The sequence below is a fragment of the Lutjanus erythropterus genome, chromosome 9 (assembly GCF_056507025.1).
Source record: "Lutjanus erythropterus isolate fLutEry1 chromosome 9, fLutEry1.hap2, whole genome shotgun sequence".
NCBI classification, from domain to species: domain Eukaryota; kingdom Metazoa; phylum Chordata; class Actinopteri; order Lutjaniformes; family Lutjanidae; genus Lutjanus; species Lutjanus erythropterus.
In genome coordinates, this window is record NC_139325.1 from 22,612,726 (window position 1) to 22,756,481 (window position 143,756).

A 143,756-nucleotide genomic window follows, 5' to 3' on the forward strand; every position below is an offset into this window, starting at 1 on the left:
CTGGAATTGAAATTTCAAAGGACACGTTTACATGTTGTTGTATTTCAGTTTGGCAAGTTTCCTTTAAATCTGTCGACATATCATGGTTATTATCATGATACAGTAAAAATCTTACCGATTTCTCCTCTAACATGGACATAAAATTATCCAACTTTTCTACCTTAAAATAGGGTGAGAGGCGCCAATTTTATTTCCACTCTGTGCTCCTGCCTATGTCTGTCCTTGCACTGGGTAACTTCGGTGGCCGGGGCACTTCATGACACTATGTCACACACCATCAACTATGTCATTGATTTTGATGAAACTGGATCATATTTTATTGAGAAAATGTTCTCTGGTTTTCTCTCTGATGTCCTCCAGCTGCTCTGCCTCAGCTCTTTTTTCTGGTTTTTGTTTTCCTGATGGACAGTAAAGTATCCACCAACAGCAGCTAACCAGTGACATAAATAAAGATGGATGCTGCGTTCCGACTTCATCCTACTGTACAAAAACAAAGCCAAAAATACCCAGGATACAAGCGCTAACATCTTGCACCAGCGACATTATTTGGAGCCAGAGTCTGTGCACTAGTGATCGGTGTTAGGTGCTCATCCATACAGCCGGTCGACTCAATCACAGTCAGGGCTCAGCTGTCAATCATGACGCGAAATGCCATTTTTATGGCATCAAATAACAAATAAAAACCAAAATGATGAGAAAAATTAACACTTGAACATACATCAGCGTTATGAGAGCTACTGAAAATGACAGAAATCATCTTTAGGAAAATTTATTTGACATACACTTTGATGTTTCAAGATCAAGATGTTCTAGCTTCACTTTTGAGGAGCTCATGATGTCCATTTCTATGTGTCAGTGCTGGTAACTGTAATTTAGCTGTGCTGGAAGCTCAGACCACCTCTAGCACAGGGGCTTTGCGCTGCTGGCAGGTTTCAGACGCCGTGCAGGGGGAAATGCTGGCGAAGAGTGGTACCAGAATGAGCACCAGAACTGGAGCCAGGTGAGCAGGCAATGCAGCCCGGGCTCAGCCTCTACACACCTCACCAAAGAGGTGAAGGGACAGAAAAGGGCACTGAAGAATGCAGTTGTGTTTGTAGCTATGTTAGCAAAGGTGTCACTTGCCACTTTTTTCTCCAAGTCATATTTTCAGGACCCTTTGTCTTAAATGTGTTGTTATTATTTCAGTTGGTAGGAGGTATTCTGTAATAAGGATAAATGTTTTCAGCGTACTTCTGTCCCATTTTTCCTTGTCTGAAGGACATAACTAACAACTGGCTCATCTTACCTCATTTCCTCTACATAAAACACAGCTATATGTGAAGATACATGGATGCAAATTGACAGCACCAGAAAAGAAAAATGAGAATAGATCAATGATAAAGACACTCCCCCAAAACCACAATCTGTCTCTTAGTTATTACACAATAATCACTATGACATGACAGTACTGGAAGTAGCTGCCACCTTTCCCGCTCATGATCACTTTCCATACCCCTGCTCCCTCCTCTCTTTTCCCTCTCAGTCTACAGATGGCTATCGTATTATTTCTGACCATGGCTTAATGAAACAGAAAATTCTCCTACGATGGAATCTTTTTTGGGGGAGCAATCAGCACTTCACCAATTACACGCATCCATTATCGTCTAACGAGTGCTCACTCGCATCAAGCACTGGCTTCAACCTGGCTGGCTGGCTGGCTGGCTTTCTCCTCCAATGAAATTAAGGTAAATTGACTCGCCTAACTGTTGTTTGTGGAATCAGGGGAGAAGTGGTGTCTGAGGTAATCATATCTGCCTGTTAAATTTGTCTCTTCAGGACCAATTGGCTCTGTTTGCTTGCATTGGTTTTCTGTTGGGGTGTGCTTCTATTTGCTTTTTTAATGAAGAGTGGTCCACTGTGTTTTTGGAAGAGACCAACAAACCCCCACGCCAGTCAGATGAGACATTTGGCAGGCGACGAGGGTCCGTCAACATGGCCTACAAACTCTCAGTGCTGAAGCAAATAAGCTTGCTCTCCATATTTATTTTACTGCTGACCTGCCTCTGATTGCAACAACAGATACGGCTAAATGGAAAAACCATACGGACAAATGAGAGACAGTTGTGTAAATTAAATTTAATCTTACAGATAAAGTCATGCATTATGGTTTGTTGACGGTTCAGGAGGGACACCCACACATCTGAGAGTGATATGAGGGATCTATTTAATATCTTTCTTTTTAATATTATATTGTTTTATGTAGCCTTTCACAATGGTATCTTTACAACCCTTTATACATTACACCAGTTTAGTGTCAGGAGTTATGTTTATGCCACATGAGTCAATAACCTATTGTATACTTTTAGTGCTTCCCTCTCATTATGATTTTTTTCAAACTGAACTTGTTTATACCCTTTACAGCGTGTGGAGGGAAATGTAAAAGTGCTGTTTACTTGCACAGTCTGGGACATTGTGTGAAATTGTGTATGGAAAAAGTGTGAAACTTTAAATCTGCAATAACAATTTTTTTATCCATTTTTGTGCAGTAAAAAAGAGCTGTGAACACATCACATTACATATTATCATGTTAACAAACAGTTTCCTATTTACACATCCAACAGTAACGGAGAGAGATTAGTTTGGAGTCGTGTTTCTGGCCACCTGTTATGTAAACCTGATATCAATTTTCCTTTTTTATTTGTTTTTGTCTCCACTAACTTCTGAGAGAAATATCTGTCTCTTTAGCTGCTAAATGCTCCACTAAATTAATCCTAACTAGGCAGCACAGGTCTGTCAAGCTTTGCATGTTTCTACATGTTGAAGCAGTGTATATGGTGCTCTAAAGGCTTGACTCCACCAGGCACAGCTGCATTACGTTACAGCTGTGCCACGTCCACTGGAGTCGATTGCCACCATTCGACACGACCACTCAGCAGTAAGTCTATTTTTGACAGATACTACATCAGTCTGCACGGAGTAGATTGAACACAGACAGTCAAAATAAGACACTGTGCACGCTCACAAACATAAAAACACACACAAAAAAATAACTATTTGTCCACATGGCTCACTTATCCACGCTAAGAGCACAAAAGGCAAGGAAAGACAAAGAGAATCAACAAAATCTGAGCAAGTTAGCATAATTGTGTTGGCAAAACGCCCCACTCCTGAAATGCCTCTGAAACGCTGCCGGTAAGACATGCAGCTGTGTGGAGGACGGATCAAAAGCCTGGCACAGACATGCCAGAGCGATACTTGGTGTTTTAGGAATTTGAAGGGTGGCATCTTTTTTGTAGCTGTTAAAAAAAACTTTAAGACAAAAGCAAACGTGAGTAATGGATTAAAAGTTACTCTAACATAAGATGCAAATGTTAGCATGTTCAGCTAACTAGATTGCTACCTGCAGTAAAGTTACCTCCAGCCAAGCATTTGCCAAACTCATGGCTTATTCCCAGAGGAATAAGAGAGGAACTGCTGAGTCACTAATTCTCTACGGGCTCATCAACAATCCCTTCATATACCAGTAGTCATGTGACCCCTTATTAACATTAAAATACTGATCATAGCTGCTTTAAACAAGACAAGTTCTGAATCAGTCTACCATGATTTGTATATTTTTATCTAACAACAACAGAATTTTTGTGTTATCTGTCCATTTGTTGTTGTTATCTATATAAAATATCTGTGGTTTGCAGATCTTTTCCCCACTGAGACTGAGTTTAAGGCCTTTTTTGAGTATAATGAGTTTGGGACCGTGACCAACCCAACACATCATCTGCTAACACGAGGAAAACAGGCATGTGAGCTGAAACATATTACTATTCACAGTTTGTGCAAAATACTAACAAGAACTCAAAGCCTCGGCTGTAAGCTGCAAAACCTTTCCACTGCTGCAGGGAGGGTTGTGAACAAAATGTGCTCAAGGGGACGGATGAAAGCAGGAGGGCAGGAGATTCAGGGTAAGAGGGCCGATTGGATAATGAGGCAAGGGGAGAACAAGGTAAAGTCTGAGGATATCTTAATCTTCATCCCAGTTTTCTAGGATGAATTCCCTTTGGGTAGGTGGCATTACACACACACACACACACACACACACACACATACATACACACACACACACACAGGGGCAAACAAGGAGGTATGAATAATTATTGTGTCCTAGATGTGGTGCTCATGTTATTTTGAACATATTGGCCGCAGCACACAGTTAACTCCTGTTCCTGTTGGTGTTACCGCTCGATCTTAGTGGCTGTTTGCACAGAAAACTACTCAAATAAATCAAATAAATAAATCCTTATCCCTAATCCATAATATCAAAATGACACAATCATAAATAAAAAAAAGTACACACAACAGTATCAACAGTGGTTTACATGACAGGTTTTGCTTTCTATGATCTTTTGTGCTCTTACTGTGTTGATCTGATGGTTTTTGTTGAGAGTTTGAAATTCGGTGGAGCTAATGGGAGCTTTGTTCCCCTGAAAGACACACATACTCCCCAGAAAATCTAAAATATCATGCCACTGTTTTTTCTGTATATATTTAGATTTTCCTGTATATTTAGGTGCCTGAAGTAAATTGTAGGATAACAGTAAAGCACTTGTCAATGTGCATATTTATTTGGGCACTTTCATCTTCATGCTTCCATGTGTACTGTACCACCACCACCCCACCCCCAAAACTGTTTTTTCTATAGTTTGTTTTGTGTTTGTACAGCACTATGTTCAACCGTTGGTGTTTTTTAATGTGCTCTAAAAATAAATTTGGATTGGACAGCTCACAAATTATTCCATTAATTGTTCAGTTAAACAACAGAAAATTTGTCAGCAACTATTTTGATAAAAGATGATTTATTTAATTTTCCAAGCAAATCGTGAATCGTCAGACTAATGAAGCACTTTTAAGACATTGTCTGGGGCACAAGGAAATTATGATGGGCATTTTTTCACTTTTTTTAGAACTGAAAAATAATTGTATTATCAGTAATTATCATGATATTAAAAAAATAATTGATATGTTAATAATACACATGTTCATGTGTAGATAATACAGTACCTCTTAAAATAGGACTGAGGAGCAATAATTTTGAGTGTACATCGCCAAAAAAAAGACAGAATGTAGAATTAAAAAAAGTTAAAGATTAATTCGACTGTTAGCTTTTTTCAGAATTTCCGTAAATATTGTGGTGGTATTGTTATTGTGAATTCTTTAGGCCTTGATAGTCGTGCAGTGAAAATTTGATATTGTGACAGCCCTAGTATGGATCAACTTTCACATGAGCATAATGTAGAACAACAGAAAATACAAGCTGATTTCGTGTGAATAATAGCTTATAAAAGAGTTTAAACATCCACAGAGATCCTGGTGAACCAAATTAAGGCAGTACATTTGCATTAAAAGTGGTATTTGCATTATTGTGTATTGTGTGCATGTTCATTACCATGACAACTAATCAAATAGCCACAGATTGTTGCTGCTTGGAATGATAAAAAGCATGCAATCATGCTGACATACAAACAGAAAAACACACATGCAACAGAAACAACAGATACCCATTTGTGCACATATTCACTCTCTCTCACGCAGATAAACACACAAACAAACAGTGTGGTATAAGCTGTGGGTCAGTTAGCTCATTTGTCCCTGGTCGTGGCCCATGGTGGCTCATGTGAAAATGGAGGAAGCGAGAGATTGGCTGTGTATCTGGGGAAAAAAAGGCACGAGATGAAAGGGTGCTTGGCTGTTTTTTCAACTTCAGAGATCAAGCCGATGAGTTGTAGAACCCTGCGGCGCTGCACACATGATGAAAGAGGAACAGTACTCTCCTTCCACATGTACTGAACGTGTGTGAGGATAGTGTGTGTAGATATACATGGGTACAAATTCAGTTATCCAGTAGATAGATACATAGATATTTCTACAAACACATGTAAGAAAGACAACAGTGTCAGCAAAAGAGTAGTGAAAGAAACAAGAGAGAAATTATCAATAAAAATGCAGTACAAAGGGAAATCCACAGGGAGGACAGACAGAGTGATTTTAAGGGCGGGATAACCAGAGATAGAGTCGAGCAGAGAATAAATGAAATGACAGAGTCAGTCAGAGGAAACAGAATTGAAAGAAAATCAAAACAGAAAGACGAAGGGAACCTGTTATTGGCAGAATACTGAGAGAGATGGAGGGGCCACTGCACTGCATAGCAAGAGACGACGCTGGAGAGAGACAGAATGAGAGAGAGACAAAGAGCGAGGCAAAGTGTTAAGCCCTGCACCGCAGACATGCGTTACAAATCCCCAGGGACCCGGTGGCAGATCAGTACAGGATCAATCTGCTGCACCTCAGCAGGGACGCAGCGCACTCTCCCTCCATTCCCACACACCACTCACGAGTGTGTGTGTCACTGTACTGTATGTGTGTGTGTGCCCCTGTATGTGTGTGACCATGGAGTTGGAACCGAAGTGACTGAGGCCTGGGAGGTGCTGCAGCAGGGAGGAAGAGAAGAAAGATGGAGGGGACCAGTGTGTAGGATTTAGTGGCGTCTGGCGGTGACCTTGCAGATTACTAACACCTCACCTCACCCTCCCCGTCCAAGTGTGTAAAAGAAACTACAGTGGCCGTAAAACTGTTTGGTTTGTCCATTCTGGGCTACTGTAGAAACATGGCCGTGCAACTCGGCCGTCTCTGTGGAAGAGGACCTGCTCCCTCTGTAGACAAAAAGGACTCATTCTTAGGCAGTGGTGTGCCGAGACGTACTGGTTTGTCATGAGGCAAGTCCAAGTGTGCCTCGGGATTTTGTGACAACCATGCATTTTTATTGCAATATGCAACCATACAAAAAGTTAAAGACCTTCCATCAAAATGAACCCCAGTTTTTGTAGTTCACAGAGATGCTGGACTGTGGGAATTATGTATTAACACTGGCTTATGTAATAAATCAACAAAATGTAATGTACACTTTGTAATAAGCTCCTGCATTTTGTAATAAACAGCTTGAATGCGATATGTTATAAATTTCCCCATATTTCCCCATATTAACAGCAACAATAACAATAATAACATGGATTTACATAGTGCCTTTCAAGGTACCTAAGGCTGCTTTAAAGACTACAAAAATAAAAATAAATAATAAGATTCTAATATTTATTTTATGCATTCTAACATGAATCATACTGACTCAAAACTCACTTTATAAGATTAACATTAATTAAGTATATAAGTAGTATTTTTCATTAGGCAAATAAGATCATTCCTTCATAGCTTCATATCTATCGCCAAATATGTAATAATTTATTACAAAATAAGCAGAAATCTATTACATACTGTGCTCAGGCTGTTACAAGCCCTGATTGATTGATGCCTATTTTTTTCCCCTTAACTGCACTCAGGAACTCAAGTATCTGTTGCTTCTATTGGTTTGGTTGGTTATAGAGGCTCTTATGCAGGGATATGAATCATAGCTTCTACAAGTAGTCATTGAAGTGATTACCTTGAAAGTTAGTTGCAAACTATTTTGGTAATCAATTAATAATTTCAGTCATTTTTCAAGCAAAAATGTCAAACGCTCGGTGAATGAAGTGTCTTTGGGTTTTGGAGTGTTGGTTTGACAAAAGAGGCAATCTGATGAGGTCGCTTTGGGCTCCGGGAAATTTTGATGAGCATTTTTGACTATTTTTGAAAAATAGTGAAAATAATTATTAGTCCAGCCAAAATATGAAGACAAGTGCGCATGAGAGTTTTTGGCTTGCCCTTTATTGTTGACAAAAAGTTAAATGAAGTCCCCTAAATCCACTATATCTTATACACTGGACCTTTAGACAGAGATCGATAGCTGTGTTGGGTGCAGATATTTATCAACTGACCAATCCAGACCATCCATATTTTACAACTTCAAGATAAAAGCACAGTTGAGCAGCATTGATTTGATATAATGTATATTTAATCAAATAAAAATTGCATTCCTGTATTTGGTCTGCATGAAAAGCTAACTACATCACTGCTGGCATCAAACTGCACCCAGCTCCAAGATAAATGACACAACACAACGCCAGTGATCGAAGTCCCACGTGGGAGATCAAGGATCAGTTTATCCCCCTCCACTCTCCTATCATAGCCATTAGAGACAAAAGCATAACAGTGACCTCAGATCAGTGTTTGGGGACACTGACTGTAACTCAATCTTATTAGAGCGTTAAGTCATTACTGCATGTACACACAGAGGCCTCACAATGCAATTAGCCATTAGCCCATCACACTGACAAAGCATGGCTAATTAGCAGATCGCAGGCGCACAGGGAGCTGAACAAAACATATTTAATATCCCCATCAACACTCTCGCAGAATATCATGTGTCAGGTGCTGTTTAGATGTTTTGTCATGCTTGGTGGAGCAGCATTTAAAAAAAAAAAAAAAAAAACGAGTGTGTGGATAAATTAAAAATGAGATAAAAGATTTTCAAACAATGATGATAAAAGTTAAAACTATTTCAAATCCAGTTTATATATTGGTACCACTCTACCATAAGACTACCCTTATACATGATTTATAAATGTTTATAATTTGGTTAACACTTTGTGAATCATTAACAAACAACCTTAAACAAGTTATAACAGCTTTCATACATCAATACTTAGTATTTGTCAAGATCCAGTTACTCTGTGCTACTAATTAACTTACTAATGAGTTTGGCAAAGAAAGCTTTAATATAAAATGAATCTAAAACAGTACATGCTGAAAATGTAAAAGTAAACAAAAGCCTTTAGTGTATGAATCTGCTAATCTGATGCCAAATTTTTGATTAAGATGTGCTGACAGTGGTTAAATGCTTGTAACTTATTAACAAATATGTTACAGGTACAGAGGTGGAACGTAACAAACTACAAATACTTTATTACTGTACTTAAGTAGAGTTTTTCAGGTGTCTGTATAAGTATTCTTTTTATTTTTCACTTTTACTCCCACATTTTAACACAAATATCTGCACTTTCTACTCCTCACAGGCTCATTAAACTCGTTTTAATGCATATGAGGGAAATCATTGTTCATTTTGTATCATGGCACACCGCCTTCCCAACATCAAAGATGATTTCAATCTAAATGGATGGGACAATAACACATTGAAGAGACGATTCCTTGGTGTATCCATCAGTGCGTATCTCACATAATGGTGGTAACAAGATGAAACAGGCCAGAGAGGGAGGGAGACTATGGAGAAAGAGGTGAGGTTCAGTTGGCTTTGCACAGAAACAGCTGGTAGAAATATCCTACTTCTGACTTTTACACTTACTACATACTATGAATGCATTTCTGAGCTTGTACTTTTTTCTCTTTTACTTGAGTAGAAAAGTTGAATCTTTCTGAACTTCTATACGAATAAAGAATGTGTGTACTTTTGCCACCTCTGAGCAGCTGCCTGATGGAGAGGACAAGACAAGTGAGCGATGACATCTGAGGCTTAAAGGACCAGTGTGTGGGATTAAGTGGCATCTAGCAGCGAAATGGCAGGTTTCAATCAGCTCAGCTTCCAAGCATTTTGGAGAAACTACAATGGCCGTGAAACTCACAAAAGGCCAAATCTACATGGCGGTTTATGTAGATTTAAAGAAAAAACCTGATAACAAAAAGGTAACAAAAACACAAAATTCTTATTTTCAGGTGATTATACACTAATGAAAACATACTTATAAATATTATATTCCATATCTGCCAATAGATCCCCCTAAATGTTACACACTTACCCTTTAACAGTACAGATATATGTGGGATCACTGATCGTCAAACAACAGGTCACTGTTACCCTCTTTATCTAAAGTGTTGTACAGCTTATTAATGATTTACAGTGGGTTTACAACCTAATTAATAACCTAACCTTTTTGTAAAGTGGTTCTCAAAAAGCTCTCATTGTTAGCAATCCTATTTGACTCTGTGTATTCCTGATATAATTAATTCTGTTCATGAAGGTTGAAGAAGAACCCAAACAAACACAAAGAAAACAAAACAAACAAAAAAATAAATAAATGAAGGCTACTGTATCAGTGCAAATATCAAGACAGGTCCATGGACGATTTCCCAGAGAGCTGCATGAGGGTCAGGTCTGTTTAAAATTCTGTTCTGATCAGCAGAAACGCATCTGTTTGTTGTAGTGGAAATAGAGTTGCTGGTCAGGTGGCTCGCACTTGGCCGCTGTTGGCTGAGGTTGAGAGTTGAGGCAGAGTGTTAGGTGTGTTGCTCTCTTTGAGGGCGAAAGAAGTGGATTATGTTAGGTCAGCTCTGACCAGATCAAAGCAAAAAGTCTGACAAGAAGCGAGAAACCTCTGAGAAATATATGCAAGCATGCGCACATGCACACACACACACAAATACACTCACACACATACACTTTGGCAGAGGACTGGCTGTCAGAATGCCAAAGAAACTCCTCTTTGAGCTCTCCATAAATTTACTTTGAAGGAGTTCTGACTGGGTAATAGCTTTTATGGAAAATACTGTCACACACACACACATGCCCACGCTGCACAAACACCATCTCAAAGCCCCTTATTTATAATCGCATTCGTGACAAAAGAATTGGAAGGAAAAACACAGCACCAGTGGCGTTAATTAAAGAGAATCATATTTTATGAAGCAATTCTCAGGAAGTAAGTGCAGCACTGACCCTCCAGCCCCACCCCAGACAGACAATGTCAAATAAACTAACACATTTAAATTAGGGCATAGACCAGACCAGTCTGGGCTAGGAGCAACATCACCCTACTAGCAACCCGCCTTAGCAACCCGTAAGTAGGCCTGTAGTGTTGGCGAGGTTACTAGAGCAGAACTGGGCCTTGTACAATGCTGAAAACACACACACGCACACACACTGGTTTCTGTGGGTATATGTGCCCTGTCACTGAAGCTTTTCACGGTGCAACATGCAGACCCGACACTTGGTGAGCAGAATGTGTGGAGCTCCTGTGTTTCCTTGATATAATTCATGGCCGATTCAGCCAATGAAGACCCTGTTTGAATTCTGGAGCGCCACACATGTTGCTTCCCAGGTAACAGGCCGGTACAGAGACAGGAGATGAGCTTGAGGCTGCACCAGGATCTCTTACAAACTCAGGCACTAGACTGGCCTGGAGCACACTGCGCTAGGCTGGACTGGACTGCTCGATGCATACAATCTGACCGGACAGTAAATCTGATAAATCAAAGCAGATTAGGACAACAAGGTGAATCAAAAGAGGAGCAAGTCAGCAAAGTAAAACAAATTGAGACAGACCACTACTAAACAGGAATTGATGGATCAGAACAGGCAGGACAGTGCGGAGTAGAGTGCAGGACTACACAACAAACTCTGAGACAAATAGCTCAAAACAGGCAGAGCAGTCAGTGTGAATGTACTTCTTCTGGTAACAAAATCTGTAAACCAAATGTTGCACAAAAGATTCAAGAAATTAGAGTCGCCAGAGTGTGTGCGTGTGATGCCACACGTGTGTCTGTGTGGGATGATCAGACTACTTGAGGCAACGCTTTAGATTGCAGCTTAGCGAGGGCTAGAGGAAGATGAGGATCATTGGCTGAGTGATGTACGCATTGTGTGTTAAATATGCATGCACAGCAAAGTGTGTGTGTTTTTCATAAATAGCAGGAGAGGATAAAACAGAGAGAGAGCAAAGGAGAGCACTACAGAATCATGCTGCAGTGGGCTTTTACACATGATTAGTGCACATGCAGTACAAATACATGGCATGTAGGGCTGCACAATATGATAAAAAAAAGTCATGCTGCCATTATTTTAACAAATATTATGATTGTGATATGATTCAAGATTAGTGGGAATGGTCAGTTTTACATCATAATTTTCATTTGCACTAAAAAACTACTACAATCATGATGATGTGACATTTCTTGGATTCTGTACCAAACATCTGGAGAATAAGATTCTTAGGTCAGGGCATTTCTGCTGCACTACAGTACTTCTGTGATTTGGATAGAGCTGCAATGATTGGTCAATCAATCGATTAGTCAATCCAAAGAAAATTAGTTACCATCATTATTATTACTATTGATTAATCTTCTCAGTCATTTTTCAAGCAAAAATCAAACATTTGCTGGTTTCAGCTTCTTAAATGTGAGGATTGGTTGCTTTTCTTTGTAATTTATGAGAGTAAATGAAGAGTCTTTGGGTTTTGGACTGTTGGTTGGACAAAAGAAGCAATCTTAAGATGTCACTTTCTGGAAAATTGTGCTGAGCAGATTAATCGATAATGAAAATAATCACAAAAGTGACAACCATTTACTGTTTCCAGCTTCTTAACTGTTAAATCAACCATATCAGCGATGCACTGGACCAGGGTTAAGGTGTGGGGGTGCAGATTGGTCTGAAATTTACAAAGATTCAGTTGAAATGATAAAAATGTGGTATGTGGTGATTTTCATAGCTGTAACACTGAACATAGCCTTCTTAATGCTGCTTTCAAATGAGCCCTCATACATGCATTTTGGCCTCATAGTTCTTCTGTTACAAGCCTTTTTATTTGGGTAGGCCAGTAACTGAAAGATTTTTAATATTAATGTAAGGATTTGCTGCTTTTCTTCTCGTAATATACGAAGAGTAAATGTAGAGTCTTTGGGTTTTGGACTTTTGGTTGGACAAAAGAAGTAATTTGGAGAAATCACTTTGGGCTCGACATTTGATTGACTAAACCATTAATCATGAAAATAATGGACTGAATAATCAATAATAAAAATAATCGTTAGTTACAGCCCTAGAATTGGATATTGCACTTGGCCATATTGCAATTTCGATTATGTTTAGATTAATTATGCAGCCCTGGCATGCACCCTTGAAACACAAAACACACACGTTCAGAAGTACACAAGTATAGACACAGAAACACACTTCTGTCCTGACTGGTTTGAGGCTATCTGTGATATGAAGCTTTTGGGGAAACATGCAGGGCACCACAAACTGAAGGTTTAATGATCAGGTGATGGGACAGGATATCAACACTTTATCATAGCCTCTTCAAGCCAAACCAGTCCAGTCTAGATCAGCAGAGACAGCAGACACGTCACCACCATGTTGCCCCTCAGCACTCTCCCAAAGTGAGCGTTAAAATATTTCACCTCCCACTGATTAAGGTCAGGACTGAGCAGAGGGGAGCATAGCAGATCTTTGACCAGTGCTTTTGGGGAAAGTGAAGGACATTATACTATATTACCCAGCAGGCACCAGGTGGTGGCGGTGCAGAGGACACCATGGCAACGCCATGAAAATGCCATGGCAACACCATAGCAACTGTGGCCTCATTTGCTCGCTGGTGGTGTGGTACAGCCCAGACTTGCTACAGTGGCATGGTCGTCAGATACACACTTCAGTCACATCAGTAATAGTAACATTGTTCATTAATTATTTCATCAATCAATTAATTGATCATCATCATCAACAATCAGTCAAAAGGAGCAAGAACACAGTATCTACTGGTCTCTGTTTTTTGCTAAGTGAGAGACAGACAGAGGAATGAGCCGATTTAAAAAGAGAGTGATCAAAGGAAAAAAGCAAAAGGTCAATGGATGGGTTAATTAACAAAGAGATGTGATCACCATATGATAAAACTTTAAAAGAGGAGAGGTGGAGAATGTTCTTCGCTTGTTAATGAAAACCAGGAGGAGAAAGAAGAAGTGTTGAGGAGAGCAGGAGAAAGCAAAAGAGACAGCAGACTGTGTGAGAGAAACATACTGATGGTGTGTAAAAGCGAGCAGCGAGTGTCAAAAAGTAATGTTAGGTAGTACGAGAGAGGAGTGACAGACTGATAGCTATAGTAGATACAGATGAATAGAGAGTTTAGACTTTTACTTGTCTTTTTTGTCACAGGCACTAATGTCTTCACAGTCATATAGGAGGAATCGAAATTCAAAAATGATTTCAGTGTCTAGAATCGCTACAAAGCTAAAACATTTAAAACTATTTCATCTAACACTTCCTCCAAATATACCAAACTTAACTAATATATATATATACCTGTATGTATATATATGTATATATTTATTTGTACATATATATTTCTTTATAGATAAATGATAGAATTCAAATGATAATTGAATACAATAAAATATCTCAGTTAAATCACAGTATAACATGGTACATTCTCAAAAACATAGTATATTTTAATATATTCTTTTTTCTCAGCATAAAATAAAATAAATAAAACAAAATAAGCCAGAGGGTTTTTAAGAGTCACTTCTGTTCATGCAGTCACAGACTTAAGTATTAGCGCCTCAATAGAAATCAATAATGCTCAATGACATACCAGGTTTAAGCCCTGTTGATTGGTTGAAAATGACTGTGTTCTACTACACAGGAAGCAGTCAAACTGTTGCCGTGGTTTCCACTGTTGGGGTGCAGAGTAGAGCGAGCTTACTACCTCACTGAAAGAAAGGTGGCTGCCCTGGGTCCTAAGCATTTGCTACAATTGAACTACACAACCCTCCCCACCACAAATCTTTGAGATTTCATTCAGCTAAACATGCAATGATTCTGGGGCGTTCCAAAAGATGGGAAACGGCAAAAGCATTTCTCTAAAAAAAACAAAGACAGATTGTTTTTAAAAAATTGCCCCACGCAGACCTAGAAAAAAAGCAATCCATGTGCAGATAAAAGGTACAGTTTGCCCTCGTCGAAAGGCAGAGGAGTTAAAAGGGGAATTGAGAAGGTCGACTAACCCTTCGATCTGTGACGACATGCACAAACACAACGCACAGTCCCTCACATAGCAGGTCAACCCCCTCCCCCCCCAAATCCTTCGAGCCAGTATCAACAGCATCCAAAAAGCTACAAAGTCTAAAAGTAGGTGTTCTTTTGCTACATCATGTCAAAGCTACATTCAACTACAATAGAAGAAGAGCTGGGCTGTGGCTGGTCTTAGTGTGAGAAATGAGGCGGATATGTTGACCTTATGAAAATGGAGTGTGTGCACTGCGATGTTGGCAACATTGGCACAGTTTACACAGTAGATGGCTTTTGGCGCGGCTCACAGGAAGTACAATGCTTGAGTTCACTACTCCCTCCTGAACACATAGCATTTCGTATTCATATTGGTCAGCCAGATCCAGGTGCTGCGGACTTTAACTCATTTATTACAATCACAATCGTATCAAATTAGATGAAACCTCTTCCACCTATGAGAAAATCAGTGAAGATATGGAACATCTGACTCTGGCTGAAACAAATGATCTCATTTTAAACTAGAGGAAAACAATTACAATGTCTCAGATGCAAACAGATGTGCCATTGCATCCCTGTCACATTGAAGGTGGGAATATTGCTCAAAGTCAAACAGTCGTCTGATAATCTTGATAACAGGAGTTATTACTGACTGCATTCAGTGAAGTCTCAGCTATACATATATATATATATATATATAAATAAACACACACATATATACACATACATATGTGTGTGTGTATATATATGTGTGTATATATGTATGTGTGTATATATACATATATACACACACACACATATACATACATATACATATATATGTACACCTGAAATTGGAACTCAGAACATTCACAGTATATTGTTCAGTCTTATTTGCCAAAAGGAAATAGTCAAATATCATTTCCTTAGCACGAGTATCTGTGGTGCTATTTGACCCGTGGTTATGGTGAATTTTATTGTCTACAACAATGATTCTCAACCTTTTTGAGTCGCAACCCCCCAAATTAATTAGGTTTGGTGATTGCAACCCCCACCCCATCTGCTTGAGAAACTCAAACACAAAAGACCAATGTTTTGACTTTCACAAATATACTTGATAAAATCTATTCTAAGGCCAGCTATATCACTAGTAGAGGTGATGGCAATGTAAAAACAATTCCCCAGTCTTAAATGCAGCCCTCATTTCCTATCATGCCTAGTGCTTGGCTGAGTAGTTTAAGTTTGCAACTCTATGTTACAAAATGCAAACGTGACTTTTGGTTGGTGTTCATGTCTGTTCAGAACATGGTGGTTGATGTTGGTAATAGTCAGTTTTGTGCTGGTACACAGTTTTATAGTTTCAGTTATAGTTTTAATTATTAGTGAGGTGGCTGTCACATTTCATGTTGTATTTTGCATATTTTTGAGTGCTTGAGTCTTATTTTGAATGTCTTGAGAGGAACTGCAGCTGAGCTACTGCTTCCTGGCTCTCATTCCATGCTGGTTGCCACTAGGAGTGTAATGGATCATCGTTGGCCCGTCTGTTTTACTGTCGCTCTTACTTTTTAAAGTAATAATTCCTTGAATCTTGATGTAGAGTTGTGGTGAACAGACAAGACAGATGCATGCTGTTTTACTCTGAAGCACTCTATGTGGAACCAGAGGAAGAAGGGCTGATTTGAAAAGTTGTCACTTTCGCCTCCATCGAGTGAAATCGCGTATGCTGCTACTTTTTACATTTGACTTTGGACTTTTTCAGTGGTGTAGATGGGAACCTGGGCATGCTCGTCTTCATAGGAACAGATCATAAGGTTGTGATATTTATTGTAACTTTAGTGATATCTGCTGTTGCACAACCCTTCTCACTCTGCAGAGCAGCTGCAGTCTATTCTCTATCTGTGACACAGGCTTAACCATGACGTCTAACCAATCAGATAGTGTTGTGGGTGGGACGCTGAGCGAGACTACAGAGTTTAATAGTGTATCATATGTCCTATGGTATACTATAATACAGTAGAGCATAGTATTAGACATATACTGCATAGTATTATCATTATTAAGCCAAATAATGTATTTATATCATTGTTTCTCATTTACCATTACCATTACAACATTACTATGGTGGTGACTACAGACTCAAAACCATGATACGATCTGAGCTGTGAGTTCTGTGATCCATTGCACCCTGCTTGCCAAAATATGTTTTGTTTTGTTTTTTCTCCACAGCCATCTGGTGACCTCCAGAAGTGATCTTGCCACCCCCTTGGGGGTCCCGACCCCCAGGTTGAGAACCACTGATCTATAATAGCAACATGAGTTAACATCAAGTGAACAATTTTCCACATACCAGCAAAATATGTTATCAGTAGATTGTGCAGTTACAACTGTCTGAGAGATACAATGAAGAGTTGTGCTTCATATAATCCATCATCTACAAACTCAGCCCAGGTACAATATAGTAGAGAAATACAATAATATCCTAAGAGAGCTTTTACAATACACCGCGCCTTACTTCCTCTGACTGGCCTCTTTCATAAAAATAATAAAGTTCATAGCTGCACTCCCCTTGCTCTGCATCATGTAGCTACAATTATTAAACTCACCAGAAGCCTCTTGCACAATTGTCTCCAAAGCTTATTTGAATATTATGCAGCCATCTAGTGCCAATTACAGATATTGCACCAATCATCCCCTTCATCCACTTACATGATGGTGAATTATGCGTCGTTCACATGTGGAAAAGAAAAGATGGGGGCTTTATCTATGAAAACAAATTACTTGAAAACCAATCTTGCTTAAAAGCTCTTGAGTGGAAATTTGGCACTGCTATTGAATCATTCCCACTTCCAATACTAGCCACATCCAGCCTCCTCTTTATTAAAACACTAACACAGTGAGAGAAATATATTGATAGAATAAAAAAGAGGGCATGGGGGAGAAAAGTCTGAGTAAGAAAGAAAAGAAAAAGACAGACATAAAAGAAAAATCTGCTACATGTCTTTTTTGTTCTTATTGTGATTTCTCTTTTTAAAGTTCAGTTTTGCTGTTCAAATACTTTAACTGTGTTCGAGCTCTGGTTGGACCAGAGGTGACATGACAAGCTCCGACAGGGAGGAGGAGAAGTGGTTCCTGTTCAATCTGATTGGTTAAAAGGGTTTCTAGTAAAACATGACATCACGTAGATGGTCCTGGGGTAGAGCTAGATGGGTCTGATGGTGTCATGAGGTCACTGTGGGCAAATAAACAGCACGGTCCTCGCTGCCCGGTGAAAGGTGATCAGGCAGACTGCAGAGTGCATGAGAGAGCTGACTGCATTGCTTTTCATATCAACTGATTTACAAAAGGGAAGAAGAGGGGGCAGTCTCTCCGACACCAAGAAGCAGAGTCCACCAATCCAGTTCAAAAAGCCAACAGCCAATGAGGACAGGGAGCCAGAGTCTATTGACCAAACGCTGGTCTCTTTTGGGAGAGGGGGGGGTCTCTCCTCATCCCATCGAGGAGGTGTGTTCTCAAAGCCAGAGGGAGGGAGACGTTTTGAGCATATATCTGTATATGTGTGTGTGTGCATGTGTGTGTTTGTGTGTACAAATATGACATCATTACTCACAGGTTGGAGACTACTCTTATCCATAGTTGTGACTCGGGGAGGGGAGGAGAACCGAAGATGACATCACAAAGCTCAATTCTGAGCGGAGAAGAAGTTCAGGCGCTGCAGTCCCCGATGATGCAGCCTCGCCTTCACTCATGTCGTCGTTGGAACCGTCCAAACGGACGTAGCTCACCCTTGTGTGCCGTCTCACTGTCGCCTTCACTAGAACGCGTACAATAGAGCGGGTGGCGGTAGCATTGCTCTCACACAGAGTAGTGTTGGCAGTAGAACTACTGTCCATGTTAGTTCCCGCAGTGATGGTCGCTAATTGATTACCGATGGTCACCAAGGCAGCCAAATCTCCAAGGGTGTCATCCCTGGCTCCAGCTGCCGTGGCACCACAGTTCTCAACAGCAGTGGTGCTCGCTCCCACGTCTCCCTCTCTCCTCTCCCCCTGTCATACCTCGCTCTCCAGGCTGGAGAAGTGGGCCGACCCTCGGCGTGAGCACAGGCTCTTGGCTTTGAGTGGCAGGTGGGGGGAGTAGAACCTCCGTGGCTGTGGCACAGAGCGCAGTCTCTGATACTGAAGTTTGGCACTGGCCGAAGCCTGAGCCTGGCCCTGGCCCGCCATCCCTACCCCTGCTGGTGGCGAGACGGAGGATGAGGAGGGCGGAGGCGGGATGGGCATTGGGAGGGAAGTGGGAGACATGGACGGCTGCTGTGGCGGCGACGGCGAGGGCTGTGGCGGATGGTCTGTGGGCTGTGTGCTGAGGCTGAGGTTAGATTGGCTGCCTGATTTGGCTTGACTGGAGTCTGGTTTTGGGGGCAGACTGGGGCGAGAACCCCCGCTGAAGCTATGGCAGTGGGGGAGAAGCTCTTCTTGGCTGTGGGAAAGCGCCGTGGCTCCTCTCTTGGAGTGGGAGGTGTGCGAGCGGCTGTGGGGATGTGGGTAAGGGTGGGGTTGGGGGTAAAGGCTACAGGAGCACATGGTGGCCCGTCCTGCTTCTTCCCCTCTGTCCCTCCGACCCTTGCTCTTCCCACCTCCACTCTTCCATTTTTTCTCTCCTTTCACAGGGATCTTGTCCATAGACCAGTATCTCCTCGGAGGAGGGAAGGCTGCAGGGGGTGGAGGCCACTGCGTGCCGAGCCCCCCACTCCCACCGCCTGATCCCCAGCCTACTCCTGGCCCTGAACCCCAGAAATCAGCACCTATCCATCCTTCTGCCCTGGTTCCTAGTAAGGAATCATCACGACTATTGATACTACCCCCTTTCTCTCTGGAGGGGTAGGTGCCAAAGAACCACCCTCCTCCACCTATGCCCCCTATTCCAGTGCTGCTCCCCCCTGCACCACCTTCCCAGTATCTTTCAAAACGGCCAAACTCCCCTGATGAGCCCTCATCTGAGTAACTATCCTCTGCCCTGACCCTGTCCCTCTCTGACTCTGACACTGCCCCCCTACCTGCTCTCCTCCCCCTCTCCTCTACCCGCTCTCTCACTCTCTCCCTCTCCTCCTCCTCATCATCATCATCATCCTCATCATCCTCAGAGTCCCACTCGTGGAAGGACAGCCCTTCTCTCGTCTGTGCTTTCTCTTTTTCATAATGCATTAACAAAGGACGCCGCTCTCCGAGTCTACCGCTGTCATCTCTGTCCATCCCCCCACTTCTTCTCCGCTTGGAGGACGGGAGGAGTGGGTGAAGGGATGTTGGAGGAGTGTTAGAATCATCTCCCCTTCCGTTCACCCAAAATTTGACAGATGCAGGGAGTTTGTTGAGGTTAGGGTAGCGCTTACTGGGGGTGTGATGTCTGGAACGAGAGTGTGAGGATTTGGGGCGCCTCTCTCTGCTTCTGCTGCTGTCTTCCTGCTCCCTGTCGTTGCCCTCATCTCCTCCTTCTCTCCTACCTCTCTCCCGCTCCCCTTCCCATGAATCCCGCCCCTTCTCCCCAAATGTGCTCCGATACTGGGTGGAGAAGGAGGAGTAGTCTTGTATTCCTCCTTCCCTCTCTCCGTCTGCCTCTCCTTCCCTCTCTGGCTCTACATCTCCCTCCTCAGGCTCAGAGCGTCTTCCCCCAGTAGATTTCTTTCTTTTCTTTGTCTTAAGTGCTTTCTTCTTCTTCTTTTTCACCTTTCGCCGCTTCCTTTCTCTCTCACGCTCTCTTTCCCTTTCTTCCCTCTTTTTCCTCTTTTTGTTCTTTTTCTTTTTCTTCTTCTCTTTCTCCTTCTCTTTTCTCCTCTTCTTTTCCCTTTTTTGCCTCTCAGCATCTCCACCCGCTCCACTGCGCTCCCTCTCGCTCCAGCTTGCCCACCACTCTTGGAGCTGAGACAGTTGGCTTCCACCTCTCTCCCTCTCTCGTTCCCGTTCTCTGTCACCCCAGGATGTGCGTGGTTTCCTCGGGGGTATGGGTGGCGGCAGGCGCCCGTGGCTGAGGGAACGAGGCCGGATGATTGAGCGTTCCCTCTCCCTCCCCCTGCCCAGGAGGAGGCTCGACTCTTCCGTCAGCTCCTCATCGTCATCGTCATCCTCTCCATCCATTCCTCCAGTCCTATCGCGTGTGCTCCTGGAGGAGCTGTAAGAGTAAGTGGGAGAGGTGGAGCGAGAAGATGAGGCAGATGAGGACGTGGACGTGGATGAGGTGGTCGACGAAGAGGACGAGGACGTATAGTGCAAGGATGCAGAGGGCGAAGGAGGGGTGTAAGAGGGGCTGAGGGGTACTGGCACAGGAAGTGAGAGTGGGGGAGAGAGGGGGCGTGCCCGCCTCCCTCCTCCCTCCCTCACTCCGTCTCGTGCTCCTCCCCTCCGCCCCAGGGGCAGAATGTTCTCGTACAGTGGCCCTCCAGGCTCTTTGGGCTTCTTGGGCCTGCGCTTCCTCCAGAAGGATGAGGGGAGAGGGGGAGAGGGGTGTGGCAGCGGGGGTGTAGGAGGCAGAGGGGCCTGACTCTTAGGAGGCAGTCTGGGAGTGCCCAGAGGTTTAACGGCCCCTTTCCCCTGACCTCCGCTGCCACTTCCCACAACCCTCTTCCCCACCCCGTGGTCCATGCCCTTCTCTGAGTAGAAGGCCACACTGGCTGGAGGGGGCTGAGGGTGGCCCCTGGGCATAGTCTTGGGGGTCTGGGACCCTGCCTGCTGCTCCATGCAGGGCCCCAGTCCCTCAGGGTCAATGGGACCATAGTATCTCTTATAACCATCAAGTCCCCCACCCCCTCCAGCAGTTGAAACCCAGTTTGGTGGGACTTTCTGAGCAAAGGGTCCCATGTCGGTGATGGCCCCTCGTACAGCCATCGGGTTGGTGGCTGTAGCAGATTTGGGCAGCCTCCAGCGATCCACCACAGCCAGTCTGCGGTCAGGCCGAGGCAGGAAGGTGGAGCAAGGGAGGGGTGCACCAGCAATGGGAGTGTTGGAAGGACCCAGTGCTGTCCCAGAATGCACCACGGTGGGAGGAGAGCCCGGTAGAGGTGTTTTGTAGACGGGCTGTGGTTGCTGCTGTTGTGGTGGTTGCTGCTGTTGCGCCATGGCAATGGCTGGGTTGGTCATAGATGTTGAGACAACATGTGGCTGCGACGGGACTGTAACCATCGCTGTATGATGATGAGTTGGCAAAGATTTAGCTCCACCTGGCGCCGTTTCATCCTCAAAGCTACAGCAGCTATACATGCCCTGAGAAAAAGAGAGCACAAATCAGACACAGTTTATTCCAAGAGTAACATGAAATGAAACAGAATAAATAAAATTTCCTGAAAAGAAGAATTAAAGTCATGAAATTGTTATAATTATGGTTCCAGAACAAGATCATGGTTCCCTCTTATACACCCAATCAGCTGTGTCTTGCTAATTCAACCACCTGTGCCTCTTCTACCCCCTCACTCCCAACTGTCGCAGTTCTCACAAACACCGGTCATTGTGTAATGGATAAAAATATAATATATATTATAGACACAGGTACGGGCACAGGTAATAATTAACTAATTGCAGGCGGGCAGCAGGTGAGAACAATAATATTTCGATTCTTTTCCTGGGGAAACTGGAAATAAAAATGATTGTGTAGTACTTTGGCATTTAAATTTACTAAAATATCAAGTTTAATCAGCCGTCAGGATTTTATTGTGAAAGCCTAAAACCTTTGACCCCATATGCTGCCAAACAAGGGGACATTATTGTCTGATCTGACAAGCTATCTGACAGCTAAAATTGATGACATAAAGGCAAAAATAGCTACCGGAGACTATCAAATTGTGGACAATACATCACTGAAAGCCAAGTTGGACATTAAGAGGAAATTAATTACAGACTGTGAGAATAACATCAGTGGCTTCACTGCTAATAAAAAGTGCCAAAAAGTATTATCTTTTGATAGCTGCATGCTTGGCACATCATTGCTTTGGAAACACATCGACAGCTGCTGAAGCACAGGTGCTGTGCTAGCTGAGAACGTAAGCAAGCGACTGTGACTGTATTTTAAATCACAGATGCAGATTGGGTTGTGGGACTTATATTAATAGTTCCAGGTGATTCCAGATTTGACTCTGAGGTAATTGTGGGCAGTGGGTCAGTTCTGGTACTCATCTTTGTGGGTTCGCAAAACTGAACCCGTGCAGGACTCTGGTCCCAGGTTCCTTCTGTACTGCAGGGTGTTTGCATGTTATATGTGTTTGCATGGGTCTCCACTAGGTGCTCTAGTTTCCTCACACCATCAAAGACATGTATGTTAGGGGTAATGCTTCCATCTAAATTATTCTTCTTTCCTTCTTACATTACCACAGAGGGATGATAAAGCACCAAAGCTCTTTGAGACATGCTCCCAGAGGCTCTGTCTCAACCCCAAGGTTCCTATCTGCTCAAGCCAATCCACAAATCTAGATAACCCCCATTCATCCTCACACAATCGACACCCTTCCTCTTTTCCCTTGACCCCTATCATCCCTCCATCCATGACCCTTGTCTCATCCTTCCCAAATCATGTCGCCAATCCCAATAACCTACCTTTTATACTGCACATATTGCATGTTTTTTGTTAATGGAATAGATGTTGGCATAAAGGTGCAGACAAATATTGGCAAAAAAAAATAACAACACAGATGTGTACTAATGCAGCAGACCACAGATATCATGCTATACATGTGCAAAAGACATTGTGTTACTGCATGTACATCAGGCAGACAGAAGGACAGAGGGAGAGGGGGTGGATTAAAATGGAAATTATAAAACAGCAATCCAAATAAGTTCCAGTTTTCCAAAGAAATGCAAGATTGCTATTTTTCAGATAAACATCCATTCCTATTTATAGTACAGTTGTGCATTGTTTGGTTAATGAAATTGCATAGGCCTACATAAATGCATAAATTACAACCATAATAGCAAAAAAGGATAAAGCATTATCAGTGAAGCTACAATAATGACATGCACATAGTGTGGTACGGGCTGGTTCTGTCAAGGTCACTGTCAAAGGAACAGGATATCCAGGGTGTGAGTGGAATTGAATTTCAATTAATCTCCTGAATTGACTGAGTGGAATTGAATTGACCCCGGACCTCACACTTTCTAACACTCACACTCAGTAACAGATAAGGGCACACAGGCGGGAGCACACATGCTTACACATGTGTGCACATGGTTACATGGACAGCCCTCTGTGTACAATCATGCTGTTGGAGTGTGGCATAGTTTCAGTTAGTGCTGCACGATATGATAAAAAAAATAATATTGTGATTATTTTGACAGATATTGTGAATGTGATATATTTTTATATATTTATTTATATATATTCATACATGTATATTTGCCGAAAAAATCTAAATCATTATAATGTGAATTTGTTGGAGTCTGTGCCAAACATTTGGAGGCCAGGATGTCTCTGCAACACTACTATATTATAATGCTATTTTGTCACCACATTACTTTATCAAAAAATTGCAGCTTCTGCAATTTGGATATTGCCCTGCCATATTGCAATTTCAATAACACTCCTGTTGATAGTTTCAGTGCACCAAATTGTAGAAAAAGTTGAAATGTTACCAGAGGAAATGTGGATGGAAAATTTTTAGGCACTAAAATACTTTCTAGAACGTCTGTAAAAACAGTAGGACATTTAGTATGCTAGTGCAGAAAAACACCATTGACAAATACAGACAAAAACACTTACTCTGCTGATTGCCAGGAGAAAGTCCAATTTGCCAGAACTGGTGGCCATGCAGTGGCGCAGCTTCCAGTAGACCAAGTGTTCCCAGGCAAACACCAGCAGACTGAGGCCCATAGCCACCAGCAGCATGTAGAAGACCCCGGCCATGTTGTCAATATCCAGTTTACTGCTCATCACCTCAATTTTGTCATTATGGCAGATACCGGACAGCCAGAGGCGCTCTAGCATCTCAATCTCATCTGGAAAGGGGATGGGGGGGGGGGGAAGAGGAAATGTATACGGTTAAAAGGGGGATAAGGTTAAAGGAGAAAGGAGGAAAGAAAATAGAGATAATGGTGGGAGGAGAAGAGGATGATTGGAACAGCTGTCGCAATACCTGCAATTTTGAATTACCGCACTATTGACAAGCCAACCACAGGGAATAGTGAGCAACAACAACAACCACAATGTTCATGTTTGGACTTTTTTTTCATTACTTCAATGCGTGTTAAATGAATGAATCAATGCTTCAAAAAATTTGACGAGCAATTGCCGGTTGGCAACAGTTCAAGCTCAAGCATGAATCAATATCGGCTGTCCGTGACCCGGCTTCAAACTTGGACGTTTTAAGTTTTGCCATGTTTTATGTTGTGTTAGTGTAGTGCAGCTAATGGCTACTGCCACAGGCTGGGACGATATTGGAATAATGTTGTAAGATTGAGGAAACTGTGAGACTGTTAAGTGTCAAGTGAAGCCAAATACAAGACTAGTAGCTCAGATGCTGAACCCAAACCTAAATAACCACAGAGGAAATTCTGTCGCCACGATGATTGAAATGAACAATAAAAAGTTGCAGTAAAGAAATCTGTGAAGGCCCCATTGATGCTCAAAATGTGCACACAGGTTTTGGAGCAAAATATGCTGCCATCCAGACACGGGGATGCCCAGTGTCCCAGTAAAAGAGTTAGGATACTAGACTGTCCTTCCATTGTCTGCCATTGAATATATGTGGCACACTATGAAGCACAAAATACGACAAAAGAGACCCTGGACCATGACGACTGAAATCCACAATAAAAAAAATACTATAGATAGATAGATAGATAGATAGATAGATAGATAGATAGATAGATAGATAGATAGATAGATAGATAGATAGATAGATACAGAGGACAACAGATAGTGACAGGGGACACACAGGAGGCCAGAAAGACTAATAATAGGCACTAAAGTACAGGTCTACAGTATTCCTTGCTGTTTGCCCATTATCCAAGGTGACTCGTCAAGGTCAAAGGTCAGTAACACAAAAAGCAGCACTGTGTCCAAAGTAACAAAGAGGAAGGAGAGTGAGACAGAGAGAGAGTCCAAAACAATGAAGTAGCACTGAGAAGTAAAATGGCACCGACAACCTAATCTCAACATTGTAACCCAGAGTAAATGAGGAGAGGAGGAGAAGGGGAGACCCAGAGCCACAGTGAGATGGTTGGATAGGTTAAACAAGCACGGAAGAGAGGGAGAGAGGTAATGAGAGAGTTGGGAGGAATATTTTTACAAAGAGAGAAAGGGAGCGGCATTCTTTCTCCGTCCACGAATGCGTCAGGGGAAATGAGACAGACACGGAGACAGAGAGAGTTAAAGGGAGCTGGAACAAGGGAAGCAGAGATGGAGGACGAGAGGCTGAGATTGTGTCATTATGACAAACAGCGGGAACACTCCTCAGCTTGAAGAGGATGAGAGGAGAGAAAAAGAGGGAAAAATGTGAAGAGAGAAACTACCAATAGGAAGGGACAGAGACAGAGGCAGAAGAAGAAGATCATAATCATTTAATTGTGCTGGAGGGATGGTCAGAATCTCCATCAAGGTGGGAAGCTCTGGGGAATTCAAGATTCCCATCTGTTAACCTACCAGGAACCAGCCAAGACCACTTCACCCACTACCCTGCCTCATTTCATGATCTCAGTGGCCTAATGAATCCAAGCTGCCCGGCCAAACCTGTGATTGGCTGCGGGGGTTGCTGGTGTAACCATAGTGATGGACAGCCAGAAGATGTAGCCTATGATTCATGATGGAATTAAAGAGGCGTGTTCTCCAACAGAACTCATAATGAGAGCTTTCTGTTACACTAATAGCGATGGAAGGATGGACAGCACTGCAATAACCAGGTCTGAAGGTTGCAGTTTACCGCAAATTCAGGGTTTTCTCTGCCGATCTGACTCAAAGGTGGTTCGCCACTGTATTTTTGGCTGCAGCATTTATTGAAATTTCAAAATGTAGGCCTAAAAGCTTTTTACACCTAAACTATTGTACTCCTATTGTGCAACTACTTTGGTGGCCCTTTGGTGGCACTCAAGTGTAGGGGCAACAGAGGAATGAGAACAAAAGAACACTTAGCACATCTATTTAACAAGACAGGTGCATAGGAGAGGGACAAACCGAAAAGTTGCATAAGAACTCCCACACAATGTTTAACTTGCAGTATTATATTCATGTGTGACATTTCAGTAGTAGACTTTGAACAGGCAAAAATAACAATAGAGGAATGTCACATGCATTCTGCAAGATCAAGATCAAGGTTTCACAATGAATTGCGACAGAATTCACAATAATTAGTATTACCATTTCAAATTTTTATTAATGGAAAAATTGCATGAGCACACATGCATGTCAGTGTGGGTATTTTCCCTGATTAATAGGTCAAAAGCTGTTCAGACTGCTGTGCTTGTATCCTGAATCATTACTGTACAAGACTTCTCCTTTTTGTCCTGTCTCTACCATTTCAGAAGCATTACTAAAGTAAAAAACAATTTTTACATTTTTTAAATTTGGATAGAAAATAATTACATTTTTTTCACTAGTTTCTTATTGGTTTTTAGTGCATCTTCCTGTTTGTATTGATATATTCATGGGAAATTGTCATGAACATTGGGAGCAAAAACAAAACCATTCCGTTTATTTTTCTGTTAATTATATTCAAGTCTAAAGGCTAGAGCAGGGTTTAAAAACTGTCACACATAGTCACACATCTACTCGCAACACTGCTCTAAGAAAACTCAAGCACAAGCTTTTCATTTGTGCCATCATTAGCTGTTCTTGCAAGGCTTAGATGAAGCCGACTCAGTCATCTGTGTGATCTGGCTAATGTGTCTCCTGTAGAACATCATTAGCCAATCAGCCGTGGCCTCCAGCTACAGCAACAGATGGACACAGTGCTACCGCAGCCCACTGGCAGACTCAGGTAACAACTCCCCGTATCAGATTCACTCATACACACATAACATTGCAAGACACAAGGGTCTGTTCTTAAGTTCAGACTGAGTATAGCCCCATCGAAGAGGATTTATCGGTGTCATTGACCTTCAGTAGCAGTTGTGTGTCCAAACAGCAAGTGTCTTAGTGAAGGGTGCAGATAAACAGGTAGTCTCATGTCTGTCCTCCACTTCACAAGCCCCCGACGAATCCTTTCTCTAAGCTCTAAGTCTCATCTCTCCTGGCTTTCCTGCCATTTGACTCACAGTGATTCATCTTGTGCTTCATCGTTTCCCTCTTTCACAACCTGACTCTTTCTCACTGCGCCTGCTTCTTCCCTCCCTCAGACCTTTGTGATGGCAGTTGTCTCTACCTCTCAGTCGCTGCCAGCTCAGGCCTGCCAAATCTGACAGGTGTGTCAAATCCACACTCCACCTCTGTCGTTCCTGGCAGGTCAGGTCAGGTAGAGCTGGCATAGTGCAAACATGGAGCTGGCATGCACCACAAAGAAATTATTTAATTAAGGAAACTGCGTGTTCATGTGTGTTTATGTGCAAGCGCCTTTGTGCATGTTGTGGATTTTGCAGCTTGCCAGATGTGGCGTAGTGCCAGACATGTCCAGAGACGCTGAGCTCCACAGTTGTTGAGCACTAAACCGTGACCCGTACAATCCTGTGCTTTTATCGCAACATGACAAACCTCTCAGCATTCATTGCAAGATTTCTCGAAAAACACACTGCCAGCCAGCTGCAAACCCAGCTCCTCGCATGTTTTTAATATCTACTCACTGAATAATATATTCTAGGAATCAAAATCCTGATACTTTGCAAAAAATAGAAGAGGATCTGATAAGCGGGGAAAAAGGGAATCTTGCTACTCAGCAGTTTTGCCTTTATCAGGAAACAAGTTGTAGTGAGATCAATGGAGCATCTCTTAAAGCTGTGCTATGAATCACCCGCAGCAGCAACAAGGAGGACAATACAATCACAGGGGTGACAAAGCCATGGCGGACTTCTCTAGTGCCCCTCTATCCTCTAATGCAGTTGTAAAATGATATGACTCAACACAGCAGGGTACAGTAATGATGTAACACTGTGACATGATTTAGCCCAACTGAAGGTGCGATGCCGAGTCCTTGAGCCGCGGGGTGATTGTTGAGATGCAGCCTTTGAGGGCACGCTGAATGTGAGCCGCCCCCCCCCACCACCCCACCCACTTCCTCCTGCCACATCCAAACAAACTAATCCTCTTCCTTAGTAATCCACTCCAATAATGCCTGCCTACAACTAGAACCCTCAGCATTCAACACCACTCTTTAACTAGATCCATCCTGCGTGCCCAGCTGATGTTGCTACACGGAACACAAGCAAGGACAATGGCACATACTGAGAATTAAAAGGAACAACAGACATAGCACGTGAAGGCCGTCTGGGCTCTGTTTTTCTCGCACACACACATCCTTTCCCAGGTCCAAGTGTTCAGCTCCAGACGCCAGTCTTATTTAATAGATCTTGGCACCAAATTGGCATTATCAGTGTGTAAGCAGCTAAAGTGTCTGCGTGCCAGAAACAGCTAAAGGGCTTTGTCCGCCACGCCATAAGCAAAGCTGATTTAAAACACGAGGAAAAGCCAAACAAGCAGCATCCGATTGAGACAATAAATGCGTGTGGCGGACTGTGTAAAATGACAATCAAGCATTAGTGTACTGACAACTACTGCTAAAAACAGATTCCCTCTGTCAAACAAGCAACCGTCCTCCAATGGATTAATCCCAGACACAAGGAGACAAACGGCATGCTAATAATGTTCCCATAACTATCAATTATTCAATTATGTGATCTGTTTTCTATATCTCATTTTGCTTCACTGCACCTTCTCCACATCTCGTGTTCAGGGTATTTTCAGGTGTTTCTCTTCGGGGGTTTTTCTCCCTCACACTTCCTCACTCTCCGTGTCAGTCTCAGCTAATCTGTAATGAGTGTAAATCTGTCACCGCACAAGTTGTGATGATCCTTTTTTACAACACTGAGTCACACAAGTAAATCCTTTCTTTCTTTTTACCCACCCGAGCAGGAAAATGGGAAAGAGAGAGAAAGTCAGATAGATTGAGCGGAGTGAAAATGGAGGAGGGGCATGTGCACTTTCAGTAACAGAATCAAGTCGTTTCTCTGATTCTTGAGACGAAACATTCATATTCCCTCTTGCTCCCACCTCCCCATTTATTTCCCCTCCTCTCTAGTAGCCAATAAAGAGACCAACAAACCTCTTTACCATCACCATCAGCCCTCTCCTACACACCATTATTCCCTCCGTCACCATCAAAACTGCTCTCTTCACGCGTTATGTTCCCACCATCCACCACTCAACATCCTCTCATTCATCTACCCCCTGAGTCCTCACTCCACCTCCCACCCTCGTGCTCCTCTGTCGCTCGTTTCTCTATCCTGTCATTTTACCTCTAACCTTCCTTTTGCCCCTCTATTGTCCTAATTATTCTTCCCTCTCTACCCTCCCCTCCCCACGGTTCTTACCATCTCCCACCAGCTGCAGCAGGGCCAGGTCAAGAGGACGTTTCCAGCGTGAGTTTTTGTGCAGGGCGATACCGTAGCCTGTGGTGGCAAAAACCTTCCCCGAGCCTATGGTCATCACCTTGGAAAAAGGACAATGTGCAGATGTTAGAAAGAAACTGATAAAGAGTAAGGCTGGGCAATATATCGATATTACACCAATAATGTGATATAAGAGTAGATATCATCTTAGATATCGTTATATTGTGATATGGAACAAGTGCTGTATTTTCCCAGCTTTAAAGGCTGCAGTAAAGTGATATATCACCCCAATTCCAAAAAAGTGAAATAAAAACAGAATACAATGATTTAAAAACTTTTTGACCTATATTTAACTGAATACAGTACAAAGACAAGATATTTAATATTCAAAGTCATTGGTGTCCTAATAGCAACCCTACTGTGAAAATACTCAACTACAAGTAAAGATTCTGCACCTTACTAAGGTAAAAGTATGTAAGTATTATAGTACAGTTTACTGAAGCACACTGAGTTTTACACTTGTCGTATTAATGTGCTATATAAATAAAGTTGACTTAAAGTAGTCATTCTGCAGTAAAATTGTCCCCGTCAGTGCTTATTATATATGAAGTTGGATTAATGTTACTGTTACATTAAAGTTTTTGTTGCATTTTAGTGCAGTAGATGTTTAAAGCTGAGCTCACTTTAACTACTTTATATAGTGTTGGGTATCTTAATCTACAACAAGGCATCATATTCCGTAAGATCATCATGTTTCCATTATCTGAGAATTTACGGTATGTTATTTTTGAAAGTTAGGATATATATTGTATATGGTGGCATAGCCTAAAAATATTAAGTTATTTCTCAGTGTATCAGCATTGTGTGACAAATATAAGAATCATGATGGTGCTGTTACACACCAAGTTGAAGTTCTATATCTGATTTTTACTAAAAGCATTTGATAAACAGTGGGAGCCTGACCCCCTTGTGGCCATTCTGGGGTCTACATGTGAAGGTTTGGGATGACTGATTGACACTGGTAATCCTACAACAATGATAGCTGTATCTGTGTTTACTTATTTATTTTCTACTTTTTTCTTTTCTTGTTTTTTCTCTCTTTGTTTGTGCTCGTGCTTTTTATTTACTTTACTCACTGATATGTATAAAAGGCGCCATGTAATTATAACTTTATGTTCTTTTATGCCAGTATGTTGTTCTTGTAAGAAAAGGGAAGACTGCTTTTATGTACCAAGGAAGATGTATCCTAAATTAACCTGCAATAAAAATATTCTAAATTTAAAAAATGAGATATTACATATAAAGCCATATCACACATGCCCAACAAAGAGGCAAACATATATGTGGAATCTAGTGTCTGTGAGCCGGTGTGAGTTAGTCCTCACCTTACAACCTTCGTCCTTCCTGGCCATATAGTTCAATACTGCAGCATCATAAATAAAAGCATCCAGTTTCCTGTAAAGGGATCAAGGGAGAATTCATTCATCATTGAATGGGAGAGAGGGAACAGAAAGAGAGAGATGGAGAGACTGGCTGAGGCAGTGGAGGGGTGGAGGCATATAGGTGGATCACTGTGATGTACCTGGGAAAAGAGTTGGGGTGCAAAAATATACGGCAGACAGGCGCTCAGAATGATAGAGAGGGCATGAAAAGTTAAATCATAACAAGAAAAAGGAGGAAGGGTGAAATAGTAAAGTAGGCTTGGCGGAAAGAGTGAAAACACAAGGAGAATAAAATAAGGCAGAGATCAGGGAAAGATGTGTGAGTAAGAGTGAGCGGGAAGGTGGTGGTGGAGGAGGCGGGGGGCAGGATGGGGATTTATACGGTGCGAAGAGCGCAGTGACAGGGAGAGAGAGAGGGGGGGAAAGATTTACACACTTCAGGGGGAAAAGACATGGGATAGAGCCAGAGAGTGATGAGGATTATAAAGTTTAAATACAGACACACCGAGGAAGCACACTGGGAAGGGGGAAAGAACGGACCAAAAACGAGATGGAGAAAAGAGAGAAATGGCTAAGATAAGAGGGCAGATGAAGAGTGACAGGGAGGGAGAGATAAGCACCAAGGAAATGGAAAAAAAAAAGACAGCAGGAGAAAAGTAAAAGTTTCTCGTTTTTTGTGCATGTTAACACTGAGTTATAATTGTGGTGTCAAGGCAATAGGGAGGGAGAAACGATGACAGAGGCTTAGGATAAAGTAAACTGGGATTATCCAACACATGACGGGTGATAGAGATTCTACTAGAGAGTGAAGAGGGAAATGCTGCTTGCACTGCGTGGGTGGGTGGAGATAGCGATGAAGGTGGAGAGAGAGAGTAAAGGTGAGAGAATCTGTGCAGGAAAGCAGGAAGTGTGACAAAAGATGTGAAATGTTAGTTGGAGTTGAAAAGCATGTCACTGTGTATGACGGACTGCTAGTGCGAGAGCGAGAGCATCGCAAAAAGAAACTGCAGCATGTATGACTCCACCAAAACATAAAATCATATAATAATATCTATAAATATTACATGGATTTTCTTAAGATGGGTTGATGTAAATACAGTAAATAGGTTTTATAGAATGGATCTTTTGTCAACTGCAGTTTCCAAGGTAAAGAATGAACTTTCAATCTCAACTTTTACTGTAAGCAAAGCTACTGTAGACAAGAAATTCTTTCAATGTTAAGAGGAACGGCACTTTCAAATATTCAACTTGATTACAACTGAGCAACATTATCTTACTTGGAAGAATGTGTGATACAATCGCTCCAAAACAGCTACAAAATGGACTTGGTTGTGAGATTGCACTGCCAATCAACGAGGAGATTTGATTGAATTTGGCCAGTAGTCAAGAGTTTTAGTTTGTTTTGACTTGGGCTGCACAATTAATTGACATATTACAGGAAAAAAAAGGTCAAGTCCAATATCCAAATCATGGAAGCTGCAATTTTTTGATAAAGGAAAAATTTATGACAAAACAGCATCATAATGAAGTACTGTAGGGCTGCAGAGATGCTCTGGCCTACAAATCTTAATCTCCAGATGTAAGAAAGCATGTTTTTTGGCACAGACCCCAACAAATGTCACATTAACATGATTTTAATAGCTTTTCAGTGAAAATGATGATCATTCACACTAATCCTGAATCACATCACAATGGCAATATCTGTCAAATTAATTGCAATATGATGTTTTTTACCACATTGTGAAGCCCTAGTTTTGACCATTTAGTGCCACCTCAGTTACTGGAACATCATCTGAATGGCAGTACATGCAGATTTTCCAGGAGAAATATAACATTTCAGTAGCCAAAGCCATTTTTAAATCATTAAGTCTAATCATGACAAGCCTATGGGAGAATCTATTAGCCCAATGCACCACCTAAAATGTCCACTATAAGAAAAAAAATCTTTTAAAGTGGCCACATTATGTCTTTCATTTTGCCTTTCCTTTGATGTAATAGCTTTTTGAGCATGTAAAAGGTCTGCAAAGTCAAAAGGACGATGCCTAGGTTGTTTCTCTCTCCCATACAAAACACTCCTCCTGAACTGCATGAAATAATTATAATCCAGCCTTTATTCCTCTTCTTGGTGACATCATGTTGTAACATATTTGCATAATGAGCTGCTGGTTTTGAACTGAATTTGGACTCGGGACCTTTAAGAGACTGGAGCTCAAACAGAGTGTATCAGAAAGAGGGTAAATACAGATGCTGCAGTTATGGACAGTATTAGATTTTGTGTGTGTGTGTTTTTTTAAACATAGAAGAATGTAAAACTGTTCTGGTAGAAACACAAAATAAAGGTATGAAAATGAGCTTAATATGGCAACTTTAAAGAATCCTGATTTGTTGTTGAATACTTGTTTGTATGGTCATTAAGACAGCGTGTCTTGTATCTCCCATAGTCCAGAAACTCAGTTATGTAAATCAGGTTTTTCGGAATATTTTCTTTTTAAACCTATCGGACTATACTTACTTAATTGTTACATGAGCATCTTGTTTGTTGTTGTATAATGTATATATATATATATAGTGGCCTGAGCAAATTTTGAACCATTTTAACAATTTCCTTCACTTATCAGAAAATAATATGCATGCCTAAATAGAAACTAAGCTCCTGTGAAATAAAAAGAAAGATGGGGGAAAGACAGTGATGTAGCAGGATACATGTAAATGTGAACAAAATCATGTAGTAGCACACAGACCCGGTTTTGAGGTTGAGAATGGCATCCTCCACTCCTTTCTGGTTGTATTTGCCCATGTACTGGTGCATGTCTGGGTAGTTGGAGCGGATGTTTTTTTCTGTGCTCCCGTTGGGCACCGTGCCAAACTTCAGAGGTGGGTACTGCTCCTCGGGATGCTGAAACTAGCGGAGCAAAGGGGGGGTGAGGGAGGGAGACGGAAGGGGCATGAGACACACCAGGCTGTGCACCAATCTGTCTGACCTATTTCTGTCCACTTTCCAGACTAACTTACAACACTCCGTGCACAAATCAAATCTTTGAAAAGAGAGCAGCCTGTGGACTTAAAGTAGTATTTAGAAGTGTCTTTTAAGTATTCGAGAACTGTGGTAATTGAGTTATGTTAAATGAGATTTTATTCGTTTCTAAATTCCTGTGCTTTAATCAATTTAACATTCAAATGCATGGGATTTGGCTCACTCTAAGACTTTAATTCTCCTTCTGCTTTCCCTACTTAATCAGTATTCAAGCAACGAGTTACCTTCTTGTCCGAGAGGCCTGACACTGTGTCAATGTACTCCTCCTGGATCATGAAGGCAGCCAGGTTAGCAGTGTAGGAGGCCAGAAAGATGACAGCAAAGAAGGCCCAGATCAGCACCATGATCTTGCTGGTGGTTCCTCTGGGGTTCTCCACTGGCACAGAGTTGTTGAAGACAATGGCCCACAAAAGCCATACAGATTTTCCTATGGTGAAAGTAGAGCCTCCAGCCTCTGGCCAAAATGATGACGAGGGGAAAAAAAAGAGAGAAAGAGAAGGATTTTTGAGCTTAATGAGTGGTTGTAACATTTAACTTTCTTCTACACACCAATCCAGCCGGTGCACGGCACAATAGTGTATTCAGCCGCGTCTGACTGCAGACGAAGCAGCCGATTCAAATTAAAGTTCCCTGAATGATCTGTAAAATGGGTTTACTATATATGAAAATACCTAGCAGGCTTTTTGACACCAGAGCTCATAAGGCGGTGACTATACGTTTCAAGGATGGCAGCTTTCAATTCAGCTGCTACGTGATCTTACAAATAATTAAACCGCATGGTGCAAATCACCATTCAAAGGGCTCAAACACTCCTGCCTTTATACAGCAGGAGTAAAGGAGGAAGGAAGGAGAGAGATGAGAGTGAACGAGTGGGATATATGGGAGGATGACAGAGAGGTAAAATTATGTAGAGCACAGCAATCATGCAGTAAAAGAGGCGAGTCGGGTTGGGTGTTGGACCGAGGCATCAGGCATACTGAATATCACAGGGGTACAAACTATGCTGTTGAATAATAAATGGCTGCTTCAATATCGAGAATACTTGGATGCAGTTCAATATACTGTAGGTATAATATCCTCTTCACCACACTCATAGTTAAGGATTCAGGGCAGCACATTCAAAATGTCCACTAATACATACTGAATGTGACACGATAGAAACAAAAAGTTCATTATCATACAAAGAGAACCATTCGGACTTTGACTTTTTTTTTTTTTAACCACATTCCAGGAGTTTGTTCAATGCTTGTCCATTTGACCCACGCTGCAACAGCAACAGACTGCATGCAGACCCATCTATCAGGCTGTGGAAGACAGACAGCTTCGACCCATCACTCACTCTTGCCAGTCTGGAGACTGCGGTTGTAGCCCACGGGGCTGAAGAACTCAAAAATGAAGACGGTCACAGCGACCACGGTCAGGCACATGACGAACATCATCACCCACACTGCTGGACTGTAGGGCTCTGAGCAGGGAAACAAAAGATTTAATTAAACACGTAACATGAGGGCCTATTAGAATAACAGTTTTGTACTGCATTATTAAAGTGATCGTTCAGATTATTTAAAGTGGATTTGGATGAGGCACTTATTGAAAGTCAGTGGATTAGCTATAGTAGATGTCGATCGACACGTCCCTAGGTTAGATAAGCAGAGAGAAGTACCAGCACAGAAGCTAAGCAATGAACTGCTGTGTACAGGCTCAACAGAAAAGGTCCCAAAAAAATAAAAAAAAATCAACATCAGTTTAAGTGTATGCTATATTCAGAATATTTCCACCACTTTACTTTGCCGTCAAACTGCCTTTTCTAACAGGAAACCAGCCAAATATTGCGCTTTCCAATCCAATCAAACACCATATGTGAAATCAGTCATTTCACCTTGCAAAACACTGGGGTTGCTGGTCCACTGCTGCCTTCACGTCTTAGCTTGTTTGTGTTATTGTGACTTCAGTGTTTAAAAAGAATAGTTTGGTTTCACCAACATCACACAATCTAACAAATGCAGGCAGCAGCAGACCAGCAACTCCTGTGTTCTATGGTAAAATCTATCAGAACTATTTTCTTTTTACCAAAAAGAGAGTAGTTCCAGAGGCTGAGTGTCATCCAGTTCCACTATACCAGACAGAAGTCAGATATCTCTATGACCAATATCTCCAAAACTCAGCAACTCACCCTAAAACAATCTAGGTGGATAATAGCACTACAGGTTAAGGCTGGGTGATATGGCTTACAAGTAATATATCAATACTAATACAATATTTATCTTGATATACAAATTTTCTCTAACATAACATACTGCAAACTCTCAAATAGTACAAACATATTATGATATTGTAGATTCTTATACAATATTTCTGAACAAATACCTCAGTATCATTAGTGCAGCAATATCGTAGGGATGACTATTAGTACTTTCACAAAATATTAACACAATAAGATTATTGATAAATAATCATCTGCAATGTGGATATAATGACTAAGTGGGTGAAAGCAAACAATAGAACAGTCTGAATTACGTAACAGAAAATTTACAATAATGCAACAATATCAGTGCAATATCACAATATAAATAAAAAGATGATATCTAGTCTTGTATCATGATATCAATATAATATTGATTATTGCCCTGCCCTATCACAGGTAGGAGGAAAAACATGTATTATTGATTTTGGGGTGAACTGTCCCTTTAAACTGATATTGATTTTTTTTTTTTTTGGTGGACCTTTTAAGTGGCTAAAATACATCTTGTTGATGATCCTGTTCACAGTAGTACATTGCTTAGCTTCTGCTCTGGTGCCCCCCGGTGCTTCTCTTTACTGCAGGCATGCTAATCCACATCTACTGTAGCCAGTACACTGACTATCAACAATATAAACAACAACAACTTCAAATCAATATCAATCATATTATCCATAGTAAAATTATTATTATCACTGCAAAGGACAAGAAAGTTTCATAAAACTAGCACATTATGTACTAGACACAGAGATGAGCCTGAGCTTATTCTCCAGAAGTCCATAAACTGTGTTTCTCTTTTTTTACAATCATCTCAATGCAGTCTATAGGCCAATAACACTACTCTCCCGCTGGAGCCTCGAGTCTGCTGACAGAGTGAAACTTTAAGTTGGGTAGACACAAGCAGAGAGAAAAAGTAACGGCTAATCTAGATGTAAAGACCAGCAGCCAAAGACCGAGGCTTTTAATGCAAACTCAACACTTTACAATTAGATTAGATCCTGTACATCAGCTAACCACCTCACATAAACACGGCCTCTTACCTAAGAAAGCGGATGGTGAGACGGTTCCGTTGCTACGGGAGACCATTACACTGATGCCCGTCTCCACAAAAGGGACGGAGAAATCCACGACCTCTGACCTCTCCTCATTGATAGTCAGCGAGCCGATGGCCATGTCCGCTCGCTTGTATACCACCTGGAGGGGACAGGAATCAGCGGTAAGAGAGAAATCTAATTAATGTTTCCTGTAGTGGTCGTAGATGGACAAAGCCAATCTTTTACAGTCCACAAAGGTTCCTTTCCAGGTGAGATGGTGACATTTCTTCACCCTGACCCTTTGCACGCTCTCAAATGAGCCTGCATGGGAAAGGCCAAGGATTCAATCTGGTACAAATACTGAACACGTGTCTCCTGTGCATCTCCTTAGCATACAAAATGAGCTAAGGCCCGTCTCCTCCCTGCCACCATCTACAAAAACCTGAAAACCGCTGTGTCTGCTGATTGTACAAGTGAAATGTTAATCTACATTAGACATGGCACATCCGCTCTTCAGAGCAAATCAGCAGAAAAATGAAGCGAAGCGGAAAGCAAAGCACCCTCCCCTCAACTCTGCCAAGTCTCTGGATTACCTGATCAAAGAATGGCAGGCTTTGGAACATCTGATCAAAAGACAGACATTAGTTTGAGAAAACAAAATTCGCTTGGCCTTTTGCATGTGAAAATAGATTCGACAGACAGCTCTGGCCCAGGCTCAGGTTATAAATGATAGAGCAAGGAGTGCGCAGTGGAACTGTTTTGGAACCTGTGACAACTGGCGTTTGGCAAGTTCCCTCTGGGACAAAGATAGAAACAGCAGGGCGCTTCAATGAAACAGCAGCCCCCGTATCGATCGCAGTATGTGTGTGCGAGCATGTGTATATGCTTGTCTGTTTGTGTGTGCCTGTTTTTTTTTATTTTTTTGCCAGAATCTCTGTGTCTTTCTTGATGGGAGATCATGAACCTCAGTCAGCATTGCCAAGAAAACATCAAGGACTAATCACAACTAGCCAGGGGGTGTCTGACAATGTGTGCGTTTGTGCTTCTATGTGTTCTGTGTGTACTGCAGGGAAGAGTTATTATAGTATTGTGTTTTCATTAGTTTTTATTTTTATTTGTTTTTGTAGTTTGTTTTCATTTCGGTTAGTTTTCAGAGTATGTTTGAAATCCTATCTAATATACAGTCTATAGTCGAAGCAAATTGTTTCCACCCAACCCTTCCTCCACAGACAGGAAGTTCAGGCAAGCTGCAGGAATGCTGCAACAGCACAAGATGAGCGCAACATTGCAAGTTGATCACCTTATAACAGTTTATAACCTGTCATGTGTCTGTCAGTGAAAGTTAACAAAAGCCCTGAAAATACCCACACTGGAGTTTGAGTTCAGTCACTGCCTCTCTCACTGCCTGCCAGACTCCATTAACATATTGCTCAATTTAACTGTAATAAACATTTACTCCTTCTAAAAGATTATTATTGATTTCTTTGGACTCATAAACAGACACTAACTCATTCAGTGAACATTTGGCATCAATTTGAACTCTAATTAGCGTGAAACGGGCAAACAAAAACGTTTGGGCCAGAAGTTATGGGCCAGAAAAGAAAAAAAGGAGGACACTGCAGCTATTGTGTTGTTGTCAGAGAAGCAAGTATTTCAGCATAGCATGTTTCATTAATCTTTGATAGTATATCATGGTTATTTCATGATTTATTAAAACAGATTGCCAGATACAAGTTTCTAGATTCAGTTTTTCTGTTGCATTTTTATTAGTTTCAGCATTACTTTTAATGATTTTTTTTTATCATATGGGGATTACTTGTAAGGGGCAAGAATTAAAAGGTTTAGACTAGGCATCACAATACAAACACAACACATTATGAAGGCAATTGACTTGCAGTCATGCAGACATCACTGTCTCGATAAATATATGTGTAACTGAGGCCTCGTGTGCTTTGCTGACAAATTTGACCAAATTGACAAAGACTAAAACTAAAGACATTTTCTTTATATCTTTGTGTTTTTGTTTAGTTTGTTTTGTAAGTCTACATCTTTCAATTATTGTCTTCAATTTTTCTGATGTTTAATTTTTTATTTCTTATTTCAGTTACCTAAAATGTTTTTTTTTTTTTCACATCTAGTTTTAGTTAACTATAATAACCTTGCTGCAGGGAAGTGTTTGCAGGAGAGCGTGTTGTATTCACAGCACATTTTAGCTATCATGCTTGTCCATCTAATTTGACCAACTGTGCATTTTTTGTCCTCTATTACAGTGTATTTGTGTGCACATTCGTGTGTGTTTGCAAGTGCGTGTGTATGTGTAATAAATGACAGCTGTCTGATTGCTCGCGGTGGTTAAGTGGCCATAACTCTCACAGCGATTGATGTGGCGCATAGCGTTTAACTGGTCACCCAGGACGCAGGAGCGCAGGCTGAGGAATGCTACAACGCAGCTTGTCGACTGAAAATGCAACAGAAAATAAGCAGAGGCATAAATATAAACTCTCTCTCACACACACACACACACCATTCACACATAGGCAAGTGACACGGGACCGACATTGAGAACACATTGCTCACAAAGGCAGACAGGCAGAACGACAAGCACCCCCTTCCTACACACACACAAACACACACATACACACACACAAAGACTTGCCTCTCCAATCATGCCGTTCCAAACCCCATCAATTTTCTTCCCATGTTTCCCATTGGTCACTAAGTAAAGGTCGTAGGTGAAGCCGACAATCTTGGCCAATCTCTTGAGGATGTCAATACAGAAGCCCTTGCAGCACTGCTTCATGGGAGCCACGCCTTCATGGATGGCACTGTGAAAGAGTCACAGAAGAAAAGTGTCAAACAAAAAGCCTTGGTGTGTAATGAATGAAAGGAAAGGAAAGGAAAGGAAAGGAAAGGAAAGGAAAGGAAAGGAAAGGAAAGGAAAGGAAAGGAAAGGAAAGGAAAGGAAAGGAAAATGGTCACACATAAGGAATACTGTGGCCAGGTCCTTGGTGACAGTTTTGATCGACCAGTGTAGGATAGGTGCTGTCATCCCTTCAGAAGCTGATGAACCATAAAGCTCCACTGTGGTCATATCTGATTCCAGACCCCTGAGTCATTCCACTGATCCTCTGGAGAGCAGTCTGTTATTGATTATGGTCAGAGAGTGAAGAGGCCACAGTTTTGATAGGTGATTGATGTCTCCTCAATTGGATGGCATCATGAGAGCTTAGGAACTCCATTCATAACAGACAGAGAGCTATGATTCTTTTTCCAATTGGACTTTTCTGATTATTATTTCCTGTCATTACATAGTTTTGGGTGAAACATTATCATGTGGAATATGTCAATGACATCAAATCCTCAAATGTACCAATGTTTCAAATCAAAAGGATTCAAACCTGGCATTAAGGGGTCGTCTGCAGGGCACTGAGTCACGGATGCAGGTCCCGGATGCAGGGTCAGCCAACTCCACGATGACAAATGGCCTTTCCTCCAGTGTGACAACACGCAGGTGCTGGGCATCATCAGGTGGTTTAAGGAAAGGCCCATAGCGGGACCAGGCTGGGTACCGAAGTCTCAGCACACCGTTTTCCCACCAACCTACCTGGGGGAACAGACAAGAGAAACATTAGAGAGAGGTGGAGTACACAATCTCACAAATTTAAAAAAAATCCGGTTAAGAGGTTAAGTATTAGAGGTCACCAAAGTACCTTTGAAGGTGCTAGATCACAGGTAAGGAAATTATGTTTTGACTGCCTGCCTCAAATTTGTAAGTAGAGATCGATGTGTGACCGAATCACAGACTAATTCAACATGTTAGAGAAAGAAACTGATGTCTCCCAGTAATTCCAAGTTATGTTGATTTAATCCAGAAATTTTACTGCTGGACGGGACACTTGGGAGTGCCGTGTGTGCCTGTATCACTCAACACCTGAGCTAGCTACCTGCTGTGCTGACAGTCTCTACATCGTAGCCTGTCAACAAATGTAGAATAATTGGGCGGAGTAGCTAATAATGTAATCAATAACTTTTGCTGTCATAAATGTAAAGTAACTTGCTCAATACTAGACTAGTTGTAATGTTTGTACTGGAGAACAAAGCAAAAATATTTGACCAAAAGGAATCACCACAGATGTGTTCAATGCTAAACCATCTTTTATATATATATATATATATATATATATATATATATATATATATATATATATATATATATGTATATGTAGATTTGAAGTACAAGTTTTTATGATTAAGTAATTTTATATACCTCTATCATTGCCTATAACCACTTTAATTTTTTGTGTAATTATTCAGGCTTAAACACTGTATCAAACATATTTTAGAATCAAAAAGTTGCAGAATATAACATCAGCCATAAAATCAGTGTTTTACTATTGAGGAGATACTCTAAATTTAATTTGAAATGATTGTTTATTAAATAGAATTTTAAAAAGCCTTTTATTGCTTTAAAACTATGACCTTAAACACTTACTTTGTCACACACAATTACATTAACGCCTTCAGAATAAAGCATAACACAAATGACCTGCAATAATCACTGGATTAGACAGATTTTTTTTGTCCTTTTTTACCTGATACAGACGGGGGAAAATAAATTGCACAATGCTGAATATCCAAACTGCAGCTAACAGAGATGAAAGAACATCAGTCTGACCAATAATAAGCATCAGAAAGGTTGTATTTATTTCAAGGTTATAGTATAATTTTGCACTATAATGTACAGGTACTTTTACTAGGCAAATGCTGGTAAAATATGAAAATGGCTGCTAGATTTCAGACACAATGTAGTAATTTACTACTGAGTGGCTGATGAATTTGAACATTTAGCTGTCAGCGGCTGGTAGATGTATACAGGTTATTGTGCCCACTCGCTCTTTTTTTTTTTTTTGAACACCAGGCCCTGAATATTCATTGTTATGTGGGTTGGCAGCAATTACCTGACACATTTGTGCATATGCAAAGCCTACGCTGATTGATGGGGTTACATTGTTTATCCAGATATGTTTGTACTAGTCATTTACTTTAGTGTCAAATCAGACATTGAAGAAAATAATAATAATTTACATATAACGGCTTTGAGTAGGATGAAAGCAACTCTCAGATTCTTGCTTACACAAACACAGTGCTTTGCTGATGGAGCTGCGGTGACGGGTGTTTCTGTGGCGAGCAGAAACCCACATTTCTAACCTCTTGGCCATTGAATAGCTTGGAGCTGCAGCTATAGTTTAATTTTACTTGAATAATTTTTATGTGAAAAGCTCTGGTCAAAATACATTTTAGAGGCATTTAAGCACATATGCAGAGGGTAGATTCACGGCTACAGATGTCATTTCAGTCTGATTTTTAAAATCTGTTTGTGAATGATGCTGTGAGACCACATTGTTCCGTGTCCACTGTTGACCTGAAAATGTCTGTCAAGCATTCCTTTGGCTGTATCATTGTTTCCCCCCTTCCCTTTGCATTTATTTGTTTATATGCACTCTGGATGTGTTGGATGCTGTAGCTTGGCACACTGAGACTTTTAAAAACAGCACGAGGCAGAACCACACCCATGAAGAGTCAGTGCAGCGTCTTGTTTTTGTAAACCTTCCTCTTGCAGCATCACTTGACACATCTTGGTGTGATCACCTGATAAAAGTCTCGTCTAAATGTCGTGACAAGTGTAACCGCCCCCACCCCTCTTCTTCTGGCAATTGCTTCCACAGTTAGAAGAGCATCGGACCAGGACCTCATGGTCTGCAAAATGATTGCTTGATAAATAACTTCAGGTGGTTAACTGTCCTGGCTCTGTTTAATTTTTTGTGCTTCATAATGAACCACACATTCTTCAGCAGGAGACAAATCTTGACTGCTGGCAGGGGAATCTAGTACTCAAACTCTTATTCCAAAGCCATACTGTTGTAACACATGTAGAATGTGTCTTAGCATTGCCTTTCTGAAAAAAGCAGGGACGTCTCTGAAAAAGATGTCATATGTCGCTCCAAAACCTGTATGCACCTTTCAGCATTAAGAGGGCCTTCACAGGTGTGACATTCACTCACGATGCCATGGACACCAACACACCCCCAAACTTCACAGATGCCGGCTTTTGAGGTTAGCACTGGTAACAATTTGGATGGTCCTCCTCTTTAACCTGGAGGACACAACATCCATGATTTGCTACAACATTTTGAAATGTGGATTTGTCAGTCCACTGCGCACTTTCCCACCTTAGTTGGTCCAACTCAGATGAGCTCAGGCCCAAGGAATTTCTGGATGCAGTTGATATTTGGCTTAACTTGCATTTGTAGATGCAGTGATGAACTGTGTTTACTGACAGCAGTTTTCCAAAGTGTTCCTCGGCCCATGTAGTATCATTTATACAAATATGTGTTTTTTTTATGCAGTGCCACCTGAGTGGTGATGGGTATTCAATGTTAGTTTTCAGAATTATACTTATATGCAGAGATTTCTCCAGATTCTCTGATTTTTTTATGGATTGTAAATGGTGAAATCCTTAAATTGCACTGTTCTTAAACTGTTAGACTATTTGCACATACAAATGTTTTCCACAAAGTTACGAACCTCACTCATACCCAATCTGGATACTATCACCTGTTACCTGTTAAATCTTCCAAACAGGTGTTTGAGCATTCACAACTTTCCCAGTCGTTTGTTAGGCCTGTGCCAACATTTTTTTGAAACGTGTTGCAGGTATCAAATTCAGAATGAGTGTATATTTACAAACTGCAATAAAGTTAATCCGTTTGAACGTATCTTGTCCCATACAGTATTCAGCTGAATACAGTACAGGCATATTTGCAGATCATTGCATTCTGTTTTTATTTACATTTTACACAGAATCCCAACATTTTTGGAATTACGGTTTTACATGCAGACATACAGTTAACACACATACAGATATTTATATAAAAATACACAGGAATGTGAATTCTTGCAGGCCAGTAGAGTAAAGAAAGAAAAGTCTGGCAGCTTTGTGTAGCCTGTCTGTCTGTATAATGCAAGTGCTGGCAGAAAGAAGAGGAGGAGGTGGCAACAATGACAGTATTTCGACTGCACTTCGACCACAGCTCCGCAACAGACATTCAATCAAAACGCACTCAGGGAGCACAAACGGGAAACAGATAAAGCTTACTGGAGAACACACTACTCTCTATCAGACAAATACCCCGGAAAAACCCACACACAAACGTCAGAAAAAGAACAGCAAAGAAATACCACTTCAGACTTTTCAAATTGCCGGAATATTTTGGGGCAGAGAAAGTATTCTAGTTTGGAGCAAAACTTTGAGGACTGGGAACCAATTTAAACTAAAACGTTGCCCTTTAGTGGCTGTGAGTGGCGTTAATAAATGTTCATTAAATTCTGGTAATATGCTGGAACATCTAGCTCTGTGTGCTGAATCTGTAGTTGAAACAAGCCATGCTAATGCTGGACAACCTTCAGTACTAGTCTGCAGTGTTTCAGTAAGCTAAGCTGGGTGCTCCCGGGCTCTAGGTAATGGTGCAGTCATTGTAAAGAGAACATTAAATATTCAGGGAGAGCCAACAGCGTGGATGTGCATAATAGGCAGATACAGGCGTCTTATCCTCATTGTGGGTCTGTGTGTGTGTGTGTGTGTGTGTGTGCAATAGGGTTTATGCAAGAAGGGTGTAAGCATATGTGTGTGCGCATACAGTATGTGCCCTCATTTGTGTGCACACACATGTGGATGTCTGTGTGTGAGTTCTAAGCATGTGTTTGTGTGTGTATGTGGGCGGGTATCGTACCCTGGTTTTGCACAGGAGTCGAAGGACCAGCGCAGGAGCTTCTAATTGAAAGGGATTTGAGGGATATGGCAGGAGTCAGCATGTTACGACACGCTGAGACTGGACTCTGGTGGGCTGTTAAAACCAGCAGGAGGTTGAGAACCACCAGTGTGTGTATCGGTGCATGTGTGTGTAAGCTTGTGTGTGGGTGCATCGGTATTTGTATTTGTGCGGTGTTTGTGATTATGTTCAGTTGCAGCGAGCATGTTCTGTGTGTCTTTATGCATGTACACTGTGGTGTTGAGGTGCTGGTGTGCGGTTGAGAAAATGAGCATCGCTCTCTGTTCTGACACTGACAAGGGTAAAATCCCGGCGTATTAAAGGGAAAACATCTCCAACAGGTGACAAGGCTTCGTATTAAGGATTTCTGAACAAACCACAGCTTTATAGAATATGCATGACATGCCAGGGGTACTGGTGCTTGGTAGAGGCGCATGCAGTTATGTAGACAAGACACTCAAATGCACAAAACAATGGGGAGTCTACAACCAGATGGTAATGACACCCAGAAATCTTCAGCAGTATTTAAATCTGCATTTCATTTTACAGCAAAAAGTCCTGAGAACAACGAAGGCAGCAAATCAGAACAAATCGGCAGCTATTGATCACAGCAACAAGAGAACATTGCTTTCAGCAAAATGACGGAGAATGAAATGTATGAGTAGGTGTGTTTGACTACAGGGCAGCAACTATTGATTATTTTTATTATCGATTAAAGAATAGGTTCACATTTTTTAAGTCTGTGTAAATGCAATTCCCTCACACTCATTTGTACATTTAAAGACTAAAGCATCCTTCCTCTCTATACTGGCTGTGAACTAAGTATCTCTTCATAGTGCTAATGAATCCAATGATGTAAGACATGGGGGACAAAATCCACAGTCCTCATTCTGTGTAGAAATGCATCCGGAAATTCAGCCAAAGCTAAGCAAATCTCCAACAGTCTGAGTTAGTCAAACCAAGTGGGTAATCTTCCAAGGTTACAGTCGTTTTGTTCAAATTTCCTTCTTTGTGTTTCTCTCCGTCTGCTGCTTCTCAGCAAGTAAACACTGCTCAGGAAATCACAAAGAGGGAATTTTGTACTAATGAGAAAGGATAACCTTTTGATTTGGATAACTCAGAGGGCTGAAGCTTCATATTAGCCTCACCTTAACTTTAAAATGCCGTTGCACAAAACCAGGACTGTTTATTTTGTCCTGTTTTTCACTGTGGAATCACACAAGGAAGGTATTACTTCACAACCAGTAAGGAGAAGAGGGAAGATTATAACCAGTATGTCTTTAAACACACATATGGGCATGCACATATAGTATTAATGTGATACAGACTTGAAAACGTGCCAACCTACAATAAAACAGTAATAATAGACAATATTCATCAATAGTAATAAAAAAAAAAGTTCAATAGTGTTGAACTGATTAAATGTAAACTGACATGAACAGACATAACGAATATGGCCAGGATCATCATCAGACTCAATACTGTTAACTGTTACAGTACAGTATAGTAATATTGAAACTTCTCTCTTAAAACAATACCTGAACTAAATCCTTTTTCCACCCAAATCCAGACAAAAAAGCTCAAACCCAATCAAGTGTTCTTGATTTCAATGCAACATGTGATTAATTCACTACTGCAGCAGCTACAACCCACACTGTCTGTGGTTCAGATATGTCAAAATTAACAATGTTGGTTGTGATTGTACAGTTATTTAATAAATATTTTAGTTATTCAAGTGCTTTCAAAATGTACTGTCATTTTCTAAACAATACCCAGCCTGACAGATCATCAGTATGGCAGGATTTTTTTAAATTAGTCTATAAAGTCTATTACCTGTGTGTCTTGATAAATAAAGTGTTTAATTTCACAGTAAGGTGGTTAAATTCAAAATAAAGTGGTTAATTTCAGCTTTTTCTTCTCCTGATCTTTATTAAAAACGGGTCATTAAAATGCTAATTATCAACATCAACTGAAATTAGACCTTTTATTGTGATACATCATTCAGCTATATCGCCGAGCCCTACATTTAATAGTTCTTTAAAAATTATTAAATCCATCAATCACAAGTTCCCAAATGCCATGGTGATATCCTCACATTGCTTGTTTTTCATGGCCAATGGTCCAAAACCCCTGAGATATTCAATTTCAGATGATTAAAAAACAAAAAAAAGAAAGCAAATCCTCAAATTTTAGAGGCTTGAAACTGTGAAGTCATTTTTGCTTAATAAGTGCTTTTAGACAATAAAATTTATGAGAATTGTGATGATTATATTTCTGTCAATCGACTATCACCGCTATAAATTTGTGTGTGTGTGTGTGTGTAAGTGTGCTTCACCCAGGAAACAGCGAAGAGACAGCAGAAACTGAACAGCAGGAGCACACAAAGCATGGTCAAATGGTCAGCAGTCAGCTTCTCTCCTCTGCCTCGGGCGCTGAAAGCTAAAGTGAACTTTACATGAAAATGAACCCGTGGGACCTGACTGTCCTCACTGTCAGGTTTATATTCTTATTTCAGATGTCAATGCAGCAGGGATCTGCTCCTCTAACTCACATGGAGAGATTAAGACTCAAGAACACTGCTCCAATCAGCACAAAACCTGCTCTGGGTTCAATATTGAAGCACTTGTCCTTGCAGTTGTTCCGAGAGGATAAAATTACAGTTTTCTCAAGAATCTCAAGATTCAGAACAAAATAATATACAATCAAGTGATTCAACAGAAAAAAAAATGCCCCTTTCTCTTCTAAAGTTAGACTCGGAGCATAAAGAACTGATGTCATGTCCTTACATCTTCCCATCCACGTCCAGGTGTCCAGGAAATTACATCCAGGAAGGGGTTGGCCAGGTAACCGTCACTATTGAAGGAGTAGTCTCGACCACCGAGTGTGATGTTGCTGAAATACCTGCACACCGATGGATATAGACAAAAGAAGAAAGCAGACCATAAGTAAATGACAGATCAAACACATAATATTAGCAAATTAATTGTTTTCTTGGAGGAGATGAGGAGAAAATAGGATTCATAAGGTTGGTTTTGATGCAACAGTAAGTCTGCCCTATTGTCTTCCCATTTCAAACTAAGTCACAGCTCCTCTATGGTGACGGTGAACGCTTGTCTGTTAATCAAATCTACAGACAAATGATCAGACACACAGCATTGTCAGGACCTTTGAAGTCAAACAACTGCTGCTCTCCGTGTCGGCTGCAAGCTCTATGGTTTGTCTGATAATCACACAGGACAGACGCTCTAATTGTCTTCACATGTCATCTTGCTGGCTTCAAAACAAAAAACCTGAAAGCCTTCTTTTTCTTACATGACAGAAAGCCTTATATGGAACAGCAGCTTGCAGTTACAGACAGTGAACAGCAGGTAGCAGTGCAAAAAAATGGAAATGAAAACATCTTCCTTCTCTGTTCTTGGACATAGTTCATAAACAAAGACGGAAGAATCCATTAATCATTTCCCCTTTAATTGCCACACTGTTTGTGCTGTGCTTCATTTAGGAAAATTACTGCAAATAAACTAATTAATTGCATGTTTGGCTCATTTTCACACTGAACAAACTTAGAGGAGTCTCTCTATTCAATAATGTGCGTGTGGTGTGTATATGGATCAAGAATGACTGGCGTTAAAAATGAACTAAGACGATAACCAGAACCACTTGTGCTACCTGTTAGAGTGTGCCGCTGCCTGTTTGCACAGCCTACGAGGAATATATTAAAGCCGGCTCATTAATATACATGAGACATGGTCCGCTTGCTACAGATGCTGGGGTAATTTTGCCAACTCACAACTACACGCACCAACAACATCTATTTTGCATGGATGATAGCCAGCTCCAAATTCAGATATCCCCTCTGTGCCTGCTCCCTGACACAGAATCTACCAGCTCCACCCATACACCTTCCAGCTCATTCTGGCGACAAACCAACTAATTTCATAGAATACACCTTATCCCGTCTCTATTCCCTTTTTCTTCCTTTTTCATATATTTTTTTTCTGGAGCCTGCCAACTACCTTGTACTTACCCCCAGTCCTTACATTTCTCTTCCTTCCATCCTCACATGCTCCTTTTACTCTGTAAAAATAAACTGTTTTAACTTTAAAAGGATAAATTGTTAGAATTTTTTAAGTTGAGGCCGTTTTGTAATGATTCAAAACAACTAGTCTTTTCTCGTCAAATAAATTGGCAGACTTGAAAAAAGATGTTCAATAAGTTGAACCAACAACCCTTCAGAACACAGAACATAACAAACAAATTTGATTTCCTTTTACATTCTCTCAGTTTAAAAAGTCAGTTCTTCATTTCATACACAAAAGTTACAGCTGCTGTAAAACTGCAGCCTGTGAATTTTAAGTGTAAGGTGGTACGGACTGAATTCAATACTAACCTTCATCACGGTTCACGGTGTTTTCATTAATGTGAAAAGAAACAACCGTGACTTAATCCTAAAATGTATTAGAGGTACAAAACATGTTTTCATTAATTTGTTTTCTTCAAACTATAAAAAGAAGGGTCTCAGGAGAGTTTTAACTCTAAAAACAATGCATGCTGGGAAGTCTGCTAATATGCTGATCGTGTTTCGTTAGAAACTTATTTACTCATTTTATTTGTTGACTTAACTCAGCACAGTACATCCATTCAACTCATCATTTCAGTTCAAAATTTTCAAGTTTAAAGAACTCATGTTTATAAGTAGAATATGTAAGTTCTGCATAGTTTGATGACATCATGAAGTAGCGTGGGATCATGGGAGTTTTATATTTCATTGTTAAACAACCACCATTCCTAATAATTGTATAAATTTATGACTCAGGCAGAAATCATGTTTATCGACGAGGTAATTTTGATGTTTTATTCACATTACGTTTTGTCATTTTGTTTTTGTTTCTCTCTGAACGGCCCACCAGAGCCCCTGTTTGTTTGTTTGTTGTTGTTTTTACAGTGTAAAGCGTTTCCTCTTGCCTCTTATCTCCCTCTTACCTCATCCTACCCCGGAGTCTCTGCGTCTGATTGGCATCCGTCATGCAGTTGGTGACAAAGTTCGGCCCACCCGTCGTCCCATAATCCTTGCGCGTCGCCACTGCCCCGTGAGTCAGCACAGACACACCCCGAGCAATCCTCCGGCGAGGTTCGTCCCTCCAGCCCTGGGGCCGCACGGCGAACAGAGCCCGGGGCAGGTTCTCCATGCCCAAACCTGAGAGAGCTGGCCCCACGGCAAACCACATGTGTGAGGCTCCGGCCTGACCGGCGGCCCAGGCGGCTCGGAAGACCAGCTCAGCCTCCTCCTGGGAGCAGTACAGCAAACGTACCTGGAGGACAGCAGGAAGGCAGGGAGGGAACAGGGACGAGGGGAGACACACACACACATACACGCTAGTGAGATAAGGAGGGGACAGGGGAGACGTGGAGAGAGACAGAGGGCGGGAGAAGTAAGGGGAAAAAGATAGAGCTGGAGCAGAGGTGCACCTGAGCAAGGAGGGGAGGAGGTCGGGTAGAAAAGGCCATATCAAGAAAAAAAACAAGGATGCAGGGGGGAGGTAGGAGGAGAGATAGCTGTAAGCTGATGTGATAAGGTCCATGGGAGTCGGGCATATGATTCAGAGGGAGAAGCCAGAAAGAGGGAAGACTGCACGGCTGAGTGTGATGTGTGTTAACCAGGAGGTGCGGGAGGCAATGGGGGTCAGTGCTTAATGAGCTTGAGCCTGATGAAACAAGTTACAGTTATGAATAATGAAAATAGGAGTAAAACAAGAATGGGGAAATTATACAACTCTAAGTGGAGGAGCAGAGAAATAGAGAGGTAGAAAGAGGCAGGGAAGTGAGGGTAGGAGAGGGCGGTTAAAGACCAAACACACCTCAGGGAAAACAAGGGGGAAGAGGTTAAACTCTGACATGTGTTATTAAAAGCAGGGTGGAGAAAAGACCTGGAGACAACAGGAGATGGGGGGTGGGCAAAATGAGTGGATGGAGGGAAGTAATCAGAGGTAGGAAAACAGAGAAGTCACTCCTTGGAGAACAGAAAAGAGGAGGAGGGGAGGGGGGATGGCAGAGAAAAGCAAAGGATGACATATTTTGGTGAAATTGGGGCCTGGAGAGATAAGAGATATTTGCGAAAGAAGGGGGTGGGATGGAGAGAGGCTGGGGAGAAGGAGAGAAGAAAACGTTAAAGAGAGGAGAAATTCAACGTAGAAAGAGCAGTGACAGTGGATGAGCTCTCTGCTGCAAGTGCTGAGGTAAGGACAGAGGAGGAGGGGGGGTAGAAATTGACCATAAAAGGTTTTAAGAGGTTAGAGGGGAAATGGAGAGAGAGAAAGAAGGGATCGACAAGAGGAAGATAAAGCTGAGCTGAGCGGAAACGGGGGGAATGGGGGTTAAATGCTGACAAATACATAAGAAAAGCAAGAGTGTGAGAGCATTTAAAATTAAACAAGTACATAAAAAATGACAAGAGTGGAGAAAAAAGACAAAGGGGAATCGAAGGACAAAAAGACAACTCTTTCATGGAAGAGGAGGAGGAGGAGGGGGCGAGTCGAGGAAACAGACTGAAAGCACATTTTGAGAATTGCGCCTTCATTGAATTTTGAACTGTAATGGCTTGGCAAAACAATCCTGCCTGTATGCCAATAAACCTCCAGTGAATTAGGCAGAGAATGAGAGTGACAGAGGGGGAGGAGGACTGAGGGAGGAAGAAGGCGACAGACAGCGAGGGAGACTGAATTAAGGAGGGAAGGAAGGAGAGAATCAGAGTTATAAAAATACGCACACGATATCTAAAGACGGGAAATGGAGAAAGAGAGGAACATAGAACAGAAAGAGAGGAAGAGCAGAAGAAATACTGACAAGGCAGAAGCTGGAAGAGGAATGGAACAAAAGATAGACGGCGAGAGATTTGAGTAGAGACTGACCCAGAGACCTGCATCAGTGTAGAGGACATAACTAGGGATACACGGTATTATCAGCAAATAAAGAACTTAAAATGAAATATTGGTATCGGCTCTAAAGATGATGCTTTAATTTTGCGGATGTGACACGAGTATGTCTGCTGTGTGGAGGTTTTTTGAAGTGTCTAAACGGATATCAAAGTTGCTTTTTGCAATGATTACTCAGCATCAGTCATGTGAGGAGGAGACAATCACGTTCTTTCAGCAACACAATTTCAATTGAGCCATCTAAAGAGCAGCCACCCTGATCATTACAACAAATTAGTGAAGAACAAAGGAAAAAGCTGCTGTTTTCGTATTTTGCCCAGTGAATGTGTCCATTTTAAAAGACACTATATCTTATTTCGAAAAGCACTGTATTTTATTTTGAAAAGCACTGTATTCTGTCTCTGTATCTGCCAGCTGGCCATCACGTGAAGAGCTGGCAGAATAATATGTTAATTCCAGAAGAGACTTGATTATAAAAATATGTGCATACATCAGTATCACCATCGAAAAAAGGCCAATGTGAGTTGGAAAATATCAGCAAATCGGATATCGGCAAAAATCCAATATCGTGCATCCTTAGACATAACCATACACGTGGGAGAGAGAGAAAGAGCATGTAATGCAAAGACACACAGCATCACTAAGCAATCAAAGACATTTATTAGCCCTGCAGTTGAGAAAAGCTAAAAGAAGAGGGGTGGGGGGTTGTTGTGAAAAGCAAGAGGGTTAAAAAGCAGAGCATTGCGTAAAGGCAACCCACTGCAGGCAGTATGTTATATTAACAGTGACACTGGCAGAGTGGAGTCTAAGGAATCCAATACACACCCTTACAGACACAAACACACACACACACAGTCGCGCACACACACGCAGAGCTGCAGTGACCATGCTGGGATATTAGCAATGACATTGAGACCCAGACTAAACTGAGCCAGCGGAGAGCAGAGCAGTCTGTGGCTGGGAGGACATGCAGCAAGAGGGACGGATGGACGGATGGACTGATGGACTGAAGGAATGAAAGATAACCATACAGAGAGGGAGGTGAAAGCAGGAAAGCAGCAGAAGCAGGAGAGTGAGCTTGTTTCTAGGTAAAGAAAAGCAGGAGGGGAGGAGAATACAGAGTAAGCATAAGAACATGGTGATGATGAGTGGAAATTTAAACATGGGCTCAAAGAGGAGGTTTAAAGGTTAGGAAATGATATAGGAAGTGTAGAAATAAAATAAAACAAGAGGAGCAAGGGGAGTGAAAATGAAAGTTCGAAAGAATGAAGGAAAGGAAGGGGAGACCGAGCAAGGCAGTGTGGGAGGAGAGGGAGCAGGCATGAAAACACACCAGAGGTACAAGCCAAAACCACAAGTCATTCTGCTCATCAATCAGTCAATCAACGTGAATTTGAAATGTAGGGGGACTTTTTGTTAAATATCAAAAAAAGAGATTGATGCTGTTACCGACTTTATATAGATCTATATAGAGAAGGTAACTAGAATGAAGTTAAATAAAGATAGAGCATGAAGAAAGAGAAGAAGTTATGTCCGGACCGAAATGGAATCATGAATTGGATAAGGTGATGTTGAGGTCAAAATCTCTCATTACTAAAGATGGGCATACACTGTGCTACTTTAGAAATGTTGTGGTTAAATTCCAACTCCTACTGTAAATCATCTGCGATCTAAAGTCAAAGGGCATGATTTATATGCTAACACTGTACAATCAGATTGTCAAGCCACGACCTGAGTGCTCACACTGTACATGTATAAAATATAACATCAAATGCGGACCATTCTGGCTAATAACAATTGTCAATAAAGATTTCTTAGAAGTTTGTTTGCTGGCAATAACAGAGATGGTTTATGCTATCAAGGCATCTCTTCATCTATGCCATCCTGTGCTGTTCTGAAAAAAAAAAGACATACGACGAGAAAGATGTAGACAGCATGTAGTATGGCTTATCCATTTTGCACAGAGAATTTGAGGTAAGCTTGCTACATTTTATTGTCCATATTTTCCATCCACATGACACCCTGTGTCGCCATAGCAATTTCAGACTCTCTTAGGCCTTTTCCACCAACACAGAAGCAGCCCCATTCGAGTTCAAGCAGCTAATTTTTAACGGTTATGAGCTTTTCCACCAAAAATAAATGGGCTTGGAACCCAGAACGTTGGTTCTTAGCTGAAACCAAGAAAAAAATAGCAGGTTTTCCATGGCAACCAAAGTGGATGTGTTATATTCTACAGGTTGTTGTGCACTGTGCATTTCTCTCTGTTGATGACATCCTTGATCACAAAGGTTCCACTCAAAATAGCAGGAAACGTGGGCTGGTTCACTAGAAAGCACCAAGGTTCCAAGAATCTGGAGTTAATTTGGTGGAAAAGGGCCACACAGAAAAGAGATACTGACCTCAGGGAAATGACGCGTGACCCCCGCACAGTACATGAAAAAAGAACGCCCAACAAAGCCGAGATCGGTCCAATTCTATAAACGGGTCACAGACAGGCTCAAATCGAACAGTGTATGCCCAGCTTAACAATGCTCGCACCCACAGACCTTAATTTGAAATGCTAGTCAGAGATGTCAGAGTTTCCAAAGATACCAAATAAGTAATGCTAAATTTGGGGGAAGTGCATGTAACAGCTGTCAGTATTTTTCTCAGTGTAGACATTATTTAAGTATCTTCGACAAAAAACTGTAACAAGTTGGTACAGAATATTATACAATGCATGTTACTGTCACAGAGTTTGGAATAAGATGTTTTTCCCACCTCAAAGCCACTTAAGGGGAAACAAGGGGAAAACTGTTTAAGTGGTTAATGTCATTATCACTTTGCACAAAACTCTTTATACAGTGCCACAGGACAACCAGCCAGCGGATCAGATTGACTCGTGGTTTTTGTTGTACTGTTGAACTCTTTATGCCTTGGCAGATGGGAGGGGAAGAGAAGAACAGAGGGATAGAGGAGAGAGGGGAGAGAGAGATGCGGAGGGACAGAGGGAGAGACGAAGAAGGAAGGAAAAAGCTGGGAAGCCACCTGTCAAAGAGGGGGCCCCCAATGATACTCGCAGCACTTCCTCCCCTTTCCTCCCCCCTTTCCCCCCTCCCTCCCCCCTGTCTCACCTGCGCCTCGTTCTCCTTCAGCAGCCTGCGCGTGCGTGCCAGCCCAGGGTCGTCGGTCACGTTCAGGATCACCACACTCTTCTTCTCCCAGCCGATGAACGAGCCGTCCGTCAGGCCCTCCACCACAGACAGGAAGTCCTGGTAACCATGGTGACGTGTGGACACCACGGAAAAGGCTGTCCAGTCATACTCCTCCAGCACCTCAAAGATGACCTCTAATTGGAGGGCAGTAGAGGAGCTGAACTGGAGAAAGATGGAACCTGATTCCTGATTTGGGGAAGAGAGCAGCAGATTTGGTTTAAAATCTCACTGTAAAAAAAAAAAAAACATTCTCTGTAGTTGTACTGAGTCTTAAACACAACTACAGTGCAGTGAGTGAGTAAGTAACATACAGCATTTTCACTACAAAGAACTACAACTCTCCGGACTGCTACATCTTTATGCACAACAACATCGAGGCATCACGGGGCTTGAAGTTTTTATGGAGCAGCAGCACTTGTGCAGCCGCAGGGCTAAAACAGCTCGGATTGTTGCACGAATTCTCCTATGACGTCCAGAAGGGAGTGTTTCTAAAAAGTCTGTTCAGGGGATGGGAGGGGATGAGGACTAGGCGAGGGTACATCTTCAAAGGAAGTTTATCAAAGTGCTACAATTTAATTCCTCAAGAGTAAATGGTTAAAACAGTTATTTGTAAGCACAAATGCAATGCTTTTTGTTGCTTTCTTCCCCCCTGTCTGGTGGTGAAAAGCATGTGACACTAGTTTCTCTGCACACAAATGTACAGTTTACACACACACTCTCTCATTCACTCATACACACACACATGTCTGCTCATTGCCTCCCTCCCAGGAACATCAGAGGCAGAGCGACAGCCCCAGTTGGTGCCATTTACAGATCAAACACTGCAGAGTTTCAGCAGATCAGCGACCCTGACCTTCAACTTTCCCTCCGTCCCACCGGCACTTCCCCAAACCTTTTCTTCACAGAGAGGATATGCGACATTGTGACATTGTAAGCTGTTATGGCAATATAAGCAGCTCTCCCTTTATACTTCAGTCATAGTGCTGTCAATCCATACTGCTTCAGTATACAGCACGCACCTGATTAACATTGTTCCATTCGCCAAGCCTTATATTTGAAGCTACACAATCACACGTCTAGGACATCTGCCCTCTTGTATTCCTCTGATTCTCTCAGTCTCACACACACCCACATACAAACAAGGCGCATACACTCCCTCTTCATGCTCCCACCCATAGATAGTAGAGTTAGTGGACGGAGTTTCACATGAAGTGCTTAAATCTGCTATCTTTCTAACAGCCACTAAGGGTGACTCCAATGGTTGCAAAAAGAAATCCAAGTGTATGGAGTCTTATAACGAAATGGCCCTACTTCTTACTTGATTTATGACCTCAGTACACAGTTTCCTAATAAATTTATGGTCTTAATCGCTAGATTCAAGTCTTCTTTAATATGACAACATTCATTTTGCAAATTATGGTCCCATTCAGAGTAATATAGACAATAAGTATGATATCCTTTAGGACAGGCCTACCATGTGATTGAGTCATTCTCAGTGAGTCCATCCAGTGTAACACACCGGGCTCATGAAACTTGGATTAAACTGTCAAACGAGACAGTAGTTATAGTAGTTAAGTATGGATCATGTATCTTATCTCTTGCTTAAAGCTACTACCAGGAACTTTTATATTTTATTGACTTTGGAGGCCCCTGTGAACAAAAGCCGTATTGCTTCCACTGTATTAACCACAAAATATAACAAAGAAAAATCTCCTCATGCTTCTTTTTAACTAGCTAACATGCTACTCACTGAGACTTTGCCTGTGAAAATGTAAATGCAAGCTCATTTCATCTGATTTCAAGGAGTGTCCAACCCAGTGGCATCCATTAAAAACAACTATACATAAATAGCCGATATTCTTACAGGTAGTCTCATTAACTCATGTGGGTCATACAGAGGCATCAGTCATGAATTTAAACTGTGTCATAACAAGTTAAAAGTCCTTATAGTAGCTTTAAAATGGTTTCAGAAACATACTGTAGAGTACTGTTTAGTTGTAATACGAGAAAGGACACAACCAGGCAGGCGGCTATTATTTCTTGCTGACTGGACGAGCCGAAACCAAGAACCACCCAAGTCACAAACGGTCACCAACTAGCTCTCATCGGTACTGCACATGCTGTGGTTGCAAAAACCAAGATGGCAACGCTCATAAGGTTACCTCAGGCTTCAAAATGGTAGTCTACAAACCAACGGGTAATGTCACAGTGTCTACGTCCACTAATTCTACTGTCTATGGTCCCACCCCAACCCCACTCTCCCTCCTCCTACCTGTGGCATCCTCCCCAGCCCCGCTCCCCCTCCTACTGCCACTATGGGCAGTCCTGTTTGTGCAGAGACAAACTCCAGCATGGGGGCCAGAGGACCCCAGGCCGTGCGAGGTGGCCGCTCCTCTTCATAAACCAGACCCTGCAGGGGCCGCGCCGCTAGCAGCTCACACAGCTGGGACAGCACCGTCTTAGGACTACTGTCATTCACCTGGGAGTAAAAGATAGAGACGGAGACAAATGGAGTTGACCAACTAGGGCAGTGTGTCTTGACCTAATGTTATTCATATGGAAAATGTCTGTAGTATGCATGACATGTTGGGCTAACAATACAAGCTGTGGTCAAAGAGCAGAGCCAGACGCCCGCTCATTCAGCAGGGCCCACACAACGGCAGCAGTGTGCTGCCCATTCAGCTCAAATAATGGGAGTGAGTGAGTATGAATAATGGATGGTCATTGTTATTCCCTTCCTTCAAGTAAGGCTGAATGAGCAGTGGGTACAGGAGACGGTGTCCAACCTGTAGCCAGATGACGTTAGCAGAGCCCCACTGGGTGACCACACTCTCCCCCAGGGAGCCGTATACCCGGCCGAAGCCGGGGTAGAGCACCCTGCCCCCGGGCCCCGCCACCGCCGCCTCTGCCTGCACTGTTGCACCGGCGTGGATCACGGCGATGTTGAAGTTCATCATGGCCCCTGCATCACGTTCCCGCGGGCTGGGCCGGAGCAGGAGGTGGGGGGATGCGTCCACCAGACCTGCCCACTCTGCCAGGACCAATAGGAGAGAGAGAGTAGGTATGGCGACCATGGCAACCTGCCGAGGGGGGGAGGCAGATATATATCGCACTAAGAGAGGGTGCCTGAAAGAAAGAGAGACAGAAGAAGAGAGTAGAAGAAGGTGAAGAAGAAAAAGAAGAAGAAGAAGAAGAAGAAGAAGAAGAAGAAGCAAGAGAAGAAGAGATTAAGTTAGTCTCAGGTGTTTTTTTTGGTTGTTGTTGTTTGTTTTCTGTAATGTCCAGTACAGCGGACATCAAATCAAATCAAGAGAGACAAGGAAGGACAACAGAAGACATAGGTGTAGACGGAGAGATTGAGATAGAATGAAAGACAGAAACTGATCAGAGATTGCATACAGGCAAGACAGAGTAATGAATTCTGAATCCAATCATGGGGTAATAAAAGTTAGCTTTGGCTGGAAAAAATACTGGACGAGGAGTATGGAACGCAGAGGGAGGGAAAAAAAACAATAGAGCGAAGGAAAAGAAAGCAAGACAGAGAGAAGATGAAATGGGTGCTATTTAGGCTGCAGGCTGAGAAGGAACAATATGAGGAAAAATAGAAACTGGCCGTTAGAGGAAAGGAGGGTGAGAGGGAGAGAGAGCTAATAGCAGACAGAGACAAAGATGGGGGTGAAGGTGGTTATTGTGCTGCATGAATGATAACAACAATTAAGATCACTGTAAACACGCACTCACCCTCACACAGCTGCATCCATGCACAGACATATGCATGCCAGTGTTTGAATACACACACAAACACACACACACATTCATAAGATAAATGCATGGCTACACTATGCCTGTAGAGCAGCTTAATGATAGAGAGATATGAGGGTTAATGCAGTACGCACAAACATTCACGCACACACTCGCACAAACAACCACACGGAAAGATAATGACTACCTGGGAGATAGCAGGGTTAATATGTGAGCCGCACACACACACACAAAAACACAGCACATCATTTTCAATTTACTTCTGGTGCCAACTGCCCTCCCTCCCTTTATCCATTTCCTTCTCACTTTCTCCCCCGCTCCGTCTCGTGCTCTGTCTTTTCATATTCCCCATCTCTTCTCCCAATTTTCATGGCTTCAGGTACCAAACACAATCGCATTGATTAACAGGGGCCCGCTGACATAATATTCCCTCCAAAGTCACTCTCCCTTTCTGCTCTTCTATTTCCCCCTTCCCTCCTCTCTATGTTTTTCGCTCTGTCTTCATCCGTCTCTCCTCTCTTTGTCACAGTCTGCCGATTCTTTGACCCTGATCAGTCTTTTGGATGGAAAAAGAAAGCAGCAAAGAAAAGAAGAGAGACGGGGGGAGCGGAGAAGAAAAAGTAACCGGAGAAAGGGGGGGAGAAAGCTGTTAAATGAAAAGAACAGGAAGGTACAGTAAATACGGGGCGTATGACCAGACTGATTGAAGGAAGGAGGCCAGGTAGAAGAATATAGCCCCTTTAACAGTGGACAAAAAAACTGTAACACCCACTACCATCTGTCTTTGTCTTCAGTGGGAAAGGGTACAATCGAGATTCATTCCTGGATCAAATAACTCTACTATAGTTATGTGTATTTATCGGCTTTAGCTCTGATCGGCAATGATGGAAACATGACACCTGGGTGGACACACTAATTTACAACCCTTTTCAGCTGAGGCAATGAAGACTCATAGTTTCCGTTCCGGCCATTTCTGCAACACTTTTTCTCCTTTTTCATAAGCATGACATGACTCGGCACATCAGCCCAGCAGAGTGGAGTTTGCATCCACTTAAAGGTGTGTATTTAACCAGGGTTTTTCCTGTGTAGAGAATAACTAGGCAGCCCGCTCAATCAAATTTCATACCACCTCCAGCTCTTGAGTCATTATAGAAAACACTAACAAGTGTTTCTCTCGGTGGATTTCTGTCACTTGTAACTGCAGTTGCAGCATTGTGCCAACACGGTGGCGGTGTGGCGCTGCATCGTAATCTACGGTGCGTGGCGCTGCTAAAACTACCAACAAGGAAGAGTGTTAACCGTCCCTGCTTCAGCTCCCCCACCATAGCTGAAGTCTGCTGCTGAAGTTGATGCTCACTTTGAGGTGAACCCCCTTCACTTTTACCAGCAGTTACAAAGCAACACTGAGCTTCATTAACTGACAACGGTAACTGACACTGCACATTTACTGCTAAAACTGACCACTTTCTGCTCTGCAGACCAGTTTCTCTGCTCTGCTACATCATCGTCATTCATAATACCCACTTGTTCTCTCTTGCTTGTCCCCTCACTCTATACATGCACACACACACACACACACACACACACACACACACACATATACACACACACACACACACACACACACACACACACACACACACACACACACACACACACACACACACACACATACACATACATAGAGCCTCTTTCTTTGTATGGATTTTCCTGTATGGCAACTTCCTGATTCTTCATGGCTGCTCAAACAGGTGAATATTGTTTCTTTTGCATTCAGGCATGTCAAATCTCTTAAAAGAAAGAAAAAAAAAGCAGATACTTGACACCTCTGACTGAAAAATGTTAATCGATCAGTTGTCAGGATGGCTGGCAATCAATCTTTTCCTAATCAACTGTTCAATGAAGTAACTAACGCTGGCAACTTCACTACTTTGGTTCACCATGCTTAGGTTTAGAGGCGGGGGTTGAGTGTGTTGGGGGAAAGAAAAGGTCTTGCCTTGGCTTGTACCACATTTGTGACTGTATCATTGCCACTGTCACTTATAATAAAAATAAATAACTGATCAGAAAAAAGAAAAAAAGATCCTAAATGAACGACACTGCGCTTATTTAATTACCTACTACTTACTTGACAAATTTGCTGCACTACGTGAGCAACATCCGTTATTACTTTTCAACTATCGCAATAATCAGACGTCTAACATTACACTTCCACCTAGTGTCACGATTCTCCTCCTCACAAACTCATTTTCTGAAGTAAACGCTGATCTTACGAGCCATATCTGCAAAGCTGAAAACATTACACTCATGGGATGTAACGTTAAATAAGAGGTTTAATGAAATTGAAAATAGGAGGCTGAAATGTTCTGCATCTGATTGTGATATGTAGATGAAACCAAGTACTCAATGCAAAGTTCAGCTGTCCTATAACAGGACCACATTTTGCTGGTTGTGGAATGTATAAATTAAAGAAAAGGATTTTGTATTAAATTAATGTTCAACTACACTGCAAGAGGGCCCTGAACTGTAAATGGAAACAATAGGTGAAAAAAAAAGCTATGTTAGTTTTTGTCTTATGTTTAATTTAATGTTAAACAGGACACTTTTATTTTTTAAATAAAATATGCTTAGTAACATGATAACTGTCATGATTCTTCAGTCATAATTATTAGAACTGCTAAAATATGTTACTTGACCCAGGTGAAGGTATGGTATACATGCATGAGCACATTACCAGGATGGGACCACCTTTCCTATAAATTCTTCACAATAAGAGTCCCTCATTATTTTGTTACCTAAAAGCATTTATTATGAAGCGGCAACATCAGGAAATGTTGGGTTTTCATTAGCAGCAACTTAGCATGACTCCTATCAGCTGAAAGTGACATGAACGGCTTTCGGACACAGAAAAAGAAAAAATACAACAAACTTGTCAATTTGCAATGGGAATAGGCTCAATCACCTATTGGTAGTGGATTTAGCCACTAGAGCTGGGTATCGGTATTCAATACCTTTACAGTATGGACTGAAATAACTCAGTACCAAGTAGAATTGAAACTTTTCCAGTCAAACGATACATGCATTCAGTCCTTTTTGTACTCGGCCTAGAAAAAAATTACTTTTTGTATGGTCTTGCTCTCAGCCAACTACTGTGAGTGTTCTTCAATTTTATGCAACTGTGACTGGCCCACTACTGCAGCTACAGCTAGCAGCTACCAACAATCTGTGGTGGTAAAGTTGAGCATGATGTACTTGACGGAGTCGGCAGTTCAGCTTACTGAGATCCCATCAAAACATCTGAAAGTATGGAAGTTAGGGTATCAGTAACACTTTAAGGATACTGGTTTTTGGACTAGTATCATCATTTTTAAAAGGACACCCAGCCCTATTGGCCACATTTAAAAAAAGACAGCCTGTATATGATAATTTTGGTGTAAAAATGGTTAACGACACAAGGAGAAAAGGAGAGGACAAAGCAGGTTGGGATGTTGGGAGGTGGCGTAAAATATGTGAGGAGAGTAGCAGGAAAAGAAATATTGATTACCGGGATGTGTATACGTGTTTGGCCTAAACAAATACACTGCCAAACCTCCTGTTTTGAGTGACAGGGAATGTGTGTGTGTGGTGGGGGGCTATGGAGAAAGAAGGAGAGAGTGGTGGAATGAGATGGAACGAGAGGGCGAATAAGCGAGGCGGATAGATATGGCTAAGAAAAAGAGATGGAGGTGTGGAGGGATAGGGAGAGACAGACCTGTTAGTAGGAGAGAAGGAAAAGGAGGATGTAATAATGAAGGGGAGAGGGAGAAAAACAGGGGCTTTGTTGCTGTTTTTTGTTTTCTTCAAGGCGAGGAAGACGTGGCAGGAAAGAAAGAACGGGAAGGACGCAGAGACAGAGAGAAAATGAGAGAGCCAAAGAGAGACGAAGCTGCAGGAGTACGGTACATCATATCATTTGGTGGAGCTGTATTCTCCGGTGCTGAGCTCTGAGCCATTAACTGTTAGGCCTGTCACTGTATTTCACTCTCATGAGGTGTTTACGTTGCACTGCTCCACCAGCGTGTGCCATTCCATCACAGTGAGCCTTGTTGGGAGTGCGAACACAGTGTATTACTGTATACAGTCGCCACTTTGCCTGCAGTGAGTGCACTCTGCAACATCTCACTGAGACGCGCTACAATAAACCAAAGTACATGTAAATTATAATCGAATCCTCATCTAAATATATCTTACTATATAGTTCATTATGTGTTCCAATTCTGCAAACTGAATCATAAAAACCGTGCAGTGAGGGGGTTCACACACACTGAAACACACTGAAACACACACACACACACACACACACACACACACACACAGGGAAAGAGAAAGGAGAGTGGGAGAGAGAAAGAGATAGAGATTACTGTTTCATTTGATTTGCTACCGTAAATGAATCTTTTGTTAAAATGCAAATGTTCGCATTTTAGTATATTTTTTCTCTCCTTCTAGCCTTAAAAAACGATCCTCTCCGGTCTTTGGAGCCGCTTCTAATTCAGTAGAGTGTATAATGCATGTATATTTGGAAAGGCGCTGCCTACAATCCGGGGAATGTTTAAATTGGGATCAATTAGTCAGAAAGTGAAGGAGAGTCTGTTTTCCCTGAACAGGATTTAAGGTAAGTAATCATTTACCTACTGAGACATGAAAAGACATTTCTTAAAGGTAGAATCAGTAGGATTTGTCTGATCTGTTTGCTAAAGCACCAAAAGATGCCAGTCTGTCAAACAATGATAAATACAGACAGAGTGCAGGGTCTCTGCCGATACAGCCACCACCACACACTTCTAGTGGGTGGGTATAAGTGATGATTGAAAGAGATTATGTTTATATGAGTCTATACATTGTTTTTAAGGAAGATATTGCATATTACTCCATTAAATGTGTGTGCTTTAGCAGGAGCATTGCCAGGATCAAACTATTGCATGATATTGTATCATTTGGAAGAGAATGTGTTAATTTTTTGTTATTTGGAACATATCAGGAGTGTTTTCATCACCAGCACGATAAATATTGTAATATATTCTTTTCTTGAATGTGACTGCACTGACTACAAAAGAAAAAAGAGATGGAATAGAAAACCTTTGAAATTTTGTAAGAGCGCCTTCTTTGATGATTCTTTTAGACTTTAAAACTTTGAATTCGCCGTGGTGCACGCACCTCCAATCAGTCCAAATCATTATATTATATCAGCACTTACACTAAAGTATTTGTATTGTACATTGTTGATCTCTCATTTTGTCAATCACTGTAATAAGCAGCTTACTGTATCTACAGTATAATTATTTTTTCCGCTGAGCCTGTTTAGTTTGTCTTTTTTTAAACAAAGAAAGTGGCATTTACAGCAGCACAGAAGCCGGCATACATGCCAGACACTGTTAGAAGCAAACTAACAACACCTTCAGGAATATTTACAGAGTACTTAAGAGCAGGAATATTCTCCGGCTGACAGAGACAGCTAATCAAGAAGATGAGAGAGAAAACATTCATGCAGCCAAAGCCAGTCTCCTCGTTCTCTTCCAAAAATTGCCAGTACTTCACAATCAAAACACATCTTATCATATCTCTTCTTAAACATTTAATTTACACTGCGTCGTGAGCTCGCTGTGATTCCAAATGATTTCCTAAAGGAGTTGGTGGCTACTGTATGTGCAGCTGTTGCGACAACTTCTTCAAAACAAAAAAGGTTTGCTGTTTCATGTTGCTGAAGGCAAATGAACCACTTTGACGGTATATCCTTCTATAGAGGATTAAAGTGAAGCTTATATTATTCCCACAGACACCAAACAAAGAGACAAAAAACTTGTATAGCCTCTAAACACGAAATGAAAAATTGATTCTTGGTGTCAGTGTGATGCTGAGAAAACAATCACAATGTTTTCAAGTATCACATTCCCCCCCTTCAACTGTACGTGCTACAGCTGCAGCGAGCGCCCGCGGTGACTCTGGAAGAGCGAGTCGCGAGAGAGGAGCGAGCCGCTTGGGGTACAAGTCGGATTCTGGCATCCACGCCTCTCTGAGCCCCTCTCCCACTGAACTCCAATGGAGGCAGTGTGCCAGACCTTGTGCTGCATCGGATCTGCTGGGGAAACGTGAATGGGGAAGGAAGGAGTCCGTGGAGTCTGGGAGTGCGGAGTTGTGGAAGTGCAGTGTTCAGCGTTGTGTTTTGCCCACATCGGGGCTCTGCTGCTTCATTCCAGTCTGTCATGCAGAGTAATGGACCTGCTCCCCGCTGCCTATGGCACACAGGCTGCACTGAATCAGCTCGGGCAGTTTTCCACAGCCAACACAAAACATCTGAAATATATGCAGGCTAATATATAGTCTACTGTACACCATTAGAAGAAATTGCAGCGCCTCTGTGAGTCACTGCTGAGAATAAGAAACTCTTCCCTGTAGATGAAGACTCCATTTTTTCCCCTCTGTCATTCCCATTCATCCACATTTAAGACCAGGGTGTGTTTGAGAACACTGATATACACTCTTAGAAATAAAAATGCTGCCTAGTATCGGGAAGGGTTTCTCCTTCTTGGTCCTATAGGAGACATCTTTTTTGTTCCTGGAAGAGAACCTTCTAGAACCATCCGTAAAACCACCCAAAACCCGTATGAAAGTTTCTACAGAGAACTCTTCTATGGTGCAATGGTTCCACCTAAAATCCTCCTCAGGCCTTTTTCACCAACATGGAACTGGCTCCATTTTGACAGAATTTTGAACCGTTCTGAGTATTTCTACCAAAAATGAATGGTTTGGAACCTGAAAAGTTGCTTCCCAGCTGGAATCCAAAAATACCAGGTTTTCTTTCAAGAACCAGAGCTTATTAAGGTTCTATCAAGAACATTTTTATATTCCAAGGGTTTTATCTAAAACCCACCATAGGGTTTCTACTGAGAACCAAGTGTGCTTGAGAACACTGCTGTACACTCTTAGAAATAAAGATGCTAACTTGAACCAGGAGGGCTTCCTTGGCTTGTACCCATTCGGGCTGCACAATTAACTGCAATATTATTGAAGTCGTGATACGGCCAAGTGCAATCTCCAAATCACAGAACCAGAACCAAATCACAATTTTCTGAAAAAGGAGAAATGTGTGAGAAAGAAAACATGTTTATTTGGCACAGACCTCAACAAAAGTTGCATCATTATGATTTTAAAAATCTTTTTTCAGTAAAAATGAAAACTGACGCAAAAATTATCATTCCCACTAATCACATCGCATATCACAATCACAATTTCGGTCAAAATAATCGGTATGACTTTTTACCATATCATGCAGCACTAGTCACCATGGGAGAGGCCCTTTTTCGTTCTGAGTAGAACCTTCAACTTGGAACCCTTCCAGAGAGTTCTACCTAGAGCCAAACATGAAGGTTTATACCTAGAACCATCTGTGAAAGGTTTCACATATGGAACCCTAATAAGAGATTCTACAGAGAATCACCTGTTAAGGGTACTACCAAGAACCCACCCAGGGAGGTCTACTGAGAACCAAGGGTTTTTATCTCAGACCCACCTGGGGAGTTCTACCAAATTCCCTTTTAATATTCCAGGTGTTTTAATTAAAACCCACAGGGGGGTTCTATGGAGGGTCTTAACAAACCCTTTCTTAAAAAAGGGCTCTTCAGAAGCATTGGTTCTGGGTAGAACTTCAGCCCCCAGAACCACTGGAACCCTGGTTTCTAAGAGTGTATGTATCCTCTATAATTTCCTTGGGTCCGTCGCTGCACTATAGTAACAGATAAGATAAAGTGCCAGCGCAGTGTGGTGCCCACAGTGTGCATATATGTGAGTGTATCGGTGTCTGTGCCTGTGTGTGTGTGTGTGCGTGTGCGTGTGTGTGTGTGTGTGTGTTGTGCGGGGTAATATGGCAGTGTGGGGGAGCGGAGGAATGAAGAGAAGAGTGCAGCTGGAGCTCAATGCTCCTCGTGTTAATTGGCCCATACTTCAATCACAGCCACTGGAGTGTGTCCTCTCTGACGGAACATATCCTCTCTCCCTCTCCCTCTCTCCGTGTCCTGCTGCACTTGTTCACCCACTCATCCACTCGCTCACACACTCTCACTTGACACACACACACACACACACAGACACACTCCCTCAATCAGTCTGTCTCACTCGCTCCGTCACTTGATTTGGCCACTCATTCATCCTTTCATTCATTCAGTCACCTCGCTGTGCACCATCTCACTTTCCTTAACTCCTCTTCCCTCTCCTCCCACAACTCCTCGCCTGTTTTCTCCCAGCCCTCCCCCATTCTTTCCTTCCACACATGTCTTTGTCCTGTACTTCTTTCACTCTCTACTTCCTCCCCTCCCTCACTTCCTCTCTCTCGCCATCTCTCGCTTTGATCCCTGTCGAGCAGAAGAGCCACCAGGCAGGCGAGCGCTTCTTGTTCCCATTGTGCATAGTGTGCAGAGTGATCGGCGAGTAGCGCAGCGTGCAGCAGCAGGGTGTACAGTACTGTGTGTTTTTACTGCATGGCTGCAAACAGCAGTAGTAAAGCAGCCTGCTGCTGCTGCCGCTGCCTCCCTCAGACTTGATAGCTGTGGCTATCATGAGCCATTGTGGTGACAAAGTCAGAGCCATCTATCAAACCCTCGCAGGGAAACGCAACGCACAGTATTTGTAAATTACACATGTCCACAGGCTGATAACCACATCAGAGCAGGTCGTTTTCTATGTGACACCATTTTTTATGTTAACAGTTAAAGTTGAGAGGTGAGCTGATACGGATGGAATATGAAAAATGCAGTGGGGTTGACAAATGTAAGAAAAATATGAGACACTTTTACATACAAACACACAAACGAAGGGGCGCACAGCTGTCCAAGGGTGTGTTATCAGTCCAAGGAGATAATTAAAATTACCATCCCACTGTTCTTTCTGTTTATCTGTTTAGAGCTGCAACAATGAATCAAGTAGTTGTCAACTATTAAAGTAAACCCAACTATTTTGATTAATCAAGTCATTTTTTAAAAGTAACATAAGTCAAAATTCTTTGATTTCAGCTTCTTAATGTGTTAATTGTGTCTTAATTTCCTGGTTTCTTTACTCCCCTTTGACAATAAACTGAATATCTTTGGGTTGTGGACAAAACAAGACATTTGAGGACGTCAGCTAGGCTTTGGGTTAGATTGATCAATCACAGTTTCAATATTAAATTGAAAAAAAACGATCAAATTAAGCTTTCCATTTTAATAATCAAAATCAAAGGCACAATCGACAATTCTCTGTTTTTCTCTCCACCCCTGCCTACTTACAGTTTCATGTAGGAACTACTTTCTTTCTACGGTCGAATCTACCAGAACTAGAAACTGAGAACTGCTCACAATAATTATCTTGAGTAACCAGGTCATGATTTCTAGAAAGAGGCACCAGTATTGATTATTTTCAAATGTATTTTTTGGTACTTTTAGCACCATTATTTTCAGGGAAAGGCAAACATCAAATTTAAGACATATAGAAGACACACACACACACACACACACACACACACACACACAGGGGCACACAATGATCTAAAGGTGTGTTTTTTGTCCAAGAAGATTATTAAAATTACTTTTATGCTCCTCTTTCTGTTTTCCTCTTTAGAGCTGCAACTATTAGGGGATTGATTGATAACTAATTAATCAATTAAATTGATTAATCAAACGAATTAATCAATTAAATTGATTAATTCATTTGATTAATTAATTAAATTGATTAATTAGTTTCACTACTTTTTTGTGACCAGGTTGCTTATGTTTTTTTTTTTCATTCATTTTGCTGGTAGCAATTCAAGTGCCATAACAGAGTTTGAATTTTAGATAGCTCATCTATTCAATTGGGCAATCCCATAAACCTTCTGTACATTGCATTCCCTTCACATATTGTTGGGAAATAAAGTCAAAGAATCAAAAATAAATAAGTACAAATAAATAGTATAGTAAATGGCTGTATACTCAGAATAAGATGCAAAATAAGAACGCTGGTGTGTCAATGCATTTAAACAGAATTCAAATCACTCATTAAAATAAAAGGGATCGAAAAGAAATAGAACAAAAATGAAATTAAAAATCAAATAAAATAATAAAATAAAATTCTGACCTCCATCTACACTTCTATTGATCATAAATTTTAGTTTGACTATTTATTCTCAAAATTTGAATATGAAATTGGAAATTGATCAAAATGAGCTTCCAGTTTCAATAATCAAAATCAAAGGCAGAAATGCCAGTATTTGCTTTTCTTTCCACATCTGCCTATTTGCAACGTTTAGTGCATGTTGGAAGTATAAAAAAAAACAACAGTATAGCTTACTAACCATTATATAACACTTTTTAAAGACAAGTTTGAAAATGTAAATGACAGTTGTCAGGGCATAGAGCCAATGATCTGCTGATCATTAAAAATCAAAACTCTGTAGTCTAATAATGGCATAAACATCAGTGGGGGAAAAAAAAACAAAATAAACAAATCAAATATTGACCTTAAAATAGAAAGTCAAATTGAACTGTCGAACTGAAGAATTGTAACAACCTCCTGATTGACATTTTTCACTATTTTTGCGGTAATTTACAGAACCAAACAAATGGCGGATAAATTGCGAAAATAATCAACAGATTAGTCAACAATGAATATAATCCATGGTTGTAGCCCTAATTCTGTTTAACAAATAAATACTGTAGAGGGTGTAAAATGAAAATACAGTGTTGTACCTCTAAACCTTCACATCCTCTGTTGTATCAACCTGCAAGTGCAAAAAAAAAAAAAAAAAAAAAAAAAAATGTAAACTGTACTGTTACAGAAGAGAGGAAAGTGAAATCTCCACTGGCTCTGCGTGACACTTGCTCCTAGCCGGTAGTCTCCATTTGTCCTTTCTGTATTTTGTAACCTTTTACAAGAGCAAAATGAAACAGTCACCTTGACATCTCACTTTGATGTTTCTTCACAGCAAAACGGCATTTCATTTCTGACATTTCAAGTCCCTATAATTTCCATGTGGTCGTACAAAGCGCGTCTCACTCAGGTTCAGAGTATCTTGCCTTTAATTCAAATATTTTTCATGGGTCCGGATTAAACACTTCTGCCAAGAGACAGTGTCAATTAATTGGACTTCACTTCCGTACATTCAGGAGGATAAATTTCATTACTTGAATGGGAGGACACTCCTTGTTTCTCTTCCCTCTATGGATTGATGGAAATGAGATGAAGCTGACCCTGGACCCCGCCACAGTGTAGCGCTGACAATTCTCTGACCTCATTTTTTAACAAAAAAGAGAATGTCTTAGTGCTACTACCCAGTGTGGTTTCTGGCACACCAGACACGAGAAGCAGTGACTGGAAATCATGCCCATTACAGATGATTATTACTGAGATATTTGACATTACCACATCTCATCTGTCTAACTCGTAGCATTCAGCTCGGGGTATATAATTACCTAAGCGGAGAATATATTTAATATTGCTTTAATATAACATTGCACACAGGGTTCGAAAAACGGGGGAGCTATGAGAAGCTCGGCTCCCTTGAAAGAGACATGCACTCACTAGAAAGACTCATCTGAGAAATTTAGGGGGAGCTCTAAAATATAATGTCTGGTGCCACCATTTTTTTGCTTTTTTAAGAATTTATGCAACCCCAATTCCAAAAACGCGAATAAAAACAGTATGCAATGATTTTCAAATCCTTTTTTTACCTATATTTAATCGAATATAGAACAAATACAAGATATTAAATGATTAAACTAACAAATCCCACTGATTTTTGTAAATATATGCTTATTCTGAATTTGATGCCCGCAACTTGTTTCAAAAATGTTGGGGCAGAGGCACCAGAAGACTGGGAAAGTTGTTTAATGCTCCTGTTTGGATCATTACATAGATAAACAGGTGAATTGGTAGAAGGTGACTGTCATAACTGGGTATGAAAAGGGCATCCTTGAAAGGCTCCGTCGCTCACACGCAAGGACGGGGTAAGATTCACGACTTGGTAAAAAACTGTATGGACAAATGTTTCAACAGTTTAATAATATTTCTTAATGCACAACTGCATGGAATATAGGGAATTCACCATCTACAGTCCAGAACATCATTAAAAGATTCTGGTAATCCTGAGAAATCCCTGCATGTAGGGGGCACTGCTGAAAACCAACACTGAATGCCTGTAACCTTTGGCTCCTAAGGCAGCACTGCATTAAAAACTGACTTGTTTATATAAAGGATATTACTCCATGGGCTCTGAGACACTTTGGAAAACTGCTGTCAGTAAACACAGCTTGTCACTGCATCTGCAAATGCAAGTTGAGACTCTACCATGCAACACGTGAGCCATACTGTATATCAAGAACATCTAGAAACGCCGCCGATTTCTTTGGGCCCAAGCACATCTGATATAGACTGACGGAAAGTGGAAAACTGCTGTGGTCTCATAAATCCACATTTTAAATTGTTTTTATAAATCATGGATGTCATGTCCTTCAGGCTGCAGAGGAAAAGGAGCATCCAGATTGTCACCAGCGCAAAGTTCAAAAGCTGGAATGTGTTGGTATGGGGGTGTGGTAATGCCTTGCACATCTGCGAAGGCAACACTGATGCTGAAAGGTACATGCAGGTTTTGGAGCAACATATGCTGCCATCCAGATGACGTTTTTTTCAGGGACGTCCCTTCAGAGAACGCAGAGCCACATTCTGCATGTGTTACAACAGTGTGGCTTCGTGTTTTTATTAAGTTTTACATAGTGTCAAAACTTTTATATTTAGGTTCTTGAAATAAATAATAGACTAATAGTGACAGATCTGTCAAGGTGCATAACAATTTTCTATAATTTAAGCCTAAAAACACAATGTTATATTTTTGTTGTGGCCGTCCATTCATTGGGGTGCAATGAGGAGGCACTGGCCATGGCCTGTCGTATGTTACACATCATACATCGTCTTTTGAGTAAATATATGTTGTATAATGGTGTATTTGCATTGGTACCTCTGGAATGTTTCATGGTGCAGTGAACATTGGGAGTACCTGTTTTTTGTTTTGTTTCCCATAAGACCACTAAGCCCTCTACCATTGTGACATCATGATTAAAAAATGCTTTAGAGCTGATGAATATGCATTTTAAGAAGCGTTAGTCATGGAGCACAGAAATAAAGGATGGGCTTATTATAGAGACATCAAACACTTGACTCACTAAAGGAAATACTGCATAAATACCACTCAGTTTGTAATATAAGACACAATAATGCAACATTTTTCCTTAAACACAATGTGTAGACTCATACAAACACAATCCCTGTCAATCATCATTTATGACCCACTAGAAGTGTGTAGTGGCGTCTGTATCTGCAGAGACCCTGCCCTCTGTCTGCATTTTCTCATTTTTCTCGTTATTTTGCTGTGCTCGGGCATTTTGACAACTCAAAATGTCTGTATTTGATGCCCTGGTATCTTTCTTTAGTGCTCACACGCAGGTCAGACAACTTATTCCACCTTTAATATCCAACATACATATGTATAAAAAAGTATAAAGTATATAAAAATAATATCCACAATGTCTTCGCCCATCGTAATGTCTCTATATGGACATAATCGTTTAACAATTCAGTAGACGTTTCCCAACCCTAATGCAAATCACTGCCTGTTTGCTGTGCACTGGCGTTTTTTGTTCCTTGGCAGAAAGCAATTTAAAAAAAAAAAAACATTGGCATGATAAATATTCTTTCTACTTCTTTGTCGTCCCAGGCTAAATATTCTCCGTATGAACTGAAATGTATTGACTGCATATGTTTGCATGTGGGCAGGTGTATTCCTGTTATGTGTGTGCAGGATGCATGTACCTGCTGACCCCTGAAAAACAGTGCTTCCCCCAGAAGGCATAGTGTAATTCAAAAACTGATCACACATGTCTAGTAAGTGCAGTAATGCTTGAAAATGAACTCATGTAACCTGAGAGAAAAATCAGCTTATAAAAATGAAGGCCTGTCAGTTATTTCGCTTTGTTTTGTAACAGCCTGGGCATCTTAAATTATTCACTTTCTCTCTGTGTGTGTGTGTGTGTGTGTGTGTGTGTGTGTGTGTGTGTGTGTGTGTGTGTGTGTGTGTGTGTGTGTTAGTGTGTGCGTGTTATCTTTCAACCCGTCATTCATTTAATCCTCAGGACATTGTAAGCTCACACACACATACACTGTATTTTTATAGAGTTGCACAGACTGCATAAACAACATCAATTTGTGTATGAATGATGCACAGAAATATTTCACTACTGTCTCTATTTTATCTCCTCTCTCCTGTACACACAAATACACCTACACACACACACACATACACACGGACAGACAGTACACATCCATTCAGAAAACATCAGCTACAAATGGTTTACTACCCTCATGAGTGTTCAGACATAAATATCAGTGAGGTCATATGCTTTCATGTGGAAAGGCCAGTGTCTGGGGATCTTGCATCAGGAATTCACCTAACAGAGTGAAGGGTATTATTTCAATAAGCCTAACTGGCACATACAAAGTCAGCTTGAATGAATAAAAATGGTTTTGTAAGGAGACTACATAGTTTGTATGCCCACTGCCAATGCTTGTATAATATAAGTGCTTACTTTGAGGCCGGCCAAGGAGCAAGAATATTTCATTTCCCCACCTCAACACCTGACATCTAATCCAGTGAGGAGCAGAGGTCTGCGGCGCTGCTTCCTGGCCAGCCCCCTCTGCACGCAGGTTGACTATAATACCACATAATTTACTGGGTTTAATGTACATATAAATTGTTTTCTGTAGTTGCTTTTCTTCCCAAATCCTCTGTCAAGTTGTCCTCACAATGCACGACCTCAGGGATTATCTTATTATGTTTGTTTTAAAAGGAATAATTTCTCGCTACTCAACCTTTTACAGGCATCCGGAAACTCTGAGGGCTTTGTGTTTGGGGAAAATAGCTTCAGTATCACAGCGCTATCAATGCAGTGCAATCATCTAAGAATAAACATGCATTCATGCTGTGCATTTACATAATGTACTGTACATTCATGAATGAATGCTTGGTTGATTGTTGCTGAGATTGAAAATCAGGAACAAATTAGATGAAAGATTTTCAGCAGATGTAATGAGACAGTAGAAATAAGTCTGGGAATATTCAGAATTGAGCGGAATCACGTTAAGGCACAGAGCAAAAACTGTGTTTTTTAACAATAACATTAAATGGATTATTCTCATTCCAATCTTGAGCCAGTAGTCGCAAAGCCACAGTGTTGCTCCACTCTGCTTGCACCAGCGCTTCCATTAATTCCCTCATTGATTGGCCAGACACTGGGATCACCTAGCCAGATCTAAATCAGTCACTAATTAAAAGAGCAAGATGAAAAGCAGCCGACACTGCAGCCCTTCAGGACCTGTAAGGTGAAACATTCTGTAACAACTACAAACTAGGAAGCTGCTCAAGACTCTCAGCAGAAAAAAGCAGCTAGCTCTGCATAGTAATGATGCACAATCTTATTCTGAGGATAAACAGATTAAACTGGTGTGGGAAACCTTCACTGATAACTATCGCGCCTTTGTACAAGGTCACGCACAGGCAGATACACACAAACAGATGTGCATGTAGAGACTTTACATGTATGGATGAATGTGTACCGATACTCTGTCACACTTCCATGTATAGGGGTTTGGGAAGAAATTGATTCTTAAATGGATTGTGATTCTCTCTTGCAAGATCATTAATTGATGCAGAAGAATCAATATTTGGGAAATTTTAAACCCAATTCTTAACACCCCTGATAATTTTGCAAGACCGTGCTAAGCATGAGCAACTGCAGACAGTGACTGGCATCTGTAAAGTGGGCAAATTCCAGAAGGGCTGGAAGACTATGAGCCACTTGGGCCTCTCAGAATGGGCCATCATTGCATTTATAAAAATAAGAAATAATCACTAAAAAATATATAGAAATATTTTTTCTTTGATTTTGATTCAAAGCAGACCAAAGCATTTGAGATCAGCCCAACTCTACCTTTTAATAAACACATTCTCCCATACTAATAATAATAATCCCCTTGATGCAGCAAATAGAAAGGCAAAGTGAGGGCAGAAACATAAATCGAGCAGGTTTGAAATGTAATGTCAGGCTAAAAACTACAGAACACCAAACATTAAATTGTTGTCAGCAACGGCATAGTGATTATAGTGACTGTGTTATCATGCATTGTAAGTTTTAACTCCAGCTATTTATGTTAACATTTGGGTGGGGTTCTGTTGATTTTGAAAATAAGGCTGGTCTGTTGCCATTTTTTGTTCCCAGTCTGACTGCAGATGGGTACAATCCAACCAGCACGCCCCGGCTTAAAAGCTAGAGTATGTATGCATTTTGGAGACCTGGACAAGAGCCACACCTGTGTATGGCAGCTGTGTCTAACTAAACTGGCTATAATGACTAAGTGGGTAAAGACAAGTAATAATACAGCTAGAATAGTCTGGTGAGTTCAGAAAATTACATCACTTTAATGCAATACAGCCTTTAAAACCAGGACAAGACAACACTCGAAATGTAACGAAATCTAAAATCTAAGACGATGCCTAAACTCTTATCACTATATTGATTTAATATCGATAAATTATCCAGTATGCACCCAAATGTTTTATAGAATTTTCAGAAAGAGAGAAAGTGAGCTAGTCTCAGGTGCCACATGTTGCTAAAGTCAAGCCGGATTCAGTCTGCTTAAAATCTAATACTGCAATCTCACAGTGTTGTGCAGAGGTTTAAACTCCGTTCACAGCACATCTGGCTTTGCCCCCACTCATAACCAAAGGTGTTAGAAACACTGTCAGCCTATCCTGTAAATGCTGGTAGATCAGTTTGGCTCAGGAAATGCACTCCCATGCAGACAGAAGCCCAACAGGGGAGAGAAATGTGAAGGGTTTTTTTTTTTTTTTCTATGGAGCCTCAGACGATTCTCAGGAGTAAAAGGTGATGAGAGGTTAGTGAAGGGAATGTCAGAACCCCACCGCGATGTCTCAACACAGACGAATCCTGAAGCCCACTAATGCTGTGATGTTTGTTTCGCAGCAACAAATATAAAATATCTGTCTTCTCCTCTTTTTTTTTTAAGTGTTGACACATGAAGCACCAGTATCTCATCAAAGAGGTGTTCGGTCTGTAGTCTGAGATGGCCACAGCTCTTTATGATGGTTTCACATTATTATTGTACAGAATGTAATTACGAGCAGCCGGGAGGAAAAAAAAACTGTTCATGTCATGAGATATCAGAAATTTCTGACAGCTATGAGTTTCTACTTGGAAAAAAGAACTACACTACTGTATGAAAAACAAGTGGCAAAATGGCTGCAAAGCCACCAGTGCTGGCAGTTACATATAAACAAAAGTCAGAGTTAACACTAATTCAATCCACTCAGCTTGTTAGAAATAAACTATACACTGTTTGTGATTTACTTGCTAATGAACCACTAAATATACAGTACGTAGCAGAATGAATGTTGCTAATTTAGGCTTAATTTTATTTATCTGGTGTGACGAACCATCTTGGAATAATGTGTGAACACTCCCAAGTCGGAATATCAAGACATTTTCCAGTTTTTAGGTTTTATATTGTTTGATCATTATGACCATCACAATATTAGCAGACTAAGGAGCTAATTCTCTGTTATGTCTGCTGTTAAGCACAGCGGCACTTATTATTTGAGTTTGGAGTCAAACTGAATGAAAAAAATGATAAATGCAACCTATTTTTCATGTTCTTATGAACTTCTATCCTTGAGACTTTGACAATATTGTTTATATGACATTCATGCCAATAAAGACTATTGCATTGCATTGATTTGAAATTACAACCTTGTGTTTGCAACCATTGTTTTAGGGGTGTGCCATATTGAATTATCAGGATAATTTTATTTTTTTTATATGAATTTAAAAAATGGCAATATTCTGACTAATGACATCAAACTGTTACTCACAGCAACAACAGGTGTGACTGAAAGCCAGCGTAACAGTGCCACAGTACTGGCTCCACAGTGCAGAAGTTAATTCCATACATGGGAGCAATAGTGTGGGAGTGGTTTGGTTACAAAAGATCAGCTGTACAACAAACCTATACAACATGTAAGAGATGCAAAAAGACTGTAACAGCAGAAGTGGCCAACACAACAAACCTTTCACCAACTCAAGCAGAAGCAAGCAGGAGAGTTAAACAGCTCTCCCAAAAATATTTTTTAGTATCATGTCAAATTCAGAATATCATTATTGCAGAGATACTGTGATATTATTCTAGAGTCATATTGCCCACCCCTAATTATTTTAAACATTCAATTACTAACTATACAGGTCGGATGTGAAACGTTCAGCCCCCTAGTGCTTTACTTTTTTCAAATCTGGCCCTTCTGAAAAAGATTAATTGAATAAGCCTGCAGTACTAACTCACAAAATAGTGCATCTTCACAAAGTGACACTACATCCGGACAGTTGTGTGATGGGAACTGTAATCAGCAGTCTTGATATTTGGGTATAGATGACACAGAGCATCCAGTGCCAACAATTGATCTCCGTGCTATTTCCCATCACTGCTCTGTGCAAAATGTGTGAATGAGTATCTGTATTTCCCAAAGCTGAAGCCTTTGATAGAGAATATGCTACAGTTAACACTGAACAGATCGCATAACAATCAACTTGATGAGCCCAGACCAAGGTTGGGGTCATTTATTGGCTCATTCAAAAAAATTAGATTGAAATTGCTATTACATAATTGAAAAGAGAGCATTCACTCCTAATCACCTTTCAGGAGATAGACTAAAGAAGTCTTCCGTGTGAAAAAACGTCCAATTTGAATAATGAAACCTCACAACCTGAATTGAGGACAAATTAATCCCGACCCTGAGTCAGAATACCTGCATTCCAAGCGTATTGTATGCTTCTTTCTTTTTCAGTGTCAAAAACCAGGAGAGGATCTGTGAGACTGTCTCGATTCACAAGGCCAGTTTTAGAAGCCAGAGCTATTTACATGCAGAGATGAGGCACATTAAAACAAGCCTAGGAACATCAAAATATCTTCATCAGAGGCTTTCTTCCATCTCTGCGCTGACATTCCCGCTTCCTTCCTTGTCTTCCCTCCTTGTTGTACTGTAGATAACACGCTGTGCAAATTCCATTCAGGTGCAAACGCTCATATTTGCATTTGTAACAGCTGTATAGTCTGCACCTGTTTATGAAGGAATTCCACATTCAAACTTGAAAGAAAATAGAGCAAAGCTATTTTTATATGAAGTGATAAGGCAATAAAACAGGTTCAACTTTGCACCTGGTACCTGCACCTAGTAAATCCAGCACAGTCACTCCAGTACAAAGCCTACTATAAATGCCAGCTGCTGGGTTCTTTGCGAGGAGAATGACAAAGGGTTTTAACAAAGCTGGCCTTACATGCAGCGCTGGGGAGTCTCACAGATCAGGAGGCATGACACAGCAGCCCAGGGTGACATGCGACATGGGCCGCAGACACAGGCTAACATAGTTTTTATAAATGCCCCCATTTCCTCTTTTTAATAACCACTTATGCTGTCATTTCCTGCCCCATCCATCATGATGAAGGACCGCACCACACTGCTGCAAAACGCTGCACGCCGCAAAACATTCCTGCACATTTCTCTATCCTATTTCATTATTTCTCATCGTCCCCCTTTCCTCTGTTGTGTGTGTGTGTACTCAAATATATACAGTATATTAGGGCTGGTCGATATGGCATAGCCTATAAATAATATCTCGATATTTTTAGGCTCTACTGCAATATAAGATATATCTCAAGATCCACATTTTTTCTAAAATAATATAGCCTACTATAAATTCTCAAATAGTGTAAAGATATGATGAACTTGTACAATATGATGCATTGCTGTAGATTAAACTATCCAACAGTATAAAAAGTAAGAATTAGCTCACCTTTAACATTTACAGCAATAAAATGAATGCAGATGCTATTTGCATCTAGGGTGGAATACTTAATGTAACTATTTGCACTCAGGTATATATAGCCTAGCATGTCGGAGACAAGCACCAAGGTGTCCCTAGCCAACAACACTATGTGCATCCACGGTGTAAACACTAAATATGGTTATTTACACCCACATGGTAGAGACAAACCATGATCTTTTCCTAAACCTAACCAAGTAGTTTTGTTTCCTAAACTTAATCAAACTGCAAGAGAAAGCTGAAAACAAGCTGAAAAACTGTAACTAGTTAGTCAACAAAGTCTTAAAATGTAGTTAGCACTCACTACTAATTTCAAACTAAACTAAAATCTTGATGCTCTCCCAGGACTGGCTTCAAATTCCAGCCTCTCACATGAGAGTTCTGTGCTTAACTCATTCATCTGCTGCAACCTCATGTTTACAGCAAATTTATTGCTATATATATATCTAGCGTATGGAGGTTGGGTGTCAGTAGCTGAACTGCCGCCATGTGCCCGTTCTCACCTGGTGCAAATAGACACTCCATAAAAGGGAACATACACATGATGCCGTAGTAATATAATGTAAAGGGAGCATATATACATAGTAAAACACTAACCTGGACCATTTTACAGCACAAAGACCACTTAAAGAAATTTTGCTATAATAGTCTACTTGCATACTTTTATCTTAGTAAAGTTTAGAGTGCAGAACTTTTACTTGTAGTGGAGTATTTTCAAAGTGAACTGGTTGCAAAAATAAGTCTGATTGTATTGAGTCCTATGTGAAAATGACAAGATTTCTCACTTCACTTATAACCTCGGTAAACAATCAGCTTACAGTCTCAATCACTAATTTTAAATCTACTTCTATACAGCTTGATGTTGATGTTTATGTTATTCACCTAAATTGTTTTCAGAGACATATTTTAGTGTTAGCTGTAATATGAGAAAGATTGTGGCTGAGAAGGACGCCAGAATTTCCCGCTGAACAGATATGCCTAAACCAAGAGCTGCCCAAGTTGCTGTACATCACCCACTAACTCCACGCTCTCATCAGTACTGAGCCTGCTCTGGTGGCGAAAACATAAAGACGGCAACCACTGTAATGCCAAACTTGAGGCTTCAAAATTGTTGTCCACAAGCGCAGTCAGGTAGTTTGCTTTTTGTGAATTTTCTTTCCACCACCACAAAGAAAATCACCATATATCACAGCTGCTAACTAGCTTTTCATGGACCAACTCTGCTGCGAAGAGCACAAGCAGAGACCATAGTAATGTAACATAAACAGGAACTTTTTATTTCTTTTCTGTGGGACCAGGCACAACACACAGCAGTAACTATTTTACTGCAACCCGAGCTTGTCTGCACATTTTATGGCTGATGTAACTACCCCTGAGCAGCGACCAGCAGAAACTCAAATATGATGATATGGTCACCTGCTATATTGCACAATAATTCATATTTGAATATATTCGACATGTCGCCCAGCCCTACGGTATATACAGTACAGTGTCTGTAACTGTGTGGATCCCATAAGCAAGGTCCCAGGGTCCTCTCTCATCCAAAACTGTGACTGCTGTGTGTGTGTTTGTGTGCAACACGGTCTTCATTGTGTGTATATTTTTGGGTATGCTCTCTGTGTGTGTGTCTGTGTTTGTGTGTGTGTGTCTGACTGCATACCCATGGGTATCTGCCTGAACGTACTTCCTGAGTGTGTGTGTGTGTGTGACTGTGTATTGCATGCAGCCATGTGAAGCTGTGTGCCTGCTAGCTGCCTCCAGACTTGTATTCCCAAAACAAGCCGCAGGGCTTTGGCTCAGGTTTGTGTGTGTGTGTGTGTGTGTGCGCGCACCTGTTTGATAGCGACTGTGTGCAAGGAGTGCACATTAAATTCTCCCTCAGTGGTGTGTGTGTTCATACCTGTCTGTGTGATTTTGTTTATGAATGTGTCTGTCTGCCAGCCCGTCCATCTGTCTGTCTGTTTCTGTCTCCACCTGTTTGTTAAATGACTTCCTGTCATTCTGTCTACAGTACAGTACAGTACAGCGTGTGTTCAACTGTTTTTGCTCGTCCTGCTCCAGAGTTGGACTGTATCTGGGCTGGGGGCAGCACCTCAGGGTTGCCAAACCATAGCAGCTGCCACCATACTGAAAAGAAACTCTCGGAGTTCAGATGAGAGATCTAAGTTTCTACAGCATAATGATTTTCTTTTGATATCAGTTCTTATCATACTGTGCAATACTTCATTCTGAAAAACTGCATTTTCATCACACCCAAACCAGCACTTGTACCTCCACCAGCAACTGGTTACTACTGTAATTCAGTGTCTGAATGCAGCTTCTCTCTCTCTGAGAGACACACAACTCTCTGAAAACTTGTGGTGAACTGAGCTACACAAATTATGCCCAGTTTCCCATTATGGAACTGATCATTTTTGTTTTTCCAAGAAACTTGTCATAGCCAAATGCATCATAATGTCACTATTACATCTAATTAGTGGAAGGTACTTTGAGTTGTCACTGATGGCTTGGCAGCTGTGACAGAACCCATCAGCAGAGATTTGCTGTACCTTCACTAATGTTACCAGGACAGTTTTTTGCTAATGCTGATGAGCAGATACTGTTCAGGGTATTACAACTATTAAATACAGTGGAAATCACTTACAGTTATCATGTCTGCACAGGTCAAATTTATCACTATAAGCACTTGATTGTTATTACCAGTTTTTTCTTTTCCTTTATTTCTCATGCAGATTGCAAACTAATTGACATTTGTGTATTTATTACTTGAATATATATTCATAAAATGGACAGCTCCACTATTTACTGAATCTCATTGGCTGTTTCAAAATATTGCTGACCTGTTTCAAATGATTACTGAACAAATTAAAGTCTGTGTCAAAGAAAAAGGGAGTATGTCTTCCAAATACAGCATACATGTTCAAAAATCATTGCTGAAAACATGTGAAAAGACTGAGAACTATGTAGTACTGAATTAGACCAGTAAAGTGTTGTTCATGATTTCTGTGTTCAGGACTTTTTGGGCAGACCTGAAACATGGCTTGTTGACGTGCTGGAGACATGGTCCCTCAACACTATATAAGCCCCATGAACCGATACGCGAACAATACCGCACAACCTCCGGTCAGTTACGAGCAACTCTCTCAGTCGAAATCAGCCCAGCAGTTGACGCCAGCTCACTTCAGTTCCAACAACCTTACCATCCTACCTAAAATACCATCCTGTCACCGTCCTCTGGCTCTGGTGGCTCAGACATGTCAGGACATGTCCAATAAAGCAAGACACAGCATCCATGTTTCAGGTCATTTTCAGTTCATGGTGGTCTTTGACACTGATGCACGGAGCTAACTAAGTTCAAGATTATTTTCTGAAAATTACATGATTTCAACCTCAAATTTAAATAAAGGAATTAATAAGTCTTCTCTCTAACTCTCCACCACTGTGTGCAAGGCTGCAACTGACTGTTTAAAAAAATTATTAATAAATCTACAGGTAGTCGTTTAGTCAATGAAATGTCAAAAATAGTAAGAACATGTCATCACAGCTCTCCAGATTCCATTGTGATGTCTTAAAATATCTTGCTGTCTTTGCCCAACAGTTCAGTGACAGTTAACAATGGCACAAAACCTTCACATTTGAGAAGCTGGAGCCAAAGAAATATTTGGCACTTCATGTTGTTGTTTTTGCTTGAAAAATTTCTGAAAAGATGAGTCAAATATCAAAATTGTCACTCATTATTTTTCTGTTGATCAACCAATCAATTAATCAACTACTGGATCCCAGATGTCTCCTCAAAGTCTGGTTCACGTGGCACACATCATCAATCAAATGATATTGGCTTTGTCACTGAAGCAACCTTTACCCTTCTGAATTGTTACACCTTTAGAGAAATGAACTGTTATTTCTTCTGTCATTAAAAGAGACAGAATGTACTGTCAACTGTTTGACTCCTATCTTAAACTGAATTTTCAGTTGTAGATGTATGGAACCGTATTTTATTAACTGATAAAAGTTTAGTTTTAAGTAGAGCCACACAATTAATCAAAATATTAGCAAAGCTGCACTATGGCTGAGTACAATATCCAAATCACAGAATCTGCTATTTTTGGACAACATTGTAATGAAGTGCTGCAGAGCTGCAGAGGTGACCCTGCCTACAAATCTTGTTCTCCAGATGTAAGAGTATGTGTGAAAAGCACATTTGTTGGTACACATCCCAACAAATGTCACATCATCATGATTTTTATAGTTTTTTTCTTTTTTTTCAGTTAAAATGAAAATTACAATGTAAATAGACCATGCCCAATAATCGTTATAATTCATTCATTCATTCATTCATTCAGTCATCATTATTTTCTTTATCTTGCATGATTTCAAGTTGAAATTTAAATACATGCAGTAAATAAAGGAGTTCACAAATCTTCTGTAGCTCTTATCTACTGCTATATGTAGAACATTTTTTTAAATTATTGGTTAATCCTCAGATAATTGTTGGATCATGGAAATGTCAAAAATAGTCAAAACTCAAAGGTCTTACATGCCTTGTTTTGTCCGACCAACAGGCCAAAGCCCAAAGATTTTCAGTTTACAGCATAGCCGATAAATATAAACATTGGAGAATCTGTTCACTTTGTGTTTGCTTGAAAAATGTCTGAAAAGATTCATGACTAATCAGAATCGTGGCTAATTATTTTCTCTGTCAATCAGCTAATCAATTAATCAATTAATAGGCCCCAGATGTCTCCAAAAGGTCTGATTCACTTAACACACATCCGCAATCTAATGATACTGGTTTTGTCACTGGAGCAACCTTCACCCTTGTGATTTTCTTCATCAGCAGTGGTTTTCAAACTGAGGTCCGGGGACCAGCGGGGGTCCTTGAGTGTGTTGTTGCGGGTCACCAGCTAAAGGAGGAATAGAACATTTTATATTTTATCATATTTTTCGGAAGTTGGGACAACAAGGGAAGAAATGGGGTTTGCTGTTTTGATTGATTATAATTCATAGTGATTCTAGTTTGATCTTTGACTATGAAGAATTAACTTCAAACCTCAAAAAAAAAGTCTGTGTTGTGGCAAGCAGCATGGAACAGGATCCAGGAAGTAGCTCTTAGTGACGTCAGCCGCTTAAAGACATTCAACATAAGAGACAAGCACGCAAAAATATGCTAAATACAACATGAAACAGCCACCTCACTAATAGTTAAAACTATAGACCAGCACAAAAATAACAATTACCAACATAAAGCACCATGTTGGAGCATATATGATGCCATCCACATGATGTCTTTTTGAGGCATGTCTGTGCTTATTTCAGCAACACAATGCCAAGATGCATTCTGCGTTCTGAACTCATTAACTTCTCAGTCAAGCATTAGGCATGATGGGAAATGAAGGCAGTATTTTAGACTGGGGAATGGCTTTCACATCATTTGACCTATACTAGTGATATAATTTGCTTAAGAAAAGATTTTAGCGAGTTTATTTGTGAGAGTCAGAGCAGTGTTATTTGTGTTTGAGTTTCTCAGGCAGACAGGGGGTCGGGGTCGTGATCACCAGCCTCATTATTCTGGGGGGTCGCAACTGGAAAAGGCTGAGATTCACTGCTAGAACCAAATTGTTATTTCTTCATTAAAATAGGCAGAATACACTGTCAACTGTTTGATATTTATTTTAAAGTGACTTTTCGGTTACAGATGTGAGAAACTGTAATTTATTACCTGATAACTGATCAGGTTTCAGGGATCATCGAGCTGCAGTTTTTTGCTTTTATTGGTGTTTACAGTCAATTAATGTTTAAAAGTGCTTCAATCCAAAACAAAGTCAATTCATGCATTAAATAAGAGTGTGCAATTTAGACTTAAGTGCTTAATTTTAGAGACGAGTCAATCTGATAAATTGTGTCCCCTGCTGATTTCAATGGAGGGCGTTCTCTCCTGAAATTATATGGATTTATTTAATGAGCACTAGTCAGAGATGAATGTTATTGGAGAAAATATAGATTTGTAGTTAATGGGTTTGATTTTCTTCAAGAATTTTACATAGTAACTGATCAAAATATCCCACATCACATGACAGCCCTGTTCTTGGCTCACCACAGCTCCAGGCCACAACACGTTCATCAATACAAGCCGGCACAGAGTCCAGAGAAGAACGTTGGGAGAGGGGAGTACTGTAATCGCTCCAAAACACCAGCCTCTGATCTTGTTAAAGACTAATTGATGTTCTATGTTAACGAGCTTTACCTTAATTAGTGGTATTAAAAAGAACAGTGGGTGCCACGTGTGGAGAGAGGGGTGGGAGAGGGGGTTCGGGTGGGCGGCAGGATTGAGGAAACTATCCACTAATGTTGCATCAAACAGCTGATGAAAGGGGAGGCGGGAGAATGAGAGGGAAGAGGAAACTGTGCAGAGGAAGTCACAGGTTGCAGGGGTGAGGAGGAGAAGAGACGGAAAGGATTGAGGCAAAGAAGAAACAGGGGGATTGGCAGAAGAAAAGAGAGACAAGCGAGGGGGGGATTGAGCTAAGCTCGAAGGTTTTCTGTGCAAAAGTCGGTGAATCAATGAGGTGAAATTGATGAAGAGCAGGGGGCTGGAGAAAACAAGCACACAAATGTTGACTCTATTCCTCTCATCTCCTCTCCTGTGCCTCCCAACCATGTCCCCCCTCTGATATTCAATTCCAACCACCTCTCTCTTTACTCTCCCCCCTTCGTTCTGCTGCCTTTCCAATCTCTCACCCCTTCTCTCCACCTCCTCCTTCCTCACACCTTCTCTCATCTCTCGCTCCCTCCACACCTTCTGTCTCTCTCATCACCTCTTCCCCTCCTCACCCCCCCTCACCCTCCCCTCCTGTCTACCCCTACTCACAGCTGGTACAGTAGCTACAGATCTCTCTGGGCGACTGTACGACAGATCGGCAGAGGAGAAGGGGGCTGACACTGAAGGCAACACTTCTTTACGGGCAGCAGTGCATGCAGTACTGCAGTATACGTCTGTGTGTGTGTGTGTGCGTGTGTGTAAATTTCACAGCGCTTGCGAGGGATAAAGTGAGTCGAGCAACGTCACCTGTGGGTGAAAAGAGCTGATTGAAATGGATATCAGCTCCAAAACACCCCACAGAAATGGGAAAACAAACAGCACATTAATTCCAATTTCCATCTGGATAAATGCATCCAGTGGCCTCTCACAGTGCAGGCCAATAAATCTGATCACTGCAGCAAAACACTGTTGCTTTCCATTCACAGGTCAACAGTATGAAGCTCTCCACTGGTGGCCTCTCTATGGTCCAAGGCCTTTCTTGTTTTGATGTTTGCACCTGCTTCTCCTCTATTAAACTACTGCAAGGAAAAAACAAAAGTTATTTGGGTGCCCAAAGGGGGTGCAAATTTAGAAATCTACCTACAAAGTGAACACTCCTTCACCCAGCAGGAAAAAAAAACACAACAAAAACCCGCCTGTTCCAGCTGTCTGAGAGTGTTTGAGGCAAAGTCAGCCCGTTGGGGAAGATTCCTCGGTGGCAACAAGAGGGATAACTGCGCGCTGCCTTCCATACGCCCAAATATTCAGCGTATCGGGGGATATAAATAGATCAAGAGGGGGGAAAACTGATCGGCAATCTTGCGGGCTTAGCTTAGCACACACACACACTCACACACACGCACTAACATTGACCACGCAGGGCTGAGAAAATGAGCATCAACAGATATGATCACCTCAATTAATACATCCGCAGCAGCAGAGAGCGGAGTGAGGAGGAAACTGCAGCCAGCGCCGGTGTTTAAACACTTAAACGGAACCAAAACTCTGTCTTTATTAATAATGCATGGAAAATTCTTGGCAGACAAAATCTTATAGCCTAAAGGTTGAGTCTATATGACTAATTGAACTGCCGGTGTGTATCATTAGAATATCTGCCGGCTGCCGTGAGGAACCTATGCGCTGTGAGTTTCCAGGCGCAGCAATGACAGAGGGGTCAAAGCCCCGGTGCGACCGGCCGTTTCCACCTCTCCATCCCCGGCCATCCATCTCTCCATCACAGGCGGCCGTACAGATGCCGACACCCGAGCCCCCTATCCCCCTGTCTCAATGACGCGTAGCACCCTCTCACTGCCCGAGCCGCAATTAATCCAACACAGAGTCTGTGAAGAAGCAAAGGAGGAGGAAAAAAAAATGCCTCCGCACTGCAAAAAACATCACTGAAATAAATGTACTTACTGTTTTTCACCAGCCTGTCCCCCCTCTTTTCCTGCGTCCCTCCATCTCCATCCTTTTTCACATCCTTCCTTTTTGAGGTATCCGTTTTGCGGGTGTCCCCCCCTTCTCTCTTCTTCTTCTTCTTCTCTTCCACCGCCGCCACTGCCGCCGCCGCCACCACCACCACACACACACACGCACACACACTCACACACACACACGGACACGCACGCTGGGAAAAATATATATCTAAATATATATATGCTCTACATGTATTCAATTTCTCCGATTTTTTTACCTCTCTCCCTCTCTCTCTCCTCTCCTCTCTCCTCACACACTCTCTCTCCCCCTCTCCCTCTTTCCCTGTTCTTTTGTTAAAATTCAGTATATGCGCCCCGTCACCTAGCAACCGTCAACCTCCCTCCCTCTCTCTCGTTTCCTCCCCCCCTCCTCCCTCCCCCTCCCTCCCCTCTCTCCATCACTGGCGACACGTGTTGAATGCTAAACTTAGCGGTCCGGAATAAAATTAATAAAGGGATGGACGCTCCATATCTCCCCCTTTTCTCTGCCTGTCCCTCCTCACTCTCCCGCGTATCATACTGCAATATAAATATTTACTAGAACCACTCAGCCCTCTCATTGCCCCCCCCCCCCCCGCACCTCACCCTCCCACCTCTCTTGCGTCCCTCCGCATTTCCCCCTCCCTCCCTCCTTCCTCCCCTCCATCCATCCATCCATCCATCTCTGGCTCCCTCCCTGCATCCCTCCCTCGCCGTCCTTCCCTTTTTCTCCTGCCTCCTATCGCCTCTTTCTGCTTCTCCAAGCAAAACAGAGGCGCCACACCACCAGCGTCTGTGGATCCACATGTGAGTGTCACCCTTTTTTTTTACATGGAGAAACTGCAGAGAGAGCGTGCCCGTGTGTGTGTGTGTGTGAGTGTGCGCCTGTGTGTGTGTGTGTGTGTGTGTGTGTGCCTTCATGCGTGCGCGAGTATGAATGAGAAATCCATACTACAGTAGCATGTCAGGGACCATGTGTGAGCAGCCTGCAGAGAGCGGAGCAACATGCAGCTCCTTTAGTAAACTCCTGATGTTTTAACTCCAAAACTGAAATTAAATATTTATTATAAAAAGGAGAACTTTTTATAACCATTTGTTGAAGAGAAATGCTACAGTGGGAAGTGCTGGATTATATCTTGTTTACAATGCTCTTGTATCAAAAGATGTATCTCTGGGGGATGCAGGAGGTGTAAAGTACATTAAAGATCCAGGGCGTAAGATTCATGAGGACGTGTTGGCAGAATATGACAGAAATGGAATATAATTTGCACAAGTATGTTTTCATCAGTGTGAAATCACCTAAAAATAAGAACTGTTGTGTTTCGTTACCTTGAAATAAGCCATTTATATCTACAGAAGGAGCGGGTCCTCTTGTATGAAGGCCACCATGTTGAACTGCCATGTTTCTACAGTAGTCTGTAGTTTCTCCTACACACTTGCAAGGAGAGAGTGACATGACTTAGCTGAAATCTGCAAGCTCACCACATGCAACTTAATCCTGCATTCGTCCTTTAAGACTGGGTTGCACCAACAACGCTTAATCTAATCCAAGATTAGCTATACTCAGAGTAAAAGTTTTAGTAAAACTAAGTATAAAATGAGTAAATCCCTTTTTACTGTAAATTTAAGCAAGCTCTGTACAAAACGTAAAGACTAATCTCTGTTAAGTAAATCTAGATTTATTGATGAACTAAATACAAGCCAAACCACAATTATAGAGTTTAATTAGTGTGGAAATGCCTGATTACCCAAATTAAAATAAATCGATCAATTTGAGTGTGTTTGGTAGGAAGTATAAAAGAAGGGGGAAAACCATTTACTTTAAGCTGCTCTATATTGTTATTATTATATACAACCTAATGTTACATTGTGTGCTAGCTAGCTTAAAAGTTAATCAACGTTTAGGAAGACTGGGGATTGTAGTAACATTTTTTGTTGGAGCATCAGTAACTTTGGATGTTCATGCTAGATCTGTCAAACTTTGGTTCATGGTTCACATATCTGTCTTTTACAAATAAAATTCAACTGGACCACAATCACAGATTGTGTGATACAACAAGCAATGTTGCTACAGCCTACTCCACCACTGGAATGAGTTATAACCAGCAGGCAATTTGTGTTTTTTAGCAGGAAGGGATGAACCTGATTGGTTTTGTTAACTTGCAATTAACTGATCCATGAACAAATTTTGTAGATATATAGTTTAGAGAATAATATACCGACAGAGTGGTGGGACTCCTTGGATATACAGCCTAGTTAGGCTACTAATATTTCAGAGCCATGGTCGGGACCATAGATTCTAACTTGCACAAACCTCAGTTAGATAAAGGATGAATAAGTCAGGCTAACATATTCAACTGAACAACCGATCTGCCCCTGTACTCTTTCTGCAATGAGAGGATGAAGGGATGGGACAGCAGTTTAACAAGCAGGATACTTTTGGTCATTTTGCTAACACATGGGATGGCATTGCCCTGATCCCCCCTCAAATCACCTACTGGTTGTAACACTAGCTAGGGATGAATGTAACAATTAGAGGCAATTTGCTGATTTAAGATCCACACTATCCAACTTTATTGAAGGATAAAGGATAAACAGTTTTGAATAAAGTGAACAACTGGAAGTGACACAAAACACTTTGTGTGTGTTCACTGTATTCCTAAATGTGCATGTGACACATAAGGGTTCAATCACTGTCACACTTGTGCCACATGGAGATGACTGAGCCTACAGTGCTGCTTTGTGGGCTCAGAACAGACAATGTACACACCTGACCCACAGTTGGTTTGGTCTTGAGTTTGCAATCATCATTTTAAGAACCGTCACAGCTATCCCCGCCCCAAGCAACCCTTACATAGGCTGTAAGCTAGCATTAATACAAAGCATCAAATGAAAGTAGAGAAAACGCTGCTTTAAGTTATGTGAGTCAAACTTTTGTACATAGAATACAATGAACACTAGGCAAAAAATAATCATGATGTTAAGGTCTTACCTAAAAATCAGATTTTTGGTCATAAACTCCACAACGTTGCTTACAAGGACATGTCACTTCTCCTGTGAGCTCATAAGGGAAATAGGAGCGCATGACACTGATGACATCACACAAATTAATGAAGCAACATGGCAAAATAATAGAAGATTAAAAAACAAACAGCAGCACAGAAAAAAGACAGAAACTGCAGTGAAAGAAACTGGAGTGAAAGAAAGAAGAGACACATAATAAAACTCAATTGGATTGAAACCATCTCAAAAAGGCAGCCATTTTAAAAGTTAAACCTCCTCAAGTGTAAATTTAAAGTTTTGGTGCAACAAAATTAAATTTGATCTAGATCTATAGTAAAAATGCTGAACTGAGTTTTAAAGAGAGGTTTGAATTTAATCTTTCATCATTTTGAGCTAGTTTTAAAGTCTGGTGCAACATAATTTGAATATAAATCAGGATTTCCATCCATTCATTTTCTGTAACCGCTTATTCCCGAAGGGTCGCGGGGGGGCTGGAGTCTATCCCAGCTGACATTAGGCGAGAGGCGGGGTTCACCCTGGACAAGTCGCCAGTTCATCGCAGAGCTGACACACAGAGACAGACAACCACTCACACTCACATTCACACCTACGGGCAATTTAGAGTCACCAATTAACCTAGCATGCATGTCTTTGGACTGTGGGAGGAAGCCGGAGAACCCAGAGAGAACCCACGCAGACACAGGGAGAACATGCACACAGAAAGGCCCTGACCCAGCCATCTGGGGGATTCGACCTCAGGACCTCCTTGCTGTGAGGCGGCAGTGCTAACCACTGCACCACCGCGCTGCACTAAATCAGGATTTAATTAAGTTTAAAAATTAATCCTTGTTGGTGCAACCCAGTTTAAATATGGGTGTGTTGTTATCTTCCTCTCAGTTATCATCCTATTTCTTTCTCTGTGTGTAATCTGGGATCAGCACTAATCAATGGAGCAATAGTTATCCTCAGATCATCAGCAGCCTGGACACCAGACTACTTTGTAAACAATCTTATGATTGGGGTTTAACCTTTTCATCAGACCCAGGTTATCATTCATGATCACGCACGGAGAAACACACACACATATATACACACACACAAAGTATAAACACACACACAGATAGACTGAGTGCTTAAATGTAACAACTGCTGTAGGACAAGCAGGGCAAAGGTCTCACTGTATTGATAGAAATGTGTCTTGGCCCTGGAGGTTTGGTAAATGATGGACGCACACCTCGGTTCCATCTAATTGAACAATCATCAATATGAGACTGACTCCAAGGCGCACATACAGACACACTGGAACAGCCGCACACAAGTTATTGTGTATATATACCTTGTGTGTGTGTGTGTGTGTGTGTGTCTGTGTGCACTCAAATCAATGCCTAGAGGCGATGTCCCCTTTATCAGACTTTGAAAGATCTGTCCTGTGAAACCTACATCACTCTCCCAAACACAGTCATCATTAACCTCATCTCTAGATGCCTACAGGTCACTACACAGTGTGTGTGTGTGTGTGTGTGTGTGTGTGTGTGTGTGTGTGTGTGTGTGTGTGTGTGTGTGTGTGTGAGAATGTGAGTAACTGTGCATATCACCCTTAATACATTTTGTTTGGAAATTTTAGTTTTTATATCTAAAATTTCGGTCACACGGATAGTTCTGGTTTTATTTGTCCTGGATTTGAGACACAGTATCATCAACATCTCTGAGACGTCCGCCTCCATCCTACAATGGAGCTGGATGGAATTTCGTTTATAGTGCTTAGAGCACTGAAAAATGAGACTGAAAAACTTCCACAGCAATATCTCTTTCCAAAATCAGTGTCCTCATTACTCTGGATAATCCACAGAACAAGCTGTCAACAGTTTCCTCGGTAGAAAGTAGTTCCAATGAAAAAAATCTTGACAGCGAGGCAGAAATCTCAGAGATGAGTATCTTAAAACCTGATCAAATAAAACCAAAACTGTCTGCATGGTAGAGCTGTCATGATACCAGAATTATAAACTTAAATACAATGCGGGTATAAAGAAACAGTATTCAATACCTCTTTCAATAACATGGCAAAAAGAAAAAGGTCCCAGGCGCACAATTAACAATCAAGAACCTGCACAGCACACACTGTGCTGGTACTGAAAAAAGTCATTGAGGACCTTACTGGTTTTGCTTGATAGTCTTTTTTAGCTTTGGTACTGATGATACTAAAATAAAAGGATATTGTAATGTAACACTTTTAAAAATATCAATACTTAGACACTTTTGACAACCTTTCTGCATGGCTAAATTTAAGTAAACTGGGAAATACTTTTTTGAGGAAGGAAATTTTGGTGAACCGACCCTTTAAACCACTATAAAGTGGGATTCTACAAGAGAAATTGAGAAACGTTACACACCAACAAATGCAAACATGTTTCACATCGCATATACAGGTGGGCAGGCTAGGGAAGCAACCAAGGATTACTTTCATTATTGATGATTATTTTCTCAGTTGTCCAAATAATTGTACAAATAGTGAAAGGTGTCAATCAGTTTTTCTAAATTCATGAAGACGTCTTACTAATTTTGTCCATCCAACAGTTAAGAACCCAAAGAGTAAGCATTTCCCGAACAGTGATGCAAAACAGAGAAAAACAGCAATTCAGTTTGGAATTTTTGCATTAAAAGCAACTTAACTCTTAACTAAATTTTTTGGCGTGAGTTACAGAGTTTTAGAGATACTGGTTGTAGAGACGCCTTCTCTTCAATATAATGGAACTAGGTTGGACTCAGCTTGTGGTGCTCAGTGTGCCACAACATTTAAAAAATTCAAAACCAGTGTCTCTTTCCAAAAAGCATGACCCGGTTACACAAGATAATTCACAGATCTTGTTGCAAGCAGTTTCATGTGGGAAATACTTTCTTTGTAGTAGAAAAGACAGTACCTCAACTGCAGTTCTTACATGAAACATGATTTTTGAAAAAAAAAATCAAAAATCAAATGTGTGGGTTTTTTGTGTTTTTTTTTTTGTTGTTGTTGTTTTGTTTTGTTTTTTGGTGCTTTGAGCTCAAGAAGTACTCAGAGTGCTATCTAGTTCCATTATATTTGAGAGAAGGCTGACATCTCTATGGTCAATATATCCCAAACTCTGCAACTCACATCAAAAAAATCTAAATGGATAAAAAGCACTACAGGCCAGGGGGAAAATATGTGTTTTGGATTTTAGGCAATCCATCCCTTTAAAGGACCAGTCTTTAGCATTTAGTGGCATTGAATGCACAAGGCCCTATAAAACGAAAATACGATTCTTATTTTTAGTTGATTATACTCTAAAGAAAACATACTTGTGAGTGTTTTATAACATGTCTGCCATATTTTGCCAATAAATCCTCGTAAACACACTGGACCTTTGAATTAGTGAGCGATTTTTAAAATAGTCGCTCAAACACATACAAAAAGCCACACACACACACACACACACACACACACACACACACACCCCCGTTTCCACCCAGCATGTTTTATGATAGAATGATGCTGCATTAACAAACAATTAAGAACACAAACTGCTGCGAGTTACTCTGCATGTACACTGATCTATGGTCACTTTTAGGACTGAGTCCATATGGCAATAAAGGTTAGGATGTCGGGTGATTAAGGTGATCTGTGCGTCCCGGCGCAGCGATTAGGCTCCAGATGGTATAGAAAGACGTGTGGCTGCTGATTCTGGGCCATACGATTTGTGATAAGGGATCCATATCTGGTTCAGTGGTGCGTTGACTGTCGCTGCTGTGGTATTAATAGGCCAGATACACATCAGCTATTCATATTTTCTGCTACAGGGAAAAGGTGAACCAGCCGCTGTACTCTTCATATTCCTCTTGTTATCTGTATTTGCCATGTGCATTCATCTTCATTTGCATTCATCAATCAATTCATCATCACAGCTCGCCTGTGTGCGCCGCACTCGCTCTTCCTTCCTGTCTCTATGGCGGCCTCGCTGTTTCGCCCGGGGCCTATGGAGATATTGGAGTGGTAACATTAGGGTTTATGAGGCATGTGATGGTATGCGTCATCACTGTATTTACTCCACAGTGTGTGTCGGTATGCTCCTGTAGTGCACAAAGACCTACATTGTGCAAGTGCATTTACATGATAGTTAAAGTGCAGGAGCGTGTTTTCCTGTTGTTGTTAATAAAGGTGGGACGTACAATGGAGGCACGTTGCTGCTGCTGTCTGTTTGTTTTCCCAGTTCCACTTACTGTCTGCAAGAGCATGTGTGTGTGTGTTTGTGTGTGGGAGAGTGTGAGAGACAGTTTGAATTTTGTTGTTTGGTCTAATCTGATGTGACTGGGCTCCACTATCTCTATTTACGCATCTGTTTAGCTCTGAGCTAACAATCAAACAATAAGGTTTTCTCGCTCTCTCCCTCCCTCTCTGTCGGTCTATCTCTCTCTATAACACACACACACACACACACACACAAATACACATATACTGTGTACACAGAAATAAAAGGGTGCACTTGTGTTGGAATTCTGGACCCCATGACAGCATTTCTATACAGATTTTCTATAAAATATTTTTTTGTTTGAAATATTAAAAAAAAACTTCTAGATTTGCAACATTGTAAATAAAAATAAAGGTTAAGGAAAAGGTCAAGTTTATTGTGACATATACAACAATACAAAGTATAATTATACAGTCAGATTCAGTCTCTCAATTTGACCCGTCCTATTATTATACCAACTCCAGTTCTAAGCCAGAAGTTTGGTCAGGTTTACTGAGAATTGACCAAGGCTATATGTTTTTTTTTGTATCCTGCCCACAACCAGAAGTAGAAGTATACAGATCCTTTACTTAAGTAAAAATACTAATACTACATTGTAAAAATAATCCCCTATAAATAGATAGATAATAGAAGTCCTGAACTGAGAACATTACTTAAAGGTCCCATGTGCAAAATTTACTGGGATTTATTGTCAGAAAATGGCAGAAATGGAATATAATATTCATAAGTATGTTTTCTTTGGTGTATAATTACCTCAAAATACAAACTGTTGCCTTTTTGTTACCTTACATTGACCATTTATATCTATTGAGGGTGTAATTTCCTTCAGGGAGGATACCATGTTTCTACAGTTGCCCAGAAGGGACAAACCAAACATTTTTTGTGAGTTTTGCAGTGATTGTAGTTTCTCTTACCCGCTTGAAGGGGGAGAGTGAGATGACATATTAGCAATCTTCAAGCTGAAATTTAGATGCCACTAATCCAACATCCTGGTCCTTTAAGTAAACATAGTAATATCACACTGTGACAACACTCCACTATAAATAATAGTCCTGCATTGAAAATGATGACTAAATAAACACTGGGCAGTCTCTGTTAAAAAATATAGGTACGAAAACAAAAAAGACTCCACACAACAGCGGCGGCTCAGTTTGCTTAACCAACAATCCTTCCAACAGTCTAGTTATGCCCAAGACAAGGTCACAAATAGAGGTGCGCATGGCTCCTCTGAGCTACCCCACTGCCTTCCTCTTCTAAACACTAAAATCATGCCAGAACTCAAACCCAGTCAGCCAAAACAAGCATATCTCAAGAAACTGACACACCCCAGTCTTATCTAATCTTTCTATCTGGAAAGTCTGGAACCATTTTTGTGAAAGAGAGTATAAAGGTTGAAGACCCTGTACATATACTGTACATATGCAGTAATTATCTACTGCACATATAGAAACCCAAAATGTTTGCCATTTTTGCTTGAAAAATGCTTCAACGATAATCAAAATTGTTGCCAATTAATTTTCTGTCAGTTGTTTAATTGTTTTAACTCTACTTGTATACTGTAGGTAGTTTAAGCTTTCAAAAGCATTGTGTTGTGTAATATTTTATGAGTGCAAAAATTAACCTTACCTGTCAAATGCTACATGGTAGACTTCAAATTTGTGCTTAAGTGCAATACTTGAGTATATGTAGAGTACTTAGTAACATTCCACCAAGCATACAACTAGTTCCAGATGTTAACTAAAGTATTAACAATATGTGCATCATTGTTATAATTTTTCGTCAGCCTAATTTGTTGATTATTTTCTTGATTAATCGATTTAGTCCAAATCTCGAAAAATTGTGGATAACGTTCATTACAATTTCCCAGAGCCTGAGGTGACGTCTGCCTTGTTTTGTTTAAAGAGCAGTTCAAATACCAGAGAGATTCAGTTTACAATATAAAACAAAGACATTAGAGATGCTGGAAGCTTCATGCTAATCCATCAATCTAACAAATGACACCTCTAAATTCACCACTGAGTGAGCTTATTACCTGTTGATGAAGCTTGCTTTGTTGTCTTTCTTACTGCTGCTATGAAACAGTCATTTCCACTGAATCCGTGGTGGAATGTAACAAAGTAAATTTACTCAAATACTTTATTGAAGTATTTTTAAAATATCCATTTCATAAGACTTAATAACTATATACAAAACAAATGAGCTCATTAAATGATGCATTACTGTAGACCGACTACCTAACAGCATGTCCACTAATATTTGGTCCACCTTGAACAAGAAACTGTTGCCTAGGCCACAGATATACTTCCTGTTTAACCACTCGTTTCTGTAGTGTTAATTTCTGAGGACGTGAACAACCATCACTCCAAATGGATGCAGGATACGCAAGACAGCCATGATGTGTGTGGATGCGTACGGATGCGTATAAATGCGTAGGGGTGCGTATACTTAAAGTTAAAAGAAAGTTTGTCTTCGGCTTTACACTCTCAGAGGTTTTACCTTTGCTACTTGTGATACTTTGGTTACATTCTGCTAATAATACTTTAACTCAAGTAATATTCTCAAAGCAGAACCATGGCTCGCAATGAAGTGTTTTTATAATGAGATGTGGCCACTTTTACTTAAAGGTAAAACTCTTTTGGAGTCCCACTTCCACCACTACTCTGCATTCATGCGCATGTATTTAGACTGTTCACCATCTGGAGCTTGCAAGTTGCCGGCTTAATAGCTTTGTTTTCACTTCTTATTTTATTGAAAATCCAACCCAGAAGACAGATGATAAACACAAATGGATGGGCCTGCAGCTTAAACAGCTGACACAATAAACTAAACACATGCTTCATAAGACTCTGACTACCAACATAGGTGATAAAGGTGCATGTTCAGACAGGACTTGGTTTTATGATTGAGTGACATGACAAGTCACTTTTCGCCTTGTGTTTTGGAAACTATGATATCATATGAGGGGAGGTAGATTTTATAAAGAAAAGGCAACACATGGAAGCAGGAGAAACAGGGATTTCACAAAAAAATTTACAATCCACGTGTTGTCATGGGTGGCGAATGTTTTGAACACTATAATTTTAATGTATGAACTGATACTTAGAGTAGATTAGGGCTTAATTATATTCACCACTGTAACAAAATAATCATCAAATAATACCATGACTGAAACTTTTCACCCTCACCTCATCTCACACACTACACAGATGTTCTACACAAACTATTCAAACTGAATTGACTTAGAGCTTCTTGATATGGTATTGTGATAAAATTTACGTTTATAACAATGATAAACTTTGGACATTTTCTACTCAGTAAAGATAGATCTAGCAGCCTGTATCACACAGAGGAAATGAACACAACAACAGCCTGTCAGTCCACAGTATTTGGCTTGCATGTCAAGGTATGAGGTATTAAGTATGATGCAATATATTCACAAAATGTATTGTAAGCCAAGCCATGTTTGCACAGTTAAATGTTTGCAAAAGACTATATTCCAAAGTTTAATGAACCCTCTGGTTTCAGTCATTGTCAAAATACACTTTGAACTGGAAACATTATCAAATGGTATATTGTGATAAATATCAATAATGATCAATCCGTAAAAAAATGCTGTGATCATATTTTTTGCTGTATCATCCAGCTTTAACTTGACTACAATTCAAAATTGCAGTAAATGAGGTTGGTTAAGGCGGAGGAAACATCTTTTTATGATTTTCAAGTCACCAGATTCCTGTTGTTTCTGCAGCACCCGTGTCAGGTCCCGCTGAAACAGGAAAAGACTGACAGTTTGAAAGAAGTTGACCACAAAGACTGAGAGATTGTGAGGTTATGTAAAGGCTTCTGGTGTCTCAGAGGAGTGGTGGTGTCAGACTGGCAGTATACTCCACCTGAAATTGAATTTGGCATGTTCCCACAGGCCAAATGGCGCTTTTGAGTGCCACATTTGGCTTTGATCGCTTCAGCGTGTGAGGGCTGGGCTGCTGAACTTGTTGAATTATATCCCGTGGCCTCATTCACTGATACACATCATGTGATGTTTTTATTTTAAATTTCCGCTTCTGTTGTTTCCTCTCACTGCGACTGTCAAGTTCCTCCATCTGGCATGGATGTCGTTAAACAAACAGACCTCGAGCCACAGGGAATATACTGAGATTTCCACACGGTGCTGCACCGAACAGCCGTTTGTGAACTCTCCGACTTTTATTTTCTTTTGGAGAATATTCCCCGGCTATTGGGATGACGCTCTGAGCCTGAATGGACTGTGTGGTATTAACATTAAAGACATGGAGCTTTGACATAGAGCGGGACGGTGTGGTGGGGAGCTGGTTAGATGAGATAGAGACAGACGGGGAAGGGGTTGAGTAAAGAAGAGTGAAGGGGCCACAGAGCGCTGCCATGTTTATAAAAGAGCTAGAGACGGCTTTTTCAACTTTTTCTTTAAATTCCTCCACCTTGCAAATTACACCAGCCTATATGTGTGCATTTACTTTGCATTCAGTCACCAAGCCTATCTCTCTTTCCCTTTTCCTCCCGCTCTCTCTCACACACACCAGGCAGAAAGTGAGGGAAAGTGGCAATTGAATTTCCTTTCAGTGGCGGTGTGTGGAATAGGAAAAAGTTCAGGGCCACAGTGCTAGCCTCTATCTCATGCAGACACTGAACGCAGCCTTAATCCATTCCTCTGCCATTCCCCTTCCACACACACTCGTCTCCAAATCCCTTCCACTCCATTCCTGGAATAAATTATTTCATTTCTTTTCGGTCCGCAGCATTTTTATTCGTCTCTGTGGTGCGCCTCAACTTCTGTCCCCATGGAGAGCCCTGATGAATGTGTTGGGCTCACACCCTCTGATCATCCCTGCTCTGAACGCCTTTAGATACACACTGGCTGCTGGCTGCCTCCAATGCACATAAGGACTCTCCCTCCTCCTCCTCTCTCACACTCAGACTCACAAATACACAAAGGAATAATGCAAGCTATAGAATAGATCTGGATCCTTTATCTTTCTCTTCACACACACAAACTCTGCAGAGACAAAAACACATTTTCATTTTCCTCTAAGGATATGAGCTGGCACTGTTGTTCCTTGTTCAGATTAATGATGACATTTAAGAACACTGAACAAATTCAAATAACATCTATAATTCATCTGGGAACATACGTTCAACAATGTATGGAATTCAGTCTATATTGCTGAGCTCATGAATATGGAGAAAAGCTGCAAATGAATTATTCTTTTTTATAATTGGAGTCTCAGGACTTGATTAGCAGAGCAAGAAGAGAGAGAGAGAGAGAGAGAGAGAGAGAGAGAGAGAGAGAGAGAGAGAGAGAGAGAGTGTGTGTGTGTGTGTGTGTGTATAATGGCATGTGTTAATATAAGTGAACATGTGAGGGGCACCTAGTGTGCCCAGAGTACATTTGAAAAAACATGTAATTAGATTATAGTTACATTTATAAGGATTAGATGATTGAATATTTTATCACAAATATGATATGTAGTAGGCTTGGTTAGTATGAACAAATCCAGATGGTATGTTTTTCAGTACTGTCCTAAATATAGACTCTCCTTTTTCCATTAAACTAATGGGGAGATGCTGTATTGCAGTGTCAGGACACGCCACAGGGGGTCAGTCTCTGCACTGCAGCGCAGCTGAGCTGAGAAACATGCCGCCTGGAAAATAAAATTACTGAACTAACTGGTAACAGAGAAGAAGAAATGCCTCTGCCTTTGTTTGGGAATATTTTGTATTTAGTGCGAATGATCAAGTGCTGGCTTACAGTGCAGAGTACAGACTAGTCAGAGTATTGCAGCGAGTGTGTAAGTTTAGTGAGTGTAAGAGCAGGTGACTGGCAGCCTGATTACTGTCTGCTGTGGCACTGAGAGGCGTTGAATGTGCACAGAGTGGAGGAAAAGCTGAGCATTGAAGTTGTCAGTCTGGCAGTAAATGTACTGTATATATTTGAGTTTGTTAGTAAATAACTGCTGCAGCTTCTAAAGACTGAAGCAGAGCTCCTGAGTGTGTTACACAAATACTGCCAAAATACTGTATATCACGGTGAAATGTCAGGAAGGTAAAAAAAAAAAAAGTGAATATAAAGAAAAATATGAATATTATGATTCAAATATGAAAAGAAAAACATCCATGGTTGACAGTTATGTTAAGGGTGACTTAACTAATATTTTTTGTTTGTTTGTTCCTTAATCATGATTTATGGATAGGAGGAGTTCTATACCTTTTTACTTGGAACTCAAATTTTTGTGGCTGTATCCATATTTTTTTTAGAAGAAGGTGCAATATTTTCAACATTTAATTTTGAAGTAATGCAAAAGAATTCAGATTAGGTTACAATTTTTGTAATGCAACTTTGTGGATTATTTTACTCATTACCTGATTTGGGAAGTATCATATCTAACAGGAATACATTATCTGGATTAAAAAAAAGACAAAATCAGATTACAGATATATTTAATATAAATGGGCATTATTAGCAGGATTACAATTTTGAAATAAAATTTAAAATTAAGAACAATGCACCATGCACAGTGCGCACAAATTACAACACTTCACAACACCACTCAGGTTCAGTGTGAAACAACAGTTTCAACAAAGGACACAACAAAGGAAGGAATATACAGTCAAACTAATAAACCTATCAATGAACATAAAACATCACATATTAGGCTAAATAATTTCACTTTGTTTTATATTGAGGTAATCCAAACATAACAAAGTAATCAAGTTACATTACTTTAAAATTGTGATACTTGGATTAGGTTACTGACAGCATTTCTGTAACACGTAATTAGTAACTGTGCTGGAATACACTAATTCTGCTAATTCCAAAAATCGACGTGTAATTTGTCTTCAGTAACTGACCATATTTTAAGTAATCTGACCCAACTCTGGTAATATCAGTGCATGTGTGACAGGCACGTAGTGTGTTTGTGTGTGTTTGGAGGAATTAATGAAGGCAGTTGCACTTTCTCTTGCGCCAAGTTGTCATGTTGGAGTGCAGCACTGATTGGCGTGGCCTGGCCCGCTGTCTGGAGCCCCTAATGATGTCGGATAAGACCTCATCTTCCTCACTGGCGTGCGCGCCTTTCCCAGCGGGACACAGCTTGACAACACGAGATTGGGATTCGATAAGGATAAGTGAGCGCTCTGTTTCATCCAGGTCCCTGGGGGATTCACTTCCAACTTCTAACACACCAAAAAGCAAACACACACACATTGAAACCACATCCCCCCCAGCGGGCTGTCCTCCAGTGGTATCAATTAAGGAGTCGGTCCAATCAATGTCTTAGCACCAGCCTGATGCTCAACTACAAGGAGATTAAGACTAAGCTTACATCTTAACACAGAGGAGCCAGCCACACAAAGATACATACAAAGACCCCCTACTCACTGCACATAAAAACACACATTACACATCACAACACACTGAGATGTTAGCACAACAACCAGCCTCCTTTTTGTCTGCTGTGTCGGTTGCAACTGGCGGCATTTGTGCTTTGAGACACTCTATGAAAAGAGGACAATAATGGAATGTGTACTTTCTCTTTCTCTCACTGTTATTTTTTCTCTTCTCTTGTCTCTTCCTTTGCTAGGCTAAAGTCTGACCTAAATACTTCAGGTTTTTGATGATTGGACCGAAACAGAGATCAGAGGCGTCCGGCGGGCTTGTCGTGATAGTGGAGGGAAAGGAGGGAGGCTGAGGATCCGGACACACACTCACAGAGAGAGATGCTGGTACTTACCACACTTCATAACTGTACAACACGGAGCTCATAAACCAGTCAAACCTTATCCTCACAGACTGCTGAATTCATCATCTTAAATCTTACTCAGAGCCTTACCTTTCACCCCACTGTTGAGATGAAAAAGCTGCAGCGTATCAGCTCTGTGCCCTCCAACCAAGCCACCGCTAATCCAGGCCTGGGTGGGAGGGGTCCATCATTCACACGCTTGGAGGGGACACCGGACAACCTTTGACCTTGGCTTGTGACCACACCTTGAGATTGAAGAGCCGGTAATGCAGCGATGGCAGCAGGCCCACCAGTTAATGATCTGCTGCTTCCTTTTTCCAGCTTAATACCAATCCATACTGCTCACCACCACTCACACACACACATTGTCTTTCTACCGAACACAGTCGGGACAGGAAACATAGAGGTCAAAGAACGCCTCACCAGTTTTCTAAGTGCACCCATTCATTTTTCATTTAATGATGTGAGGGGATGTGATAGGTGTAAGCACCGTGATGAAGTCCCCTCCAATTCCATCACCGGCTGCTCCTCCGTCCTGCAGGACACGAAATAAGGACGGGTAGCTCTGACCAGGAGAAGACTTTCAAAATGTTTCATTCGAGTACCACACTGCTTCAGCTGAATATTAGTCCTCAGTGTCCAAAGATTCATTGCGTAGTTCATCACAAAGTATTACATTTAGCTGGGATGTAATTGTTCGCATCAATCACAGTTTTCTAACGTAAATGTTTCCCAAGATCGGAAGAATACTTTACATACTAATTTCAAAGAGTAAATCATCAAAGTGGTATGTGTAGCAAAAATTAAACCAGCAGACCAAAGTTTGAATTCCAACATAGTGTCAGATCTAATTTTATTAAAAGTGCAACATTTCTGAGATCCACCAAATCCTTAAAGGGATAGTTCCTCCAAAAATGAAAATTCAGTCATTATCTGCTCAACCTCATGCCAACTGAGAGTCAGGTTTAGTCTTGTAGTCCACAAAACACTGCTGAAGTTTCACAGGAAAATTGCATTGCAGAATCTCCCAAACAACGGAAGTGAATGTTGACCATAAAAAAACAACAGAATAAAAACATACTGCTTGTTTGGTGTAATCCAAGACTCCTAAAGCCCCAACATGCCAATTTGACAGAAAAAATGTCATTTGCACAATGTTTTTAGCCTGAATCTTCACTGTAGATCCTTAGCTTGGAGCCACATTCATGTGCACACCGTCTGACTGGGTGTGTGTGTTGCGGTGATGAGACGAGCAGTATGGAGGCATTTTTTTGGGTTATCTCTAGTTCTTTATGTTTGAAAACTGGTCAACATTCACTTACTTTGTTTGGAAGATTATGCAGCGCTGTTTTTCTGTGAAACTCCAGCAGTGTTCTGTGGACCAACAAAATAAACCCGACCCTCAATCAGCATGAGGGTGAGTAGATAATGACTGAATTTTCATATTTGGGTGAACTATCCCTTTAATGAGGGTCTATGACCAAAACATAGCATTTTCTTCATTTGCAAAAAATGAAAATCATAAGAGTACAGACATTTTGCAGTGCCCCGGCAGCCTGGAGGTTAAGGTGCCAAACTTTTCGGTCAGAATTATCATCATGAATGTTGCCATCAACTGATTCTGCAGCTTACCTATCTGTCAAACTGTTATGATTGATGTTTGCCATAAATGTATTCTTCAACATCCTCATATAAAAAGTCCTGTCAGCATTTGACATGAATCATGTACCTTGGCAGGCTGAAGCATTATACTGCAGATTCATTGGACACAGGCAATGGATTTAAAATCAAACTTGATCAACATGATGGCTCGTCCTCGCTGTGTCCCCAGGATAAATGGATGGAGCAGCAATATAGTAACTCTTGTCATACTCCTCTTTTGCTGTAACAGATATGGCAAGACCCCACCCCACATGGAGCAGGATTGGTTGCTTAGGTTTGTTACGTATGAAACCCTGGCTCTCTGAATCCATGTTTGCAAGACTTGATTGGTACACTGCAGTTCCAATGTGGCTCGGCCATGGCTTTGACCATGACCATATTTTATACTTGCCAACCTGATTTTCTCGAGAGAGTCATTTTTATTGCTCTCTCCCAGTTTCCTCCTGGGATTACAATTCCCCTGTATTTCTCCAGATTTATGACAAACTTGGACACTTTTTTCCTTTTGTGTTGCCACAACCTGTTTCTGGCACTGTATGCTGTGTATAAGCCCTACGACATTACAAGTCTACTGTTTCAACCTGGACAACAATACAGCCACAGCAAATATTGAGCTGCTCATGCCTGCTGCGTGCAGTTCGCCTTAATACATTGATGCCCGTGCCTCGTTCTCTTCAGTGAGTGAGAAATGGAGAAAAAAATGGAGAGCACTAGGTGTCACAAGGCCCTTCCCAGTAATGTCCCTGCTTTCACTCACCACACAGCCTTCCCAACATATTACCTGTAATGTTACAACATCCTGAGGTTGGAAATTGCCACAGAAAGTCAATTCTCTTTCATAAATAACCCCTCCCAGGGAAAATGCTGGAACATTTCTGGGAGAGGCTGCATGTATGAATGAGGCTTATGAAAAACAAAACAAAAAAACAATTAAAACTCAAGACCCCCGACCCCTCTTTCATTTTGAAATCCTCCTTTTTTTGGGGTCCTAATGTTGGCAAGTAAGGCTTATTTTTCTCATATGTCCTCTAGCATATCGACATGAAAACAGCATTAAAAATTTGATTTTCATTGGAGGAGGTCTTTTAGAAAAACACTCATCAACTAAGTTGAACGGTCACCTAACTTTGCCTCTTCCTGCTAGCTCAAGCTGCCTCCTAAAAGAAGTAGCAGTAGTAGAAAGTCTTTTCTGAAAATGATTTAAAAATAAATGAATTCCTTTCTTTGACCTGAGATGCACTGTTTTTTGACAAGTCCGCCTGCGCCGCCTAACTAATTTGCACATTGAGATCTACAATCACAATCTACATCACAATGCTGGCAGGATCAAGATAATGAGAACGCTTAATAATATCATGCAGGTCCCGCTGATCAGATGTTATTATCCAGATAATGTATGCAGATACAGATCTCATGTTAACACCAGGTGTAAATGGGGCCCTTGTGGCATGACTTTCCCCATCTCTTTCCCCTCATCTCCTGTGAAAATACACAAAAATAGATATAAAAAACAGATTACAGACTTTTCAAAGTAGTGTTTCTCTGAATCCTTCAGTAACTAGTTCAACCCCTGACTTTGATCTTTAAAAGAAGGCACAGAATAAATCTTGGACTACAGTAAACATTGAATTCATCCAGGGGCGTAAACAAAGACAGTGACAAGCAGATTGCCATCATGGAAATAAATACACCTGCGCTTACTCATGTAAAATTAAAAATGGTGCCATTTGGCTCTTCCATCGAAGCAGTCAATGGCATAATACACATGTTTCTGAAGCTCCTGCAGAATTAGTCCATATAAAACTTTTTTGGGACTTGGACCTGCAGCTTTCTGGCACAGTTCAGTTGTTTATTGGATGCACTGCTTTTCGAAATGACCCCCAAACCAAATAAAGGAAAGGAAATACATCTCAAACTCGACTGTGGCCTGCTCGGCATGCTAAGGCCTTGCCTTTGAGTGGCTCACTTGACGGGGAAGTGGCCTCAGTGTCGACAGAGCATACAGCAGGAGAGATCCACAAACGTGAACTTCACTCAATCCAGGATGACACTGCAAAAATCTTTAAAGCCAAATTGAAATCTGCTCTGGGGGTCGACCTATCACCTATGAACACTGAACTAAAGGCCATGATGCAGACTTGTGCCACAGCATATCTGCTCCAAACTGAGTTTGCAGGCTAAAAAACATGGTGAGAAAGATGGAGCAGTTTCTATCTACCTGCACAGATGACATCAACACAATCCAGGAAACACTGGGATATCTTTCTGTGAAAATCATCAAACCTGAAAATAAATGTGAAGACTTGGATGCTCGATCGTGCCACAGTAAAATCAGGATCGTGGGCATTCCAGAGGACGGCAGTCTCTAGACTTGTGGCCACCCTGCTCAAAGAGGTTTTCAAACTGGAGAGGGAGCCTCACCTCAACACAGCCCATCACACACTTCAGACAAAATCCAAACCGGGAGCAACCATGCAGTTATAGCCAGGCTACATTATTACTCGAACTGTGCGGACATTCTTCAGAAAGCAAGGGCACTGAAGCAGATCAAAATCTTTAGCATAAAAATGTCTTTTCCCGGACCTGATGGCCAAAACTGATGCCATTTGCTTGAGATGCCCTCAAAAATGCAAACCCAACTCCGTGATTTATTTATTTTTTGTAAAATAGTCAGTGGCAATCTATACTAAAATTACTATCCCTGTTCTACATAAACTATAAATAAACTATTCAATTAAATGAATAATCCTCTATTTTCTTTGGTTTTCTCATCATATACAGAATTGCTGAGTAATATGTATGTTGAATTTGTTATATGTCAAGTCACTAGCATGCCTAGGGCCCATCATAATAGCCTGCACTGGGTGCTGTTGTAACTACCTTACACCACTGATTTCGTCCATTAATCAATCAAGAAACGAATCCTTTGATCAGCTCCACAATTTGCAGGATCAGTCATCCAAGAGTGTTGCCATTCCCCACCATTGGTTACCATTAACCCAGCTCCCAGCCTTGTAAGCACAATTAACTAATCAATGAAATAAATCATATACCATATAAAGTAAATTGTGACGACATTTGTTCTGTCAGTTCTGTGTCCAGGGAGAATCAAGGCCAAGACGAGCAAAGCTTCACCTCGGCTCTCTGAAGCGGCTTCCCTTCTCTAAACACTGATCTGATAAGATCAGTGGAGCAAACTCCGCCAGGAATTTGTTTTCACCGCTCTTTCACTGCAATGATAGAAAAGACACGTGGAGAAGAAGAGAAGCATGTTGGCCCCGTCTCAAGGCACACTAAGAAAAGAGCAAGCAAATTCCACCAGAGGGGAAGAATCCAGGGCTGGTTATTGGTTTTGGCCCCCGTCAGACTGACCCAGACTAGCCTAACATCTGCTTCTCTTATTTGATGGGGAAGCAACAATATGTGCTTGGCAGTCGCCATCAGCTCTCACTCACACACAAAAGGAGAGTGGTCCCGTGACTCAAGGACAGTCACGGGTGAGAAATTATGAATGCTTCGATCCCACTACTCATTGACTAAACACAGATTCAATTAAAGCCAGCTGAAGGTCATGAGGTAATACAATGTGAACAGGTCTGGCAGGGTGCTTAATGGATGTCCTCATGGCTCTGGTAATATTTAATCCAATGGCCCACCCTGACTACCTCTGTGTGTCTGCCATTCATACACCCTGAGTGCTGTCACAACGAGAGGTGGGACCAATCCAATCCAGTATCAGTAACAGGGCCCAATACTGATGTAAGTAAGTCCAAATACTTCACTTAAATAGAGTTTTCAGGTATCTACTATAATACTATGTACTGTAAGTACTATTTACTTTTCTGACAACTACAACTTTTACTCCGTCTTTTAGCAAATATCTGTACTTTATACTCATTACATTTTCAACAAAGCTTGCTGCTTAAGTTGTTTTTACGTAAAGGATGTAACAAGACAAAAAAGATGTAACATGATGTAAAAATAGTAACAAGACCAAAAAGACATAAAAATGGCATAACAATACAAAAATGACGAAAAAAAGAAATGTAAAAGGTGTAACAAGATGACATAACAGAGTTAACAAGATGTAAAAGACTTAAAAGACAAGACAAAAAATGACAGAACAATGCAAACAGTTGCGTAAAAAGACGATGTAGAGAGTTGACAAGATATAAAATGAAAAATGACGCAACAATACAAAAAGGTGTGCCAAGATGACATAAAAGATATAAAAGATGTAAAAAGCTGAAAAAGTGTAACAAGACGAAAAAGACAAAACAAAACCTAATAGATGGAAAGATGTAAGAATCCGATCTAAATTCTACAATGCTAATTGCCACAATGCCGTATGTTGTCCATCTGTTTGTATTTGTGAACACTATAATATGTAATGCAAAGTAAGAGCTAACTGGTGTTTTTCACTGCTACTCTGCATTTGCATGTGATACCAGGGAATCACATTCTGAATTTTTCTGTTATGCCACAGCTGCAGTGAGGAACTGTAGTAGCCAGTTTATTCACGGCAAAACAAAAACAGAGCACAAAATTAGCAATTATTAATATAAACCACCTTAAATCAGGTTTTGAACACATTACAAACACAGGACAAACGCATGACAAACACATTACAAACAGTACCATTTGCATTTTGGAATGTAAAAATAGCTAACTTAAACCCTCAGCAATGCATCATGGGACAATTATGCAAATGAGGGCTGTCTCTCAGGTTATCAGCTACACATGTGAATGCTCCAAGCTACAATCCAATAGATGTAGTAAACCTAGATAGGGCAGTGCCACTCAGCTTGGCCACCAATTTTTCCCAGTTGCCACTTGTGGTATTGCAGCCCAAATTCCCCACCGGCCAAAAAAAAACATTTTCCCGATAAGCCTCCACTATAAAAGAGATGTCAGTAAAACTGATGACCGGACACCTCGAACTGCAAACAAACTCAATTATTAGTCTTTCCATTAGGACTTTGATTTATTGAGTTTTTATAATTATAAAACTTTCCTAGAGCTGAGAAAAGCGATTTAAAAATCTCTGATGTCATCACACTGTAAAGTCAGGCACAAGAGGGGAAACACCACTGCACATATTCAGTGGGCAGCATGTTAACAAAGTAATACAAGAGGCTTGAAAAATTTTGTCTTTTGCAGCAGGTGTGCAGTTCTCATTGGTGTGTATAGGCGCGTAGTTCATAATAATACATTAAATTACACAAACTACACAAGCTTTCCTGACTGAAGTTCAGTTTCAGCTTTATGTAATCTTACTACTACTACTACTACTACTACTAACAATAATAATAATAATAATAATAATAATCACCATCATCATCATAAATATCAAGAAGAAAAGTGTGTTTGTTTTGGTATAGTATCATATAGGCAGCTATCCAAATTCGTGATATGACTGAAACTGAAAAAAAACTTCTGCAGTACATCTCTAGTCTACCTGAGTGCTGAGAAGGAGGGCTTGAAATTCCCAGACTTGACGTCAACAAACTGTGTTACTTAATGTTTCCAGATATAGAAAGATGATAGAGTGTTGTTGCTGAAAACAGTGCTGGCGACAGAGACAGGGAAGAAAGAACAGATAAAGATCAGAGAGAGGGAGGGAGGAGGGGGGGGTGACACAGGTGAGGAGGTAGTAAAGTACAGTGGGCGGGGAGTGGATACTATGGGAGGGAGAAGAAAAAAAGGAAGATAAGGAGGGCACAGACGAAGGAATGTGTGAGGAACTGAAAGCAGTGGAGGGTGGTTGAGGGGGAAAGGAGGAGGAGCGCCGAGCAGACAGCAAGGTTACACATGAGAAGTCTGAGGAGGAATTAAACAAAGCCCAGAGAGGCAGAGAAGGGGAGAGAACAGGTAGAGTTGGTTAGGTTTCAATCTTAGCTCGCAGCTAATTACTACTTTCTCACTGTGGTGAAAGAAAGCAAACAGAAACTAAAGTGAGGAAAACAGCAAACAGAAAGGGCAGCAGAAGGCGGGAGAGGAGAAAGCAGAAGTAACAAGGAAAGGAGGGAGAGAGCAGTTAAAAAAGTCTGTTCCAGGAGATTAATTGAGCAAAAGAAACAAAAAAGGGAAGAGAGACTAGGCTGAAGGGGAGGAAAGTAAGAAAACACATAGATACTCATTGACAGAGAGGTCTGGACTTAACTCCATGGATTACTGACATCAGCAAAACAAAAGGACGAAGAGAAGCGTCAGAAAAGAGGTCACTGCGGTCCAGCAGCAGAGTAACTTGTCTGAGCCCGTCTACTATGAAACCAAGTCAGCTGAGCTAGACAGACTCAAAGCACAGACACAGTTCACAACAGCACCATGTTGATGAAAGAGTACCGCGTATGTATGCCACTGACTGTGGATGAGGTAAGTGTGTTTGACTTTCCCACGCTCACATACAGAAACACACACACACTACCCTCCTGCAACTTTAATATACAAGAGAGAGGGTTTGAATTCAAACATGAACGTGTTGTTTCCACTTGTAATCTTGAAAGTGTTAATGCGCTGATAAGAAAAGTGCCAACAGAGCTCACAGACGTCCTGTGGCTGCTCTGTGGGAGCGCTGGCACATTTGGTAGTGAGGTATGTTCGGCACCGGCGGGCTCTGGCCAATCTGACGGAGACAGCGCACAACACCTGGCCAGCAGCATCACAGCTCTGCACTCTTGGAAATAGGGGTTCCAAAAGGGCTCTTCTTGAAGAGCTGAGGTTCTACCTAGGTCAGTTTGGTTATGAAGAACTTTTTTTCTGGTAGAAAGGGTTCATCAAGCGTTCTTTGGAAGACAAAGGGCTCCATTAAGAAACCTTTTCATCCAAAAAGCTCTTTTTGGAAGAAAGAGTTCTTGAAGGATTGAACCATAACATAAAAGAGATTCAAGCTCCTAATTTTGAATAGTTCTGAACATTTCCGCCAAAAGTAAGTTGGTTCCCAGCTAGAACCAAAAAAATAGTGGTTTAGCCATGGGAACCAATGTGGGCCTTGGAAGAGTTCTGGGTGGAACCATTACACCATAGAAGGGTTTTCTGTAGAACCTTTTCCCTTTTCCACCAGTCCTGAGTGGAACCATTGCAATCAAGGACGTCATCAACAGAAGGTGCTCCACAATGCACGACAGCCTGTAGAATATGACACGCCCACTTTGGTTCCCATGAGAAAAAATGCTAACCTTTCCAGGTTCCAAACCAGTTTATTTTTGGTGGAAATGCTCAGAATTGTTCAAAAGTAGGTCCTTGAACTGGAATAAGGCTATTTCCATTTTGGTGGAAAAGGTCCCTATGAGAGCGTTCTTCTACACAGACAAGCCAAAGAACCCTTCATGGTTCTAGTTAGCACCTTTATTGCTAAAAGTGTGCTTTTGTATCCAAGTTATCTCCCCATCTGGCTGCTGCTCTTCCCTCACTTGCTCTAGGACTCCAACAGCAGTGCTCAAAACTCGTCGGACTGGTTACGGCTCTGCAAAATCCTCAAACTCAAACAAAGGCATTCGGCTAGCAGGTTCATAAACAAAGGAGATCCTGCTAGAGTCAGAAAGGGTGAACAGAGGAGGGAGTTGTGCGCCAAAATGTCCTTCAAAAGGAACGTCCTCATCACCTTCTATAGCAGCGCTCCCTCCCCTTCAATTCTACCTGTTACCACAACAATGACAGTGACAAATAGCAGTCCAAAATAGGATTTACAGTATCAGTACAGGGCACACAGAAACTTGAGCTCACAGCAAATCCTCTTTCGCCTGAATGTAATGTAAGTTTAAGTGCAGCTTATTGGACGCGGCATCAAATCGTGACAGTTACCTCAGTCCAAGCCATTTACAACGTCCTTACCCACGGTTCTATTTTTTTTAAGGGAACAGCGCTGAATTTTCAGGTGTGAAATATTCAATGGGACTACTGTAACACGATACGGTTAAGCTGTGTCAAGGAATGTCCACTGTTTTATTCTGCTATGGGAAAAGCTGACAGGTGGCAGCTGGAGTTCAGGTGGCAGAGTGTGTCAGTAGGGTCAGTAGTTCAATCTCCAGCTCCTGATATGCACAGGTTGAATGTATCTTCAGGCCAAAAACTAAAACCCCAAATTCCTCCCTCTGTGTGGGTAGTACAGTGAAGTGGAGGAAAAGATTCAAGTCTCTTTGCACAATGTGTTTATCCCATCATCCAACTTGCAATGTGAAGGTAAATGTGTAGTTTTCACCTTGCTTGAAAGTTTTTATGTCTTATTGCATTATGAAAGTGAATCAAAGGGGGTTTAATTTTTGACAAAACTCATCAAAATCATCTAAGTGACAAAATACATGTTTGCTTAAGTATTCACATCCTTATAGTATAGTTCAAATTATTTGATATGGGGTTGTATGAGGTACTTGCTGCCAGTTTAGTAAGGCAGAGAGGGGGACCAGCCTGAAAAGCTAAGCAATGTACTGCTGTGGACATGGTCAAGAACAAAATGTATTTAAGCCACTTTTAAAAGCCCCACCTAAAATAACCAATATCAGTTAAAGAGTATGCTTATTTAGAATATTTTCAGTCCTTTTCTATATCTGGCTTAATATAATGGTGATTTCTGGTCATAAAAAGCTGTCTGACAGCCAAGTAAAGTTTTAGATGTAATGCACACTACAAAGGTGGACCTTTTTTAAGTTGCTAAAATAACTTTTTGTTGCTGAACCTGTCCACAGCAGTACATTGTTCAGTTTCCATGCTTGTCTCCTCTGCTTCTCTAAACTGGGGGCATGTGTACTAGCATCTAGCACCTTACACAACTCCACTTCAAATAATCAAAACTATCCCTTTAACAGGACCAAAGCACCAATGATACACCATTAGTTAAATGGAGATCTTCGCCGTGTGTTTGAGATGGTTGTGATATAAATACACTAGGTGTTTGGAAGGTATGAGTCAGTATTGTGGCAAAAACCTTCACCACAAAGATTAAAAAGTCAGGAAATAGATACAAGGAGACTTACAGTTCCACAGAATGAATCACATGTTCTGTAATGAATCAGTCATTGCAGAAACTGAACCATCATTAAATCCACTTTGATTCAATGTTGTAATAAAACATAAAACATGCAAACTTTCAAGGTGGGTTGAAACTTTTTATAGGCACTGTACATCATCCCTTCAAAGGGAATTAGAAATGTTTTATACATGATAACTATCATTTAGGGATGAGGGTAAATGTTTTGCTTGGGGGCTGAGTACACAATCAATTGCAAATATTTAGTTAAGGTTTTTGTATGCTTTTTGCACAAACAGCCTCATTTTCGCTGTCATTGTGGACAGATCCAGAGTTGCATAACAAATTCATGCCTTTGCTTTCAGCATTTTATCACGGGCAAAACAAAAACTTGCTTTGAGCTGCACTTTCTTTTAATCGTAAATTCTTTCATTTTCAGTTGCCGTCACACTGACACTGTTGAATCTCCTCCCCACTATGATGAGCTGCTATATTTACACTTCTCAGGAATTTATGACAAACTCACTGCTTGTAAACCTATCATCAGGTTTTTTAAGCAGACAGTAGGAGGAAAATACATACCAAAAGCTGCCAATGAAAGATATTTCATCTCATTACTCATCACAGCCATTCAGAGTGCATAATGGTGATTTAAGAGCAGATAAGTCTTTTCAACTTCCTGCTAAGATTAGTTTTCTGGGAAGTGAAAAAGATTCACAACCTGTTTGTGGGAGGAGCTCGCTGCTGTGTAGTCTGTTAAGTACCCATCGCTTTGATTAATTAAGTCCCATGAATACCCAATAAGTAAATATTGAATGTTGACTTTCTACAGTAATTGGAACAAGAAGGAGGAGTGTCACATTGATGTCAACAGAGTACAGTGAAGGATGGCAAACTGAAATCTGCCCTCCTCTTTCTCTCTTCCTCCCCATCTTTCTCTGTTTCTGCTTTTAATTAAAACAATGCTTTAGCGGCAAACCAATATAGGCCAACAAAATGAATTACATTATGTGGCCACAGCAGAACAGTTTAGTTGTTTACAGTATAATTTTATTGCTTATTCATAATAACTTTAAAAACAAAGTTCACCAAGTGATTTGCAATTAAAGCAAACACAATACAGTACAGAGAAACAATGCTGAGGAGGAAAAGACATGGAGTGATAGCATCAGTGCAGAAAATGAATTATTATTGTGTGAAGCATGTGATTTGTGAAACACTGATTCTGTCAGGCTGAGCTGATGGAGCGGGCCGCCCAGATGCCCAAAGGCCTCGTCCTCTTTAGAATATATACTCCCGCCTCATCAGCGCCAAGCACAAACTGGGGCCGAAGCAGAGAACAAAGTCCCATCCCCCCCACCACTAATTTAGACACCATGCATTTACCCTCACTGGCCAAATTAAATTTTGATGTCTGATACGGTCACTTGAGGGAAATCTTTATACATAGCAAGTGACTATTTAAGAAACTGAAGAGCAAATACAAGGCTTGTGCCTAAGCAGCACTGAGTAAGTGGCTGTCGAGACAAAGTCGGACTCAGCAACTATGGCTAAACCTGCTGCCAAGAGATTTTTCTGTCCTCTCACCAGCTACTTCCTCTCAGTGGATGATGGTTATTATAATTTCCTCGATGGAGTGTGCATTCACTGTTTAGACGTGGCTGTAGTTTTGGTTATTGAAGTCATCAAAATTACTTATTATGTCACCGATTCTTCAACAAGTTCAACAAGAATCACTACCCTAGATCCTCTGTGTGGATTAGGGAAAAAACTCTCATAAATGCTTGTGATGCAGAAAACAGGAAACAACCCTCAGGAATAGCAACAGCAACAAGTTCACACCTCACAAGAGCTAGCTCAAAGTTCAGTTCACACTGATTAAAATGTTCACATTAAAATTCACAGGCCCAAAATTGAAGTAGTTCGCATTCGTGTCCCCTACATGTTTCCATTTTGTTCGACAGTGTAGTCTATACAAGTCTGCCTACTTGTTGTTGGAAAACACAGGTAACCAGTCATTTACAAAAAGCTGTGAGTTTGACTTGGGTGGATGAACTTTGTGGCTGCTGGCTTGTGGACTTACCCTTTGTTAAATATTTTATGTGATTGTCATTTACTTGCACATATTTCCCAAGACAGGGCGGATGCTTCAAGTCAATGTGTCATCATGTCAGATTTGTTGCAGATGTGGCTGACATTTGGACCTAACTGTTTTGAGGGTACTTCATGCAGTAAGTGTGTCCTGTGGCTACTGTGAGTCCGCAGATAGAACTACTGTACCTGGGCAGGGATCACTGTCAACTCTATCAGGAGTTAACAATGCTCACGTTCATGTTCATTAGTTGTAAACGGATATGTTCAGTTCACTGTTCACCAAAACCATGCGCATGTTTTTAGTTTGTGCACAACACAACATTCAATAGATCAGAAGTTCTCAACCTTTCGTAACCCTAGAGCACCTTTCCAAATAAACGTGGGGAAAAAACAAAACATGATTTTAAAAAAAAATGATGTCATATTTCCTCACCACACACTTCCAGGGTTGTCTCCCACATCACTTTTTCATTTCAAAAACCAGTCCATTTTGTGTGACTGCATCCAAGGAAACGTTAGCTAGTTAACAGTGGCAAAACGTCACCCGAGGGCCAAATGATTTTGGGAAAATATCTAATTGCAATTAATTTGACTGATATTGCAATTGTGATACGATTTGAAATATCAAAAGGAATGATTATCTTACATAATTATTCTCATTTTAATTGAAAAACATTTAAATGATTGTGGTGTGATTTTCACTGGGATTTGTACCAAATGCAGATGTTTTCTAAAGTGTGCATAATATGACGTGTCGGCCAAAACAGCTCTGCAGCATTTAATTTAAAATGGTATCATGAGACACACTTTGCCTTTAACAAATATTGCGTCATTGTAAAATTGCAGTTGTCCATCTTGCAATTTCGATAATATTTTGATTAATTGTTCAGGCCTAGGGCCTACCTGCTCAGTTCTCCTTGATGCATTACCACAATCAACAGACACTTTGTGAATGAAACTAACACTGCACTCATAATTTGTCACTTTAGATTACGCAGATGATTTTGCTTCATATTTTCTCACCATGTTTTTTCCATCTCTCTCTCTCTTTCTTCATCACCATGAACCTCATCCCAAACTTCTCCTCACCCTCCAGTACAGGATCGGGCAGCTGTACATGATCAGCAAGCACAGCTGTGAGCAGAGTGGTGGGGGAGAAGGGGTGGAGGTGGTGAGGAATGAGTCAGATATTCATCCCCAGTACGGGCTGGGCCAGCTGACCGAGAAACGAATCTACCTCAGCAGGTAGAGTGCATCTCAATTGTGTTCCTGTACTAATGATGTACTTACAGTAATAATTCTGCTATTTGCAACCTGAGCCTTATCCTCCAGCTGACAGCTCCGTCATTATGATAACTGATTGTGTTCGATCTTTGATCTCTTACTTCTTTTTGAAGCTTTATGTCCTGTAGACGTCGCAGGTATCACTACTGACAAGCAATAAAACACAATTTCAACACCATCCAAAGTCCAACTACCCGCTGTCTGAAACATGTAGAGGCCTGTACCGCAGGGTGACTGTGAAAATGTTTTTGTGCCACGAGCTCATCATCAAGTAAAGCCTTCAAGTGTTCTGATTGTGTAACGACAGACTTCCAGCTGAGAAAAACATGTCCACGTCATCCTGATGGCTGCAATTACAGCATATGCGGGACTTTTTAGACTTATATTTCCCTTGTAGTGTTGGAAATCTGTCTGAGGGTAGTTCAAGGTTCAAGGGGCTAGTCACACTATAACCACGTGTTCCTGAAAAAAGCACAAATTCTTATTATATTTATATTATTTAATAGTTTATTGTAAATAATAGTTGTAAGCAGATATAAAGATATTTTAAGTGTTTACTGAGGGAATAGTCTAATATTCCTGGCGAGATGAGGAGAAGATCAATACCACTCTCATGTCCGTACGTTAAATATGTAGCTGGAGTATAGACTATATAATAAATAGTGGACGGACCTACCAGGTCTGAAAAGTGACGGTAATGCATTAGTGCATTAAACCTGTATTCTTTCTAATGGCCAGAAGGGGGTGACAACACTGACTTCAAAAAGAAGATTGTATGTGCTCAAATGGCAAATTGACCTTATTTTTCACCTGATTTTTTTACCCCAGTAATCATTTTCATAATGAGTTTATGGCCTCAATCGTTAGTTTCAAGTCTTCTCCAGTAAAATATGCAATAAAGTTTGTAATCAAGGAATCATTCTCAGTGAGCCCATCCAGAACAACACCTCAGGCTCATGAAATTCAGATTCAACTGTCAAACTAAGCACTGCTGATCACATATACAAAATTGTGTTGCTACATTGCCTATTTCTTGCCTCAAATTTTCAGAAACATATTTTAGTGTACTGTTACTGTAGCTGTATTTCCAGAGGGTTTGTGACCAAGGCAGACCACCAAGTTTTCCTGCTGAACAAACGATTCAAAAACCAAACACCACCCCACTTGCAGCACGTCACCCACCAGCTCCATGCTCTCGTCCAAATATGGTCACTTTTGGTTCCAAAAAACCAAGATGGCAAAGGCCTTAATTCCAAGGCTTCAAAATGGTAATCCACAGATCAAACAGTGACGTCACAGTGGACTGGCTCAGTTTGAGCGTAGCAAAAACAGCATACCAGCATCTCTAAACCTCTAATTAATACGTTACATCTTGTTTGTTTTATCTAAAAAAAAAAGTATTTGCTGTTTTATGTGAGGCTGTTTGCTGTGTTGTTTGTTGGATGGAAGAAGTTGCCAGGCAACCAGCAGAGACACCAGAAACTTACTGCTTACACCTCAGATATATTCCAGCAGTAACCTGGCATCACCAGACAAATTCACAAATGTGAATTAGGCAAGAACTGTTGGGTTCAAAGAGGGAGGCTGTCCTTCCTAGGGGGCTAAAAAACATTTTCCAGAAAAGTCAGTGTATTAAAATAGAAAAATATTACAGTTGTTAGCAAAAGATAGCACAAAATAAAAGCATAAAGTAGTCTAAATGTGTGTGTTTGGGTTAAAAACAGATACAGTAGTCTGAGGGAAATTTACAGTTTTTCCCACTCTTTTCAGAAACTAATAGATGCCATTGGACAAACCTGTAGTCTTAAGTTATATAAAACTCAATTACGCTGTCTTGGCACAGCTGTTCAGTGTTGATGGGATCAAATAACATGATGCTGATCCCATAGACATCCGCGAAATGTTAGAAACTAAGCAAGTAAACTAAGGCAGGGGCGCCTTTTTCTGAGCTTTATCTGAGGGGAGGCTCACAGTCTCAGACTGAAAACCCCGGGGCTAATGTCTTTGGACACGATGGGATGGATCGACAACCAATCAGAGCAAATGAAATGTGACCTACAAGCAATCAGAGAAGCAGAGCGGCTGCCTGATCATGATCTTTCTTATATTACAGCTAAACAGTACACTAAAATATGTTTCTGAAAACATTTGGGTTAACAGGCAATGCAGTCACAGAATCTTGATCCATATTTGATCGATACTGTCTAGTTTGACAGTTTTATCTGAGTTTCAAAAGCCTGCGCTGCATGGACCTGCTGACTGGACACATCTGGACTGACCCACAACCAATCAGAGTAGTGAAGCATGTGACATACACTTTTCAAATCTAGGCTGTCACACATTGTATGGAACCTGCCCAAAACTTTAAAAAATGGTTGTGATTGGCCCAACCAGATACATGGCTGGTAGAATCCTGTCTGAATGGATGTCATAGTGTGTTATAATCCATTTATGAAGCGTTTATATACCACTTATAAACCCCAAATAAAGGGTGTTAAAGTGCTACCCAAGTGATTTGTGAATTTGCTTCAAGCTGAAGCAAAAGGGATTATGTTTTTTTCCAGAATGATTTAAACACAGCAGCAGATCTACAGTCCTCAAAGTAAACAAGACAGCATGTGAGAAATGTGACTCAAATGTTGTAACAACTTCTAAGCCGCAGGAATGTATGACACCAACGACCATGTCACTGTGCTGAAAGAATGTTTGTTTGCTTTGTCCTCCGCGTGACAGTCTATTCATCAATGAATTGTAATTATAGTGACAATCCAGTCTGAAAAAAAAAAACAGCCTGACATCTCATTTAACTCTGAATTCAATTCCTAACCCTAAACTAACCTCACTCATTACCCTAATGTAACCTCAACTCTCATTCTAATCACCACCATAAACCCAAGGCCTAATCCTAAAATAAACTCTTAAAGAAGTAAAGAAATGTTCTCACTGTGGAGGATTTTCCTAATCTTTCTGTGCTTGTGGGACATTTGGTCCTCATTAGTAAAGATATGCTGGAACACACACACACACACACACACACACACACACACACACACACACACACACACACACACATACACACACACACACACACACACACACACACAAGTACAGTGAGTGCAAAAATGTATTCTACCTCAATCATGTTCTGACATGTGACCTAGAAGCTACAGTAACAATTCATCACCACAGGTGTAATTGGGAATGAGTCATACAAATGAACGCTGTGGCGAAAGTAGCCTACAGGTAATCTGGCTATAAATGGCACAAAAACCACTTAGGATCTCTCTGTCTTCTCCTCTAATCTCTGTCTCTCCCAATCTTCCACTCTCTGATTCTTCTGTGTTCCTGTTTTGCAGAGGTGGCAAAAGTACACACCTTCCATACACTTGTAAAAGTATAGACCTTTTAACGTAGAAGTACTGATTCAACCTCTTTAGTCAGGTAAAACTGAGAAAGTACAGGCTCTGAAATGTACTCAAAGTATAAAAGTCGCCCTCTGAAGGACATTTCTACCAGCTGTTTTGGTCCAAAGTTAACTCAACCTCACCTGTTTCCACATGGTCAAGTGTCCCTCACTTGTCTGTGTTGTCTTGTATGTCTTTTTCCATTTTTGTTTGTATCATTATATCTTTACTGTAGTTTTCATCATTGTTCATCTTGTCACATCTTTTACTTAATTTTTGCCTTGTTACATTTCATACCGTTATGTCTTGTTATGTCTTTCACATTGTTTTCGCCTTGTTACATTGTTTTCCTCTTGTCACATCTTGTTGTCGTTCTTCCTCTTGTTACATATTTTATGTTATTTTCATCTTCATATATCTTTTATGTCATTTTCATCTTTTAACATCTTTTCATCCTGTTATGTTTTGTTACTTCTTTCATGCCGTTTTTCTTCTTGTTACATTTTTTTACATCATTTTTGTCTTGTTACATCTGTTGTCCATGAAATACACTGATGGCTACAAAGCGATTGCCTTTTCTATATAATATTTTTCTGTCTATTTATTTTGAAATTGGTCTTGATGTTAGGAAGGCACCATGCAATGATGCAAAACAAATAGTCAATATTTCCCCTTAGATGCATTAAAACTTAAGTAACAACCCTGTTTTGAACATGTAAGGAGTGGACAGTTCAGCTAATCGTGTAAAATGTGGTAAAAGTACGTTAAACTAAAGTGTTGTTAGAAAAATAAAAACTCAGGTAAAGTACAAATACGTGAAAAATCTACTTAAGTACAATAATAAAGTATTTGTACTTAGTTACTTCCCCTCTCTGCTGTTTTGCTTTCCAGTAAACTGCCGTCCTGGGCCAAAGCATTCGTCCCGCGATTCTTCTACGTGACGGAAAAGGCCTGGAACTTCTACCCGTACACCATCACAGGTGTGTGTTTAAGTGCCTTTGCTTGTGTTAAACATCAGGTTCCTTTCACCTCAATGCATTATACAAAACTTATTTACTTTTAACAGCTGCTCTCCCAAGTGCCATCAAATATTTAGCACTATGTATGCATGTATTCCCCTGTGGTAATGAGTATATGTGTGTGTGAGAGCAATTGCTAGCTCATGCATGTATGAGTAACTAATTCTGTTTCTCCCTTTCCATATTGAACGTCCCCGGTGCTGCAGAGTACTCAGTAAGTATTCTCACACATCATTTACTGTACATGAATGCAACAGAGCTCATCTCTGCTTCAGTATCAGTGGATCTAATCTGCAGCCTGCTTCTCCCACTCCCTCTATCTCTGCCCTCAACCCTTTTTTCTTCATTTTTACCTCTCGTCACCCCGTAGGTATCATTCCTCCCCAAGTTCAGCATCCGTATTGAGACAAGATTCGAGAACAACAACGGCGATAACGATAATGTGAGTATGACGGAGCAAGAGCGTGGAGGGGGTGAGGGGAGATGGAGTGATTAAGGGGGAGGGGGAGAAGGACAAGGGGGAAAAGAGAGAAATTGCAATTTTCTCCGCAGCACAAAGAAAATGTTCATCAAATTGATGTGGCCATTACAAGGAAAACAAGCAAAGCACAAAATGCAGTATTGGCAGATCTATTAACCAGACATGCAACGGCCCTGAGCATGGCTGCCATACCGCATTTAGTCCAAGTCAAACACACATAAAACCAGACACACACACACACAGAAATTCACAAACAACTGCAACTCTATCTGGCCCTCATGCCTGCGCTTTGTAATCAAGGAATCGAGTCAAGTAACAAGACCCAGCACGTCAGAATATGGAGATCCAGAGTTCGGCTAGCGCAGAGAAATGTGGTGAATCTTGTTTCATGTCATGTACGTTTGTAGTTACAGGTTGCTCAGGTTTATTCCAAACAAACAGAGAGCAAAACATGATATGGACACATACCACAGAAGCTTCAAGGCTCAGTGGTGGAAAGTACTTGTACTTTACTTGCATTTTTTCTTTTCATTCACCTTTATATCTCTACTCTGCTTTTTACTGCACTACACTGATTTATGTGACAGCAGCAACCAAGAGCATATAAAATTTAATGTTTTGTTATACACAAAAATACCTAACAGTATATACAATGAGAGATATAACAATTAATTAAAATTAATTGGCAGCTATTTTGATAATCTTTTAAGTCCTTTTCTTTGGACATTTCATTATTCCAGCTTCTCAGATATGAGGATTTGCTCCTTTTTCGAGCTATTTTAGTTGTGGGCTTTTTTTGTTTCTTTTTTTCAATTTGTTGCAGCCATGTTAAAGGGATTGTTTGGATTATTTGAAGTGGGGTTGTATCAGGTACTTATTGGCTGTCGGCACGCCCCCAGTTTGGAGAAGCAGCAGCAGTATTGATATAAGAAGCACTGCTGTGGATAAGGTCAGCACAAAACATATTTTAGCCACCATCAGTTTAAATATATGCTATATTTATAATATTTTCACCGCTTTACCTTGTCATCAGCCAGCCTTTCATGACAGGAGACTGCTGTTATATAAGCCAGATATCACTCTCTACAAACCAACCAGACTTCAGTGTCAAAATCAGTAATTTGACCTTGCAGAACACATGCTGGGTGTTGGTCTACAGCTAACTCAGATTATTAGATTAGTTTAGTTTCACCAAAGGTATAATAACACAAACCGTAACACATTGAGACAGCGGTAGACCAGCAACTCCTGTCTTCTATAAGGTAAAATTGCTGTTTTTGCAAAAGGAGTCTGGTTGAGTGAGATAATGCAATATTTGGCTTACATAACAGCGGTTTCCCATCGGAAGAATGGTGACAATACTCTAAGTATAGAGTACACTTAAAATGATATTGATGTTTTTAGATAAGCCTATTTTAAGTGGCTAAAATGTGTTTTGCCACTCATGCTGTCCACAACAAGCTTCTGTGCTGGTGTTGCTCTCTGCTTCTCCAAAGTGGGGGTGTGCCGACCACCATCTGCTATAAGTAATTCAGGTACTTATAGAACCTCGCTTCAAATAATCGGAGATATCCCTTTAAGGTGTTAGATTTTTCAATATTTTATAACATTTTTCACACCAATCCATCAGAACAAAGTAAAACAGTAACATGCTGCTTATTCATAAAAGCATTAGTAATAATTATCTAATGATAATACTAAAACAGTCACGGGGGGCATTTTACTGCATGTTAAATATTTATTGTTTTTGATACTTTCACTTAATTTTCCTGGTTTACTACATACTTTTACATTTTCGATGCAGAACTTTTACTTGTAGTAAAGTACTTTTAGAGTCTGATATAAATACTTTTAATGGCTTTTAGTACTATCACAGTCAAGGCTCTCTGGGTCTCTGAATGAATATCAACACCACACAGAAAACACAGAGAGACAATAACAAGGAAACTGTGAAGAGTGTCGTGCCCTGAGCACATTGTAAAAAGCAACACAATACATCCAGATAATGTAACACATTCCATAAGAGGGAGTGAGACCTTGACTAGACACAGACCAACAACAACACCACAGGAGCTTGGCGGGCTATTATCTAACCGCGGATTTCTCTTATTTGTTAGTTTTCAGCTGTGAAATGAACAACGTCAGTGGGGCATTAGAACAAATTTGAAACAAGGTCAAATAAAAGTGCTCTCTCCCAAGCTTCCCTCTGTTCTCTCTCAAGGAAAAGTGTATTCCACTCTCATAACTCTTCTTTTTCCCCCTCTCTTCTAATATCCCCCATATGTCCTTGTTGGGTTTTTTTTTTTCTATCTCCCCCTCCTCTGCTCCCTCTGTCTGTTCTCTCCTCTCTCTTTGCTCCAGTGTGATTTGCTCCAAGGGCCTGAGGGTGGGATATAGTGAGGGGTGTTATGGTGTGTGACCTCAGTTTTCTACACAGTTACTCATCCACTCTCATCCCGCTCTCCACTGAGTGACTGACTGTATGCGTGTGAGAGTGTGTGTGTGTGTCTGCTCTCATTACACTGTATGACCTCCCCCCATCTGTTTGGCTGTAGGTGTTCGGGGACATGCCGACCCCGGCGGAGAATGTCAGTTTCCTGGATATCCTGAGTGACCCTATACCTGAAAAGCACTACAAAGAGACAGAGGTAAATACTGCACTGTGACAGGCACACAAACATGCACGTACAGAAAGATGAAGGCAAAAACAAATGACTTATCAAGTCTATTGAGATTTTGCAAAGGAAAAACTGTATGAGTAGATTACTGGAATTCAATCACGTTTGAAATGTTTGTTACAGCAGCAGAACATGGTTAGAGTTTAGCGTCTAGGCTCCGACCTCATCACTCCTCCAGATATGTTTACATAGAGATATCGGGGAGTCTAGAGCAAATATCTTAAACCTCCCACCGGAGCCTGGAGGTGGATGCTGCAGTGGTGGCGGGGCTGAACGGGCAGCAATACTGATGCAAGGCAGCATTGCATTTACAGGCAGACTGCTGGGAGAAGTTAGCCTTCAAGGCTGCCAGAAAGCCTTGAAGCCTAACTTCTCCAATGTGCACAGGCAAAGGGAGAGATGGGAGATGAGAGCTTAAATAGAACGTCAAACTGGGATGGTGTGTTAAGTAAATGACTGTGGAGAGCAAGACACGTCACGTGTGCGTAGATGAATTCAGTGACCGCTTTGTGTGTTCCGCCGTCTAGCGTCACGCCCATTACAGCAGTGGCACGTCATCGTGCCTGTCACTCGGTGTCTGCTGGTGAAGTCTAGGCAGGAGCCCAAAATTTTTGAAACTCTTGTGATATTTTCTCATTGTTTGGGTTAAAATGATCCCTCTTGCGAGATATTTCACAGGTTGAGGGTTCCCTTCCAGACATGGTGTCTGCTGTAGCATGCTGACTGTGACAGCAGCATGAATAATTGGATTGATGACATTAGACAGGGGCCCTCGGTAACTGGTGAAGTTACCTTTTTGGATGGCGATATGTTCTTCAAATGTCACGTAGTTGTTAGGTGTTGATTGTGACAACAGCCAGAAATAGATAAAGGAGAACAACATAAACTGGACCACCTCGGCACATTTAAGTAATTATGTAATGTGTAAAATAAACTAAAATATATATATATAAATTATATCAGTTCATATTTTTATAGGCATTGAAGTTTTCAGGTATTCAACATTTTCAAGAACAAAGTCCTATCCTTGATCCACTTCTGGCAAATGTCCAGTGAATCTATATAGAGATTATATATAGAGATTACTTATTACAGCTTGCATTTAATTGTGCGCATACTGTAGGAAGATGCCACTGCAGAAATGATAACTTGTTTATTTCCGGTTCTTCCCCAGATTCGTCTGTAGCAATGCAGCTCACGTAAGGCAGGCATCACTTCATTAGTTAGGCATTTTTGGAAATACACTTGATTGAGTGAGAAGATCAATGAATGCAGTATTTGTCCATTTCTGTTTGTAAATGCACCATTCAAAGTCAGAAAGCAGAGGAGAGAGGTGAAGACAATAATGTAACCTGGTCGCTACGTTTTTATTCAACATCACACCCTGTGCATTATTGGCTGTGCGCTACACACCACTGCCCAGAAACATCCCGAACACAGAAAATAAGAAAACACATGCAGAGTGCAGGTTCTCTGCAGATACACACACTACCAATCATATCTAGTGGGTCATAGGTGTGATTGAGAGAGATTATTGTATGAATTGACTGATGATTTATTTTGTATGAATCTATACATTGTTTGGAGAAGCAGAGAGAAGTCCCAGCACACACGCTCAGTATTGTACTGCTGCAGACAGGGTCAGCAGAAAAATGATTTTAACACACCTATCTAAAGGCCCATCTAAAATAATCAATATCCACTCAATTGTTTGCTATATTTAGAATATTTTCACTGCTTTACCTTGCTGTCAGACTGCCCTTTACTCTGATACTACACTATCTATAGTACTTCTTTATTCCTATGCAGAGGTGTGCCTACCTGTGTAGCGCACTGTGCTGCAGACCAGCAGTCTGAGTCAGATTTACAGCAGTTTCTTGAAAAGACAAGAAATACAAGCAAATAAAAATGAGTGATTGACAGCAACAACAAAAGGTCTTTCACTGTAGAGACGAGAGGTTACCTTTGTGAACCACAGGACACAGAAGAGAAACTATTACCAATGGAGATTTGTCTTAATCATCTTCAGAAAAATGATGACTGCAAGCGCAGAGTTTGTGCCAGTCTTTTATGTTGAGTGTTGATATCTATACTGCCCTACAAGGGAAAAAGGCAGAAACTTCTCAGAGTGCAGAACTGAGAAAATGGTTTAAGGTTTTCTTGTTGTTCAGCCAAAACAGGAGCAGGCAGATGATTGGATCAGGTTATTCTATCTATATAGTAATCCTGAGCTCTACTGACCTTTGACCCTTATTTGGAAGGTACTGTGTTCTGCCTTTACAGAGCTTACCAAAAAATATTGGGTCATAACAAAACAAAAAGGCATTAACTTCACTTTTATCTTATCACTTTAGCTTTAAAAAGCAGAATAATGACAAATATGTTAAAATCCTTAATCTGATAATAATGTACATTGATATTACACCTTTTACTGCTATTATTTACATTATTGTTAATATCATTCTTTATTCATAACAATTATTATTATATTAGAGTATGCTTGTAACTTTTAAAATCAAAGTAATTCAGTGGTTTGGGGATATGTCTAAGCATTTGAAGCTACCAATATTTCTATTCTAATAAAATAAAATTTGAATTTTAAAAATAAAAGGCAGTATGCTGCAACAGAAAAAATATTGAATACTATCAAACCTTTTCTGATAAAATATGACACCGGTTGCTTAATTTTAATGCAATGCATTTTCACACCTGGGATCAGAGTTATTATAGTGGTGAGTCTGAGAGTTTTTTTTTAAATATTTTTCTATATTGCACAGCTATGAGGTAGGGGTGGACAATACCACAAAATGTGGTTTCAATCCAGTACAAGCAATAGCTGGGAAAGAATCACCAGTATCAATACTTTTTTATTGTTAAAAGCAGCTACCCTCATGGGAGCGAATATGTCATAATTGACTACTTCTCTACTTATGAATATATTACCACCAAATAATCTGCCAAACATGAGCAATTTCTCTTTACTATTCTCTGGTTATTATTTAATTACACGCATGTTTAAACACAAGACAGTTTTTAATAAATACATAAATGTTCATTATGTGAATGATCACTGCGTGCATGTACACAATAGCAGCAGATATGCAAATGTTGCAGTACTCATGTTAGTGAGCCCCACGATGTCATCTAACATGTGACAGAACCTTTTTTGGGGGGTATTGATCCTATTGATGCTAGTATCAATACAAGAAGTTGGATTTATCTGGTCACACCTATGAGAGAGAGCAGATAAGCATATTCTTAAAATGCAGGACTCGTCTTAAGAAATAAGGGTTTGTGATGCACATATGTGGACAGCAGCACACATCTGCAAAAACAGACCTTTTTCCTTGTTCAGTTTGGTTTACTGGCTTGTGGTTTTGCTTCTGAAAAGAGCATAAATCTGTCATACACCCACACGCCTCCTTTAAATCTATCTTCATTCCCTCTCCGCCAAGGTTTTACACTTCTTTACTCCCCTGAAGTCTTAAGAGACAAAGGTCACTTCACAGATCTGGATACACAGCAGCATGCAGACAAGCACACGTCAACACCGATGCTCATACATACACAAACACACAAAAAAAAACTGCAAACGCACCAATAATCTCATAGATGAAGTGAGACAGTGAGAAGAGAAAATCACCAACACTTTCCAATCACCCTGTGGTCACAGATGCATAATGTGTGTTATCACACTTCTCTCTTATGGGCTGTGTTGAGCAACAATCTGCTTGCACCTCCACACACATATCCTCTCACACACACACACTTGCAGTAAACATATCCACATCCATAGTTTGCCTCTGAAGATGCCTCACAGGGCCAAAGTTTCTGCAGACTCAGCAGTAACGTATAGACCTACTGTTTGCTCTGTGCAGGACCTGAGTCGCTGGCAGTCAAGTAAAACCGGTCGAGGGCCTCTGGAGAAAGGCTGGAGAGACGAGCACCAGCCCATTATGTGCTCCTATAAGAGGGTGCAGTGCAGCTTCGAGGTGTACGGCTTCCAGACCAAGACCGAGGAGTTCATACACAGAGTGAGACAGAACTTTCTTTTCCCATCATGCCTTTCCTCTCTGCCGATTTAAAGAGGTTTGGATCAGGACAGAGCTGCAGCTACCAGTCAGTCAAAAGAGAATCAGCTGCCAACTATTTTGATTATTAATAAATTGTTTCAGTCATTTTTCAAGCAAGAATGCCAAACATTTACTGGTTACAGCCTGATTTGCTGCTCCTCTTTGTCATTTATGATAGTAAATGACGAGTCTTTGGGTTTTAGACTGTTGTTTGGACAAGAGAAGCAATTTCCAGCCATCAGTTTGGTCCCTGGAAAGATATGATGTCATGTCTTGCATTTTATAGACTAAACAGTTCATAATAATGAAAATCGCAGCTCTAGGTCAAGATATAATCTGTAGTTAATGTTACAAGCCCTTAAAGGTGGAGTACAAGTTGGAATAATTTTGACTTTATAGCCAATAGGACAAAATAAAGTGCTTTGCTTCATTCAAACATTGATTTCAGAATGTTGGGAGTCTTTTACTTTCTAAAATGATCCTTCAACAAACTTGATTGGTTATTTGTTATGTGTTGAATTTTGATAAAAAATGATTCATTACCACATTAATGTCCAGACATTAGTATAATTACCAAGACCGTTGCCAAGAAGGCTGTTAGCCTCAGATGACCTCTGCACTGAGTTTAATGTAATCCACCAGTAGGTCAGATTTATCAGGAAACTGGCTGTATGTTTTTACAACACAAAAAACTGCAAGAGTGCCTCTGTTATTCTGCAGCAAACTGAGCAAAGGTTTTCCAAACATCCCCCACAGTGGAGGTTGATCAAACAAGTTAAACTGCTGATAAAAAAAAGATCACTTTAAACACATTTATCCTTCACAGTGAAGCAAAGCAATGACGCATGAAGTAAAAACCAAAAGCTGTAAAAGTGAAACTAGCAACACCCTTTCCCAACATTTTAACTGTAAGGTGTAATGCTGTAAGCTTCAGGCAATTTTACTTGTACCTGTAAGTAGATCTGGTTTGCAATAAAACAGACAATACAATCACAATTTCACAGACGAAGACAAAAACGTGATACAAGTACTCAAAGGCTCCAAGGACTTAATAAAATTAAGAAATAACAACAAAAACCACTTGAATAACTAACCAAAAGAATAATATAAAATGAACGCAAGCTAAAATAAATACACAAAAAGTCATAAAACATTAGATATTACACTACTGTCTGGAAATTAATGTGGAAATAATTTATTTGTACAAAATTCAACACAGTCAAATAACAAATAACCAGTCAGGATTGTTGAGGATGGTCATTTTACTGTAGATCTACGAAGAAATCAATGCTCTGTTCTTCTGTTACAAACAAAGCAAACATTTTCAAAATGTTTCTCACAATTGAGGTCGATCAAACAGGTTGAACAGCTGATTAAAAGAGCAATTAAAACGCATTTATCCTCCACAATGAAGCAAAGCAATGTTGCATGACTGAAAAACAAAAAGCTATCAAAACAAAAGTAGCAACGCCTTTTTTCCCAGCATTGTTACTTTAAGAAAGATCATTTACAGGAATGAGGTTTTAGTTTTGACAAAGGGAAAGTGCAAATAAAACCGCTGAGATAAGTCTCTACTTATCTCAGCTATGATCTGATTTGTTTAATGTAATTACACAAAGGCATCGATATTATTTTGATAGTGACGCATTGTAACATAATGCCAAGTGTGCCATTTCACACCAAGGTTATTATAGTTTACTCAAACTAAACCAAAAGCTAAAACTGTGTTTGAAATAAACATTTTAGTTAACTGGAATAAAAACTAGACTTTAGAAAAAAGGAGAACTAACTTAAACAATATTGTGTACTTAAAACTCACTAAAATTAATATAGAAAAACACAGGAAATGTATGTAGTGAATTTGGTCAAATTAGTTAACACATCAACCATGAGGAGTGAGATTTGAGTCAAATGCCTTCACAAAGTGTTGTGTTTGTATGGTTGACACATATTCTGAACTTCTTAAATCTTGCCCCTGAAAAATATCCCCCATATTGTAATAAATAAAACTAATAGTGTAACTAACAAAAACACGGAACTACTACGACACCAAACACGTCACGAAAAGTAGCCGCTCGATAAACGTGTAAAGAACCGCCATGATGAGGTTTGTTTGCTGATGCTTACCCTCTTATTTTTAACGCGGCGTCACCATCAGGGAGAGACTCACTGTCCTCAACATCATCCATTATTAACGATCCCAGCGACTTTGGAAACTCTCCGTAAAACTCCATGTAAGTCCATGTAAAACTGAAATAGAGTCCACCTGCAGACCGCAGCCAGCCGCTGTCCAATAACTCCTGACGGGTGGAAACTAGTCGACGCTTCGTCAAATTAATCCGAAGACGAATAAAAAAAAACACCGCCGCGTCTTTCTTCGTAAAAAGCTGCAAAAACTTCTCTTTGTGAACTTATTCTTCACCAAAACGACCTGACAGCACAGGACACGCAACTTCACTCTTCTGGTTCACAGCGGGGTCAATAAAACTGATTCACAGCTGGCACCACACTCATACCTGTCCCCCCCTAAACAATGACAGGTAGGAACTAATTAACTCTTAGACAAGAGGGACATGAAGAAGAAACTTAAATACTACACATGTAAATGTTAAATTAAAATACTAGTTAAAATGCTGTAAATGATAATGAAATAATTATCATATTTAACACCATTTATAATAGTAAACTTAATTCTGCAAGTCCATAATAATGTTGTGAAATTATTATACTGAAATATACACAGCAAACTGCACAGCTTAATAAGGAACACAAAATCAGTAAAGTAACTTACTACAATAGTTAACTATGGTTAAACTTGTAGCACGAAACAGCAACAATGATTTGTTACATTTAGAAAGTGACCATCCAATGAAAATACAACATGTTTTAAAAGATATTGGCATTATTAAGTACTCGTATATGTAATCGGTATCAGCAAGTACCCAAATGTAAGTACTTGTACTGAAAAAAAAGTGGTATCAATGCATCCCTACTAAAAAATTAAACTGAAAGGAACAAATTCACTCTGGAATCTAACTGAAAATAAACTGAAGACAAAAACACAAAATAAAAATGTTTTGACATGTTTTTGTTTGTTATTTCAGAACATCCGGGACATTCTCCTGGTTGGTCACAGACAAGCAGTGGCGTGGATAGACGAATGGCACGGTGAGTCAGAAATACAGTCACAAAGTTAAAGTTTGCTGCTTTATTAAAGATACAAGATCAAACTTTCAGAACAAAGCAGTTATAATTGTTGTACAGTGGAAACCTCTTTTTAGTGATCATGTCTGTCCAGGTCAAATTGATCACTCTAAGCGGATGATAATTTTTTTTTATTTTATTTTATTTTTTTTTTTATTTCTTCAAATTTAGCACAAATGACCATTTGGACTCAAAGATGAGTTCATTAGATTTTGGTGGTCAAAGGTCAAGGTCACGGTGACTTCACTGAGAGCATTTTTGGCCACAATTTTCATCAGCTAATTAGGACAAAATTACACACAAATACCTAATAGGATGAAATGATGAGATGATGACATTTTATATCCAAAATTTCAAAGTTCAGCTTCACTGTGACGTCACAATGTTCAGCTCTCTATCAAGGCTCTGTACTACTCTGTAAAAATAATCTGTCAGTGAAGACAGCATCTTTCTCTTTGGAAATTATTCACTGGAAGACTGACTGAAGACTTCACTGTAAACATTATATGAATCTTGACATGGATGTAAACTGTTACTGCACTGGATGGTGGAGACAGTAATTCTGGCTGGATCACTGACAGCTGACTTCTCACTTTTCTTAACCAGCCACAAGGGGCTGCAGGTGATTAACGGCTGCTTCAGTTGGAACGAGACAGTGTGTGTGTAGGTCATGTTAATGTTGGCAGAACTTTACATTGTCCACTGGTTGCATCAGGCAGTTGTGGTGGCATTGCAGTGGGTGCTTCACCATCTGTTGCCTGGCAGGGATCTGTGCTCAATTGAGGGCATTCTTCAAGTCTGTATAGGGATGATTCTGTCCCAAACTTTGTGATCCACGTAAGCAGTTAATCACAGTAACTATGATCACTATCAGCGGTTTCTAACTACTCCGATTCCAAAAAAAAGTCAGGATGCTGTGTGAAAAGTAAATTAAAACAGAATGCAATGGTTTGGGAATACTTTTTGACCTACAGTCAATTGCATACAGTACCAAGGCAAGATATTTAATGTTCAAAATGATAACCATTATTGTTTTTTGTTAATATACACTCACTCTGAATTTGATTACATTCTGTTTTAAGTTATGTTTTACACGACATCCCAGCTTTTTTGGAATCAGGATTGTATGACTTTACCCTCAATATACACCCTGTGAAATTTAATACATATTTCATACTCTGTTCTGATGCTGTGTGTGTGTGTGTGTGTGTGTGTGTGTACTTTGCTTTCCCCACAGGGCTGAGTTTGGAGGAGGTGAGAGAGTACGAGCGGGCGATGCAAGAGAAGACCAACAGCAAAGTCAAATCCAGCCAGAACAACACAGGTGAGGTTGCAGCTCCTGACCTGCACTGTACTGAAATACCACAGAGGATTGGAGGTGAGACAGACGGGGGGGAGGGAGAGAGAAGGAGAGGAGAGAGGATGCAGCTGGATGTGAGAGCGGTGAAGGTAGAGGGAGAGATAGAGGTGAAAACAGGAGAGCAGATGAAAAGAGCAGTAAGTTTGAGGTGTATATTTGTGCTCCACGGTAATTATTGCTGCATTTAATTTCAGCATAATAAGCAGGTGAATACAGCAGGAGATGTACCTACAAAGGAGAGAAGCAGAAAAAAACACTGATTCTTCATTTTTAGATCATTAGGAATTCATTTTGTTTTTATTCATCCTGCTTTCCATTGCTGCCAAATGGAGCTGCAAGGATTAGTCGATTAAACGTACAATATGTAGGTTCTGCTGCTAAGGGTCTCTCTCAATTTAAAACAAAACAAGACGTACTTTTTGTTGTTGCTTTCTTCATTGTTAAACAATCATCATTGCAGATAAAAATCTTTCTGACATGACATCATTTTGGATGAGGTAGTATACCTTTTTTTCATGTCATGTTTAGTTACGTTCAGTCACATTTGTCGACTTCCTTCCTCACTGTACATCGTTTCCTGTGTTTTCCTGGAAGTTAAGCAACTAGCAGGCAGTAAGAAATGCATTGTTACGTTTTCTCTGCATTTGAACTGGGGCTGCACAATTAATCGAAATTTTAGCAAAATCACAATATAGCTTTCTGCAGTTTTCAAATTGCAGGAGGTGCAATGTTTGTTAAAGGCTAAATGTGTGTTAAAAAAATTTTTAAATTAATGAATGTTGTGAGGCAGAGATGCCTGTACTACAAATAAGATTCTGCAGACTAAAGAAAACATCTTCATTTGGTACAGATTCCTGCAAAATACATAAATAAATAAATAAAAATTGGAAAAAATCACACCATAGTCATTTTAACAAGTGTTTTGGTCAAAATAAGGATAATCTCAACAAAACATCAACAAAATATTATCAATGGGCCAAACAACTGATTAATTACTCAAAAATGATTGACAGATTAATCAGAAATGAGAATAATAATAAGTTGCAGCCCTACTGTCACTAGGGTCTCACAATTCTCCAAATCCACAATTTGACTTTTTGATTTTAGGGTCATGATCAGGGTTCTTCACTTTGAACCAGTTCCAAATAAGAACGACTTTGTATCCTCTTTAAACACTGGGGATTCAGACTCCATTTTGACGTGGCCCCTCAAAGAATTAGGATTGAGAATCGTTAAAATCCAACCCTGGTCATGATTGGACTGGGTTTTTCAACTTTTTTTTTTTGCGCTGACGGTTATGCCATTATTAGATGATCAAGTCTTGATTTGTAAAGATCAAAAGATCATTGATTTTCTAAAAATATCTATAAAGAAGTCTATTGTATCAAGTGTATCAATATAATAGTCAGTAAGCTATACTATGACGGAAGTGACAGTTAGACAGGGGTGGAGTGTAAAAAAAATTCTGGGAGAATCACCGATTCTGCCTTTGATTTCAATTATTGAAACTGAAAGCCTGTTTCAATCAATTTTTTGATTCGATATTGAAATTGTGACAACTCTGGTCAACACACTGCAAAATAGCATGAATGAATAACTCTGTAACGCTAACAGGCTCGAGCAGAGGCTGGTTGCACCACTGGTGCGTTCGCTGTGCCCTACAAGTACCCAGATGGCTGGTGTACATCTGTGGGAGAAAAATGGAGAGGGAAGAGCAGTCAGGAGGCATTTCACAACACAAGGAGCAGCGAGCGGCGAGGAGGGAGCGACAGAGGGTGTATGCCCAGAGAAGGACGACAGAAAGACAGATGTAAGGGGGGGAGAAGAGTGTAGGCTGGCTCATGAAGTGATAATGCCGCTGCGTCGCTCTGATAAACAGTGTAATGCAGCCACCTGCTGAACTCTCCCCATCAGCAGCCCTCTCAACATAAATAACCAGCCATTGCAGCACTTAGCTGCAAATGTCAGCCCTGGTGGGGGTCTGTGTCTGGGCATATGTGTTGTGTGTGTGTGTTTCGTGTTCATGTTTGTGTGTGTGTGGTCACCCTGCCCCCTGCTGGTTAGTGTGGTGAACCTCAGCTGGATGTGAGAGATATCAAAGGTAGAAATCCCAGTATGGCCTGTAGTATCTCACTGCCTGTGCTCTGCCTCTGTGTGTGATGATGAGAGACATCAAGCTGCAACAAATCTGCAGTCATTGCTCAACCTGCTGCAGCTCGCTGCACCGCCATGACCCCCTGCAGGCTGAACGCCGCTACTGCGCTCATCTCTGCACAGACCGAATAACAGTTTTCATTTCATTCATCTGCTGTAATAAAAGTAAATGGATGTCATTTACTCCAGAGAGGCTAATAAAACATCGGGTGTGTGAGCTGAATACCAATAAGAGATCTAACTAATGTGAATCTTAAGTGTACGATACAGATCTTAAGTATACTTCAATAAATTGGAAACTCAAACACGGCTCAGTTTCTCCTCTTCTCAGTGCCTCTTTTGCTTTTCTTCCTCTTTTATCTCCGTCTTGTTGTTTCTTTCATGTCATGTGTATCTCATTCTTTCTCCATCTCGCAGTCTCTCAACTTCAGCTTCAATTTGCTTTATTGGTGTGACACGTGAAATGCATTTGTGTTGTCAAAGCGAATAGAGGAGAATGGTGGATAAAGGAAAAGGGAACAATTAAAAAATCTCCCTCTGTCTCTCTCCATCTATCTTTTTATCTGTCTCAGGCCCACCGGCTGCCTCTCGTCCTGCCTTCTCTCGCTCCATCTCAGTGACAGACGAGCGCTCCCTGAAGAAGATGGGAGTGACGACCGCGGCCATGTCTGACCCCTCTGCCTCCTCTGTGCCACACAGTCCCATTCGCCTCAACTCTACCCCAGAATGATGCCGCGAGCGCAGACGTACACACACACACGCACATTTACAGTGCATACACACAGAAACCAAAGTCAACATTCAGCAGAGTCATGTGATGTTATTTTGTCAAACAGTAACACGCTCACATGCAAACAGTGACAACAACCTCATCCTAAATGGAACTGTTCGACATTTTGTGGGGAAAAGCAGATTCAGAGTCAGATGAGAATATCAATACATTAATATCTGTATGTTAAATAAAAATCTACAGAGGAAGAAATCATACTTTATTAATCCCTCCTGGTGAAACTACATTTTTTCACAAACACCTCAAATAATCTGAACTACCCCTTTAGCTGTTTCCCCATTTCCAATCTTTGTGCTAAGCTACCTGGCTTCTGACTCCATATATACCATACAGATATGAGAGTGGCATTAATCTTCTAATCTAACTCTCCAGCAGTCAGTGAATAAGTGCATATCTCATGTCTTTTACCACATGAATATTTATTTGTTCTTACATACATGCAGCTGCTGCATGTTACAAGCAAACAGCTGCCACACAAATGTACAAAAAACACACAAGCACTCTGTCGCCTACTCAAAGACAGTTTCTACTGTGGCCTTCAAAAGTCCTTCCAGTGTATTCACCAGCCGGTAAGTGCGGTGCATTTCAACGCTTTCTCTCAGCTCCGCGGCCATAGCGGAGCTCACCAACCACCAGCAGGGCTCTCCGATTGTTTCCCAGCCCCCGGCCAGCAGCCTACAGACAGATGCATAAGGAGTTTAATAGAGTGGATCTAATGAGAGAGCAGAGGAGAACTGGGGAGGCTGTCAATGCAATGGATCTGCTCCTCTCTCCACCTCAGCCAATAGGTCAGACCAGGTGTATCGACAGAGGGCAGCGAGGCGTTGTATTGGTTCCTTGATCGCTTAGCTGAGAGCTGCAAATGGGTCAAGCCGGGGATAAACTTCAATTACGAGTCAATGATGTGAGCATTTATAAGACTATTAGCTTAATTTTTTATGAACATTTAGAGGAGAACGGGTTCTCATCATCAGGGATCAACGATGAAATAATATTGCTTTTGCCTTGTTTGTGAAAAACTGCTTGAATGAAGTATAAAAAAAAAAAAAAAACTCTCATTCTTGAGATCTGGGACAAATATGACAAACACTCTAATTCCATGTTTTTGATGAAAATGTATTCTTTAAGGATTTTTATATATGTAACATATATAATTTATAAAATGTTTTTGTTTGTTTGTTTAAATTTTTTTATTTCTATACTTGCTCTGTGCCAGAAAACACCCTTGTTCCTGACAGGAATTCACAACTTAATGCAACTTAAAAATGTAGTAAAGCCTCCTAAATCTAAAACTATCAAATACCTACTGATAACACTGGTGTAAAAATGAGCAATTATAATCAATTTTGGTTTAAAATATATTATATATGAAAATGCTGGCCCTTTAACCTCAACTCTGTCAGATTTTTACATTATTATATTATTTAATTGGGCATAAACAGGGTTAGCTATAACCTAAGGACTCCTGTCTAACCTCCTGGCAGGAATACTGCTCAAGCACCGGTAAACTTTCTACTTTTTGACAAATTACTCAAATAATTTTTCTGTCAGATGTGTCTCAATCTTAACATGTTAGCTCTGTAGCCCTTTTAAATCAAAGCTAAATAAAAATGTGTATTTTGATGATTATTTAGACAACTCTTATCAATTTTTTTTAAATGAAATGGCTACTCACCATGAGATTTTTTTAAAAAGTATCATTCTCCATCAGATTTTCCATCGTATGCAGCTGAAATCTATACTGATGGACGTCACTCCAAAAAATGCTATTTAATAAAAACTAATCACTAGAATCTTGGCCCGATCAGAAGATTTAAGACAGTTTGATCTTTTAAAATGTATTTTTTCAAAATAATTGAAGAGTAAAAATGAAACCCCCCTCAAAATATGTTTTTGTCCCAGTTCTCAATAATGAGTGATAATCAAGTGGAAAATGTATGTGGACATTACACTGTATAGTCTTTTGTAATGATTTTTTATCAATAAATACAATTTATTTGCAGTGAGAAGCTTCAGTTGAGTCTTGATATCTGCCTAGATAAGCGAAAAAATGGACCCACTACACACATTATCAGACATGTTTGATCAGTATTGACCTGTAAAGATAGACCAGCTGCTGGCACATCACAGCACTCACATGTAATCTACTCACCAATTTCACACTTGTGTGCCATGTGGAACCAGCGGCAGCAGAGGACATGAAAAGAGGCAGCAGCAGCCACTTGGTCCAGCCTAGTTTGGCTCTGTAGCTCGTGGCGGTTTTCTCTCTCTGCTACACGATGGAGGCGAATAATGAATGTTTAACAGATGCGGGGTTGTGAGTTGGGCGTGTGTGCATGTCTGTCATCGCTGTATCACTTTATTGTTGGAGACTTCAGGACAAAAGCCCGGGCTTGTCACGGAGAGACTTGGAAGTTGCTGTGACTGACAGACGTGGCAGCTCCCTTCAAATGCCGCACTAAATAGCTCGCATTATGGGGCTCATTATGGTTTCTTTTATCCATACAAATCAAGAGCCAGCATGACAATTTGTTATTAGCTTCCCGACAAAAGGCTGGAAGACGCGCATTCACATACACACATAAACATATAAATACATGCACGCAAAACTCTTTCTCTCAATGTCTCTTTTTACAGTAGCAGCAGGAGGCTGATATAAAAGAGCAAGTGCTCAACACAGCCAGGAGTGCTCACAAGTGCTGCAGAGGGAGCACAAACTGCCGCCTGCACTGCATTAACATTACCTCTTTCTCTTTTACTTCTTTGTCTCTCCATTAAATTTTCTCTCTCATTATTGCCGTCTCCACCATTCTCCTCCTTTCTCCCCATCCTTCCTCCTCTTTTTATTCTACCTCTCTCATTCTTGAAATCTCCCTTGATCTCCCCTTTTCTCTCACTCCTCTTTATCTGTGTGTCCTCATCTTCGTTCCTCAAGAGGGCCTCTAAAGAAGATGTACTGTGTTCATTATATGGAAATGTTCCCCATGGTACATTATCATAGATCCTGACCCTGTAGCGCTGAATCATCCTGCTATTCCCAGTTTGCCCGTCAGACCCCACAAATAGCACGGTGGAGGAAAGACGGGACGCTCTCCAGGGCCAACTGCATCGCTGTCGCCTGCACTGTACGCTACTGTACAGTCACTTTCATGTGAAACCTTGGGCTGGACACAAGAGAGGGAGAGAGGACAGTGGAAAGACAACGGGGAAAAAGGAGAAGATGATCAAGGAAAGAACCCCCCAAAACAAGCCATAAAGAATACAATTTACATAGAGAGACAGTTTTAACAAGCAATAAGTTGAGTCAGAGTCAGTTTTCTGGTAAAGAAAAGAACAAATAGCATGAATCTGTGTGCACTGGAGGTGCACAGAGACGTCATTATCTAAGTCTGTTCAACCAACAAAATTATCTGTTTCTGTATTCAGACAGAAGACTGGAAGTGGGGTTTGTATCAGACGTCACTTTAAATCAGGCAAATGTTTTATTTTCTAACTGAATATTCATTGGCAAGGCAACTGTTGTGCATTCAAAGCATCAAGTTTATTTAATATTAGCTTATAATTAATTATGAAATCTACTTCTACATTTTCATACTCTACTTTGAATTCTCTCTCTTTTATAGTTTGAGTTTTAATGGTCCAGCATGTAAGATTTACTGGCATTTATTGGCAGAATATGGCAGAATGGAATATAATGTTCATAAGTAGATTTTTATCAGTAAGTAATCACCTGAAAGTTAGAATCGTGTTTTTGTTACCTTGGAATGAGATCTTTTTCTCTTCCACGAAGTCCACCATGTTGAACCGCCATGTTTCTAAAGTGGCCCAGAACAGACAAACCAAACACTGGCTCTAGCTTCCGCCTGTCATATACGGCTTACGCAAGTTTTTCAGCCAATTACAGTAGCAAAGTGGATAGAAAAATAGAAAGACGCATCAATAAAAAGCAATAACTAATAAATGAGCAAACAAGCAATATAAGAGTCATATCTAGAGGAAATATCTATCTATATATATATGTATGTATATATATATATATATATATATGTATGTAGAGAGAGAGAGAGAGAGAGAGAGAGAGGAAATAATCTTCATGCATTCATGTCTCTTGATGTGTTAATCTTACTGCATTTCACAATACTAGCACATTATACATAATATAAACATATATCAATATTATAACATTTTAGAATAATATTGAAGTACTAAAGAAATGTACTTAGTTAAAAGTGTATGGCTGCTATTAGCAATTATTTTCATTGTCAATTAATCTGTTTATCTGATTATTTTCGCTATTAATCAAGTAGTTGTTTAGTCAATAAAATGTCTGAAAATGGTGAAAAATGTTCATTGGTGTTTCCCAAAGCTCAAAATGACGTCCTCAAATGTCTTTTTTGTGCACAACCCAAAGATATTCAGTTTACTGTCAGAGAGGAGTAAAGAAAGCAGGATATATTCACATTTAAGAACCTAAAATTTTGACTTTTTTCTCTTAAAAAATTACTCAAACAGTTGCAGCTCCATAAAAAAAAAAAAAAAAAAAAAAAAAAAAAAAAAAAAAAAGGAGCACTCTGATCATTAGTGTGTTAGATCTTGGAAATAATTTTTAATGGGCTACTGATGGAAATGTTGACGGACTGTTTCCATTGCATTATTTGTGCTTTTTCGGATTTGGGTGCATCCCTAATAGTAAGACCATTTTAATAAGCAGGATGTTGAGCCAGACTCAGTTTAAAAACAAAGAACAAAAAGCATCTGTGTGTGTGTGTGTGTGTGTGTGTGTGTGTGTGTGTGTGTGTGTGTGTGTGTGTGTGTGTGTGTGTGTGTGTGTGTGTGTTCATAATTTCTCCTCCACCTTTAATGGCATTTTGCCTAACCACACTGATGTACGAGCTTCTCCTCCAGATCAATACACGCTCTCCATTCACCAGACAGACAGTAATGCAACCACCTCATTTGTTTGACGATGAGTGTATGTGCAAGTGTGTGTGTGTGTGTTTCCATGCCTTTCAAACTGGTCCTCATCTCCTCGCTGTGCAGGAGACTTTAACTCCGCCGTTAAAGCAGAGTGACCATTAAGCCACATAGTTTAGCATGTCACTAACTTAATCACTTAGTTCTCATGCCAACATTGATTTAATATGAGGGTTTTAATGTGTGTGTGTGTGTGTGTGTGTGTGTGTGTGTGTGTGTGTGTGTGTGTGTGTGTGTGTGTGTGTGTGTGTGAGAGAGAGAGAGAGAGAGGGATACACAGCCCTCACAGAATGAGTGTTAAGCGTATTAAAAGCCGACTTAATGTTTAGAACTGTGATAATATTGTAAGCGTATTTACCTCCCATTGTGCAGTTATCTGTGTCTGATATGCCACATATATGTGTGTGTGTGTGTCTGTGTGTGTGTGTGTGTTTGTGAATTCCCACGAGTGCTAAGTCTTGCATAAGACTAAACGGTGAGGCCAAGATGCTTGTGTTCCCTCATTACAGTGTCAGCAATACAGTTTTTAGCCCACTCAACCACATAAATGACTTCAAATCCTCTGTGTATTAAGCTTCACCACTGGGAACCCAATTTGTAACCTCTGCCCAGTAATACGTTAACTGGACTTTATCTGGGGACAGGCAGAGTGTAAAATTCATACAGTATCTGAGAGAACTAATTGAACCAATTAAGAAAGTGAATATGGATTACTGTGGGACTGTGAACGCACACATCCCCTCTGGAATAGAGTTGGAGACCACTGCTTTCACCCGATAATGATTGTCATTGCAAATGGATGGCGGTGCAGGGTCTCAATGCGCCGCTGCTGCTGCTGCTGCTGCTGCTGCTGCGCAGCAGCTCTCCCCTAGTCAGCTGGCGCTGCATTTACACCGATGTGTTTTTATTTCCTTAGCAGCCGATCCCAGGGCTGCTGTTCTGGGCAGTAATTAATTGCACACGGGTAAAGGAAAAGTCAAGGATAAGCGTTAAAACTGTTCCCTGCCTTGTACATCCTCTCACATCACACACAAACACAAAGGCAGTGCTCATTTTTCACACAACACACACATTTGCTAGAGGAAACAAAAACCAAATGAGTATAAACAAGAAGATACGCAGAAACCTGCACAAAAATAAGAGCCTTGGGTACTTCATGCTTTAAATATCTTAATCAGCAAGCCCATAAAGCCTCACGATTTTAATTGCCCCACCATGACTATTAATTACATAACAGCCATTGCAGGCAGCGTGCCCATATGTTTGCTAATAGGAGAGGATGGATTAGAATAGTGAGTGGAATACATTAGAATACAATGGTTTTTATTGATCTACAAAGGTAGAATTACATTTCCCCCCGCAGGATGTACATACAAACAACAGCACTTTCTCGTGAGCTGCAAACAATGACACACAAAACAAATGGCAGGAGACGCTTCATAAGCTGAAGGGACAATGTATCGTAATACTGTAAAGAAGCTTCATAAGACAATGTTACTGTAAAACAAGAGATTCAATTGTCAGGACAAAGTACCATATTACTGTGAGACATAGACTGCAGGAACAATGTGCTGTGTTGTTCTAAAACTGAAACTGTTACTGAAGGGACAACAACATATACTGTGAGTATAATACAGTGTTGACTAGCAGCCATTTGGGAAACCTTACATTATGTCACAAAATAAGTGAAGACTGAAGGCAAATCTTGCAGTATTTTCTAGAATCAGTCACTTCATAGGTTTAGCAGCTTAGGTAAATTATCTCAGCAAGCCACCTCAGATTCTTTCTACCTTTAAATGTTAACCTAAAACTCTCTAGGGATGTATTGGTTGTTTTCATTGTAGAAACTATGTAATTGCGTTGTGTTGTCGCAGGAGGCGGAGACAATGGAGTGGCAGCTTTACCTTTCAGCTTGAATGCCACAAAAATGCAACAACACTTCTAAAATGTTTAAGATCTGTTGTGTGATTGATCGTAAAAAAAAAAAAAAAAAAGGCAGATTCAACAAGAAATCAGAGCAATCATTTTACACAGTGCCAAAAGCTTAAAAAAAGAAGTGAAAATGGATTGCTGCATTTCTCAGGAAACAATGGAAATGTGGCTTTACAGCTGGATTTTGGGTCAGAAAGGTTGGATTTTTGGTTAAAATCATACTTTAAGTTATATACTATATTGACTAATGTTACTTAGGATTAAATATTTAGCTTCTTACATTTATATTTTGTGTAAAAATTGCACGTCATGCATCCTCATCGCTTTTGCACGCAAACATGTCTCTCCATAAATGTCCACATACAGCCAGAATAGCCTGTGTTGTCCTTATCACTTCAATTTCAGCAACGAATTCCACCTTGAAGTAACGGTAGGAGCAAGGAAACACTTTTGTACACCTTCTTTGCTTTGTGTCTTTCTTTGGTGTTGAAATCAGGTCCATATAAATGTCAGGAAACCCAATTCCTGGCCATGTGTCATGTCCATGGACCACTGTGTCTTCATTAAGTTGTGAAGATCACTGTCAAGTCCAACTGCCTTTGATTTAATCAAATGTTCAAAAAGCAGCCACTCAGTCCAGCTGAGGGGGCGTGTCCCGGTGGGAAAGTGACATCAGTGCATACCTTCTATTGTAGAAACTATTATAATGTTTGTCCTGACATTTCTCTGGGGAAGTCTACATTTTTGTATTTGTATTTATAGTCCTCCATCTCTCAGTGCTT

General features: G+C 40.7%; 2 protein-coding genes across 2 annotated transcripts; one reads left to right on the forward strand and one right to left on the reverse strand.

Annotated features, from left to right (window-relative positions):
• Positions 1-16,997: 16,997 nt before the first annotated feature.
• grin2db (glutamate receptor, ionotropic, N-methyl D-aspartate 2D, b) lies at positions 16,998-88,124 on the reverse strand. The gene is made up of 16 exons (XM_084726633.1): positions 87,823-88,124; positions 58,653-58,992; positions 58,139-58,345; positions 55,786-56,052; positions 50,724-51,052; positions 48,527-48,641; positions 41,310-41,515; positions 40,568-40,736; positions 37,918-38,071; positions 35,978-36,103; positions 34,863-35,092; positions 34,346-34,506; positions 31,548-31,617; positions 30,145-30,262; positions 24,392-24,627; positions 16,998-21,909 (listed from the first exon to the last, which is right to left on the reverse strand). Exons 2-16 carry the CDS (start codon positions 58,938-58,940, stop codon positions 18,709-18,711), a joined length of 5,877 nt encoding a protein of 1,958 aa, XP_084582759.1. The 5' UTR covers positions 58,941-58,992; positions 87,823-88,124; the 3' UTR covers positions 16,998-18,708.
• Positions 88,125-110,318: 22,194 nt separating this feature from the next.
• On the forward strand, positions 110,319-136,180 carry pitpnc1b (phosphatidylinositol transfer protein cytoplasmic 1b). The gene is made up of 9 exons (XM_084726634.1): positions 110,319-110,937; positions 116,718-116,866; positions 121,201-121,315; positions 121,699-121,770; positions 124,365-124,457; positions 128,366-128,521; positions 131,665-131,728; positions 133,002-133,088; positions 135,851-136,180. Exons 1-9 carry the CDS (start codon positions 110,890-110,892, stop codon positions 136,006-136,008), a joined length of 942 nt encoding a protein of 313 aa, XP_084582760.1. The 5' UTR covers positions 110,319-110,889; the 3' UTR covers positions 136,009-136,180.
• Positions 136,181-143,756: the final 7,576 nt, after the last annotated feature.

Bases quoted from the DNA above. Each gene is read 5' to 3' on its own strand.
- pitpnc1b (XM_084726634.1), top strand. From the start codon at position 110,890: ATGTTGATGAAAGAGTACCGCGTATGTATGCCACTGACTGTGGATGAG. The intron at 124,458-128,365 runs GTAAATACTGCA...TGCTCTGTGCAG, and splicing joins AGCACTACAAAGAGACAGAG to GACCTGAGTCGCTGGCAGTC. The intron at 128,522-131,664 runs GTGAGACAGAAC...TTGTTATTTCAG, and splicing joins CCGAGGAGTTCATACACAGA to AACATCCGGGACATTCTCCT.
- grin2db (XM_084726633.1), bottom strand. From the start codon at position 58,940: ATGGTCGCCATACCTACTCTCTCTCTCCTATTGGTCCTGGCAGAGTGG. The intron at 51,053-55,785 runs GTGAGACAGGGG...GCTGTCCTCCAG, and splicing joins TGAAGGAGAACGAGGCGCAG to GTACGTTTGCTGTACTGCTC. The intron at 40,737-41,309 runs GTTTGAATCCTT...ACTCTTTCACAG, and splicing joins AGACGACCCCTTAATGCCAG to TGCCATCCATGAAGGCGTGG.